Source organism: Centrocercus urophasianus, unplaced genomic scaffold, assembly GCF_019232065.1.
Source record: "Centrocercus urophasianus isolate 14NV4802_14NV808 unplaced genomic scaffold, USGS_Curo_1.0 seq_10, whole genome shotgun sequence".
Taxonomy (NCBI): Eukaryota; Metazoa; Chordata; class Aves; order Galliformes; family Phasianidae; genus Centrocercus; species Centrocercus urophasianus.
The window spans coordinates 4,778,166-4,887,244 of record NW_024884142.1 but is presented as its reverse complement, the minus strand read 5'-3'; the positions used below and the strand labels follow the sequence as shown (position 1 = coordinate 4,887,244).

Genomic DNA, 109,079 nt, shown 5'->3' with positions numbered 1-109,079 from the left:
CCCAACCCTGCCCTTTCTTGTCTTTCTACCTCCCCTCCCCTTTCCTCGTCTTACCTCTCCTCTCCTCTCCTCTCCTCTCTTCTCCTCTCCATCGTTCTATTTGTTAATTTTTTTTGCAGTGGTTTCAGTCAAGTGGTTGTGGTGTCAAACAGTACAAATTTGAGTAGTGAAAGGAAACCAAAAAGAGAAGGAATAAAGTAAGTGTAATCTCATTATAGACATTGGAATGTTTAAAATGGCATATGTTTTTATAAACTTGTTTTAATCCTTAAGACAGGTGATGAAGGGAGTGTTGTTAAGGGGGACATTATCTAGAGAATCCATTTCCATATTTAATGCTATCACAGAATCAGTTAGAAGGGATCTCTGGGAATCATCTAGTCTAACGCCCCTGCTACAGGAAGTTCTCTATAGTAGGTTATACATTTGTGATAAACATATAGTTCTGATAGTAACTGCACTGCTGTCTTTAAATAGCTGTTCCTTAGGTTATAAGTGAACAGACTGAACAGCCACTAGTCCTGTTGAAATCCCTGGGAGGTCTGACGCCTTCTGTGGGACCAAGGCTTGGACTGCATTTTACCAGTTTCTTCTTTTATAACATGATATACTCTGGAAAGGAACAACAGATGGTCTTGCAGTTCTTTTTTTTTTTGTGTGTGTGTGTGCATGATGGGAACATGTTCATCGCTTTTTATCTTTTGCTTTAAAATTCCTTCTCTCTCAGTAACTTCCGCAGACAAGTAATCTGTTACCAAGTATTGCCATCTCTCTGAAAAAAAGCAGTGAGATTATGGAAAACCTCTCTTGATGGCATTTGATAATGACTACCTTTTCTTTAGGCAAATGAAATTTTAGCATGATATGTAGTTGGTGTATGCATGTAGTCGTGGCAACCTAAAAGACTGAGTAGTGATCTAGCTGATCTCAGGATTGCCCGTCAGAAACATTAATTTTCCAAGGCAAGGCCTTACCTGCTTAATATTATCGGATCTTTTCACTTCCTTTATTTTTCCAGCAGCTACCAACAAAACAATATTAAAAGTCAGTTCGGTTCATTAGACTAGTCCTCCTTCATATCTTCTGCTGGATTCACTGTATGTGCATTAGTACACGTAATGGGTCTGTACTACATAATTAAAAAAGAAGAAAGGAATCACAATTGCTGTCCCTCCAATTAAAAGAAACCACCTGAGAACCTTTTCCAAATTATCATTCAACTGATAAGTTCATTGCGAAGCCTTACATGGAGGCTTTTCCCAGAAGCTAATCTGGTTAGCTCCTCAGAATTTTCAGTGCCTGGTTATAATGATGAAGCCAGTTGAAAGTTCAAATGTTGTATGACACTTTTGCATAGTTATTAAAATGGACTTTATTCCCATAGACCATGAAAATTCTAGTATTACAGGGGAAACTTAGTGAACATGCTATGACTGGACAGCAAAGGCATCTCCAATGGGCAAATCATGTCATTACAAGATAAATGTAGGAGAAGGAAGGCAAAAACCATTCTCCAAAAGAATTTATCTAACTGTATCTCTCAAGAGTGCCAGTGAACTGTTAGATGGCTAGAAAAAAAGTGTGCTCATAAGAATTTGTAAGCTATTTATTTGCTTGACTTAGTGCAGATTCATACCACAAAAAACATGATTGTTTCTGATTTTTATTAGTTTTATGATAATTATAATAACTACTTTAAAAGTCACAAGCCAGGAAATTCTAAATGAGACAGTATAATTATAATATATAGCCATAATAATGCTTCCTTCCATTCCTTGCTTGGGTATTGTGAGGCTTAATTAGTTACTGTTTGTACAGCAGTAAAATACAAAACACCATACAAGTATTAAGCATTTTTCCTGCTTTTTTTTTTTTTTTTGGTGTAACTGATTGTTTTTCATAAAGATCTTAAAGAGGGACAATTAAAAAACATCTATGAGATCCAAACTATATTTTTTATCTCTTTTGTTGGTAGTTGGAGTGGCAAATCACTGTTAATTGCATCAGTATTTCTTAAGGAGACGCAGACACCGTGACAATGGATTTGACCCAGAAATATTAGTTGATTATCATATTTCTAGGCCTAGCAACAAGATCCAGAGACACAGTTGATGGAAATGCGTAGAGAATGAGTGAGATGAGCTGACAAACCATCATATTTAGAAGGGATAAAAAATAACAAAAAAATGGTATTCCATTGGAATAAATAAAACATTTTATCAAATGTTCACTGTAAGAAGATTTCAGTTTGAATTTCTGCTGAACAGAGCTTGGGAAAGAAATTAAACATGAATAAATCCAGTCTTGTGCAGTATGTACATATGCAACATGTAAATAACAAAAGGAGTTGGAGCTCTGGCAGTGTGGCATTGCAGACTAGAATATGATGTTTGTAATTATGTCTGGGTTGATAGAGTACCGCACAAGATCTAGATATCAAAATAACTGCTTTACAGACTGTAAGAACTAGTTTGGGTTAGGGATAGAAATGGACTTAAGGCAGTTTTCAGGAGATAATTAGTACAGAGCTCAGACCTTGTGTGTTTAAATGCAGGACATGGTTTGTTTAGTCACACTCATCGGTGTCTTTGAGCTCCTGCACAGATGTAATCTTCAGTTGCCATCTGAAGGTTAGTTTATCACTGAGGCTTCAGTAGGGTCAATGGAAAGAGAGAGGCATTTCCAAATAATGATTCATTTCATCTGCTATATATAAAACCGCCCTAGTATCTTCACTGAGCAACTGAAGGAGAGTTCTCAGAAGAATCGATCTCGTCTTAGACATTCATTTTTGGCAGAATGTACTGTTTCTGTGGAAATACTATTCTATACTGACTATAAAGGGAAACTCAAGTTTCCTACTTTTTAGACTTAGACAGTTACCTTCTAAGCTAAATTGTATCCTGCACATGCAAAGAATTTGGCCTTACGCATGCAGTGATGATGGTAGGCACAGCCATTCAGGATGCTACATGCCAGCACATGCATGAAGCCTTCATCTTTGACCTGGATCATGTTCATTCATTTCTTTCAGTCTGGGGGCCATTTTAGGTTCCTTAATGTTGATAACCTAATTAGGTTCACTGTTGTTGTAGAATTAGGAAGCATGAGATATAATTGATATTTCATTTCTGTGAGTCTATAGACCTGTTTTTAAAAGTAGGTTTTAATGAAATAAATTGAGATAATACGAAATCACAGTTCTGTAAAGGCAGCGAAAGTTCTGCAGTCGACTTTCACCCACTAAATGAAATGGGAGGTGATCTGTTTTGGTAGTAATCGTACTGCGGTTAAAATGCTACAGTGGTCAATACATAAAAACAATCATAATTAAATATTGACTCTTGTTGTTTTTTTTTAACCTCAGTCTATTGTCTAGGTTGTGTTAGGCTGGTCAGCTATGTGTTCAAGACTGTGTTTTGTTTGGAAAGAATTTTTCTAATCTAATATTGCCACTTACTCTGCTTCCAGCCAATTTATAAACATCCGCTTTTAGCAGGCAAGAGCTTTCCACTTTCGTAACGGCGAGAATTTCCATTATTGCATTTACATTATTGCAGCTGCTGCTAAGCAACAGGGCTGAGCTACCTGCCAAAGCTGGGATTTAAATCCCAGATCTGTAAAAAGGATGGATAGAAATATACAAGTGTAATGCACTTAAAATAACGAGTGAAGTATGTGGTTTTGGAAATACGTGGAAATGGTATGGAAAAGGTATAAAAGCAATAGAGTTCCAGTATAGAAACATGTAATTAAAGGTAATGTGTTGTGTTAGAGAAAATTTAGAGTGAATTGGAATTTTTCGATGATCTGTTCTTGAAAATAAACTGTTGCCAGGTTGGTTTTGTTTTTGACGCTTCTTACCACAAAGTTCTAGGTCTGTGTGCAGTGTTAGCTGTCAGGAAGCAAGGAGAAGAGTGAAGAAATGAAGAAAGAAACTCGGCTACAAAGGTGGTGAAACGTCTGGAGGGCAAGGTGTGAGGAGCAGCTGTGGTTCCTGGGTTTGTTCAGCCTAGAGGAGAGCAGGCTGACAGGGGGCCTCATGGTGGCCTGCTGTTTTTTTATCTTGTATTTGGCATGACACATTTCGCCGGTGGTTTCTAAGACATGGTTTGGATGTTGGAAATTTTTTTGCTGTTAATAACATAAGCGAGGCTAAGGATGCACCCATTATGTGTGGTGCTGTGCCTGCACGCAGCATAAAGATGGCCTTTACTCTGCAGGGCTTACATTTGGATATAAGGAGGAAAAAGTATGAAGGGGAAATGGATCACAAAACTCAAAGTGGACAGAAGGACAGTGCCGACAGCTGCAGAATCCACAATGCAAAGGCCTGCTGAGTATTGCCAAGCCTTTGGTAGCCACAGGCAGATTTGGAGAGGATATTTTGAAGAGGAGGAAGTTGTGGGTGTGTAGTGGAAGGACACATACATAACACTGCCTGCACCCAAACTGGGTGGCATCAGTCCTTGAAGAGGAGAGAGCTGGTCTCTATTTGTGTCCCTGTTGATATGATGAGTAGGACAGGACGGAATGATTTTACAGACAATTTCTACTTGGTATAATGTAGAAAGAGGTTCCACAAAGGCTGCAGGTTATTCTCTGCTTTTGAAGCCATTTTATAATTCTTGAAAACACTCCATTTGAAGGCCAAGTAAGAAAGAAGTTACTGTCTTTATTAGAGCATTTAAGAGAAGTTTTCTACAAAACGGTTTCTTTTTTACGCACTTTACAACACACAGTCTGATGAGAATATAACGTAATAAAATGTCACTTTAGACAGACAGTTTATGCAATAAATTCCTAGTACCTTCTTTAGCTCCTTGTATTTGTGTGGAAATGTGTAAACATGATCCCTTAATGCTGGAGTTCTGGGGAGCAAAGCAAGTTTCACACACTGCTTGTACTTTGGCGCACAATTTTACTAATAACACTGTTGAAACAAGGCAACAAAACTGTTGTGACAATTGGGGCAAAACATTTAGGTGCTGAAAAGCAATGAAACAGAATATTGTGCAAAAAGATACACATTTATGACAGTGGAAAACAAGAAGGAAATAACTAGATTTCTAACATGATTCAGAAAATTCAGGACCAGTTTATCTTATTGTTACAGAACTGCACTGTCCTTTTTAAAAGGAGATTTGGCAAGTATCATGGAAAAATGACCTACAAGAAATCAGATTAAATCAGTGGTTCTTTCTAACTGAACTCATATTCTTTCTTCAGCACCGCAGTAGCTGTGTCTCCTTTAGCTGTATTTTGGCAGCATCATTTGTATGGGGTCTGCAAATCATCCACTGGGATTCACGTATTTAGGGTCTGCTGGGCAAAAGGCAGCACAGTGCATTCCTTCCTCATATCTGGGAGTTCTCTGAGGGATAGGTGGGCATGTGTGTGAAGGTAATTGGATGGAGGTCATTCACTGGTCTTTGAAAGCCTTCCAACAAAATTGCTGTCTAAATGGGAAATGAGTGTTACCTGGATTTCTTTAGGGTCACCTCCTGTAAATTCTCTAATCTGACCCTACGCGAAATGCTTCACACTCTGTTGACTACAGAGGACTCTAAGGAAACAAGTCTCTCTTGAACAACGCCAGCCTTTGGAATTGCTCCCTTTTATATCCATGCTGAGCCTTTAACTGGATTTTCTGGATTCCTGTGTCTCACTGCGCTTTATTACTTTTGTTGACTGTAAATTGCTAATGCTGTTTTAAAGGGCAGTGTATTCTTAGCCTTAACTGTCTTTTCTTCTGGTTACACCTAAAGCTGTAATGAGAAGCAATGGCTATCATCTCATTTAAAAATCCTACCGCTATTCTCAGAGGAGTAATTTCTATCTCAAGGAGCATGGTTATCTTTCTTTTTCTCATATGTATTATGATTCATAAGAGGGATCTAATTACTTCTTGAACAGCAGTGCCTGAAGGTGCCAACCTAAAGCATTTGGAATAAAAAGATTTTCTCATTGGCACCAATGGAGGAAAGCCATGGGAAGAAAAGTTAACCTTCAGATAATTTGATTATTTCTCATGCCAGGACTTCCATTAAAGTGAGCTCTCACCTGGGCCCATGTGTTTTAACTTCACTGAAACAATTTGAGCAAATGTACCTGGGGAGCACTTGAAAAGCAAGATAAATAGCATTCTGGATCACAAGTAAAATGCTTCTAAGTAAAACAAAACCAAAATAAAATAAAAACAACAACAACTGCACTTTGATGACATCAGTCAAGGCAAGCATTTATCATTCTATTCAGTAGCCCAGTTAAATAGGAGCACGAGGGAACCATGTCCCTGTTTGCCAGGTTAACTAGATGAGTGATTCCTTACTTTCACTGATTTGGGATCAGAGGGAGGTCGCATTTGTTCACGGTTGTGCTGGCAGCTGTGCCTGCAGTGATCCCAGCTGGGACTCCCAGGGGGACGAGATTATGTTATTACTCCTGAACCAGAAGCTCTTGAAGCTGGAATGACAGAGCTCATCCAGAAAAAGCAGATAGCCTTTGTTTCATCTCTCTTCAAACTGCCTTCCCGAAGCGTCCTTACAAAATACTGTTGTGTGTTGAAAGATAAGAAACAGTGCTGTTTCACTTACGGATAAAATAGGATCAGTCTATTCAGAACAGAAGGGAAAGTCATAGTCAGATGTGCAGTTCTTGTAATGGACAGACAGCAGGAACAAGTCCAAAAGCTGTGACGGTTTCAGTTGTTAAAACAATCCTTAATTCTTCTGGACAACCATCCTTCGCTAAACTGAGAAGAAATAAATCACAGGCTGCTCTTGTGAAGCAGTGTTTTAGCTTGTTAAGGACGTGCCTTTCTCTCATTGCCACAAACGACATCTTCCTTTTGTAGATAAAAGCACTTTGCCACCAAGAAGGGTTGCTGATGTCAGTGAGCTACCTTGTGATGTGCAATCAGGAACATCTGGCTGTTGTTTGGCTTTCTGCTGCTTGTGGAGGGCTCCACGTGTGCTGTGTGTAATCTATACGCAGGGTGTGAGCAGTGGCTGTTCTGGATGGCAAGCCGTGGCTGTGCTTTTTACAAGCTAGGGACCCCCTTCCTACAGTGCGTTTGCTCTCTGTGCTCTTTTTGCCAGCTTGTGAGAACTTCATACCTCATCTGTTCTGACCAAGAAAGAAGGATCTGGGATGTGTGGTTCAGTGCCAGGGTCTGTGTCTTAAACATCTCTGTCTTATGTTCTGGCTTCAGAAGTGAAATCTGGGTGCTAACATTCTACCTGACGTACTTGAAGCACTCCCAAGGAAATGCTGCGAGTTATTTGTGAGTGGACTGATTTACAAAAAGCTCCAAGAAAAGTCTGCATAGAAGGAAAGTACTTCTGGAGAGAATTCATGCATATAACACACACATAGGCCATCCTTGTTGTATACTGTAAATGTTAAAAAAAAAAAAAAAAAACACACAAAAACAACAAAGAATTTTTTGATTTGATAGGGCTGACCAACCTGGACAATTCAACATGAAATAATTTTTCTTATTTTGATTCACACAAACTGGGGTAGGCATAGCTGAGACAGTTGAGACAACAGTCACAGGAGAGAGCTGCTTCTCCAGGGAGAAATACCACAGAGGGAGTTGCAGGCTAGGGTCTGCTCTCCAGAAAATGTACATTCCAAGAGCTGGGCTGAAGATGGCTGTGTGCCTCTATTCCAGATTCCTGGAGCTAGGCACCGAAGCAAATCCCAGCCTTTTCATGAAAGTTGTGTGCCTGCCACCTTTAGAGTGTAGCACCTAAAATATTTCTGGGTTTTGGATGTAATCTTACTCAAATGGATTTAAACTTAGTTTCACAACTCCCACTAAGATGTTTTGACTCTTGGTTTTAGTGTGTCCTTGTCAGACTCTCTCTGTCCTCTGCTCTGTCCTCTGTCAGAGCTTCTGGCTGAGGTCACTGCTAGGTCCTGCTTAGTCTGTCATTTTGTGTCTGTCTGGACAATATTTGCTGTCAGCTTACTAAAGGAAATAAAGATGATGTGATTGAGCTGTGTGCGTGTTTGGAACTGTCTTTCTGACTTCCCCTAATAAGTTTTGAATCTGTGTCCATGATTCATGCCGTTTGGACAGAGGAATAAAAGCCTCCATGCAAAAAAAAAATCCTGCAAGTTTTACATAACAAAGATTCACACCTGTGAATACCCTCATGCAGGAAAGACACCACTGTCTTACATATCAAAGAAATGTCATGGGCACTCTTGTCAGATACAGAAAGCAACAGAATTTCCCCAGGTCTGCTGCCCTTGAAGTTACCTATTCCTTGTTTAATGCATTTGATGTTGCATTCAATATTGTTCTTAATAATTAAACTCAATTGTTAAAGAGCTTAATAAGCTATTTAATTCTTATCTGTTGTGATGTATGTATCCTTAATGCACCAGTGATGTGAAGTGTTAGTGGTGTGGAATAGGACTTCATTAATAAAATAATAGCTCTTCTTTGCTCATTACATTTGCTCAAATGCCCCCATTTTAGAAGCATTTCAGATTTGTTGGATTTTTCAGGAATGACCAGTTTAGTGCCTCAGACAGCATCATACAGTATTGCTCATTTCTATCATATAGCATTGGTCATTTCTTCCAACAGGTGGAATCTTGTAGCTTCACTCCCAAATGTTCCCTATTGCTGATAATTGGAGAAGTATCACCAGTTTGCTACCTGATTACTGTAGAGCTTGCATTAGAAAAGAACTATTTATAAAATCAATGCAACCAGATCATAATTAGAAATAATATTAGCAGGCAAGATCATATAATAAGTAGAAAACACGACATTGCAAAGTAACTTCTGTTTGCATTATGGCTGAATTTAATAGATGCTTCACTGCAACGCACCCATCTTAGTAAGAAATAACCCCTATCCCTTGCCCTCTTTGTCCCCATGCAAATTCATGTGGTTGAAAGATTCAGTGCAAAATATCGTGATGTGCATCACTTGTCCATCAGGGTCATGTCATAGATGTACTTTCCTCTTTGTAAAACTACCCAAGTGATCTTTTCTCAAGTTAGATCATTAAAATAATCTTCTTTCTTTCTAATCTGGGATGATCAGCTTTGAATGAGGTTTGGGGGTAGGGCTTTTCAATTGCCTGCTGTTATTATACAGCAATGATTGTACTGAAATTAAAAGTCTCTAGAGCTAAGCTGTTAATGTCATAAATGAACAATTTATTATCACTTACTTGGAAATGCATTTTGTAATAGGAGAGAGCTCAAGAAAACTGCAATCTGCATTGCAGATGTAAGAAGACAGGTTCTCAGTAAAAAAAAAATCAATAAAATTAAGGAGAGGCTTGATGTAGATGCTGCATTGGGTAGACTGGATCCCCTGTTTATGGTAGAGGGTTGTTGCTGAGGGCCAGCCTCCATGGCTGTGCAGGAACTGCAGTCCCAGCTGCTGCTGATGGAAAGGAGTTCTTCTCTCGATGTTCCCTCTTTATGCAGGACTTACTGCAGTATTCACCTTCGTGTCTAAAATGCTGTGTTGTTGTTTAAGATGAGGATTTTTGAGGACGATACGTTGATTTTAGCAGAAAGCCCTCACGCAGAAGAGCACTTGACCATGCAGCTTCCCACTGCTCTGAGGCTGGGCATTCCAGGGGATGCAGTGTGCAGGATGAGCTACATAATCTGGCTCTACATCAGCAGCACCACTCAGAACTGGGCTACTAATTGCAGCACTTTTTAAAGTGAAGAGCTTTTAAAATGCAAAATGGAAGAAGTTGACACACAAGAGAGGCTTGAAGTAGTTTCACTTAAAGCTGAAAAAGCTTTTGGGATACAGTCCCATTTCATCCAACCTGTTTGCAAATTAATTATGCTAAGCAGGTTCTTTTAATTACATTGCTTGAAGGAAGAGCAGCAGAACACGTAAATTCCATGGGAGAGAGAGCAGAAATTTCCGCTGCCAATTACTGAGCTAGATTCAACAGAGGCTGATGCAGCATGATGTGACAGAATGTGATTACTTTAACTGAAGTCTAGAGAAACTCACGAATTCCTCATTTTTGTTTTTGTAAAAGTCCTGTAGAGTCAATTGTATCACACCAGGCATGACATTTTTCCAAAGCATTAACCTTTTTTATTATGCAGCTTTTGTGGCAGAAAAGCCTGTAGCACATTCAGGCAGTTGGCTCTGGTGTGGGGCAGATCCGGGCTGTGTGACTCAAATCACAGTGCGGGTCTGTGCCGTGTGCCGAAATGTTTCTCCTTCCTGACTCTTGCTGAGAAAGGCAAGCGAGAGGTGTCAGTGTGGGATACACCATCACCATCTAGTGGTTACCGGAGAGCTGGAGGGAAAGTACTCGGATTAACCAGCAAATTGGGAAAATTCTCACCTGGACCTGCTCCATTTCAGTATATTTCTTTGTCTTCTTAATGAAGGTATTCAAAGAGAAAAAGACAACAAAACTTGTTGGTAAGTCTGTCCCTGACTACCAGCTGGAGCGGCTGTTAGAATGACGAGCGCAGACCTTGGGCAACTACAAAATACAATAGCAAAGTGCCCTATTTTTATCAGGTAACACCGAGTACAAAAATACTTGGACGTGTGAGTCCTGTGTGTCCAAAAGTAAGTGGAGAAGTTTAAAAAATGGATTAAAAATTAAATCACGGCTCGTTTGCAGAATGTCTGTGCAATGCTTGAGGAGCCACTCCGGCTACAAAAGGCGGTGTTCAACTCACCTAGCTTTTGCACTGCTGGAGTCTGAACAGGTTACCTACTGAGCACCTTCAGTAGCCTCCTTCTGAGAGGAGAGCTGATCCCACCTATTTTGAGCAGCTGCCTGTTTTAAGGGCAGGTGTCAGGATATGTGATTTCAGGGCAGATAAAGTAAGCTAAATCTCTTCCAAACAATAAAGGCACTATTATTAGGGCAAAGTGGGAGGATCTGTTTTATAAGCTATAGAATAATCTTTTTCATTTTCTAATGTGAACGCTAGGTAGCTTACCTAGGCTTTGGAAATTCAAGCCTGTCCCTTATTTTAAAGAAAAGGCCTAAAGAAAGCAGCGGTAAGGAGTTTTCTTGTTCATAACTTTTGAGAATAGAGTATCTTTAGATTCCTTTCCAGCCCAGCCTTCTTATGATTCTCTGGCCCATGATTCTGACTGTGCGAATACGAACTGCATCCTCCGTCCACTTCTCACTCCTTTCCTCTCAATGTCTTACTCACTGCTTTCGTCTTCTCTCTGCCTTCCTTCCACCACTCCATGGCTCAGTCTGTCTGCCCTCTCATCTGCTGGGACAGGCTTCTGTTTGGAAATACCGAGGAGAAGCTGTGGGCATCGTAAGCAGGTCTTGCTCTACCATGTTAGTGGGAGAACCAGCTTGGGTTCAGGGCAGTAGGGTTTCCACAGCTCTCTTCAACCCATTTTTTTTCTTTCTTTATCCTCTGTTCCCTCGTTAAGATTTATTGCCCTTGAGATATCTCAACTTGACACTAACAGAAAACGAAGCTTTTTGGCAAGTGGCTCGAGGTCCTCTCCCAGTGCCCAGTCAGTCCTCGACCTTCCTGTCTAGATATTAACAGCACTACCAGTTCTGTTGATAAGTTTTATTTTGCAGATACTACTAGCAATTAAAGCAGGGCCACTGTCTCATTTTCTATCACTGCAAGACAGCTGTCAGATATTAATGACCAGCGTTTGTTACAGCCAGAGCTGGATTAAAACTGGTGACCTGCATGTGAAAGACTTCATATCTCATTACCTCAAGCTATTCACTCCTAGAGTTCTTTGAAATGTAGTGCTGTTTTCTGTCTTGGTCCTATTAATCCCGCTTGCTGCTATCTATGTGCTCTGTTCACTGAGGTGTTTGGGGATCGATATGCTATGGTTTTCTCGCTGGTATTGCACAGATTTTTCATCCATCCTCATTTTTGTTCACTCTCATTGACCTTAGGAGATCTAGAAACTGGATAATAACCCAGGAGTAAGAAGATCAAAGATTTTTGTATCTAGGTCACTACTAATAATCCAGCGGTTGGTCATTACAGTGTATGTTGAGTAGCTGATGTAAATTCTTTCAATCGCTTCCATGTAGTCACAAAATAAAATGCGTAACACTTGTTGCCTTCAGTGGGTGTTTGATTAAGAATGAAGCTTCTGTGAGCAAGGCATGTATTTGGGATTTAACTCCAGTTTAGTAAGCTGATTTCACTCATTTCTGTGAGATGGGAAGCAAATAAGATCAGGTGTTGGAAAATTACCATGTCCCGAGCTTAGACATTTGTTGTGTGCTTCCTTTTTGGGGGAAGATTGTTGAAGTGGTGGTCCTACAGAAAAAGCTGCAGCTGCTCTATGCTTCCAGAGAACACAGAATGTGAAGAAATGAAGGTTCTAGGCAGGGCTCCAATGCAGGGATGGTGCCAGAGTTCAGTCTGCATTTTAATCCGCTATCGCACACATTTTCCAGTCAGACTGGTTCAGCAGTTTGGATGGTCCCACCCCAACTCCTGGACAAAGCAAGAGAGACACATGACATGCACACGTGTGGGGGAGAAATCATTTTGCTGTGTGTGCTGCCTAGCTACTGGCAGATATAAAACACCATTATAGAACAGAGAAATGTTTTGAATTCTGTCATGCATGCTTTTGGAAGGAGAATGATGTTATTAGGAGTGAGATTCTGTCCTGAAATGGAAATACATAATTCAGTCTGTGGTTCAGTTAGTTCTATTAAAACTTTGTCTTTATTTCTGCTGTCAAAATACATTTAGAACAAAACCTTCAAGTAGAAGGCAAGAAAGATTAAATTGCTTTTATCTTTTCAAGTTAAACTGAAAAGAGATGTTAGTGGAAGGGGAATCTGGAGGTAGAGCAGTCCCTGCCTTTTGGGATCCGCTCTCCAGGTGGAGGGAGGAGGACAGGCCTACAGGATCTCTCTGCAAGAGTGGGGGATCTACTTTCAAATGTCTTGCTGTGCCCCAGAGCTCTCCAGCTCCCCAAAGCTCATTTGGATCCTGCCTGGGTTTTATCAGACATTGAGCTTCATATTTGCCACAGCTGTGGACAGTCTTTCAGTAAACCTGTAAGCCTGACCTTAAAAATGCACTGTAAAAATGAGTGTTGCAGTATTCCAAAGAGGGTGACTAACTTGAAGGAAACAGTCAGGACTTGCTTGGAAACTTAACTCAGACATAAAAGCCTCACCTTGGCTCATCGGTTGGCTTTGGCTGTTGTTCCTGTTGCCTAAAAACAAATTCAAACCTTTCCATGGAGAATTTGGAAGAAGATCTGATTTGTGATCCAAGGTATTTAGAAACCAAGATCTCACCTGCTTTACATGGAAACTGTAATTCCTGGGCTTTTTAGAGAGCCAGAAATTGACTTTCCCTCTCAGTACTTCAGTACTGCACTGCTTACTGGCTCGAGAGCTGTGGAGGATTCAGCCATGCTAATTCTTGCAAATACCCAAAATTGAAGAAAAAAAAAAAAAGGTTCTCATAGTTGTGTTTGGATTTGGGAATCTTCCTGGGGAGTTATGTCCTTTCATACCTCTCAGTATAAACAGCAGTTAAATTTTCACCTCCTAATGTGAACATACTGTATAATTTCCATCAAGCTTTGGACTTTTGGTGTCAGCACTGGACACGTTGTACATGTATAGGTTGATTCTGACTTAGCCTTCAGTGTGCCCTGTACATCTACATCTTGCTCTGCTTCAGTGGGGACTCAGTCTTCAAATGTGAGGTGCTCCCCAGTCAAAAGTCCCATACAAATGGACCCAACAAGTAATGAAGTGATAGGCAAGGTATAAAAAGTGGCAGAGTTGGTAGGTGGCTTGTTTACGTATAATCTTGTCAGTTCTATTCAAGAACTTCATTCATTATTCAAGACCTTCTATGGTCTTGCTTTGCTGGTCTCTGGTGTCCACCCATTGCGGGTTGGATGTGGGGTTAGGCTGATGCTAGCAAATCCCTTTGGGATCACTCAGATCTCTGTAGGTGTGAAAGCAGCTCTTTTTAAAACCGAAAGCCTGTTATTAACCACACAGCTCATGAATCAGTATAGTTAGCTATATCTACAGATTGTTACCTCTCTGGAGGCAATGGGAACTTCATATCTGTCAAAGGAGAAGCACAACACAGGTTGCTGTGGCTAAAAACTGTATGTGACCCTCTTGTGAAAACACAGCCAGCTGCAGCAATAGAAATATCCAAGGATACGTTTCAGTTCAGAAGTCAACGTGTTATGCCATGCTTTATAAGTACAGTGTAGGTCAGTTGTTGCTTCAGACTGACATCTCGGGGAGCGCGCTTATAGGACAACAGCACCAAATCTCTCTTATTAGTGTGCTCGGGGTTAGAGAAAAAAAGCCCAGCTTCTTTCCCTTGGCTCTGCAGTCACTCTGGATTTTGGGAACTTCATCAGCATGCTAAACAATACTGCCACTGCATCTCTGTGACAGCTTAGGTTATATTTCAGCTTTGTGACAGGTCTCAAACACATGATCTTGTGACCTCAAATTTACATCGCGTTCAGGCTTCAGTACCACACTACTGCTGTCTCTCAGTGTCATTTTGCATCAGTGGTTAGAATGGTTTGTTGCAGATATTTATGAATTTTACTGGGAAAAAATCAGAAATTTTTCATTAGTAGATCCAGAAAGGTTATAGGTATGTCATCAGTTAAAGACAGGAGGGGGAGAACAACACTTCATATTTCAGATGAGAATTAAAATGTTGTTCTTTCCTAGGCTAGTCATGTATTTGGGATATCATGCAATTCTTCATAATGGAAGAAGTCACAGTGTGCTCAGCAGAATGGGATGCATGTCATGCCTGCTGTTGTGTATCTGTCGTGGGACGTGTCACCCAGCAAGACACAGCATCTCTTGCCACTGATAAAGAAGAGTGAAGCAATGAACTCTGCATCTGTGTTTGTCAGACTGACTGCTAAACTACACGTGGCAGACTGTTTAACTACACTGGCTCACAAAAACATTTCATTTCAATAAACAGTGCTGCCAGAATAGAGGTAGCACAGGTGATGCTGTCATTCCGATTAGACACCAGGACTGTCCACAGTCAGAAATCTGGTCAATAGAAGAAGCCAGACCCAACCATTATTTAGGATGGAGGGTGGGGATGGAAGAACTATTGATGCTTAGATCCCTTGGCAGCAGGTGGAAATGCTTAAGTTTGAGACTTTTCTCTACCAGCAGAACTCTATTTAGGTAGAATGCAAATAGTTTTCTTTTTGAGCCTGGAAGACTTGGGTCTATCCGGACTGTATTTTGGCAGCAGTAAGAAGCCCTGGAGTCTATAAGCTCCAGTAGGTTATTTTTTTTTATTGAGATATGCCCTGTCTGAGGCACATTTCAAATTTCTTCTCTCCTATTGTTCAGCAGGGACTATATATATGTATATATATATTCATTGTTTTTTGTTCAGCAAATACTTGTTACTTCCTCGGAGGCTGAATTCCCTGGCTGGTTTGTTGAAGGCCTTTGCCTGGGTAGTATTATCACTCCTAGGTATGTAGCTGTCGCCGAGTAAAGAATTCTGAGATTCCTTTACAAGGAAATCTGGTTGCAAGCTTAGTTATAAAATTGCTGTCACCTCTCCATAAAAATCTCATGCTATGAGAAGGGGGGCTTTGCCCTATTTTTATGAGAGCATGAACACTAAAATGTACTAAATGCCAACCCTGTCGTACGTTTTAAATCAGATGCCACGTGGAGATGCATTCTACAGACAGCTGCCTTAACAGAGTGGTTGTTCATCAAATGCCTCTAGCAGATGATTTATAATGTTTTGAGGCTTGAAAATCCTTTGGCCATCAAAAAGACCCTTTAAGCCAGGAGTATGTTGAGAAAGGAATGCAATAGAGGACAAAGAGAAGTGCTCATGCTTGAGCATGAATATGCCTACCTGTTAATTCTGTGTAAATAGCAGCCAATCAAGATGATGCTTTCTTGGTTCGTTCTAATCTCCTTTTGTTGTAATTTTTGTTGTTGCCTTTGTTTGAACATTTAACATTTTACGAGATTTGGCTCATTATTTTTCATCCTTGATTGCATCTGACATGAAATGTGACTCTATCAAATATGTGTGAAATATACTACATTAGTGTTCCTCTATAAATAATTAATCTCTAGAGACCATTATATGCAGCCAGGTCATAGAGGAGGTATGAATGAACTTGGAAATGTCAGGAACTGGGATGTATCTCCCAGCAGCAAACCTACAAAGTACATTTTTGCAATTGGCATCACCAGGGACAGTCCTGGGAGGATCCTTCCTGGCAAGTATAAATCAGCCATCCTTCTGGAAAACCGTTGGTAGTGTAGAGTTTGTTCATGATTACACAGTTTACTGTTCTACTATTAATGTGTGTAGGGCTTTTTATTCATCATTATCAACTCTAAGATACAAAAATATTAAAGGTGATGAGATTTTCCCCAGAGGTGTTCAAGATGAGGGTAAATGTGGCACTGAGGGACATGGTTCAGTGGGCATGGTGGTGACGGGTTGGTGGTTGGGTTGGATGATCTTAGTGGTCTTTTCCAGCTTTAATAATTCTATGATTCTGTGATCTGCTGCTCTCATAAGATAAGAGAGCTAACTTATCCAAAGGCAGGTATGACTTATCTTCCTCTGAATTCTCACTCCTATACTGAACACTTTTTAATCTACTGTTCTTGTTATTGTACTGCCTGCTTGCTAAGGACTGAGTAGCTGTTACTGTTTATTCATGAGAGCCTACAAGCTGATTTATTTAATGTTTAACAGAATACTTACTTAGGGGAAAATTCAAATCTATTACTCGTATTCATTACTCAATGTGGAAAAGCAATAGTTCATCCTTAGGGTGAGCTAGTTATCATAATTATACTGCTGGGCAGTTCAGGTGGCATCACTGTACATTTGGAGTGTATTTTTGAGGTAATGTTTATTAATGGAGAACACTGATTTTGATGCATCCCTCCAGATATTCTTCACTGTGTGTACAAATAGACTTTGATTTTGCTTCTTACAGGTGGGCTTAGTTGGATTTTGAGGTTTTAGAAGTTTTTTGTTGCTGAGGGGAAAAATTCAAATGGAACTGATTTGGAACCAGGATTGCATTCAGCACAACAGTGAAGGCATCAGCTGTACATTTGTGCATTTTGTGCAGAGTGTAAGTGGTATGGATATCTTCGGTTTGTCTGGTGCAGAGAGTGTAATGTAACCCAAAGGAGAAGATGCCACTACACTAAGCCTGCGTGAAAAAGAAAGCAGCAAGGAATCAACATTAGAAAAGCATAGTACTTATCTACCTTTATTGTATCCTTTTCAGCTGACTCATAATTTTGTTATTGAAACTTTAGTCATTATGATCATGTCAGATAGTGCATGAAATGGGAGACTTTGGTGATTAAAAATGAGCACCAATAGCAGATTTCTTGAAAAATGCATAATGATGCATCTTTTTTTAATAGAGTTTTCTTCGCCTTTTTAGATAAAGATCATTTTAAATTTAAAAGTCACTTTTTCTCTGCACTTTTTAGAATTTACTTTATGCTATGCTTTTGTATGGCTGATTTTGGCAGGTCTTATTGCATTCCAGTAGTAAGTCACATACAGAGTGAGTATATGAACTGTAAGATCTTAAAGGAACCAAGTGCTGGGTAAACTCATAACTGGCTGGTACATCTCTGACAGAAGAGGCTGCTCTCCCCATTGTTGCTTTTTCCTTCAGAGCAGGACATGCATGACGATGGCCTTCTGATGGCAAAAAGGACCTTCAGCTGCTTTTCAAAGGTTCCATGTGCTGAAGAATTGAAGTTATTCAGGAATTTCACTGCATTATTCCAGCAGGCAGATGCAAGAGATGCCTACTTCTCACCTTTCCCCCACCAAACATCTTATTAATTTAAATTAATTTTGTAGAAGCCTGCATTCCCCAAGAGTTTTTTGGAATAAGAGGGTTGAAAGTAGGGGAAAGCTCTGTTCTGCAGGATGATACTATCTGCTTTAGCTGACCAATAACCTAAAAAGGAGAAATCTTCAGAAAAATTTTAGCACTGGGTATTGCTAATATTCATTGCTTTGTGAGCACAGACAGTAATTGCACAGCAACAGCCTATCCAGGGAGGTGGAATCTCCATATGAAGGCAGACATCCATTTGGCACACGTGGGTGGTTTTACATCTCTTTCTTTCATACATATGTCTGATCTTTTCCATCAGAATGCTGTTATTCCATAGCATTTACATACTGCTGGGCTTGCAAGTCTTGGCATTGACCATTTAAAAGGTTCATACTTTAAGAGAAAGCCTAGGTATGGAAGAAAATATGGAAGAAAAAATTATCCAGAGAAGCTAGAATCTTAAAATCCCACTGTATTGAGTATTCTTTTGTTATTATTCTCCGTAAGTAAATAATTGGAAAGGTTGCAGATGGATGAATATCCAATGCAAGTCTGTACAAAATTTTCAGAAGGAAGCCTGAAAACATGTCTGCTCATAGCCTCATTGCAAAATAAAAGCTTTCAGGTAGGCCTTGCATAACTTAGAAATGTGGGCCTATTTCCAATTTCAGATGATTAGAAACTTCATTTTCATACAGTTCCTCTGTAACTTGTTGGATTGCTTTCAAATTCAGTACTGAAAATGAAAGTCAATAAGATGTGCCTACAGGCAGAAGGGAACAAAAGGAAGATGATACCAAATCACTGTCACCTACCTTCTATCTGTTCTACAAAAAATTGCAACCATCCTTCTCTGCAAACCTTAGGGGTCTTCTCCATTTCCTCAACCTTTTTCCCTTTTGTTCTGCATTGGAACTTTATTCTGCAGTACATCTTTTGACCAACTCTGATCAGTTACCAGTTTGTCTGAGCTTAGGGACAGATATATGGTCTCCAAGCAAAGAGATGTCAGGATTTACCCATGTTGGTTCTCAAGTACTCTGTCATTAACTCAGCACAGCCCTTAGGAATTGTAAAAGGTTTGCAGTTTGTGATATGAAACAAAAAACAACCATGTCCACTCCATCCCCCAGAATTGGTTAGGCACAGAGGGATGAAGATAAGGGTTATGTGCACATGGCTCCATGATGACTGGCTTGGAGACTGCGGCGATGATCCAGTTATTTAATCTTTATATATGTTCCTGTTGAGACCCAGCTGTCTTCCAGGTGTGTGTCTGGGGGTGCAGGCTGGGATTCCCTTTCATAGCCCAGCAATGAGCATCAGGGCATGCTGGTTTTGTGGGCAGTCAGCTCTTTCCATTTTCTATCCTTGAATACTTACTGCTTTTTTTCAGCAGAGCAAGTTCTTGCAAAGTGCTTGTGGTATCATATAGCTTTCATCTTTCTCCACTCCTTTGGTCTCTCTGGACTTCATGTTGTAGTTTTCTTCCTTGGACTGAAAGGTTTATGGACTGCCCTTCTCCCAAAGGCTGGATGAGCAGGAAAATGTGAGTCCACCAGTTCCCAGCGCATTGGTGTGAGCCGTGGTTGTGAAGGAGTTGCTAGTTCTCTCTAGAAGCTAAGTCAGTTTGTTTGTACCTCTTGAATTGACAGGTTTTGTTCTCAGTATTAAGAAAAAAGATTGGTAGTTCAGCACTCACTGAGATCTTACGGAATCATAGAATATCCTGAGTTAGAAGGGACCCGTAAGGACTATTGAGTCCAACTCCTGGATCCATGCAGGACCACCCAAAAATCAGACCACACGACTGAGAGCATTGCCCAGACATTTCTTAACTCCAGCACCTGGGGCCGTGAGCCCTGAGCAGCCTGTTCCATAGCCAGCACCCTCTAGTGAAGAACCTTTTCCTGTTACATAACCTGAGCTCCCCCTTGATGTTCAAATCCTTAGTTCTCTGACATTCTCATCTACAGTCATTTTCCTTCTCTTTCTGTAGTTCCCTTTCGGCAGCACTTCACTATAACAACTCCATAATGTTTTAAAAATTTTATGAGGCTGTATTACATAAGGTGTGTGAGATATTTCAGGCAGAAGAATCTTTTCTGCGGCTCCATCTGTATATTCATAAGATGGATATCTCAGACTATAGTGACTCGTGATTCAAATCCCTTTCTGGCTGGAAATAGCACTTACTGATGCTTCCATAGCCCTGTTCTTTTGGGAAATCTGTGCTAAGGGCTTCGTGGCGCAGCAGGCATAGCAATCAAGTTAATGCTCTGAACCTTTGGAGCCAAAACTCACTGGGAAGATAAAGCATTTTTGCAGAAATGAAAAGGAGTCAGATGATCTTTGAGGGAAACAAAATAAAAAGAAATGTCCCAGATCAGTATATTCTCCATCTGGTATGTTCCCAGATTCCTAAAGAGATATAACATAATGTCAAGAAAAAGGATGTTGTGATTAGCCTGGTGCCTAGCTGCAGCGCAGCAGGATCCTGACATTGTCGTAGCCCTGTGCTATCACTGACCTTGGCGTACTGGAAGACTGTGCCAAACTTAAATAAAGTGTTCCAGCGTTGTTGCTCAGTTAAGGGAGATCAAAGAGAAATAACATTTAATCAGCCCTACTCCCCCTGCTATGGACCAGCAGTACTAATTGTTTTGACGACAGTTCTCTCTGAAGATTTTTTCCTTTAGCACTGAGTAATAACTGATGTGCTAGCATATTGACCTATAGCACTACCACAGTTCAGTTAAGTTCCTCATTGTCCAAATCTAATCAGAGAAAAGCTGGGATTGAAAATCGATTCAATTCCTGCTAGTCAGTGACTAATTCCCCCACAGTTGTGAATACAGAGATTATTTTTCAGTCTGAAAGAGAGTCAGACCCTGCCATATATGTGTTTCAGAAGGGGAAGTGTCTTACTTCCCATTCATCTTCCTGCAGCACTTGGCATATGCTGGCTCTGCTTTTTTACTGTGGGTCTTTTCTTTTTCATAGGCTTTGTTTTGTGCTTGTTTTCTGCCCTCTGAGCCTGGCCTGTATCGCAGACAACTGCAAGGAACCAGTACTGATGATCCGCATTTGCTCCTGAATTCTCAAATATTTATTCTCTGCATGCTTCAAATTGTCCATTTCTTCAATGGCTGCAGAGGCAGGGTGACCTAGGTCTTACTAATAATGTACAAGCTAGTCCCTGTTAGTGGAAGCCTGAGCGAGATACAGACTCTGCTCTGATTCTACTTCACCCTGTGCAACTCCTTTCCCACTGAAGGGGAGAAGTGGTATTCCTTGGCTCTTCTAAATATTTCTTCCTGTGTGAAGAACTGACAGCTGCTTATAAGCCTCCCCATATGCCTATGGATGCACACGTGTTCAAAGTATTACAGCTACCAAGCAGAAACATAATTAGTACATAGCCATGAGATGATTGGTCTACTATTGGTTAGTTCTCCCCAGTGCTTGCTAGCTCTACGCTCCCATCAGAACTGTAGCTCAAGTAGTCACAGTATTCTGTTGTGCTGATCCTCACCACATGTGTCTGAGCAGGGGATGTGTCATGGCAGTACACAAGGAGAACTGAGACCTGCAAAGTCATTTGGGCTCTGGTATTTGGTGTTCTTTGGGATTATCCATCACAGACATTCAGTGCTGCAGCTCAGCTGTCCAGTTTTTCTCAGCCTTTCCTTAATTTTAACAGTATTTCATTTTTCTCGTGTCCTTTGCTGAGATCCATTTCTCATGTTTCCATAGATCGCCCTCTCTGGAACTGATGTTTTATCTCTATTTTTTTCTATTTGCCTTGCTGTAGAAGACAACTTGCTGATTCCTGCTTTGCAGCAATGAGTTGTGGCAGTGCTGAAAGATTCAAGTTCATATCTTTCAGCTGCAGCCCAGATGCATGTGTATTGATCCACTGTAATTCTGTGCCATGATACTCAGCAGAATACAGTCAGACTCATATTTTTGGATGACTTGAGAAAATAGCTTAAATATCGGCCTCTGAAGGAATGTGGCTAATCGAACCCATGCAAACCTGTGTTACCAGGTTGTGGTACTGCATGCTCAGATCCTGATTGTGACAGCCCTGGAGCTTTTGCATCCATAAAGCACAATAAAAACACTAGAGTTGAGATAGAAAAGTGGCTCTGTCCTGATACATAGCAGGGATTCACGTGCTTTGGATGAGAAATGCTTTGGTATGTCTATGACAAGCCAGAGGGAATTAATAACTCCTGGAAGGCAGAATGGGAGAAGAGGGTAGAAAAAGAAATTGGGTCATATTTTGCTCTATGTAAAGGCAACAGCAACAGGAAAACAAACATGAATCTGACTTCTAAAGCAATGCAGCTACATTAACACAAGAGAAAAATAGGATTATGTAGTGGCTTCATTGCCTGTTCCATCAGTAGAAGTACGTACGGACAAGGTAAATGTCACTGTTTCTTGGGTTCTGGTAGTGTCCGTGAATAACACTTGCATAGCTTGAATAACAACTTGAATCTAAAAAGCCACAGATTCTGATGCACCATTTTTATTCATCTATTTGCATGTTGGAAGGCAGAGGGAACACAATTCACAAATGGTGAACGAGTTTATTAGAGTGCCGTGTTTACTCTTTCCAGCTTTATTGGCAAAGTAAAAATAGCTAGGAAAAGATAATTTTGTTCTCCACGAAACTCTGCTGCTCTTCCCTGCAGTTCTCACATGCATCATTAACCCACAGAGACAAATCAGCCAGCCAGTTTTCCTCTGGCTTTACCTGTGGTGGATCCCCCATGGGACCCACTGGTGCAGCACTTGCTTTGGATTGTGCAGGGCTGAATCAAAGCAGCGCTGCTTCTCCCCCACAGAGATCTGCGCTGTAGCTGAGGGTGGCCACTGGGAGAGCTTTTAGGCCTCCCTTAGGATTTCTCTGCCTAATGGAGCGATGATACAAGGCGAGGAGGAGCAGGGGATAGGATGGAGAAGAGGTACTGAATATCGTGTTTGAATTTCTGGTATTCTCAGTCATGTTACAGCATTGCAGCAGTAGCACAGTATGGGGACGTGATCCAGTTCCATCTCTAGGAGTTTCAGTAACAAAATTGAATTATTATATCCAATACTCGATTTCCAGTGAGTGAAATATGAAGAAAACAGCCCAGCCCATTCCAAGGCATGTGGTCCAGTGGTGTATGTGTTCCTCTGTGCCGAAGTCTGCTGCTCTGTGGCTGAGAGCAGAGAACAGGGCAGGAGCATCTGTGTTTCTGTGATCCAGATCACTTAACATTTGATAAAATTGTGAATGGAAACATGCATAACTTCCAAAATTACTTCTGCTTTCATGGAGTCAAATTCTGCGGTTCTTCTTCCTTGTTGCATCTGTGTAGCAAAGCTCTGCCTGGGAAAGCTCTGAGACTCAAATGCTGAGTGGTTATCTGAGTTTGTCTGAATGCTTTTCATTTAAAGGGCAGTTGGGGATAGTGCCACAGAAGGACATTGATGTAGCAGGGTGTTGGTAATTGCCTCTGGAACAAGGTGTCCAAAGTCTGCTCAAATGAGATGTGTGAGGAAAAACCTTGGAAATCTATAGACCAAACATGTGGATAGCTTAGACTGGTGGAAGATACGGCTATGGAGATGATGGCTCTGCATTCGTCCTTGCCTGGATTCTTTTTTGGGCTTTGCCTTGGTTATCTAAATGTCCTTGGGGAGTCTAGTCTTCAGTAACAGCATTTGGATTGTTCAGTTCATTAAATATTTCATTCATTTCAAAGAATGGTAACTTAGGGAAAACCGTTGACAGAAGTAGAAATAAAGAAATTTCAAATTTATGTTATCATAGGCACTATTCAACCCCCACTGGGGTAATTAGATTACTGCTAATTGTAGGTATTGTGTTTGGCATTATGATACAGACGGGATTAAAGGAGAATTGTGAAAATTCCCTGAGATCAAGTCGATTTTAAAATACTTACTGGAGGAAATCTTAGAATCCAAATCTTCTGCCTCCTTAAAAAGATGCTCGGGCACCGATTTGATTAGGAAAAAAGTTGTGTACTTTCTGATCCCTCTAGAATCATAGAATCACTCAGGTTGGAAGAGACCTTAAAGATCATCAAGTCCAACCCCAACCTAACTGTACTACCCTAACAATCTGCTAAATCACATCCCTGAGCACCACATCCAAACAGTTCTTAAACACATCCAGGGATGGTGACTCAACCACTTCCCTGGGGAGCCTCTTCCAGTCCTTAACAACCCTTTCTGTAAAGAAGTTTTTCCTGACATCCAACCTAAACTCACCCCGGTGCAATTTCAGGCCATTTCCCCTCGTCCTGTCACCTGTCACCAGTGAGAAGAGTTTATTAGAGAACTTTGAATACTGGTTCGTGCAAGCTGTTCCCATTTGGGAACTCAGAGCTTCCTGATCTCCAATGGTCCACAGCTGGCATTTTCCCCCAAGTTCAGTTTGTCTCAGGCAAGAAGGGAAGTGCTTGTGAGGGTTTCACATCTAGACAGAGACCTTTCAGCAGGGTAAGGACGTTACATCATCCCACTGCTGGCGTTGTTTTGGAAAGCCTGTTTTGTGGACAAGTGCTGAAAATATGTGTTCAGCCAAAACACAGGAGCTCCCACGCAGGAGCACATTTCAAAATCCAAACCCTGTGTCCTAGGTATTGTGGTCCTTCTGAAACCATCCCAGGTACAAGAAGGATGTCCAGAAGCTTTCCAGAACAGTGAACCTTCAAGACATTTTTCTTCTCCAAAATTTAGTAGCAAAATAAGAGATTTGTCTTTCCCGTTTCATTTCCTAATTAGTAGTTGTCTATATGGATAACAATTTTGTCCCACACCAGTGTGTTACCTAACTCGTTTGGAAAATCACCAGGCCAGGAAAGAGATGGGACTAGACAAGAAGAAACGAACAACCAGTGTTTGGTCACTCATAGAACTGAGTGCTGCAGAAAGCCCAGGCAGACACGGCTGGCCTTGGTTTTGGGCGAAAAGGGTAAAGCAGGATACAGTGTGCAAAGACAGGGTACACTTTTCAGTAGCACCACTGCAACAGCAGAAAGGGACTGCTTGCCCTGTTGTGTAAATTCATCTCCTGGGCACGGGGCTTCCAAGGCTGCTGAGGAACCCACTGACCTGCCCAGCCACTGTGGGCCTCTGACAATCCCCATTGCATTCCTTTGCTTGTTTTTGAGACATTCAGTGGTACCACATGAGGCAGCCTAAACTATGTGTATTCCATCTGCCAAAAATGGGTGCTTGTCTTCCAGAATTGTGTCTCCCATTTCCACTTGGCTAAGACCAGTTTAACATGGAAGCCTACAAGGCTGTTTTTAAACAAGTTTTGACAATGTTTTTTAGTTGTTCTGAGCTAAAAATAATACAGATCAGCAGTTACAGACTGGAGAAGTGTCCTCAATCCCCAAAGGACCTTTTACTGCATTTGCTCCCTAGAGGGAGTATACAGAGAAAATAATTAAAAAAAAGGCATCAATCCCATTTGTTCCCTTATAAGGCTGTAAGTGCCTGAAAGGCAGTGGCCTTTCTCAACTGAGAAAATTCACTGCCCTGTTCGTGATGAAAAAATTAGGAGGATGGTTTTCTCTGTTACATGCCATCAATGTTGTATGACTGGCATGAGAGACACATCTTGCTGATGCTCCTTTAATGGGGTGAGATGTTTCAGATGTTTCCCCATGACTATTTAGAAATTGCCATCAGCACCTCCAGCCACCAACCCCTCCTAATGCCACTTCTCAGCCATTTTCAGAGGTGACCTTCTTCACTGCAGCCCAGTTCTTTGGTTCTGGCACTGCATTTCAGTGATGGGAGAAGCAGCCAAGAGCCAGTGACTGGATGCTGACCATACCAATCCAAATGGGAAAACAGCTGGTTTAGCAGCAAATGCTGACCTTAACAAAATGCCACTGGAAAAGGTACAGTGTTCCCATCTCTCTGGTTGTGCCTCCAGACTGCATTCCTGAAAGGACAGGGGAAGGAGATGAGCATTGCTGATACCTCTTCTGTGATAACACGAAGTTCAAAACACAAAGAACAGCTGAAATCCCACATGTGACGGTCATTTGAAACACTTTTCAGTTACGGCGATCACTAACAGCGGCTGTTAAAGATGAGCAGCCCCATATCCTTTAACCAAATCTCAGTTTTCACCTAACCTACTTGTATTAGGTTACCAGCAAAAGAGAACATGGTTTTGATTTTTCACAGTGAAGATTGTTTTATGAAACATATTTTCACAAGGAGCCTACACATGTACTTGGTTGCAGCCTTCTAAGAGCTGTTATTGCCAAGCTGAATGAAATACTATTAAAATTCAGCTTGCTTGCTGTATTTCATAGTCAGAGAATAAGGCAGTAAATAATAACACCTGTAAATGTGAATGCTTGGGCATCAGGTATCTGATTTGAAATAGCTTCTAACGCAGCATAGATCAGATGAGAGTGAGTCTGGCTCACAAGTCTGGCTGTGGTGCTGAGAGCACCACCTCCTTAGCACTGCACTATCACAAGCTGCATCTTTCAGTGCAGTTTACTGCAGGAAAACAGGCTTCAGCAGCCCCAGCTCATTACAACCCGGGAGCTGCTTCCCCCAAAGAACACAGGCAGTGAGATGAACTGCAACGTGGAGCAAATGGGACCGTTGCCAGAGGCAGCTCCACTTTCAGACACCGTACCTCTAATGGCGGCACTGAGTTTGGACCGCTGGGTTGAACTTGCAAGGCTGAAAGCTGGAAACCATTTTATTATTTTATTTTGCAGTTCTTTCCGTATGGAGATGCTTCCAAGTTTGCCCAGCACGCCTTCCGAACCTTTGATAAAAACGGAGATGGGACCATCGACTTCAGAGAGTTCATCTGTGCACTGTCCATCACCTCCAGAGGCAGCTTTGAGCAGAAGCTAAACTGGGCCTTCAACATGTACGACCTGGATGGTGATGGGAAGATTACAAGGGTGGAAATGCTGGAAATCATAGAGGTGAGAACAGTGTGGCACTCAAAAAGAACACATCTGAACATGATTCACAGAATCTTCTAGATTTTAAACACATGAGGCCGTGGGCTCTATCATTAAAAAAGCACATTATATACATTTATCTGATACTGACACACACAGTAAGTGATTTAAACACACTGATTTCAATGGACATGTAATCACTGAGAGTTGCTGTAAGTACATATGTGCACATGGGCTTTTAAATATCAAGAGGTACGTTTGTTTGCCAATGAATGGATTCAACACAAAAACAGCATAGCAAAGGATTTGCAAAGCCCATTGCAAAACCACCAGGCATGCACGAAATTACTGCTAAGGTTTCTGCCTGAGTGGCTGAAATCTTAATGGAGGTTAAGTTATGGCAGAAATGTACAGAGATAACAGCACGCAGTTCTAAGCAGGCTTCCACTAACAGAATAAAGATTTAAGACAACTGTTGTATGTAAGGAGAAGTATAAAGCTTACTTCCCCAGTCTCTGCCAGCTCCTAGCCACAGTGGTTACTTCCAGGCTTTGCTCATGAGTACACACGGCAAGCTTTTCAAAGATGACTTCTAAAACTGTTCATTCATCATTTCCATGGAATTTCTCAAGGGAGTCAATAAAACCCAAACAAACCATTCACCAGAGAATAGGTTACAACAGTTTGGTGCTGTAAAACCAAAGAAATTTACTCCAGCATGCAAAATGCAACTGCTGAAAGAAGCCTACACCTGAAGAAGAAAGTAAATCTGTGTTTTCAGTGAACAGATTTCAGATTGCATGAAAAAGAAAAATGCTCGGGGAAGCTGGCAACCACTTTACTGTTAGAACATCATTCTGGAATTTGAACACATTAAAAAAAATAAATGAATAAAGTACAATAAAATCAAGCTAACCCTTATGTTGACTTTTCTATTTGGTTTCTTTCCAAAGGCCATCTACAAAATGGTAGGCACTGTGATAATGATGAAGATGAATGAGGATGGCCTGACGCCTGAGCAGCGGGTAGACAAGATCTTCAGTAAGATGGATAAGAACAAAGACGACCAGATCACACTGGATGAATTCAAAGAAGCTGCAAAGAGTGATCCTTCCATTGTATTACTCCTGCAGTGTGACATTCAAAAATGAGCTTGTGTATAATGCATCATAGACTGCACAGAAGTTTAATGTTCCATTCAGTTTGCAGCTATTTCCACACACACAGAAATTTGCTTGGACTACCTATAAATGGACTTGCTTCTTGTGTTTGAAACACTTGTGTGCATGAGAATGTCATTTGCTAAAGAATTTTAAAAGTATATATTATAAAAATAAACTGCCACAACGTGATGTGTGCAATGTCATTTCATACCAACCCTATTCCTCTGAAGCCTGTGCAGCAGTCCTGGGCTGCAGTGAATTATATTATTTATTGTTCATGTTTTACTGATGCTAGCTGTGTCTCCTAGACTGAGTAATGTTAGTGACACTGAATTCCCATGGTAATGTTAATTGTTTATTATAAACCACACCACCATTCTGCTGTAAAGTAGTATTGGACAGACAGAGGGAAGAGTTCCTCAGTTCTTGAGTCTGATCCGCACACGTGCTCGTATTGTCAGTGGATATAAATGTACTTCATTTGCATGCCTTTTAGGTTTGCCTTAATTCTTACCTCATTTGCATCCCTTCTATCTGGAAAGAGCTGTGTCAGAGGAATGCAGTATAAAAAAGCAAATCCTGCTAAAATGTTCCCCTTAAAAGTATATATAAATATATATATATATATAATGTTTAAAATATTGTTTTATCGGAAGTTTAAAGGTTTTATTGGAAGTGTATTGATCTTTGCCTGAATTTTCAAAAGCTTCCACAGAGGTTGCAATATATATGTCCCAAATAAATTTATAACATTTGACCTTTTCCCCTAATTCTTATTTCACGTCTTCAGCATGGTAATAGAAAATCTATAAATCTATCTTTACTTATCTGTCACTGTACTACTGGGAAATATATATATTTCGTTATGGAAAGCATGAAGAAAACTTTGCACTCACTCGGTATAAGAGTCATGTTATACAAAATGAACAGTTGTAGTGCTTGTATTTCCAACAGAGCAGCTGTTTATCCTCTAAGATGTTAATGCTAAAATTAACAGTATACCTACTAGACCTGTGCTTACATCACTTTTTCAGCTAGCTGGAAGACAAATACAGTTTATTTGCTTGGCCTAACCCTGGTCTTCTAATGTTTTTCCCACCTTAAGAGTTTTTCCACTTACAATATGACATGAAACCACCACAGGCATTACATAAATAAATACTGTCAAAAATGTTGGCTGATAGTTTTGCAGTATGATAATTGAGAAGGGATCAAAGAACAGCCTTTGTTCTCAACTCTGTCTGCATCAACCAAGGTTATGCCCATAGCGTGGCAAGTATGCACAGCCCTGGGAGAGCATGGAGAACACGTGCATTCTGCAGACAATCTTCCTTATACCAGGTTTCCCAGTTGCTTTAAACAAAGTCAATTGTTCATACTTTTACACCCACGAAAAAATCTGAAAGGGTGACGGTTGCATGTTGGATATTTCTACTTTGCCTTCGGAAATAAGACCATAATAGCTAAAGATCAGACAATAAAGCACGGCACAAAACAAATCATTGTCTGCAATTTCAAATCTAAACAGCAAGGGAGGGGAATCAGTCTGACCACAATCACAACCATCCCTTCCTATTTATTTTTTCCTCATATTCCAAAGAAATAAGAAAACACTGAAGTTTCAATTATTATTACTATTTTTTTTAATACCAGAATTTTACTTAGCCTACACAGGTAGCATTCTTGCCAAAATAGTGGTATACTTTGTGTGTTTGGCTGTAACTTAAAAATAAAAGTTCTGAAACTGTAACATTCTTCTGAGTACGATACGCCCGCCCGTTGTTTCCATGTAGGCTAAAATTACCAGTGATACAGAAATGTTGAATAAGCCTGGGATTTTATGCCTTCTTTGCTTACACATGCTTATAAGGGCTGCTGTGCATCATTCCACGTTTCCCTGCACCTTAAATCTACCCAAGTGGACACGCTCCATCTACTTGAATAAAACATTAAGGACTGCACTGCCATCCAAAACACCTACAGCTCAACCTAGACTCAAATGTAACAGCATCACACAAGTCTCTCTGGGTAGCTGGTACAGGAAACTCAGCTCTTTAAGAGCTAAGAATGAGATAGCTCTGAGAATTGAGAACAATCACTGCAAAGTAAGTATCCAAGCAACTGCTCCAGTCTTGGTTTACTCAGAGCTAATTCTCTACCATGAAAATAGTTGCTTGCAACTATTATACAACCAGGCACAGATTTTCATCAAGCACAATGCTAGATTAGAACACAGTATATGATTTGAATCAAAGACTGGAATCATTGCCAATGATTGCCAAGAATCATTGCTCCAATATTTGAAGCAAGCCTGTAGAAAACTTCAGAGCAACCTCAAGTAGCTCAGTAGAAACGTCGTGATATTCCTTAATCTCTTTTTCCCCCAAGCCATTATAAAAGCACTACTGAAGATAAAGGTTTTCCTCTGCCTCTGCACTCTTATTTTTTTGGAAGCTGAAGAAAATCAGGAGGAAATAAAGCTACTGAAGCATTCTAGTTCCATCATAAAATCAAGTCACTCTGAAGATGTGGTTCAATACCACGTAAGAGTATTGATTTCCAGAAAAACACAAATTTGGCTCAAGTTCCAGGAAAGTTTCATCAAGGATGCAGTTTGCATGTCCCATCTCCCCTCCCCTTGCCAATGTTCTCACACAGATACCTACAACTTGCTTAGGACTAAAGTATTTACCATCACACCACAGGGTTACAGAATCACTCCTTGGTAGGAGCCTGCAGAGGACCTTACACTTTGCTTGAAGAAGGTGCAGTGCTATTCAGAACCTGAAACCCTGCAAAGGAAGGAGGCCCTACAGCCTGGCAGTACAACATGTTTAAATGCCCCCTACTCCATTGTGAACAGTCCCTCTTCCCCATTTACTGCAGTCAGAAGCTCGACACTGCAATTCAGAGCCACTGTCTCCCATTCTCTTGCCATGCACTTCAGTAAGCAGCCTGGCACTGTTCTGCCATTACCTCCTCTTGCACGGGGCGAGCTTGCTCACAGTCTGCTGGCCCATTCTCCTAAGCTTTCAGAAGTAAGCATCTGAAGTCTTTAAAAGATGAGTAGACTTCATTGCTGGAGTTTCAACCCACCAAGAAAACCAACAGCAGTTCCAGAACATTTCCTTCAGTTCAGTTATCTTCTTTATCTTTGAGATATCCACAAATTTAATGGTGCTTGTATAAAAACTAAACAACATTAAAGAACACAAAGTACCATTCTGTAGTCAACTATGATTTTTGCCACTAAGTCAATTTACAATTTAAATTGCAATGGTATTTTACTGAGGAGCTGCTACTTGGTAAATAACTCCAGTAGTAATGGTAGAACTCTTCCTTCAGCAGTCTTAATGACTCCTGTAATGTTAAAAAGAAATTTGGATATATACATGCCCGGTAGCTGAACTCTAAATGAATCGTTTCTGAAGAGCTCCCAATAAGTGCAAGTTCCTGTAGAGAACTGGAGGGTGTTAATTTGGGGCAGTTTGGAAAATCTGTTTTTTCTTTCTCCGTTCATCCCCTTATTAAAAGCCACTCAAGTACAGTACCAGGAAAAAAAGAAGCCAACAGTTTAGAAGTTTCTTTACTCTCTCTCAAAAATCTTTCACTACATTCTCCATATTGAAGGACCTCCATCATTTCGTTACAATATCATGAATGCCTGCAAACTCAGTCTGTGCAAGAGTGAGAATTAAGGATCATAGAATGGCCTGGGTTGAAAAGGACCACAATGATCACTCAGTTTCAACCCCCAGCTATGTGCAGGGTCACCAACCAGCAGACCAGGCTGCCCAGAGCCACATCCAGCCTGGCCTTAAATGCCTGCAGGGATGGGGCATCCACAACCTCCTTGGGCAACCTCTTCCAGCGTGTCACCACCCTCTGGGTGAAAAAATTCCCCCTAATATCTAACCTAAACCTGCCCTGTCTCAGTTTATGGCCATTCCCCCTTGTCCTATCACTATCAACCCTCATAAAAAGCATATACAGAATATATAAGGAATACACAGACAGAATATGTTAAGACATAACTTACTTGTTTCTCTAAGCTCACATTCAAGGACAAACTATGCCCTACAAGCTGCTGGGGAAAGAACAAGCCCTTTTTCCTGCTCTGAGAATACAGTGCAAAGAAATCTTCACTCTTGTGATTATGAAAATCCGCACTACTCAGAAATCGTTGTTCATGTTCAGCTGTGGTGCTTCTACTGCAAGTACATAAATTAATAAATAGAGTTTTACTTCATGTGTGAACTACCGCACGTTCAAGAAACAAAGCAGAACCAGGAACAAAGCACGATCTTTAACTTAAGGCCAATCTTCAGAGCACAGAGACACTAAAGCATGATCACAAACAGTAGTTCTGGAGTTCTGTTTATTAAAATATAACTTTGCAGTTACACAAAATTCATGTCATATTCCTCTTCCATCCACCCTCTCCCCCCATAAACAGAAACACTCAAATAGTTGTTTGTTAAAAGTATGAGCTGAGCTGTAAGGATTTTAACCAGGAAAACCTTGTGCTATAAAAACATATACAAGTACTTCTAAGAGTAAACAAATAAAATATGAAATACAGAAGCTTCTTTTCCTGAGGGTATATAAGAAAAGATCCTCTTACCCAACAGTAGGAAACAGCAACTTTACAGACATCAGTTAACATTTATCCCCAATATTGTGCCATATTCACATGCCTCATACTTAATCATCTTCCTCTTCTTCGTTCCTATTACGGAACGTCAATGTTCTTTGGCCTCTTTCAGGGTCTTGCATTCGGAGGATACGAATACGGGAACTTACAGGCAGAAAACTAAAAATAGAGCATGCATGATTTAAACAGGGCACCTTCTTCACAAATTTTTCCATTTGATTCTCTCTTTAAATAACTGTATTTTTTTCCTTTGACCATTATAAAACATTAACATCAGGCTTCACTAAACTGAAAGCAGAACTTCGGACAAAGACCAACTTCATTCCTGCCATCTCTAACCTGAGAGAAGCTCCAACTGAAATATCCATCAAATGCAGTTCACATTTGCCTTATAGATCCTGATATGGCACATATTCTTACAAGTATACCTTTACCCTTTCAACTCTTTGAAAGGGTAGATAACAGTAGGATAAGGGGATATGGTTTTAAGTTGAAGGATGGAACATTTAGGTTGGATATCAGGGGGAAGTTCTTTACTATGAGAGTGGTGAGGTGCTGGAACACCCAGAGAGGTTGTGGATGCCCCATCCCTGGAGGTGTTCAAGGCCAGGGTGGATGGGGCCCTGGGCAGCCTGGTCTAGTATTAAATGGGGAAGTTGGAGGCCAAGACTGTGGAGGGGGAGTAAAAGGAGCTTCATGATCCTTGAGGTCCCTTCCAACCAAGGCCACTCTACAATATTATGAAGTATATTTACTCACCATCTAAGAATGAAGTTACTAACCATACATTTATACTAGCTTCTCCACTGATAATTCTTAATGTACTTTGTCTGAAGGTGGCTCCACACAGAGAATTGTTACAATTCTATTGAATAGATTCAGAAATTCCCTCCAGGTATTTCCATTAAATACTGTATTAGGAGGGAGAGACAATTATAATTCATTAACCTCATTTTGAAGAGTGCTTAAAGATCTCTGCAGGCTTCAGTGATTACTTCTGGCTAGCAGAGAAGAACTGGCTGCAGGAAGGTAGATAGGGAGTGACTCCCCTTAACTGGGCAAAACTTCACTAAGGAATTATACAGTGGGATTTTTCTGGGGACTATTAAATAAAACAAACAGCAGCAAAAACAGTAAACAAATTATCAGGTTGTAGATTTAAAAAAAACAACTCAGCATAAACCCCTTGAAAGTACAGTAGTATTAACAGGAAAAAATGGAAAATGGCAAACCATTGTGTCAGTTTTGTGAGGGGAGAAGAGGATCCCACCTCATACAAGGAAACATTTCAAAAAGGATGCATTGATTGAAGCCCCACTGAATGCAAAGGGACATAAGGAAGAACAACAAACATCCTGCTACATTCCCAGAACTATCAGCATGGAACTGCTTAGTTGTTTATGTACTACTACTACTACACTCATCTCTCACCTCACACTCCTTGCAATCGAACATCCATGCATTACTTCTGCTAGGAAATCAAATAATGTGATTACCTCATGCTTTGTGGGGTGAGCAAAATGAACTGCCGATGACACTGAGAGTCAGCTACCTTCAGAATCATATCCATTGCAATTCTTCTGTTGAGCATATCCTAAAGACAAAGTTGTTTAGAAGGTGGTGATACTGACCGTGTACTTCACTGCATTATCACTGCACACACTGAGGCAACAAGGTATACATAAGTTAGGAAGTACTGTAATAAGAAGACCTATCTGAATTAATTCATATACAGTAAAGCTTAGATAAACGAAAATCCAATAAAAACAATGCTTGAGAAACGTTAGGGTTAAATCCTAAAAGCTATCAACAAAACTCTGGGAAATCCTTACACTTTAGATCTTAGTATATACGCACAATAGAAAGTTAAGTTTCTATCAAAACAGTCCCACATTCCTACTCATATTCTTTTCCTATTACCTTTGATATACATGTACAATATTTCTTACTTCATTTGTATGCTGAGATGAACTTTGTTTTATTTGAGTAATGTTTCCTACAAAATTCTGCCTCCTACATTCCTTTTGGAACAGTCCTGTGTAGCCTTGTTCATCTCTGATTGCTTGGATCATTTTGTTTATTTTTACTTGTTTCTTTGGCTTTTCTTATTTATTATTTCTAAAAACACTCCTCTGAAGGCTTACTAATAAAGACGTATACAATGAAAGATGTAAGCAGGGATGAAACAAAGCTCTGATTCCAAAGCTTGCACGGGAGAGCAGCTATTTCCCTTACAAAAATGCTGATGGAGTCCTCTTGTGGCAGGTCTCCAGCATTGCAGCATAAGGAACTACACAATGCTTAACAAAATGCTGCACTTAATGGCCCAGCTGTATCAAAACAAACTGGGTGGAACTACTTACTGAATATAGAAGATTAAAGTTCACTGCAGGGTCTACAGTTCTGATTATGCATTTTTGTCTGGACAGATGAATAAAATTCTGTACAACTAATTCATAACACAGGATCTGAGCTTTTCAAATTTGTAGAATCCGTGACACAAACAGGCAAAGCTCAGTCATTTATCACATCCATGCTAAAAAAACAGCTGCTGGACCATTTGGATTTATGCATTCCTTTCTGAAAATCTTTATGTGTGAAATACATCATCCTTTTTTCCCCTCTAGATCTTTGATTCCCAGTAAACTGATCAGTGGAGGAAAGGGACACTGAAGGCAAGACTACCTACTACTGTCTTTTATCCCATAGAACTGTCCTTTCTCCCAAACCACACTGGATGTTAATAAGGATATATATCTTTTACACATACATACATGTAGGTGTATGTATATGGATTGCTAACTGCCTATTCAGGGAAGTGGTACACAGATATGAGCTTGATCAGTTCTAGCTGACAGGAGTATTTACTGCTCCTCATTCAGCATTTCAGCACCTTGGAAAGGAGCTACTAAGTGAAATACAGAGCAAGTTTTTATGCAATAACTCAACTGATATACTTGCACTGAAAAAAAATATTGATCACAAAAGTGGTAGAAGTGGTTACAATGCTAAAGGCCCAGGAGAGTCACTGGCAAAAGCCAAGGCACATGCTAAGCTCATGACAGTCACAGCAACAAAGATAAATAGTAAGTGCTTGAGGAAGTAATAAAGAGTAACAGGCCAATTTTTAAAAAGTAAGCTTCCAAAACATCGCTAAACTTAGTGAAAAAAAGTTCCCTAATGGCACTTCTGTTTAATATTATTATTTAGAGTTAACTGAAATGTTCAAAACTCTAACCGATCACAACTCAACTGTTTTGCTAATTTACACAAATTAGAATGGCACATGTAGTTTAAACTGTACCATGTAGACGTCAAATTCATCCAGGCATCTGAAAGGAGATTCAGTAATGGACCATAGAGAAAGAATGAAACAAACTGTCGAGAAGGAACGTTCGCCTCCTGATAAAGATCTCACATTGCTCGGGGCAGGTCTGTCCTCCTCTCCAGGCTGAACCTGGAAATAAAAATAACAGAGCAATTTTTAAACTTGGAGACTTACTAACAGAGAAGTTATTTTAACTGTAAATGCGTTATATATGGTGTAGAGACATCACTTGAGAAGAAATGTATGTATTTCCCCACTATTCTGGAAAGGATCCAGAACGAAATGGCTCCAAACCATTTCAAAACACATTTCTAGGACCATCACAGCTTCCCTGACTATGGCAGAATGTGCTGAACAGATTAAATAAATGATTCTGCCAGCATTTTCTTCTTCAGTTCCCTATTTTAATACCTATGAAACATTATTTATTAAAATGACAACAAGCATCATATTACAGAAAAATCCAGTGGTTACCCCAGCTATAATAGAAAAGCAGGTAACTGATTCACAGCTGCAGTTAAAGGAAGAGCAGTTTATTCATCAGAACAAGTGCAACATTGAAAACATTTGGTTCCATTGCTTATGGTGACACCTTGTGGCACTCTACCTAATTAAACTGAAGCATTTCAGTTGGACTCGATGACCTCTGGAGGTCCCTTCCAACCCCTACAATTCTGTGATTCTGCGATTTTCTCAACTTGTTAATTAAATTACTTTTAAATTAAATTACTTTTAATAAGCTAAGCAGGAAAACATTTTGTTGGTGGTGGTTTTTTACTGTTATTATTTTGGGTTTAACCTCCTTGACTACATTTAGATCTCATGCATAAGAAACATGAAACATCAGCTAAAAAAAGAGAAGTTAACTGATAAATTTACACAGTGACTTGACATTTTTGAGTGTTCTGGATATCTGTCCTTCACCTGTTTAATGAGGACAATGTCAACAACTATTTATGCCATCGCTACACATTTTCTCCTCAATTCCTAGAACTGAAGTCTCCCACAGACAAAGACTTGGGGAGGGGGGGGGGAGGGGGGGGGCACATTAAGAGATACACATTTACAGAATACACAGAAAATATGTAATACTGGGAGCTAACAGCCACTTAAAGGAAATAGCCATCAAACATTCACACAGCTAGAGCAAAGCTTCCTATCAATGATAGAGGGATGAATAATTTTGAAAGTAACTCAAATGACTGACGAGTGAACTCCTAATATTAAGAACAACTACTTTAACACATTATCACGCTTGAAATAATACAAGATAACTTACTGTTATCGAAAGTGTCTCATTTTTGTGATCAAAAAGTATTCTTCCACTGCAACCTCGAATGCGCAGCAAGTGGTCAAAGTACAGTTTGCATCGCAAAGAAAGGAGCCTTAAATCAATTAAATCACAAAAACATCAGGTCAGTACGCCTTAAAAAACTTGAAAAAACAACAGATTTTTTTTTTTTTTTTTTTTTTTTTTAATTTAAATCAGCAGCTTCACATCAGAATCTTGAATGCTGAGCCCTACTCTGTTAGTAACATTTTCCTATAGCAAACACACTCTATTGCAGCTGACTTTAAACACTGGATGTATTGGAGGGACTCATGGACACAGACTAACAAGCAAAGAAATCCAGAAATATTGGCTTTATACTTTCTGTAAGTTTAACTCCTGCTTTAATAGACTTTTCATATGCTTGTTCCACAGCTCTAACAGACAAAGTGGTTAGTCTATGTCTTAGTTACAACTGGGCCAGAGTAGCTGTTCTTCATAGCATTTGGTATGATGCTATGTTTGGTTTTATGAGAAAAACAACATTGATACGTGTCACTGAGCAGTTCTGTATGGAGTCAAGGATGTTTAAATGCTCTCAGCTGCCCAGCCAGCAAGGAGGGCACAAGTAGCTGAGAGAGGATGGAACGAGACCAGCTGCATAAGGAACTGGCTGGAGGGCCAGGCCCAGAGCGTGGTGCTGAATGGAGTTAAATCCAGCTGGCAAGTGGCCACGAGTGCTGTTCCCCAGGGGTTGGTACTGGGGCTTGTCCTGCTCAATATCTTTATTGGTGACCTGGATGAGGGCACTGAGTGCATCCTCAGTAAGTTTGCAGATGACACCATGTTAGCAGGAAGTGTCCATCTATCTGAGAGTAGGAAGGCCCTACAGAGGGATCTGGACAGGCTGGAGAGCCAGGCTGAGGCCAATAGGGTGAAGTTCTACAAGACCAAATGCCGGGTCCTGCACTTTGGCCACAACAACCCCAGGCAATGCTACAGCCTTAGGGCAGAGTGGCTGGAAGACTGTGCAGAGGAAACAGACCTGGGGGCATTGGTCACTTGGCTGAACATGAGCAGCAGTGTGCCGAGGTGGCCAAAAAGGCCAATGGCATCTTGGCTTGCATCAGGAAAGGTGTGGCCAGGAGGAGCAAGGAGCTGATTGTCCCTCTGTACTCAGCACTGGTGAGGCCACACTCTGAGTGCTGTGTTCAGTTCTGGGCCTCTCACTTCCAGAAGGACATAGAGGCTCTGGAGCATGTTCAGAGAAGGGCAGTGAAGCTGTGCGGGGTCTGGAGCACAAGTCATATGATGAGAGGCTGAGGCAACTGATCACATTGTTTTTCCAACTGCCTGACCAAGTGACCTCTAAATTGTCAGGCATAGTAGTACTGGATCTGAGAGAAAATTGGGTTAGAAAACTATGCAAGACAAAAGGAAGGTAGAGGAACATGACTAGTAGCTGTGCTGAGACACTAATCACTAGAACTCCACAGGGACTCAACAGCTGTGCGCTGCCTCACTTCATAAGTAGCATGGAATTTAATAAATAAATAAATAAATCAGTTTTGTCCAAGTTCTGTCCATTATCACAGTCTGTATGATCTGTCAAGTATGTCAGAGCACTCACTACAACTTATTCAAACTATCTGACACCTGCTGGCTTATTTAAAGCAAACGTATTTACTTTCAAGTGTGTTTAAAAAAATACAAAGAAAAGTACTATCAAAATGAATCCCAAATCTTAGAGCATGCGTTACAATGTCAGTCCTACTCATTCTTAAAAATTTCCAACAGTAAGGACCTATAACTTTAGCACTGTACGTCTTAGGCTTTGAAACTGATTTAACTCTAAGACAGCTGTATCACCATAAAAATATTTAATTCTCATAAGCCTGCTCTGTAATTCACCCCCTGAAGCACAGGCACCAATTTCATATCACCAGTATACTTTGTTGGCCAAAGAATGCAACCTCAGAGACCACTGAACCATACTCCTCAACTAGCAGACCCAAAGAGCAGCAGAAACAATTTTTTTATGATGAACATTCAAATTATAATCAAGTATAACGCCAGCATGTGAGGAAATTTTTCTTTTTTGTTTTGTTTTATTGTTTAATAAGTACTTATATCTACATCCTAGTTATTTGAAAATTGAAATTACAGTAAAATGACCTTACCTTAAGAACCGACGATATATGTTGAATCTCTGTGTCATTATTTCTTCCAGCAGCCTAATAAATTTCTTTAGGTTACTTACTTTACTGTTTGCATCCTCATATCTTTCCTTTGCATCAAGAAATCGCCTGTTTTAATTAACAGAAAGCTTAGCATTAATGTGTTCTAGACTAAAATCAAGCAGTTACTGCAAATGCTGAAAATCAATTTAATAATTAAAATATTCAAATAGAAATTGTATTGCAAGGCTCTATATTAAAACTAAAAGCATTTCAACATGTCAGGTAATCCATCCTTCACAAATGAGAAGAGAACAAATAATTAAGTTTTACTTCTATTTGTTTTTCTGTTAAACAGAATCTCATGTACCAAAGAGAATTAATGATTGAGTTTCCCATGTACAAGAATAGCCAAATGAAATACACTGCAGCTTAAATCTCAAGTAACTGTGTAACCTCTACATTAGTTATTCTGACTAGAAAAATGCTTAATGCTCTGTGCATCCCACAACAAGAGTGAGTTTTGATCTAGTCATAACCAGTCATAACTGGGGTACCTCTAAATACTTAAGTGCAAGTGTTTAATTATTGGTTGTTTCAGAGTATCAACCCTGTGTGAAACCCACCTACAGAGGAGGTTCAACTCTCCTAAGACCATTCAGTACTGGCTGACTGAGCAATCAATACAGCATGGTTCTACACATTCATCCATTGCACAAGTATAAAAAAAATACATGAATGCCCTCTAAGAAAACCGGTGTTTCCTCTCTCTCTTCCATTTTACTTAAACTAGACAAACACTAACAATGACTTACTGTATTATTTCTTCTGTGTTTCCGCGGTGACTTTTTTCTGTCTTTATCCTCTCTCTCAAGCGATTCATTTCCGCATCAAGACTCTTCACAGTGCGGCTGACTTCTATGCGCTCTGAGTAGATTTGCCTAGCCTGTGCAGTTTTTTCCTACAGAAACATTTGAAATTCTATTAGCTGTTACATCTTTAAAAAAGTCTGTTAGTCTTTGCTGCAAATATTTTGTGCTACGGAAAAGGCAAGGCTTCCAAGCAAAACAGAAAGTTTTTGTAACATTCTTTGTGTAAGCTCATTACAACAAAATTATTGTTACCATCAACAATTTTACTAACAGCATTTCCAAATAGGTAGTTATTTATTACTTCTCTCTTCCAATATCTGAAAGGTGCTTACAGCAAGACTGGGGTTGGTCTCTTCTCACTGGTGACAGGATGAGGGGAAATGGCCTCAAGTTGCACCAGGGTAAGCTTAGGTTGGGTATCAGGAAAAACTTCTTTACAGAAAGGATTGTTAAGGACTGGAAGAGGCTCCCCACGGAGGTGGTTGAGTCACCATTCCTGGATGTGTTTAAAAACCGTTTGGATGTGGTGCTCAGAGGCATAATTTAGTGGAGGGTTGTTGGAGTTCATGTAGTATGGTTAGGTTGTGGTTGGACTCTATGATCTTTAAGGTCTTTTCCAACGTGAGCAATTCTATGATTCTAGTTCAGTACTAACAACGATATCTGGCAATTTTAATTTATTCACTGTTACTTATCTAATACAGATAAATGAGGAACTAAATGCACCATACTTCAATAGGACTTAATCATCTAAATGCTTCCATAAAGGACTTTAGAGTTAGTCTGTAAAGCTTAACAAGTTCACTCACTGAAAGTTCAGGTATGAAGTACAGGAGAAAAATCTGGCTCCGAAAACGCAGAACAATAACATTCAGATTAACTTAAAATATGCATTTCTGGGTGAAGGCATTCCCATCTTCGCATTGCATAAATGCAGAACAGTAATTCCTAATGGATAATCATTAACTTATCAAGACTAACATGGTGCTCTGCCAGACAGAGATGCCTCAATTCATCTTACAGAAAGTTTATTTGATGTACAAATGAATACCTTGAAACATAATTAAGAAAATATTCTGCTTACCAAGTATTAACCATCGTCTGTATACTATAAAAGTAGAATGATTTATTACCTCCAATTCTTTCTCTTTGGCAGCTAATAATTCTTTATGTTTTTTTATGCAAGTCAAATGTTCTTTCTTTCTGTCTTCATAGTACTGCAAACGACGTCTTCTGTTTTCCACTTCTGAGTCCGCTTTGTCCAATTCATCCTATTTTGAGAAAGTCAAGATGTGAAAAGTGAACTGTCTGAGGAAGATGCCTAAGCATCTCTCTAATATACACACTTTTCAAGTGTAATCTGACAGCAAGAAGGGTGGCTGTGCACAAGATGCTGGAAGAGGACAAAACCAGAACCACTGATCCAAATGGACCAACGGGACTTTCCGAACATATGATGTCATGCTCAACAATAAAAGCTGGGAAAAAGGGTTGAGAAGGGAGGACACATTTGGAGTAATGGTGTGTGTCTTCCAAAGAAACCACTATGCGTGATGGAGACCTGGTTTCCTGGAAGTATTTATGGGTTATTTTCCTTACCTGTTTCCTTCCTCTTCTTGTTTACTCTTGATTTCCTAATTCAGGCTGACTACATATCAATACACACTTTATGTGAGGCATGTAAGAGATTTCCGCAGTGGGAAGTCTGAGTTTCTACTCATTCCTTTCTTTCATAGATTTAGAACACTTTTTACATGCTAAACTCTTATTTCTATTTTAAACCATTAATTCTTGTAGTATGAGACTGCCAAGATTTCATTTGCCAACACCAAATTTTGCCTTTATCTTAGGCTTACTATTTATCTTGTGTTAATTTTCTACAATTTCCAAGTATATTCTCTAATCTTGAATAATCAAAACCATGTAATAATACCCTTCTGTGATTGTGTAGCTTTATAGAATAACAACCATTTTGTACAGAACTCCAAATAATATTTTGAAAACTGACCAGTAATGAATATTCTTAGCCAGGCCTTGTCAGAAACAAGTTGAAACCACAGATGATCTATTTTCTCAAGTAGGCCTTAAATCTATCAGGAAAAACCATCCATTTAAACAAAAATTCAAATATGGAAGTGTTGCTACCTTAATTGGATTGGTGATATCTTCTACTTGATTCATTTTCTCTTTAATTTCTTCAAATCTTTTCTCAGCTGCCCGAAGAATCCCATTCAGTTCTTCCATTTTTCTGCTTTCTTCCTGCATTTCTTGTCTTACAGATTCCATCTTTTTTTTATTTTCTTCAGCCACATCTTCCTGTCAAAATATAATAAAATTAAGAACAAAAGGAAGACATGTATTTACACATTATTTTTACAGGAATATAGGATGAGTAACTGTACAGTCATTGTTCCCAAGACAATTATACCATTACTAACTGATTATCACCATACATACTTCTTGTTTTAGAAAGACAAATATTTGGAAAAAAACTTAAGTGGAACCTTGTATCATACTAAGATGCTTCTTCACAATCAGACAATTGTGAAAGCAAGGTAAGAATGAAAGACAAATATCAAGTGAAATAACAGCTAATAATACACAGTAGTGATAAGGAAGTGCAGAAAAAAAGAGAAAAAAAAAAACAAGAAATATCCAAGAAAGGACTAACCTGCTCCAGTGTGTCACCACCCTCTGTGTAAAAAGCTTCCTCCTAATATCTAACCTAAACCTTCCCTGTCTCAGTTTAAAACCATTCCCTCTTGTCCCATCACTATCTAACCCTTGCGAACAGTTGTTCTCCCTCCTGTTTATATGCTCCTTTCAAATACTGGAAGGACACAAAGAGGTCTCCCTAGAGCCTTCTCTTCTAGAAGCTAAGCAAGCCCAGTTCCCTCAACCTTTCTTCCTATTATGGTCCAGAGTGTCCTTTATCTATGCTTTGATGCTGCTGCTTCTGACCTCCAAGCCTACATTCACTGCTTTTCCCCAGCCAACGTTTTATGGCACTGTGTAACTTGAAATAACCAATGCAAATTCACAGAATATTTCTTGACACCACTACCTTGCCTTCCATGCACCTGCAGTACACCACTCATTTGAAGAAGAGAGGAGGAAAAGTAGGAAAAAGAAAACAAAAAAACCCACAAAACAAACAACCATCAGAAATAAAATGATACCACTGACATAACTGTAGACTTTCTGTAAAGTATACAATTTTTTGCTGCTTATCCAACTTGCACCCTGAATGATAATGTAGGGTATCTAGGGTGCCTGCTTGTTTCTAATTGTCAATCATTACCAACATTCAACATCCCACAAACTTATTAGTTAAAATTGGGTAATCTTTCCTTACTAATACACGGATGTCCATATACTGGATTTCATCAACATTCTCGAGGTCTGCTATTTCTGCAGCTGTTCTTCGCATTTTTATCTAGAAAAAAAGTAAATAATATTAAGCTTACCTAAAAAAGAAAAGCTGTTCATTCACTGAAATCTACATAGAAAGAAATACGTTTCAACTTACAGCTTCATCAGTGGCTATGAGAGAGAGAATTCTTCCTGCTTACCTATGGAATCCATTTCTATAAGGCAGAACTTAATGTGAAAATAATATGCACTTTAAATCATTAAATTATAACCATGTTTCCATTCAACATGAAATCTGAATGAAAAATATTTTATATTCATTTAATACAAATTCATGTGCCATTTGTGTGCTGGTTCTTATTGGTGATTTGCTGAATATAACCTTGATTGGTATTTATCATATTTCCTAACAGTAATAACATCATTAGTTACCATAGATATCTATCATACCCACTTGCATGGGAAATCTTGCAGAAAACAAGTACTAATATATAAGTTGTAAAATGGTTTAATTTATCTTTTTTATTAAACAAAACTTTAAAGTGTGGAATATTCAACATACTAAAATAGATCAAGAATATAAATGAAAAACAGGAAAAGAAGCAATATTATGGGAACAAAAAGGCAATGCTCAACAGAAATACAGAAGGGGAACATAGCAGAAAGAAGCCTCTACTAAACACTGCAACAATTTTCCACTTATGTCCCAAAATAGCAGCAGAGATTTTATTTATGAGCTTTAGCATAACAGTGAAAAAACAAAATGAAACAAGAACACCATAAAGAACAACAGCAATATTGCCAAAACTTCCATCATCCTAAATGATGAAAGTATTCTATAGTTGCTAGCATATAAAATCTTCTGTATTTTCACACAAATGCCAAAGCGAGGGTAAGCATAAATATTCAAAATTATCATCTGCTCAAAGGGAAAGTCAAAGTGAAACAGGAAAAGACTGAGCAGAATCTAAAAAGGAACACTGTGTCTATGTTTACCTGTAGTTCTTTTTGATGCTGTCGATGATGATGAAGATGACTTTCATTCTGCTCAATTTCCTTTTCAGTGGAAGACAGACGTTGCTGAGATGCTGCCAGCTGTGCTTTCCGGCTTGCAATTTCATTCTCCAAGAGACTTTTAAAAAAAAAAAAAAAAAATTTATTATTATATATGCAGACAACCACAGATAAATGTGTGACAAAGCAAAGCATAGAAAAATATCACAAAAAAATATCTTAGATTTGTGATCAGTGAATTACTGATCAGTAAAAAAAAAAATACCAAACCTCTGCAGTAGAGCTCACAGTTGATAACTACCAGATAATGGTTGTTTAGTCCCAGGTGAACAAAGCATTGATGTAATTTGAACCACTGGTAGCGCTTGTTAGCAACTGTAGCAAACAGGCTAAATATCTGAACTAAACTGCAGAATTACTTACAGGAATATTTCTTGAGAGAAACGCTTTGACTAGGAAAAACCTACTTCCAACAACAGAGAAAACAATATGAAAAAATATTCCATACATTCTCATACTTTTCTTTCTATTAAAGATATCAGAAACTTCTATGAGTTCTTTCAGAATGTGGTAAGCCTATTTGAAATGCAAAATAAAACCTATATTTATTATTATTATATTTTATAGTATTACTATCTACTGATAACTAAGCTCTGCTAGAGTCCTTGATCCCTAGAAAAGGAAGGCAAAATTTTAATAATATCACAACTCAAACAAACAAACGACACCCATAATCTTTGTGTTTAAGTGTTCAATCAATTTCTTAACTATTGTTAAGGACACATAAAATGGATTGGACTGATTATGTCTCATTCCAGAATCAGAATTTAATACATTTCACATATCCCATTCCTCATGAATGTTTCATTACTTTGAGTCACATTTGGTATTTCAGTGTCCTCAATTTACTGGGTGAGAATTCAAGATTTTAAAAATCCAACCAGATAACAAAAATGAACTACTAATTTTTTTTTCATAGTAAAGGCACTGAAAGAGAAGTTTTCCAGGATTCTCCATTCTCAAAAACAATATGTAAACCTCAGAGTGGGAGAGAAAGGAGACTATTGGGAGGTGAGTGTCTCTGATGTACACACATCCAAACAGACAAATACAAAATTCCATCATTCAAATCAATAAATACATGTATGGGTATTTTAAAAAACAAAAACAACATTGCAAGTTGCTAACCTTATTTCTGCTTCAACATCTTTGCTTAGATACTTGGGTCTGAGGTAATCAGAAGAATAATATCGTCTGTTAAATACTTGATCACCTTCAGCAGTGAAAGCTTCTCTACAATTTTTTGGAGGATTGTTAGACTGCATTACTTCACGAGCTTTATAGCTACTCTGAAAAACAAAATTGCCTCATCATACCTATAGAAAATTCACCACAATTACAGAAATCAATTTCAAACAGATCTAGCAGTTCTCACTAATGAAAAACAAGAAATGCAGAAATTGAAGAATAATTTGAAAAAGTCTCTAATGTCACAATCTGCTTTTCTCCATTGAGTAAGACGTTCACGTTCTCAAAACAATCCACGTCCTCAAAAACAATCCATTTAGTTTAGCTGCCAGTTTCTAAACTGTAAATTATGTAGTCTGATCAGTCCCTTGTAATTTGCCATGGGGGGAAAAAAAAAAAAATAAATCAATAATCAAAAGGTCACTACACACTAAATATATTTAATTATCAGAAGTGGAATACACACCGAGGAAATAATGTTTTAAAGAGATCTGCTAAGTACATCAAACAAAATTAAATTAAAGACTGGGAAATCTGCTGGTAAAAACAATTGTCACTGTCAGATTAAATGGTCACAAGTGTCTATGTCTGAGGAAATTGCTATTTATACACTCATACATGCTGAAGTGTTACTTCCTCTACACCACACTTTTTTCAATTTTTTTCAGATTCAGTTGAAGTTGTTCAGTTAGGTCTTAAAAGGACCAGATGGAAACACAATCAGATGGAAAATGATTTCACATAGACATGAGTGGGCGAATGCCAAAAAGATTTGGAATTCTCAAGCACAAGCCTGGTACTTGCTAGGTTTAAGTGGAAGTGGTGACTACAAGTTTTGGTAACACATGGACTATAGAAAACTGACACATCCTTTATCTGACAAGTAGTAAACAGACAACAATTCGGAGGCTGATCGCAGGTACACATTTTAGACTGGAAAAACAGATAAATTAGGGGCCCAGAAAGGTGATGTGCATTCTCAGAATAAACTGGGACAATCCTGGAAAGAAACAGGGAGCGCTCTGTAGAGAAAAATGCCAAGGAATACCCAGGGATGTTGGACAGTGACATTCCAAGCAGCCACATAGCAGAAATCAGCATGATTTTTTGACTGACCAGAAGTAATCTCTGCTCAAGAGAGAAGTCAAGACCTATGAGCACAGTGATGTGGCGAGACAGTGAAGGAAGAGTGAGGAAATAACAAGAGTAAAAGCTCTAATCTTACTGATTCTTAAATAAGGCCCATATTTAGGGCCATGATGGTCATTGTCTAAGCAGAAAATGATGTTCAAAGTGGGATACGGACAGCATATTATGTGTCATGAGTGCCTTTATGGAAGGCCTGCCAGGAGAAATGCACATCTGTGTACTGCATTAAAACACTGATAATTGTTGCAGTTTGGGTCCAGTGAGCCAGAGACCTCACCTCCTCTCAGCGAGTCTGGAAGTTATGCTTCATAGAATCATAGAACGGCTGGGTTGGAAGGGACCTTAAAGTCCAACTAGTTCAAATCCCTCAGCCTTTCAGGGATGGAAGAATTCTCTACCTCAGTGTTTGTGATAAGCAAAAACCAGAGAAGGTCCTGTATTTACTATACAAAGAGATAATGCCTTTCTTTAAAGGCCTGTAGGGAGTGGAGAGCCTTACTTTAATTAGCAGGACTTTTTCTATACCCCTCACATTGATCAAACAGTTAGCAACCGCTGCACCATCTATTTCCAACGCTGTGAGAACTGATGGGAACTCTGGATGATGAACTGCACTAAAGAAAAGAAGAAAAAACAACCATGCATAAAACTTACACAAGATTCTTTAAATTGTATTACAAATAGTTCCTTTCAACTCTTAATAATATGAATCACTGTAGCTACGTAGAAACACTCCAATCACAACTTACCTGTGTCTAACATCATAAATCTTATCATGAAATTTATTTACAATTATTGAAGGTCTAGCTCCACGTGGATAATATTTTGACATCAGTTGCTGAAGAATTCTTTCATCACTATGATTATCGCAGCAAAATGCCTGAACTAAGGTCTTTAAACAAGCCTCAATAGCCAGAGATAGTTCAGGATCTTTTGGATGAATGAAAGCACCTAAACAAACATAAAAGACAAAGCTTTAGCTTTTGTCTATAACATATTTAAGCAGTGCACTTTTATCACTTCAGGTTTGTTTGTTTGTTTGTTTGTTTGTTTCCTTTTTTTTTTTTTAGAGAGAGTCTGAAATAAATCTCTGTTAAAAGAAAGAAAAAGAAAACCAAAATAAAAGCAAACTTTAACTAAAGAAAATAGCAAAACAGACAGGCTACCCCTGAAAATACAGACAATATCTCTTCCTAGAGAAGCCTACGTATATAGGCTTACTGCTTTTCTTTCCCTCCCCCTAAAAATTCTAGGTCACTGTTAATTCCATTGTGGCACAAATCTGACAGCAGAAAAGGAAGAGCAAATCAGGGCAAAGATCACTTGCTAACAATTTCACGCTTTAAGGCTAAAGGCAGAGGAACAGCTACACTGCAAATCAAACTATTGTGAGGATTCCCATTGTATATCACCTTTTGGTAGCACCGTGTTCACACATCCTCACTCTGCAGTAAGCGCTTGGTACTCCCATTAATTAAGCATCCTGTCTTTGCATTTACCTCTAGAACACGCTGAAGCCCTTACTGCCACTTACAAACTGAACAGAGCTTTGAATCATAGAATGGCTTAGGTTGGAAGGGACCTCAAGGATCCTTAAGCTCCAACGTCCCTGCCTGTCAGCCTCACAGAATCACAGGGTTGGAAGGGACCTCAAGGATCATGAATCCCCAATCCCCTGCCACATGCAGGGCCACCAACCTCCCCACCAACCTCCCCCAGCCAGACCAGGCTGCCCAGGGCCCCATCCAACCTGGCCTTGAACACCTCCAGGGACGGGGCATCCACAACCTCTCGCGGCAGCCTGTTCCAGCACCTCACCACTGTCATAGTAAAGAACTTCTCCCTCATATCCAACCTGAGTCTACCCTTCTTCAACTTAAAACCGTTTCCCCTTGTCCTGCTATTATCTACCCTTTCAAAGAGTTGGCTCCCCTCCTGTTCATAGGCTACAACGAGGTCACCCCGCAGCCTTCTTTTCTTCAGGCTGAACAAGCCCAGCTCCCTCAGCCTGTCCTCGTAGGGGAGGTGCTCCAGACCCTCTGATCATATTTGTCACCCCCTGAACCCTCTCCAACAGCTCCCTGTCTTTCTTGTACTGGGGGCTCGAGACTCCAGCTTTGAATATCTCTGACAACACAAATGAAATCAAACTTTCCAAGAAAGTTTTTTCTAAGCTGCTCCATGCAAAACATCTCAAGCATGACAACACCACCAGACAGTCACTGTATATTTTAAGTAAAAACCTATCTGACGTTGGGACAGTGCTATCACCAAGCTACAGTCAACTGGAGCACAGAAGGGAGATGTGAGACATAAAGCCTATCATCTCGCTGAAGTAATACTCTACACAAGATCTATGCAGCATGCAGAGGATACTTGCAACACAGAAGGAAGCTCAGCTATTTGTACCGAAATCTTAGCTATGGTATAGTCTTTTAGTATACATTGGCACCCATGCACAGAACTTCCCTCTGTATTTCCCACACTAAAGATACATCTGAAGCTTCACAAACAACAGATTTTCTGAAGTTCACTGTTGACATTATCAGCTCTTCAATAAGACCCACAAAGAAAAAGCCCAAAAATTGTTTTGGAAAAACTGAAAAGCTGTCATTCTTACCTAAAGGTCCAACAGGTTTGTGTTTAAATTGCCCTTGCCTGAAGGCTATTTCAACTTCTTCAAGCAATGATGGCATATGCTGTCCAAATCTTTTAAAGGCATTTGTTTTACTATCTCTCAGCTCTCTCAGGTGCTTCTGTTTAGTATCCAAGTCTTGTCTCACATCAGAGTCTTCTCTCCTAAGAGAAGAAGTATTTTTTTTCCATTAGAAGAACAGCCTTGATTTCACAGATATAGTTATCTTATTTTTCAAAAACTAATATAATAGGACAGCATGTCAGGACTTCAGTATTTCAGTGTACAGTGAGCTACACACTTGCAACTATTTTTAGAGCTTCAAAGAACATGAAACAAAAAACGAAAAGAACCCCACACAAGAAAATGCTACTTTGCCACGCAGTTTTACATTACTTATCTTCTTAACCACGGTGAGAGGTAGAAACAGAAGTCACAAATGAAGGTACAAATGCCATCAAAGCAGATGAACAGAAATGTTTCCAAAAATATCAAGCAGTACAATTTCACTAACATTTAACTGAAGAAAAAAAGCATAATAGCAGGAGAGTATTCTAACATGATTTTTTAATACAAATAAAGACATCTAACAAACTGTAAATTTATAGCATGTGTTGCTCTGTAAGCAACATAAAAATGACATAAAAATGACAAAAAAAAACAAACAAAAAACAACGAAGAATCACTATAACTTTCTATTTTCATATTTCACTATCTTCTCTAAAGGTAAAAGATGTCTGAAGTAATACTTCAGTTGTAATACGCAACAATTCCCAAATCTCTTAGAACAATAAATACCAACATCACCACAAAACTCTCAGGTGACCATTGTACAAAAGTTCAGGTTCCCAAATCAAAACCTAGGAACACGTTGTTTTTCTAGTCCAATCATGGGTAAATAGACATCTAAAGCAAACAGTTCAAAGTCTATAAATTTGTACTTAGATACGATATAATAACTATCCTGTACAGTTTTGTTAACTCTCCAAAATTTTCTAGCTTCAGTCATATTTTGCCAAAGAAAAGTTTAGCAAGTCCTATGATAACTGAGGAAGGAAGTAGGTGGGGAAAAAAATACAGAAACTGGAGCCTAACATGTCAAGAACACAAAGAATTGCAGGTACTTAAGAAGAGATCTCAACAATATGAAGAAAAATAGTTATGTTCAAAAACTAACTTACTTAAGCTTAGCAAATTCTTCTCTATGCTTATAAATAGCTTGCTGAAACTGATGCATCTGTTGGCCAATCATTATTTCTTCATCACGAAGTGCCTTCAACTTCTCCTTTAACTGTGTGATTTTCCTTTGTTTTTCCAGCCTTTCAGGCTCTGAAGCCTGATAAGCACTAGAAAAGTCATCATACTTCAGTATTTGAAAAGAGAACGATGATTTGTGATACAGACTTTATTTACATGCAACATATATAAGATCTACGTATCAAAAATTTATATTTAAGATTCAGAGCATTTACAATATCTACAAAACAGGTACCAGTGATTTATTTCATTTTCCATTTGTAATCATACATAACTCTCTCCTGGTTGCATTCCTATTACATTTGATTTAATGATTAATTATATTGCAACACTGTGTAAGCTAGAAAATGTCATCAGGAAAAAGAAAAGCCTTTTTTTTCCTGCCCAATTGCCTCATCATCATCCAATGGAAACCTCGTTATACAAAGTAGAGATGTTTAAATATTCGAGTGGAGCCTGTGAAAGTTTAAACAATTTTTTTCTCTTGCTGTAGATTTTCTCATTACTCAGAAGAACTCACTCTGTACATATATATCCACCAACAACACAACATCACAGTACGAGTATTTACCTCTTTTTCATTTCCTCAATTCGGTTATGTAGCTGTTCATCATCTTTCGCCAGACGTTTCAGCTCAGTTCTGACACGATTATAAAGCACCTGTGAAGGAAATAGGGCATATTAGTTTAATGGAAGAGTAATTTCAACACAATTACAATTTCGAGGAAGTAAACACTGAACTGCATCTGTACAACAAACAATTATCAATACTTGAGACAAGAAGAACTTTAATTTAACTTTGTTATTCCTTCCATTTCACCCATTTGAATCTTATTAGTGCTGACTTAAGCTGTCCATTTCTTCACACCTGTGTAAAGATATAAACTCTATGACTGCGAACAGAAGCTGCTTGCCAGTCAAGCCAGAAATTATACCTATTTTAAACTACACTGAGCTATATGACATTCATAAAGCCTAGACACAGACAAAGAAGTACATATGGGTAGAGCATGGACAGGACCAAGGTTTTAAATAAGTTCCTTTGCCTACCTCAGCTTCATTGACTGCTTTTCTTCTTGTCTGAACTTCAGCTTTTGAAGACATACATTGAGTATGCAGGGCTTCAGCTTCACCATTTACTGTTATCAGCTGCTCTTGTATTGCTTTGCACTTTTCTTCTGCTTCATTTACTTTTATCTTTAGGGCAACAAGAGAATGACATTTGTGTAGAAATGGGAAAAAAAATCTTCAGAATCTCTTCATGCTATAGAAGAAATACCACTGAAAAGAATCCATTTGCTGACACGGCTTATATGTAATTGACACTACAGATATGCAAAGAGGAAAATAAACATAGGAACACACTCCGGAAACCAATGAACTATCAAACCTTCTTTTCTTACTCAGGTTTTACTAAAATATGAGACTACTTCTGCAGTAAGGCCAAGTGCACTGCCATGGAAAGAGATGAGACCACCATCCAGACAAAGTTTCCTCAATACCACACAGATAGATGTGTATGGCCATGAAGTAAAAACACTTGAATTGCAAAAATATATACTTCTAATTTTTGCATATTAAAAATTTCAGTGAAAAGTGAGTTCCAATTCAGAAAATTTGGAGGAGTTTTAAGAGGCTAAAAAGTTTAAAATAACATTGTATAGAATTTTTCTGCAAATTATGTGTTTTATACATAACTCTGAATGTTTGTCTTTTATTATTCTTTCCTGTTACCTCCAGAAGACTTAAGTACTATCCAAATAATTTGTTTTATTTCCAAGTATCTCTTTGAATCACTACACTCTACTGTTATAGAAATAAACATTGAGTAAGGAAGGACTCTCAACCATGAAACAGTTTAAATTGCCATTCGCTGCAACAAGCAGTATTAACCATCCCAAATTCCCAGTCAACACAACATAACCTTTACCTAAATGAAAGCTATCAGCGTGAAAGCAATACACACATGTACCCCTAACAATCAGCTGAAAACTAAGCATCTTAGTATTTCTGTCCAATGAAATGTGGAATGCAAGTGTTACTGTTATGCTTTAGATGGCCAAGTAAGTGCGTAAATGGTAACTACTGCTATTTGTAAGGTTGCAGCATCTTGTAAAAAGCCAAGATGGCCAGCTTCAGCATCTTAAAGTTAAAGGAGCATCCAAATTAAATACTATTTCTATCCCTGAGCTGAGGAAGCTGGAAATTAACATGTGGTTTAAAATCTTTTATGTACCTGACATTCTTCCAGCTTCTGATCAAACTTTTCTGTATTTCCTTCTTCAGCTTTGATGCCTTCTCTGATCGGCTGTATTTCTCTCTCCATCTCAGCCACCTAAATATCAGCATATATCAGAATGTCTGCAGTAATTCAGAAATAATTTAAAGTAAGCTTCTCTTGAGGAAACATTTTATCAAGAAATTTACCACTGCCCAGGCCATTTTATGTTTCAGCTCTTCAAGACGTTTCTGCATTTCGTTCACACACTCAATGCTTTCATAGCGCTCCTTTTCTTCACAGTAAATTCGCTTAAGCTCTTTCAGACGCTTTAAAAAAAACCAAAAAAGTTCCACTGTGAGTACATGAAGCTACAATGCAATGAGACATTGGAAAGGTACGTTTTGGAGCTTAGCAGTTCAACTACTAATTATTTCAGTGCTCAAAACAGTACTAACAATGATTATAATTTTAATATACCTCTACTCCTTGTTCTATCTGAAGACGTGTATTTTCTTTAGTTTTCATGATATACGAATAATCTTCTTTCATTTGTTCCAACTGAGTTGCCTTCATAAAAAACTAATGGGGGATTAAGAAAAATGCAGATGTCAGATTCAGCAGCATACCTAAATGAACTTAAAATAATTATCATAGAAAAATCATAGAATCATACAATGGCCTGAGTTGAAGAGGACCACAATGATCATCTGATTTCAAACCCCCCCAGCTACATGCAGGGCTGCTAAGCACCAGACCAGGCTGCCCAGAGCCACATCCAGCCTGGATGTGACTGCTACATGTGTTAAATAACGCCTATAGTAAAAAACCCATGGGGTACTTTTGTCCAGTGAACTAACTCAGCAGTGTACAAAAACAATTATGAATTTATCAATGCCACCAGAGGAAAAAAAAAATTCAAAACACTGTTTTTTGCAAAGTGTATAATTGCTCCAATTAGATATTTAAAATTTAGATTTCTGAATATGATTTTTCTTTTCCTACCTCTTAATAGCGCCTCTACAAATTTGAAATCAATATTTTGGCTTCAAATGTTTTGTTTGCTTGTTTCACTGGGCTGCATTTTTTAAATAATTACTTGAAACCAACTGACTAATTCTGAAAGTTACCATTCATTATTTAATCAAAGTGTTACATGATTTTTCTTACCTTATACTTGTCACCCTCATTTTTAGACTGTAAGAAGAGCTTACTCATCTCTTGGGTTAAAACAGACACAGGATTTTCTACCTGTAATATTGGATATGTTACTTCATTTATATTTTAGGGAAAAAAAGACTTATAATCTCACATCCCTGAAAGGGATACACACACACATAGACACTCCAAATACAACACTGCAACATAATAAAGGCATCTAAGGAATTGTTTTCACAAGAATCAGTGACTTCAGGGAAGTTTTACTGACTTAACAAGTCCTGAATTGGGAATTTTGTGCAACAACGTTTAATTCTTCTTTCATCAACTGCCCAAAGTACCACATTCAACTCAAGGAATTGCCCAATATATTCTTACACAAGTTTCCACAATAAAATCATTACACAGTAACAGAAGTTTATACTGTTTGACAGGTGCACTATTTTGAATAGTGCACATCAAGTATAAAGTAACTGATTTTTCATTAATCACTTAAGTAGAAAAAAAAAAAAAAAGGAAAAAAAAAAACTGACAGAACAGCAAAAACTGAAAGAATCAGCAGGTGATTAAAAAAAAAAAAAAGCTTTGCATATCAACAAAGTCTACCAGTGCTATCTTTCATTGACAGGATATACCAAGCTTGTAGATGACAGTGAACACTGACCTGCACGGAATAAGGTCTTATCCAGCACTGTACAAGGTATATTAAATTTTAATGCTCTCTTGCCACTGTAAGTGATCATAACGAGGAAAAGGCAAACTTCTCTCATTTAGAAAAATGAAACATCACAAGCTAATGTCTTAAATTCAACAGAATTGAAACACTAATAATTACCTGTATATTAAAGTGATCCAGCATTCCTAAGAGTTCCTCCTTTTTTGAAGAAATCACAGTACCTAATGGGGAGAGGAAGAGTGTTTGAGAGAGAAAAGTAACTGCTGTGACATGCCAGCATACTGCAGTCTAACATGCCAACACAGATACAGAAAAGTTAACCTTCTAAGAAAATCCTTAAGAAGTTAACCTTCTAAGAAAATTCATTTAAAGTAATTAAACCATTAAACCATTTAAAGATTGAGGGCAAAACAAACTATCACCAACCAGATTTGCTTTTCAGTCTGTATGTTCTGCTCCCTTCCAGATTAATGTGTGTATTCACAATAATAGAGTCACCATACAGTTCTGGTTTAAATGCATCTCTGCCTTGGTTTTGTAGTGTTACTGAGATATCTGCAGAACTAAAGGAAAAAAAAAACAAGGAGTAAACACACAAGCATCCACCAATAGCTGAAATGAGTTATAAATTAAAAAAGAAAAATAAAATCAGAACTTAATAATTTTCTACAAAAAGTCATTCATAGTACAGATTGGAACAAAACACACTGATGATATCAAAGCCAAAACAGCATTGAAGACAACTGGACAGAAAGATCACCACACTGTTTTGTTTGCAACTTCAGGTAAGTCATGAGCAAGAAGCAAATGTGCAGACTCTCCCACTTTTCCTTCATACCTCAGTACCTTCATCTTCAAGTTGCATTATCAAGCTCCTTTCTGGTTGTTCCCTTGTCTCCAGGCTGGCTTATAAGCTTACAAATTGCTTGGCTCATATAGCCATCCCTGAACAAAGCAACCTATAGTTCACTACTAAAGGTTTGTTTGTTTTTCTTTTTGGAAAAGAAGGGATATGGTTTCAATTCTGAATTCAGATATTCTGTTTCTAATGGGAATGCTGAAATGTTACTACACAAGGCAGGTACTGAAGCAATTTTACTCCAAATATTTCTGAAAGGAAAAGTCTGGGGCTTCAAGTTGCAGCTTTATGTAAAAACAAGGTTTTAAACCTCATCTTTTTTTCTGGTTCCCCTAAACACACTATCCCCACTCTTGCAGCAGACATTAATTCACATCCTACACATTAAATAATCCCCCCATGTGTCAAGGTCTTTGCACTGTGCATACACTCATGTCACTAGAAAGACAGAAAGAATTAAACTTATGCTCACAGAACAGTAATGATTCATTTCTGGTGAACTTTCTAAATGAACTCTTCAATCTGTCTGTAGGATATTCCAGTACATCTAATACATGAGAACTAACTTAAGCAGTATCCTTTATGTGCATTGGCAAATAGCATGCTACTGGTACATTTCCATTTATTTTTAACGTGGCCCTTTCAGCATTTTGATTTTTATTTTTATCTGTTAGATCTAGTAGGAGATCAGAGAAGAATTAAGTTGCCAGAATACTGAGCAACTAATCTGAATCAGTCTCGAAACATATTCCACCTTAAAACCAAGGAAGTTATACTTACGTCTCTCCACTTTTTACAAACAATTTTAACGAGGAACCTCTATTAGTAGCAGTGGCTTTTCCTCCAAGCCCAACAATCAGCGCAGTTAAAACAGAACTTTTTCCACCTGTAACAGAAGCACTGAAGGTTTTTTTTTTCTTCAAACAAAAAACAAGAAACAGAAAAAAACGAAAGTTACTGTGTCTTCATCTTCAGTTCATTTGTACTAAAGTTGCCAACTGCTTACATATTGAAGCAGTTGCATCTCAGCTTGTCAGATATATAAAACAGCCACAAATCTAGGAAAGAATATCTTAAATCAGGCATTTCCAAGTTTCTCCCCCAGAAAACATGCTGAGCCAAACTTCTGCTGCTCTCCTCATTAATTTGTGTTCAATGAGATGTTCTATCTCAGGGAGAAAGAAAATTCCATTTCTTAAAAGCACACAGAAAACACATATAATACAAAAGAAACCAACACATATCATCATATGTTAACACATAGTTAACTACCAGGGAAATTTTAAGCCCTCTTTAACATCTATGTATAACTTTTGAAATTCTCCCTCCAAAATAAATTAACTTGGGTAAGTACAACATCCTGCTAGAACGGTTTCAAGTTGACATATACTTGGATAACTACTGTGTATTTAAAAAATGAATACATGCCTATGTGAAACTTAAATTTATGTATAATTTAGCTATGAAAAGTTCTACTTATGTTATCTTTCATAAATGTCCGAATTTAAAACTCTTTTCACTAGCTTTGCACTACTGGGATAGACTGTGATTCTCAAGTATAAAATTGAATCCATCTACAGCCAATGGAATGAGGCTCAACCAGACCAAATGCCGGGTCCTGCACTTTGGCCACAACGACCCCAGGTAACACTAAAGCCTTAGGGCAGAGTGGATGGAAGACTGCGTAGAGGAAATGGACCTGGGGGTACTGATTGATGCTTGGCTGAACATGAGCCAGCAGTGTGCCCAGGTGGCCAAGAAGGCCAATGGCATCCTGGCTTGCATCAGAAGCAGTATTGCCAGCAAGAACAGGGAAGCAATTGTCCCCCTGTACTCAGCACTGGTGAGGCCAAATCTCCAGTACTGTGTCCAGTTTTGGGCCCCTCAATGCAAGAAAGACATTGAGTCCCTGGAGCGGTTCAAAGAAGGACAAATCTGACGAGGGGTTTGGAGCACAGGCCTTATAAGGAGCGGCTGAAGGAGCTGGGATTGTTCAGTCTGGAGAAAAGGAGGCTCAGGGGAGACCTTATTGCTCTCTACAACTACCTGAAGGGAGGCTGTAGTGAGCTGGGGGGTCGGCCTCTTCTCTCATGTACCTGGTGATAGAACTAGAGGGAACAGCTTCAAGTTGCACCAGGGAAGATTCAGGCTGAATGTTAGGAAATACCACTTCTCTGAAAGAGTGGTCAGGCACTGGAATGGATTGCCCAGGGAGGTGGTGGAATCACTGACCCTAGAGGTGTTCAAGGAAAGGCTGGATGTTGTGTTGAGGGACATGGTTTAGTGAGAACAAATGTGACTGGTGGATGGTTGGACTGGGTGATTCTGTGGGTCTTTTCCAACCTTGGTGATTCTATGATACAGTCCCCAAAGATTCAGAGATGAACTAGCAATTCTTTTTCAAATAGAAATTATACATTTTAAAGTCTCAACAAAAGTGTTCTTCCATATAGCAACGATACAATTAGTACTTACTTCCATTGTTTCCAATAATAAAATTGAGATTCGATCCAAACTGAAAAGGCCCCAACATCGAATGACACATGAAGTTCTTCAGCTGGATACTTTCAATTATCCCAGCTTCCCCTACAGTCTAAATAATCAGATATTACGTCAGATATTACGTCACTTGTGTGTTTTAATGAAACACATTTCACATACTTCAAACATAATGAGAATTCAAATGACTATGATAAAAAGCATGAATGGTAACAAACCACAAGGAAATCAGCATTCATCCATGATACTATGAAAATTGCTCATTACAGAACAGTTATTATGTCAATCAAGATAAAAACAGTTAGTGAAAATTGATCAGTTCTCTAACTTTTATTTTACATAACATCAAAGATTAAGATCATACATTACAGACAATTATTAGAGCAGTTAATAAGGAGTATCATAGAAAGACTTCTTGTTATTGAAATAACACTTCATGTACAACTCCCAAAGTACTTTTCTGACAACAGATTTTTGTTTTATTATCAATGCTTCTGAAAAAGTTTTCTAACCAAGAAAAAATTTCTTGGAGTGACACAGAATAGAGAATACTATTCAAGAAAATGAAGAGTAATATCTCAATTTATATCTCTCTATAACTCAACATCAGTATCTTATAATATGCAAAGCTATATACTTAAGCTCAGTAAATATTTTTAAAAAGACTACCAAACTTGAAATTCAACTACTGCAGAAGAAGAGAAAAGAATATTCACGTCTTCAAGTTCCATTGCATTTCAAACATTTCTGTTATTTGTTTGCAAGCATCAGCTATGAAATGAAAGCATTCAGTGCTTTTTTCAGCAAATCATGTTTTTCTAAATACACTTTCTACTTTTCCTAATGCAATAATTCTATAAAGTCCTTTTGCTTTACTTGTCAATTTCAGTAGTATTCATTCCATAAAACTAGGATACCATACTATACTATAGTGCCTCCTATTTTATTATGTTGCTTCATAATGTCAGATGTGGATGGTGGTGGGATGGGAGTAGAGGTTGAACCTTCTTGCCAGCATTCCATTACATTTTGTTCTGTGCAGCAGAGTGGCAATCTGATAAAATGGCATCAGACATGGAAGCGCAGATGAAGCAAAGGTGTATCACTGAATATGTGCCATTTTTTACACGTGAAGCGATCCAGTTTGGAGAAGAGAAGGCTCTGGGTAGATCTGATAACAGAATTGCAATATTCAAAAGATGGCTATAACAAAGAAGGGGACAGACTCTTTAGCAAGGTCTTTTGTGACAGGACAAGGGGGACATGGTTTCAAACTAAGATGGGAAATTTAGAATGGATATAAGGAAGAAGTTTTTACCAAAAGGGTAGTGAGGCACTGGAACAAGTTGCCCAGAGTGGCGGAGGAAGCTCTGTCCTTGGAGATGTTCAAAATCAGAGGGATGGGGCTCAGCACCCTGATGGAACTGTAGGTGTCCCTGCTCATTGCACAGGAGTTTGATTAAATGATCTTTAAGGGCTCCTTCCAACTCAAACAATCCTATGATTCTGTGAAATAGGAGGCACTACTTTTCAAGTGACCTACACATTGCTTTATGATCAACTGCCAAAAATACATGATCTGAGAAAAGAGTGAACTCATTCAGAAGTCCTATTACAGTCATTAACTCTAATTGTTTCATTTTGTTGTATTGGTTCCATTGAATCCTATATTTAAGACTTACTTCAAAAAAATCAACCAAAGCCACAGGTTTACTTTTTTTTTTTTTAAATACCAATTTTTAGGCGGATTTTTTAGAACAACTTACCGATGTTAAAGAGAAACAGCTATTATCAGCTGAAAACAGTGAGTTTCCTTCATCACTGGACTCATCACTATGTTCATCTGTGTGTTCTTGTCTCTGTCTTTTGTGGGATGGAGGCTTTGAAACACTTTCTTCCTTTCTCTTACCCATGAGTACTGAGAAAACATGAAAGTAACAGAAGATTGAAACCTATCTGTTAAATGAGAACACACCAACAGATAACAACACAGACTGTATTTATTTAAATTGACACAAGAAATATAAAGATCATAGCAAATGTTGCATTGAACTAAAATCTCAGTGAATTCTCAGAACTGAAATCTCAGTGAATTTAAGCTTAAGCTTATTTTGCAAAAGGCTTTATAATAAGAAAAACAACTTCATTATTCTAATCAAGTTGAGTTTCTGGATTACCAACAGAGGTCAACCTGGATTCTATCTGAGATACCAAAAAGCAAAAGAGAGGATCATTTAGATTTATGCAGTTTCTGCAGAAAGCATACCTGTCTTTGTAAGGTTCTGTCTTTGCCATGGAAAGCAAAATGCTGTTATTTTACTAATGAAGGATTACAGTTCTCTGAGAACATACCTACATGTGTATGCATATACAAATACTTCCTTTACAAACTGAGAAATAACCCATTGCACTAATGTGGCTACTAGACGAATCTTGCAAAAGTAACAAAGTCTACTCAAGTCACATATAACTAAACATCAAGTATTAAGACTAGTCAAAATGTAGTCTTTTCTGCAACAGGATGTGTTTCTTATTCCTCAAAAAACACTTTCTACATTCGTAACATCTAGAGACCGAAAACACTACAGAAGGCAAGCAAGATCACATTCAGCCATAGAAGAAAAAAAGGTCACATTTCTACAAAGACAACACACAATGGAATAGCAGTCCATACTATTGATAAATGTTCTGACCATACTTCAACTGATATCCACCACATGATTTTTTGATGCCAAAATATGTGGAGTAATTGGAAACATTTTGGAATGTTTTTCTGCTCAGGATAGACCCATCAGCACATTTTCCTGTGTCACATACTGTAGGGAATCTGCTTTAGCTGGGGGGGGCTGGCCTTGATGATTTCTAGAGGTCACTTACAAACCCTAGAATTCTGTTGTTCTTCTACCTGAGCCATCTTAATGTTCTGGTATAACATTAGCCTGATTTCAACAGACAAAAGACTCATACTTACAAGCATCACAGGCAGTAGCATTTATTACATCAAACACCACAGACATTACAATTTATGACACCACTACAAAGACTACTGAATTTCTTCTGTGAGTATTCCTTGACTTTCATAAACAGTGCTTAATAATTTCCTCGTTGTCTTAGTGCACACAGTTGATAAAAAACAGTATACAACTCTTCCTGTTAAGTGTAATGGAGAAGTTTCAAAAGACAGAAACACAATAAACTTCCCAGCTGATGTTCTTTTACGTTACACAGTCTAATACCATACTTGTAAAGCAAGCAACAAATACATTTCATCATACAGTTACATACCTTTTACTGTGTTACTTTCAGTCTCTTATAGAACCATCTCTTTGTAACTAATATCAGCAAAGGGTTACTTGTAAATCCTTGGAATTTATCCATTACTCTAACATGAAGACAGATCTTTGTTCACTCTGTTGTTCCATTGAAATCCCACTCAACGAAGAAGAAAAAAAATACATGTCTTAAATGCTGTAATTAATATTAAAGACCAGCAGTATGAATTCCATCAACTGGCAAAAATAAACATTAGTACATTTTAAGACATAAAATAAGTTAACGGGAAGTCAACAACAAATAATATTGACAAATGTTAACAGAAGTTTGCTACAAGGACTAGACACAACACACATCATATTTTAAATCCAAAGTCTAAATTTATGGCTATATTGCCATATATAGGACAGTGAATGGAAATTTGTGATGACAAAGTCAGGAACATCAGTAATATAAGTGATAATCAGACTGCCATTCCAAAAGACAATACAAAAGCATCAATTCAGTAAAGAGCATGAAACTTACTAGCATGGAATGAACAAGCACAGTTACAAACAAAGCCCACAGCAACAACCATGAAGAAATAAGAGCAAGACAAATCCAGTTATAAAAACATCACCAATTAATGCAAATTATTACAAGTAATTGTTATGCACCTAACAAGAGCATAAAAGGAAAACACAGTGTCACTTAGTACAGGATAAGCACTCCTACACTTGACAGCAGAGAAGTACTCCCATCACTAAAGCCACAGCATAGGAAGACAGGGTGCATTCACTACACACTGCACGCACAACAGGACAGGTGCGGCCTCACCAGGGAAAGGATCGCAACCTGCGCTCCACCGCAGCCGCCCCCAACCACTGCAGCCCCGCGGGGTCAATCGCTCCTCGCCCTACCTGCCGTCGCCGCCGGCGGGACCGTTACTACGGGCAGAAAGTTGAACGCGGGCAAAACACCGCTTCCTCAAGCAGCGGCGCGGAAGGGAATGCGTAACGGAAGAGCCGCCAAGAGCGCGGCGCATGCGCGCTGCCCGCCGAGGGGCCGTTTCCGTGCGCCGCCATTTTCGGGAGGGCGGAGCGGAGATGTGCGGGGTGAGCGTCTGCGGTGGAGGGATGGTGGCCGGCGTCCTCGGATAGGAGAGTTCCAGGGCTCGGGCGGGACGCGGGTAGGCGGCCCCTGCGCTTGTGTGGGACTGCGGTTGGATCGAGGCGGGAGTTTCAAGTGTTTAAATTGGAGGGAGGGCTTCTTCGTGGGCACAGCTGTAGGGCGGGAGGACGGAGTGCTGAACGCCTCAGCTGTGCTCCATTGAAAAGGTTTGTGTGTGTTTTTTATGTGTGTTTTAGTTTATGTTTCCTGCCAGTGATCTTACGATGCTGTGCTTATCGCCGGCGATTCGTCTGCATGTAGAAAGGAAACCAGGGTCAGCCTCTGTCTTTAGAAGCCTCCGTCTCTGTGAGACCGAAGGATGCCCCTTTCTGTCGTTCCGTTGCATCCCCACGTGTCTTTGGAGAAGGTTTGTGTGCGTCTGTTGGTTTCCCCTGGTACGTCCGAGAAACGGATCGCTCTGTGCTTCAAGAAGTAACGCCGCGTGTTTGTTTGCTTTATTCCTAATTTTAACTCATTTTATATCCTGAGGCATAACAGCAGCAAGGTAATTTTACTGTGTTATGCCTTGAGTGCGTACGACTAAAACGGGGTTTTGTGTTTGAAGGATTACAGAAACACAATTTGTGTTGATGGTAAAGCTTTCTTTGAGAATATGATTAAAAAAAAAAGTATAGAATGCCTGCAGTGGTAGAAGGTTATCAGGTTACATTCCTGAATGGCTGCCTTGTTTTAAAGCAGTACAAAACAACTTGCAAGGAGAGACTTGTGCCAGGTGTTGGATGAGGAAGCTTCTTGATTTTGATGTGGCTCTGCTCACAAGAGGCAACAAAGTGGAATATCCTCATGTGTCTTAAGCAAGTCAGAGTTCATCAAGTCAGTTTCAAAAGAGGGAAGTGTATTCTTTGTGTGCGTACAGTTTCAAATTCTGGACACAATAAATAAAAATATTTGAGATCTTATTTCTGTCTTTTGATATTGAGGGAATTGAGAGAAACTTAAATAAGCATGAGGCAAACTTGGTGTGATAAGGCAGTGCAGGAATAAATGGATACTGTGAGGGTTTTCCCTCTCTTTTACAAGTCAGAGGCTTCATATAGAAGCAGCAAGATATGAAAACCAGAACTATCCAAGGAAAAGTGAAGAAAAGGAAACAGTAATGGAGTAATATGGATGACAGCTGCATAAAAAAAATAAGAGACAAAGAAATGTACTGCCTAGGGGATGTATGTTATCAGCTGGTGTTCCTTAGAGGTATTTTAGAGCCAGTCACTCATTAAAAGATTAAAAGTAGTAAGAAGAGAGATGTTATCATGTTCCTGGAGTTATGCTGTTATAACTTCAAAAATGGTTTTTTGAAGGAACTTCTTGAGGTTGTCTGTGTTGACTCCTTGCAGGTGGATCCTACAGCTTCACATCAGGAAGTAATTTCCTTGGAGAGTGTGGATATTGTTTTTTTTCTTTTTAAATAAGACTTGGAATTTAGTTATGTGTGGGATACTTTAGAAGTAATTTATAGCTTGGTTTACTTGTTTCAGTTGAATTTATATTGTGTTATATTGTATTATGGTTGTTTTTACATTCAGACTGTTAGAAATGATAATATGTAATGCAGTGAAGGTAACAAGTAATAAACCATCTGTAGAGTGCTTGTGTGTTCTTTGCTCCTAAAAGCAAAACTGATAATGTCTGGGTATTTGTGTTCTGGTCTTAACGTTCATAGTATGTCATGTTTCATTTGATGAAAATATTTTATTTTCCTTAGTCTTTAAAGCTAAAACCTTCCTGCTGACAACGAAGAAGGTAGAACAATGGGAGTGACTAATCTGTGGCAAATCCTGGAGCCTGTGAGGCAGCCTGTAAGCTTGAGTAGTCTCAAAGGAAAGACACTTGCTGTCGATTTAAGTCTGTGGGTTTGTGAAGCACAGACTGTTAAAAAGATGATCGGAGTAGTTACCAAGCCACATCTGAGGTATGGTATCCATATAGATAACTGTAACAAAATGTTCTAGAACTGTATGATTTAGTTGCTCTGAACTTATGACTCATTAGCTCCAATATTCAAATTACTATGTTGCTTTGATTCTGTTATTATAACCTGTGCTGTGTACATAAAGGGTTTGAAATGAAGGCACAGTCATACTGGTTAAATTCAACTTAATGCTTGGCTGCAAACAGGAGAATTGGTTGAAGCAGGTGTGTCATTATTGAGGCCTCATCAATGGGTGAGAGGCGTGTAAGCAAGGCTGTACTGGTCTTACTGTGGTACCATGCTGCATGATGTACAAATTACCAAGCTGCAAGAAAAAAGTCAGCATACTGCCATGTGTTCCTGAGGCTGTGTTGGAAGTTGCTAGGGAAATTTAAGCTGTTTATGACTGCTGTTTGGAGGCTGGTAGAGTCATAATGTACCAGGAATCATGCATGCTTTAGCCTGATTTTGCTTATGAATTGGAATTCTAGTTAGATCACATACTGAAGTAAATGTGTTTAAATCATTCATCAGGCTTAAAAGCAACATTGAAGTTTGTCTTCAATTTATACGAGCAAGTATAAGCAACCATAACCTGAGAGTGCTGTTATGTGCAAGTGGTGCTGACAGTAGGTATTGTGAAACTACATGCAGGTTTTTAAAAATGAGCAGCTTCTGGTCAGCACAGGAATATTGGCTTAATAGCTGCTGTTAGATATTTCTGTGGCATCTGTTGAGTTTCTTTGATATGAAATACTAGTGTCTTCTTAGAATCACTTCTTAACATTTTGTTACTAAGACTGGATAATTAACTAGAGAATGAAGCTTAACATGAGTTCTTCACTTCTCTATGATATTAAGTCTTACATGCAGTGGAATGGAAACATCAGCCCAGATACCTTGCACAATCTTTCAAAAGTGAAATGGAGGGATGGATGGATTTCTACCAAAAAAAAAAAAGATACCATTTCAGGTAGATGGAGAGTAACTTATTTTGCTAAGTATTCTAGAGAAACTACTATTTAATTGGATTTATATATATGTATATATGTTGTAAAAATAGAACTTGCCTCAAGAGATCAGCTTATCCTCTTTTACCCATAACAACTATACGGAGTTAAATCTCAAGTAATGGTCTTTCCGTGTCAATTGAAGTGTTATAAATGTTAGCTTGCTCTTGTTTGAAAGATTAACCCAGGAATTATAGGGAAGGGCATATACTGTGTGATTATTCTGAATATAGCTATTGTAGACCAGGTAATTATTGCTGTCTTGGACATCAATGGTGGGAAGAATTTTGTATTTCCATATGAAATAAGTTGGTGTAATAATGGTATCTATGCATCTGTGTAACAACAGTATTAGTCATTTACATCAGATATACCAGCATGATAGACTTGGGCTTAATGGTACGAAACAATCAATGCAGATGTACTTGGAAGCAGATTTTGAAGAGTGCATTTTATGTGGCTTTTAAAATTTTTTCAGGTTCTTAGAATGTAAAGACAAAGAGTATTTTTAGGAGGATTTGCTTGGAAATCTTGTAATGCTGTTACAAGTTGGTAGTGAAACAACCTCAAGTAAAGACAAGAAAATAAATAACAGTTTTATAGCCTGGGAATAAGGAAATCATGGGAGAAGAAGAGCAAGCCAAGATTGAGCTAAATTCTTAGACACAAGAATCTAATGAGGTTTAACAAGGCCAAGTGCAAGGTGTTGCGCTTGAGTCGAGACGGTCTCTGGTAAGAGTAGAGAATTAGTAGAACTCATTGAGAGCAGCCCTGCAGGGAAGGACTTGGAGGTCGTGATGGACAAAAAGCTGAACGTAAGCCAGCTGTCTGCTTGTGCAGCGCAGAAGACCAACAGTATCCTGGGCTCCATTAACAGGGGTGGCCAGCAGGGGCAGGGAGAGGTAATTGTCTCCCTTTACTCTGCCCTTGTGAGGCCCCATCTGGAGTGTTGCATCCAGGCCTGGGGCCCCCAGTGCAGAAAGGATATGGAGCTGTTGGAGAGGGTGCAGAGGAGGGTCATGAAGATGATCAAAAGGCTGGAGCACCTCTCCTATGAAGAAAGGTTGAGGGAACTGGGCTTGTTCATCTTGGAGAAGACAATGCTCTGGGAAGATTTCATTGTGGCCTTCCAGTACTCAAAGGGAGCTTACAAGAGCTTATGAGAATTTTTACATGGTCTCATAGTGATAGGATAAGGGGAAATGGTTTTTTTGAACTAAAAGAGGGGAGATTTTTGTTGGATCTTAGGAAGAAGTTTATTACTCAGAGGGTAGCAAGGTGATGGAATAGGTTGCCTAGAGATGTTCTGAATGCTCCGTCTCTGAAGGCTTTGGTTGGGATCCTGGGCAGCCTGATCTAGAGGTTGGAAACCCTGCCCACAGCAAGGGGTTAGAACTAGGTGATCTTTGAGGACCCTTCCAACCTAAGGTGTTGTATCATTGTGTGACTGTCCCTGGAGTAGACTGAGGGATGTAAGGAAACCTGATTTCTTTAGATGTTTTCCTTAAGTCTGGAACACCTTACTTTATTGCAGAAACCTGTTTTTTCGGTATTCTTTTTTCACGTCAATGGGGATTAAATTGGTGTTTGTCATGGAAGGCGAGGCCCCCAAGCTGAAGGCAGACACCATGAGTAAGAGAAATGAGATGCGATACGGAGCTTCCAACAAACATGGGGCTGCAAGAACAGGGAGATCTCTTTTTAAATCTATTTTGAAAGAGGTGAGTAACTGGGGTGTCTTGGCACTTTTTTTTTAAACGTGATAGAAACCTTTAACAGTTTGAAGATGAACTCAAAAGAATTAGTAGTTTTCTGCAGAACAAATTTCAACAGTGTTTGGAATTAGAGGGAGCATGCCTCTTGCAGTTGTGTTTTCCATCAGTTGATTATTGCAGTAGGGTGGCAGTATCAGAGCAGTTTTCTTGTTTGATGCATCTCTGTGTTTTATGCTGCAGTGAGCCACACGTGGAACTGAGTGCTTATTACAGAAATGCAGCTTCCTTGTTATTTGGTGTATTGTTGGAAATCTGTTGCATTACCTGAGAAGCTTTGTCTGCAAAGAACTTCTGTTCAGTAATTTTCATTTTAATTCATTATCGCAGGTGTTTTGCCATTCTTGTGTAATCAGTTTTGTGAAATAAAGTATGTAGACTCATGGTTTCAGTAGCTGAATGTATTCACGTTCTGTTCTCAAACTTGTAGAAAGTATGTGTTTGTATGTATCTCAGTATGTCTCTAATTGTGGTCCAGTATTAGTTGGGCCAACAGTACTGTGTTTTGTGCTTGATATTTTGGGGCAGTCTGAAGTTTGTCCCTTATCTAGGACCAGCACAGACTGCTGAGTAGTCAGATTTGAAGGAGTAAGTGTTAATTATGTTGTGTAATTAATGTATAATGTATTAATCCATAATTAATGGTCTTAGTTGAGTATTTCTTTTGACTGTTGCAGTAAGATACTTTTGTAAAGCAATTGCAGTGATATGTTTTATATATACTCTTTCAGAGTGGACATATAAACTGAGAAAATACATGCTAATAAGTGGATATAATCTAACATTCAATGTACATTTTCTTTTGGATTCTTTTACTTAGTGCCTCCAGCTGCTGGAGTGTTTAGGTGTCCCATGGGTTCAAGCAGCTGGGGAAGCAGAAGCAATGTGTGCTTACCTGAATGCAAAAGGCAGTGTTGACGGGTGCATTACCAATGATGGAGATGTTTTCTTATATGGAGCTCAAACAGTTTATAGGAACTTTGCCATGACCTCTAAGGTAACGTACATCAGTAGGATCAGAAGGGGATCTTACCGGCTCGTCAGAGTCATCCCAAAAATGTAAATGGAAATTAAAAGGAGGCCCTCGAAGCAATTGCTTGGATATCATGCTTATCTACTAGTTTGTGTTGGTTATTACTGTTCTTTAAGATAGGAACATTTTGGACATCCATGCAGTGGGTTTAAGAACAGAACAACTGAAGATCACTTAGAGTACTGTCATCTCTGTTTGTGGTGTTCCGTGGTGTGCAATAAAGATAAGCAATGTTTTTTTTTCCTTCTGCAGTGGAGAATTTTAGTGAAACTGCTTCCTATAAATTCCCATTTGGAGTATGTAGAGTGGTCAGCCTCCTGGCTGGTCTGTGTGCGTGCATTGTACATGTTTGGTTTACTCATTACAAATATATTTACTGTTAATGCTCTTAGTCTTAAATGATGAATAGGAGAGAGGTTATGCATCTGTATTGTAACTAACAGGCTGTTGTGATCATTCAGTAAAAAACAATTTATGACCTTGAGCTGAAAATGTTTATTAAGAGTGTGTTTTTCTAAAACTGGCAGAACCAAATTTTATTAGTTGACACTTTCTCTGTAAATCAGAGAAAAGATTTAATGTGTTTTGCCTGATAAACCTACAAAGAAAGTGGAGGAAAAAGGAGATTGGGTTGGTATTTCTTATCTAAAAGGTAGTTTTTAAATAGTTGGTATCCATGCTTGCAGCTTGAAATTCTAGAAGTGCTGTTATTCTCATGGCGTCCATGTGCTACATTATAAACTTTAATTGCTGCTTTATAGGATTTATCCGTCAGACTCTTCTGTATTTTGTAGGGTAGACCTGTTGTAGGGTAGAACTGCAGACATGGCAGTTCCTTCCCTGGTGTCACAGAAATGGAATAAATGATAAATGTCTTTTTCAGGAATCACATCTTGATTGCTACACAATGTCCTCTATTAAGGAGAAGCTTGGTTGTGACAGAGAGTCTTTGGTTGGACTAGCTGTTCTTCTGGGTTGTGATTATCTTCCAAAGGTAAGCAATCACTTACAGCATATCAAGGAAGACTTCACATGCTAACAGAACTGTGTGCAGTACATGATTGCTGAGATCTGTGGATGCTTAATAAGTCATAATTTTTTGTGATAGTTTAAGGTGATCAAAGTGGAGCATTAATCTTTCTAAATTGGATGTGTTCATCCTGACTTCAGTCTTCATCTCCATTGTGTGAAAGTTCAGTTTAATGATACTGAGCAAACATGAGAACTGCCCGTTAGCACTTATAGTACAACCCTGACATAGTAGCTGAGGAAAATGAGAAAAAACACTGTGTCCTTTGGGATAGCTAGTCATTGTTTGAACTGCAGTTAGTAGTAACGCTCGTTCTGGATAGAGCTTAGAACTTACTTAATTCATTACTAAATAAAAGTCTCTTTTTTTTTTTTTTTTTTTTTTTTTTTTTTTTTTTTTTCCTCCTTGAAAGCTCTTGGATTGTTGTCGTTGAGGCTTTGAACAGTTTTGGAATGGAAAGGAAAGGGGATGAAACTTTATTTCTGTGCAGTCCATCATACGGTGACCACAGACAATAATGCTCCCATTTTGGTTGTCTAAGTTAACTCTTAAATCATGGTGTTTCAATTTAATAAATCTGTCCTTTTAAGCAGCAGGTAGAGTGCATCACTCTAATTCTTTCCTCTTTTTTTCTTTAACGAGAGACTTGCTTCTGCTGTAGTAATCTGTAAACACTTCATTATCACAAAAGAAACTCTAGTGAGGAGGGGAGGGGCTGAAAATAGTGGCTTATCAGTAGTTTCTGTAATGCACGTAGCAGCTGCTGGTATGCTGAGTTCTTGCATAGTCCTAAAGTGGCACAGTTATGTAGCACCAGGCCAGTCTTGAGTTGCTGCAGCCCAGCAAAGCAAACAATTGTACGAACTTCTAAGGAAAGCTGAACTGCAGGAGTGCAGCAGGTGTGGGGATTGGCAGATCAGGTAAGTGAGAATACTTACCTCATCACTTACCTGAATATAACTGCACTTGCTTTGTTCATTACACACAAAAATGCTGCTTTCCTTGCAGAAGCTGAGTACCTGATCGTCTGCTCAAGTGTCTGGCTGTAGTCCAGTGACTACTTCTAATTGGTTTTGAAAATTGATTTATTTCATGCAGTTGCATATGTTCTATTCAATCATTATGTCTGAATGAAACTTGTAGCAGTGCTGTAGGAAGGACACTCAGTATGGTATATGTGTTCAACTGCACTGATTCTTAGTAAAATAATGGGTGTAAGAATTGAACGAGGAACTGAAAAGCAGCACATACATTTAAATTGTTCTGGTTGTTTTTAATCAACTGTCTGCTGCTCTTCAGTGAATTTAAGAGTTACAGTGAAGTCCTGGATTTCTGTCCTTGAGCAACTCCTGAACATTGTTACTGTTTCCATCCATTACCCCTAGTGGTAGTCTGTTTTCCCATATAGGGCATGTGTACTGCAAATGTAATAATGTAGTAAATATCAAAATCAAACAAGGAAAGAGGAGAATTATATAAGGCTTGAGATTTTTAATTAACTTTCAGAAAATGCTTCTGCACTATTCACTGTAAATCACCTATCAGCTAGAAAACTCAAGTATTGGAGGTCCCTTCCAACCCCTACAATTCTGTGATTCTGTGATTAGAAGTTTCCTTGCCATAAAGCTGCTTTTTCTCCTGTGATTGAAAGCTTTTTGCTGTTGTCGTTGTTTTTTTGTTTGTTTGTTTGTTTTTCTCCTCGAGTTTCCAGCATTTTGACTTCAGATAGAGAGTCTTTGTCTTCCAAAACTATTATGAAGAGTTTCGGCTGGCTGGCTGGCACATAGCTGGCAAAAACGTAGAGTCCAGTTTCAGATAGGAGGGAGAAAAAGAGTAAGAATGGGGTTGGAAAATGCAGGAAAAAGACAGTAGGAAACAGGAAAACATGTGACTTACTCTGAGTTGCTATTGAGGGTAAGGCTGTTCTGTGCATCTTGTGTGTCACGCTGATTGCGTAGCTCCAGTCTTTTGCCATTTCTATTCATAATTTTGTAAAAAATATATATATTTTTCTCAGTTTAGCTCACTGCCTTGGGATTGTTTTTTGTTAGTCTGTTATTTCTGTTATTTCTAACATTTCATAATGTTAGAAAGGCAGTAAAGATGTGTGTACTGCATGTGACCATTTCTTAATGTTTCATATTTCTGTCTCTATAGGGTGTTCCAGGAGTTGGAAAAGAACAAGCTTTAAAATTAATTGAGACTTTGAGAGGTCAAAATTTACTGCAAAGGTAAAGTGAAAGTTTACCCCGTATGCTGAAGTACTTTTAGTTCACATACTTTCTGGTATGGGCTTCAGCTCCAACACAATGCTAGTAATATTTTTTAATTTTTTTTTTTTTTTTTTTGAGAGTCAAGTGGCTGCATTGTTGTTTGCCTAAATGAATTGCATGGTGTGCTTTGTGAACTTGTGGATTGTTTTAAATATTAGCTGACACCCAGCTTTAGAGTATGTTGTTGCATTGGAATAGAAGTCACAAGGACTGATAATTCTTATTTTTTAACTGGTTTGGGATTAGGACATGAGGTTCTAAATGCTTTCTGTGTTTGTTATCTTAATGTGCATGTCAATATTCATAATCCACCACGGATATACTTGCAAAACAAATAATCTAGTTTCTTAACTTAAGAAATACTTCTTGAGCAAATACTTGAGAAGTGCAAAGGCCTACTTGGGTGTTTGATTTTAAGTATGAAAGTATAAAGTATTTCTTAATCCTTTAAATATCACCCCGATAGGTTTGAGCAATGGAAAGAACAATCTGAGCATGATAATAATCCACCTTTGGTTGTTAAAAGAGTAGCGCACTGTTCTGACTGCCATCATCCAGGTCAGTGTTGAAAGTGTAGAATTTTATTTTTAGCTTAATCATTTGTTTGCTCTTGATTCTGGATGTTGGGGTCATTGGCTGGTTGAATTTTTGTGACTAGCATTACAAAATGCTTTTCTTGTCATTCAGCTTCTGACTGCACATTTTCTGCACTGTGTATCTGTATGGAGACTTTTTGAGGGTGCAAGTGACGTTTCTGAAGTGTGAAACCAGTTGATAGCAGAATGTTAATACAGTGCATTTGTGTGATCCCAGATATTTACCTTTTTAGCAGTGTCACTAAAAACAGCACTCTGTAATGGCAAGCAACTTCCTTTTTCTCCTCCCTAAAATGGCTCTGCATGAGGACTGAACCCACTGCCATTGCTGGATTTTGTTGTAGCTTTTTCTTCAAAATAAATTAGTCCTAACCTTGTTTTTGTAGTTTCTTCAGTGAACTCATTTAAAGGTATTGCTTTGGATGGTAATGAGAAGGGGGAAGAAGCTTGTTTTATGTCTTCTTTACTTATTTTGTCAAAATGTCCCATGCTACTTCTGCAGCATTCATTTATGGTAAATTCCTCAGCACAAGGTCTGAAACAGTTAGGGACAGTCTTAAGAAAATAGTTTTTAAAAAATAACACATTATATTTGTCAGTTTTTATTGGAAGTTATATAGCTAATATACTCAGATATGCTTACAGCTGTTATTCATTTGTGTTCTGACCTTTATTTTTTTTATTGCTAATATTGTTTTTGGGGGTTTCTAAAACCTCCTTTCTCATCGTGATTTGTGCATCTTCTATAGGATCATACAAGGAACATGAGCGCAGTGGATGTAAATTCTGTGAAAGCACTAGATACTGCAAACCCAGTGACTCCAAATACTGCTGCCCTTGCGAATGGCATCAGTTAGAGCAAGTGAAACAAGCAAGTGCAGTGGAGGACAATATCAGAAAGTAGGAATGTTTTGAAAAGAAACTGCTTTCCCCTTCATGTGCAGAGTGAGCATTTAAAATGTGTATTTTTCCTATTTGTTATTCAGTTTCTAACACATTTCTTTTACCTGCAGAAAAGCTAAAAGTTGTGAAGGCTTTCCATTCGCTGAGGTAAGAAGCCTAGTTAAAGATTAATTTTCCAAATCAATTAATTGAAATTTCAGGTTTTCTGCCCTTTCTTCAACTGCCTCTTTTCTGTTTTTTATCTCAAGGTTATCCAAGAATTTCTTGTAAACAAGAATAAACTGAACAAGATAATGGAATGCAAAAGGCCGAATTTATTGTCATTTCAGGTACATGTGAAAACATTGAATATTCAGCTCTATGCATTTTCTTATTATTTCCCTTAGGGAAGTCATCTGTGGTTTTCCCCCCCCGTTGGTAATTCTACAGGAAATATAATGAAAGTACCTTGTCACAGCCTTTAATGCGCCGCATTCTTTTTGAAAATCAAAAATTGGCAATTGTGAAAAATTAGTTGATGTAAACAGGCATTTAGAAGAGCTCAAGTATAGTAACTTGGAAAAAAGGTCACTTCCCGTTGTTTCATTTTTCATTGTCTAGCATTACTGGAGTGGATTGCTGAGCATTGGATCATCTCTAGTGTATAAAATACGGTGTGTTTATGAGGCATAATGCTTCAGGAATGTTATCTTTGTCCCACCTTTCGTAAAGGTTTTAACAGGTGTGGCTCTTGGTTTTTACTCATGTTTGCCTTGTCCTCTTACCAGTATACATATGTGGTAACTTAAGTTACGTTTGCAGGCTTTGAGGTTTTTGGTTGTTTCTTCTTTTTTTTTTTTTTTTTTTTTTTTTAATAATAATAATAATTTATTGGTATCACTGAGGCAGCCAGCTTCTATACATAACAAGCAGAAACATTTATTCTGAATTATGCATATTTTCCCCCAGAAAATGGCAGGCCTGTATTTAGCACAATCTTACCACCTTCCAGATACAGAGGCACTTCGATTCCAAGTGCTCAAAACTCAGAAGTGACATACAGGGTTTGCTCCAAAAGTAATGCCTGCTGCTTGCTTTCATGCAAACTGCACCAGCTACAAAGAGCACAATGCCATGGTTTGATAGAGCAAATTTTTTGCTACAAAGAACTTTTTTTTTAGCATAATCATCACTATTAGCTATTTATTTTCACCACCAATTAGCAAGAACCTGCATGCTGCATTAGTAAAAAATCTGCACCAGCAGAGGTGGCCCACTGTTTCACATCTGCAATGGCAGCATCCTGCCCATGCAGTCTGTCTTTGATTGGCCTAAACAGATGGCAGTCAGAAGGTGCCAAATCTGGACAGTCCAGCCAAGACTGGCAAAGAGTTCCATGATCTTTAAACTGGTATGGACCTGGCTTTATTGTGTTGTCGTCTTCTCTGGCCTGGCTGTGGAAGTTGGAGCCTTCAGCTTAGTCAACATCATGATGTAGCAGTCAGAGTTGATGCTTTGTCTGGGTTGCAGGAAATCTAGAAGTGTCGTTGCTTTCCTATCCCAAAAGATCACATCAGTTACCCAATGAGGGCTCCATCCTGAACTTTTTCTTAGTGGGAATTCACGTGTCACCACCCCATGGACTGCCATTTTAGCTCTGACTAGTAGCCCTAGCTTGTCACACAGTGTGACAGCTCTGCATGGCCATCTGGAACGTGACTTTTCTTTCACATCACTGTTCCTTCAATTTGTTACTGGCAGCAGGTAGATCTGTTCATTTACAGAGATGAGTGTTCCTCCACTTGGTAGTGAGATATTGTTTGGTGTTTCTTTAACTTACATGTTTAAAGCATCTAGTTCTGTGTTTCTACTCTACAGCTGTTGAAGTGTGATATCTAACAGAGTAAGCAAGTTTTAAAGCATAGGTTTTTTTTGTTTGCTTTACACTAACAGATATTTGCTTCTGAGAAGATGGAATGGACAAAGCATTATGCTTGTAAAAAGCTATTAGTGCTGCTGACACGTTATGATATGATCCAGAGAAAATCTGGATACATTGATTCAAAGCAACTGCAGGCAATTCGGTAAGGCAGCAAGTGTTCTTCAACCTAATATTTTACTTCTGCTGCTGGAGGAATTTTTAATTAATTTATTTTTTTTTACAAAAATGTAATTATTTTCTTTCCTCTCTGATTCAAGCCATGTGCTCATTTTGAACAGAATTAAAAATTTAAATGAACATATTATTATATATGTTGCTGCTGCACAAAGTTGTGCATACAGTAGTTTTCTTATGTTCCAACAGAGCCTGCTTTCTTCTATGCTTACTATTCCATTCTATTTCTTTGGGTCTGTGCACATGAGGTTTACCTTTTAAGGGATTACTTCTCAGATACTTAGTCAATTTTAATTGACTTCAGTGATTAAAAGATACAAGCATGGACTTACAAATAAACATCTGCATACTCAGTTGTGTCTAGTGAAATTATTGCCTTCCATTTTGTTTCTGCTACCCCTTCTCTCAAAAAAATTCAGTCCTTTGTCATTACTGACATGGCCGTGGATCCTGGGTACTTAAAATGGATAGCAGGAAAAACAATGTGATGCAAGTAACAATTTTCATCTCAGTATTTTCCCAGCATCCAGTTTCCATTACTCAGGAATTCTCTGGGCCAGAGTTGGTATCATTTTGATCTGTCAGCCCTCGGTGGATCTTTTAAATGATCTAATATTTTGTTAAGCCTATGTAAACTTTAAGAACCTACAGTGTCTGTTGGCAAAAGGTAGCTAAGCTTAACTTCACAGTGTGAAAGAAATTATTTAACTTCCTGAGAGGTTGCTTTGGTGGGATCTACTTTCTTCTGTTGTAAGGTTTATTTGTCATTCCATTTCTTGGTGCTGTGCAGTTCTCTATAGACCTTAATTTTTGGAAACAAAAAGCAGTCAATGTCAGTATGGCATCATCTCTTTTGGGTTGATGGGTTGATAGTCTATTAAAGTGTGCCTTGTAAAGAAGCTGTTTTGTTTAGCATTATCTTACAGAAGAGTGACTGGATTGAGTGTGGTGTTTGGAGGCTGCTTTTTAATGATTTGATTAGGCAAGTTACTGATATTTTGCTTTGAATGAAAAAATAGGTATGTTCTGTTTATGTTTCTGTCTAGTGTTTCAAGAGTTTAAAAGTCAGATCTTGATCTTATTTTCTTTTCAGTCATTTAAAAACATAGTAATGAGAAAGCACCAACCTCTTCACATGTAGGAACTTTGACTGCCCTTGTTCAGTTCACATTCTGTCTTAATGACAGCCCTGTTTACTATCTTACTTCATGCTTTTATGCAAAAGATGTGAACAGTAACATCTGTTCAAATTACTGTCTGTGGCAACAGTTGTGGTATAGTTGAAGATAACAAACTGATGTTTGTGGAAGTTTGCATTAGAGTTATATGTTCAGAACAGTTCTGATTTCCAGTTATGCTACTTGGAGCAGCGTCATTTCTCTTAAATGAATAATCACTGTTCAATATCTAGAGCCAAAATTGTAGTATACAACTTGTGCATTTAAAAGAAAAAAAAAAAGCATATTTTTATAATGCTGTGCTAAGTTCACTGCTACAGACATTATTTTCTTCTGTTCTGAATCATCATAAATTAAAATAGTGAAATATTTTTAGGTATCTTAGATTCTCCCTTAGATTCCTCGTTTCTTGTTCAGACAAAATCATCTAATGTGTTACTTTCTTTTCTTGCAGAATAGTCAAGACACGTGTTAAAAATGGAGTTCCCTGTTTTGAAATTGAGTGGGAAAAACCAGGTTGGAATTGTTTCTGTCCTAATTATTGAACAGTCTAATTCATAGAAAAAAGCATTCCTTAAAGAGGAAAATAGTTTGATAGCATTATGATAAGAGATGTATGAATAAGATTGGGAAAACAGTACTGTGAAAGAAAATGTCACATTTCAGATACCCTGAAACCAAGAGCAATGCTAAAAATTAAGACAAAACCACACAAATAACACCTTCCCCCAAACAAACAAATGAAAAAACAACCATTTTAACCACTTATCCAGAAAGCAAGAGGCTTGGTTTCCAATTATTTTTTCTGGTTAATAAGATCTGGACTCTTTTTCATGTCATGTTATGTCTTGTTTCATGATGACAGACTTCAGTCCTCAGTGTGTCTATATGACATGGGAGCTTGTCAGAAAGCAAACAGCTGTGCCATAGCTAGGCCTCAAACCTTGTGCTATTTGTCTCTTTACATATCTTCCTTACGCTCAAATACTTTTTTCTCATTCCATCCTCTGAAATATTTGTATATATATTTCTAATATAAACTCATTAATTTTGATAGAACACTATGTTGATGCAGAAGATGAGCCTGTGGAGTTGTATGTAGTTACAATAGAAGAGCAGCCTTTGTTTCAGGCTGCTTATCCAGATGTTGTTGCTCTTTACCAAATGGAAAAGTCAGAAGTTCTGGCAAAGAAACAGAAAAGTAAGTCCAAAAATTTTTGTCTTAGGGGCCTTACCAAAGTACAAGAAACAAAAGTAAATATTGCTCAATGGCGGGAGAAGTACAATGTTTGTATGCTTTTTTTTTTTTTCTTTCAGACAAGAAAAATAGACCAAAAGAAAAGGAGTTATCAGATGCTTATAGTGAAGTTACCAATTTTCTGTCTCAAATGAATTTCAAGTCTGCGTGTGAAGTTGTTCCTGTGCCAGACCACACATCTGATGGAAAAACTCCACCTGAGTATCAGATATGCCAGAGAAGCACGGAATCAGAAGATCCAGAGATAGCTGCAGCTTCTTGTGTAACATCTGTTCAAATGTCAGAATCAGTTGGACTTTCTCAGACAGCATCACCTTTCTTGCACTTAAAGAATACATTGACTGACTCATCTGTAGTGCCAGCACAATTTACTAAGAACTCGGGAGTGTCATCCTCTGTAAGGGCTGATCTACAACTGAGCAGCATTGATGGGAAAGGAACTTTCTTCAGCACTTCACCAACCCATGGGTGTAATACCTGTGATCCAGCACCTGATTTGGCTGCATGCATAAAACATTCATATCCACTGCATCACGGAACAGTGAAAAATAGCTTGCAGTATTCTGGTGCTGCACAGTCAGATCCAGATCATTCTGATAGTGCAGATGATTTGCTTTGGGATGGCCACATGGAACAACTTCAGAAGTTGTCTTTAAGTGAGCGTATACTTAAGAAGACTTCTGCTCCATCAAAGTCTGTGCTGTCAGAAGATGTAATGCAGCAGGAGTCTTTCAAACATTTTAAGCACACAGAAGCAGCATTGAAACTTGATAAAGATTATTTCTCTTCCTCGTGTCAGTTAAATAAACTAGCACGAGACACTAAAAACGTGTTCCCAGAAACCTGTGCAAGTGAATCCAGTGCACCTGTTTCTAAAGAAAACGACACCCAGCATGAAATGATGCAGAAAGACTGTATTATGAGCTGTTCAACATCTCGAGTCCCCAGCAGGCAAACAACAGAGCCGTTGCATACTGTGTGTGAAGTGCTTCCGCTGCCTCTTCCTTTGCCAGCAAATGTTGTTCCTGTCCATAACATAACAAAAACTTGTACTCAGACTGCTTGGAAAACTTCTTTCAAGAGTGTGTGTCAGAGCAAATGCTCTTCTAGCGAGGACAGTGATGATGGGAACATGAATAAAAATCCAATATGTAAGCAGAAGAAAAGGCAACTGAACCCTGGCCAGTTAAAAAAAACTTTTACGAAGAAAAGGTATAACACTGCTAGTGGCAAAAGTACCAGCAGTGACTCAGCACTTGTAATTAAAGGGATGGAGAAAACCACCAATTTTAAGCAAGTTGGTGGGAATTTGTCATTGGAAGTATCTCCAAAAAATTCCTCTGTAGTTGAAATTGATTGTTTCCAGAGTTCAGAACAACTGTTTCAGGGCACAGGTTCCTGTCCTGAACAAGTTGACAGTGATGTTCTGATTTCTTCGTGGGCAGACAGTCCCCTTCCCCTGTCTGAAAGACTAAAAAGAAGACTCAAAAGTAATTAGGTTGCTCATAAAAATAATTACGGTAACAATTAACTCTGAAACTTCGCTTCTTACAGAGCTCTTTAGTTTCTCCTGTGCTATGTCGACTGGAGTGCAAACATTCATGATGAATAAGAAGTGTTGTGAAATACTTCATACTGGTGCTGAAGTTTGAAACTAAAATGATGACAAAGGTACTAAATCAGATATTATGGGCTTGGTTATGTTCTGAATGAGTAAACAACAGACTCTGGTATACAAGGGAGCTGGATTGGTACTTTTGAATTATGAAGTCTTTTTTTCCCTGCCAGGTTGTTAAGGCTATTAGTCCTTCTGCTTATACAAACAGACTTAGTAAAAAATGCCTGTTATTGGATGTGTTCAATAAGGCAAATCAGCTGGATATGTTGATTGTCTCTATCAGGTCATCTGGAGACATGCTGCGGTGTATGTTTGAGCATAGCTAAATTTATAATGTGCTGTGCCCTATAATAAACCTCTTTGAATGTTTGCACCTTCCAAATGAATAAGCCATATAAGAATATTCTGGTTTTGTGGCTGTCACTTCTGCTATTAAAGAAAATTTGATGGCAGCTTTAACCACATGTTTCTAAGCTATTGCATTTTTAATTTACATGTGGTATGCAATTTCATCTAATGTTCATGTATATGAACAGAAAGGTTAAATACAGAAAATCAAAATATGATAACAGCATTGCAGGCTCTCTGAAGAGTATCATGTACTGTAAACATTTGATCTTACAGCGAGAACTTAAATGCAATTGATTTTTGAAGGTGTTTTTTCTTTCCTCTTAATAGTCAGGCAAACTGATCATAAACAAAAAAAACTGTCTTCTCAAGCTTATTAGAAAATTCTTCCTTACCTGTACTTAATTCATAATTTTTCTTTGTTCTGGCCAGAATGAAGGCCCATCTTAAATGCAGGGTTTATATTCTCCTTGGTTTATATTATTCATGCACTAATGAAAAAGTCAATTATTTCTTACGAAGGCAGAAACCTTAGAAGTTAAGAAGCAAAACTCTAGCTGTGTTTAAAGAAATAGATAATATAATCTGTAGTTAGTAGAATTGGTAACTTCTTAGTTTGGCCTCTGGCAAGTAGCAGAAGCTGATCTGTAGTAAATTTTCTAAATGAAAAATGAGTTATATAGATGAGCAAAACTTCCAAAACTATTGGAAACGTCTTCTGGAGGCTCACCACCCGGATGATGTGAGCATATAGCTGAAAGAACAGAAATGCTATGGAGAATCAGAGTAGCAGTCACCTGCAAATAAGAAAGGGGGAGATTCCAGATGTTCCAGTCGATTGTGGACAGACTGTGTGTGTGTGCGCGCGCGGAAAAACACATTTGTTTGATCCTGTTTCTTTCTTGCTGCTGATTTTTGAATACTGAAGGTTCTGATCAGCAGCTTGAATTTTCAGGAATAAAATATTAGCACTGTACTTACTGGAAGGATCTTAAATTTTTACCCATATTTTGTAAATTTCTGTGCTCTAGATTTTTGTTTAAAGCTGGTGGTAAGCTATATTTTTGGAGGAGTTTTTTGTTGTTGTTGCTTTTCAGATTTCTGGAAAGACTGCCTTACTGAAGGATTTTCCAAAAATACTGTGCCATAATTAACAACAAATTTGTATTTTATGGATTGTGGAAGTCAGAAATGAGGTGCACTCATGATCTTGTAAGAACTGCAGTGGGATAGATTTGAAAATAACTGCATAGGATACCACCTCTCACACTATTTCTGCTCACTGCAGCAAATCAACATGGGAACATTTATCCTTGGGGGTATCATCAGGTTTGCGATTCTCTGCAGAGGGGAGATCACAGTTTAAATGCATTTGGAGTTCTCACCTTATCGTAATTTACTCAATGTGAGGATTAGGGCCAATTTCTCTACCTTGGAGCTGTTCTAAGTGTCAATGCTGACTGCTTTGCAGGCTCTCACATTTGTGAAGAAAATGTTTAAACATATTGAATCAGTGTAACAGATAACGTCTGCAGAAAATATTCCTAAAAGATTATGCTGAACTGGTTGCAAGTGAATGTAACACATCTCCCTGTTACCACTGAATATGTTTTCATTTATCCATCCTGGTCAGCCAAAACAATCTGTATCAGGATGCTTCATACAAAGCAATAAAACTATGTCTGCTGTGAAGATGGAGCAGGTAAGATGCATTCTTTAAATACTTCTCTGAAAGATTTCCTATGAAAGCACTCCCTAAGCTGTATCAGGTGTATCACTCCTGATGAGGGTGTCACTCTTAGTTGATACCTGGAGTAACACGGACCAGAAATTTAGGTTCTGTCTTAGCAGTATAAAAACCATTATTTCCATTTTAAAAGCAATATTGTACATCTGCTTTAACATAGAACACTTATATAACATATGTTAACGAGGGGGAATGTTTAGGGGTCTTCGTGTGATTCTATTTCAGTTCCATGGGGAAATCAACCAGAAAGTCATAAAGTACTGATACAGGGAATGTACACGTAGGGGAAAATATATATGTATATAATATATATATATATATATATATATATATATGTATCTTATATATATAAAATATTTAAAGAGACAAATAGATATATTTATATATGTACGTATATATCGTGGAAAATGATCCAAGAAATCCTTATTTTCTGTATAGCCCACTACTGAGCTGCAATTGCTTTTACTTGTTTTCATTGGGGTGTATTACTGACGTACTCGAGTATGTTCTCAAATGCTGCTAACAAGAATTTTGTTCAAAATCATTGTGTTTATCTTAACAGAATTGATCAATGAAATCAATATGCACTTGACAGAAATATTTTCTAATTTGAGAATGAGGTATCTAAACTGAATTTTGAGGATTAGCATGGGCTTGGCTGTATGCTACTATATAACAAAGAAACTGGAGAGATGGGGTGAAAGAGACTAATGGCAGCTGCTACTTGAGACAAGATAAAGTCTTTTCAAGTCTAAAAAGGTGTCAAACACTGCCATGTTGTATCAGTAGATAAAAGGGAAACTGCAGTTAGAATATTATTGGGAGTTGTTGCAAACTTAAGTGCTGCTGGCTAAACTCAGCGCTAGATTTAGCGCTTTTCCCTTCAGGAAAGAAAACAACAGTTAAAAGAAAAACAGAATGATGGCAGGTGACAGAACCACTCTCGCACAGTTCTCTTCCTCCTATCCATCACTGTGGTTACTGCTGAATTGAATTTAAGACTAATAAATAAAACCAGAAAAATTTTAAAAGTTCGGTAAACCAAAGCTTTGTGTCCTGAAAGAATTTTCCTTGTAGGGTTTGGGGAGATTTGTTCACTAAGCATAGCTGGGAAGGCAGATATCCTTAGAAAATTTTGCTCAAAGGAAACTGCTGGCTACACTCATGTACTGGTGGATATTTGAAGCAAATTGGATGCCTGACTGAAATACAACAAGCTATCTTCATGGGTAATTATAATGCAAAGTAAATTGGTGTTGAAGTAGCTGTATGTGAGCATTTGTTTTATTTTAAAAAGCTATTTGCTCAGCCAAATTGCATGTGCTGCTACAAACATTCTTTTTGAAAGGGCTTTTTGTCAGGCTATTGGTATTCTCAGGTACAGGAAGGGGGAACTTCAATCACAGTCTGTTCTGAATAAATTGGTGTGCAAATTTACTAGATGAATCATAGAATCACTAAGGGTGGAAAATACCTCTAGAATCCCAGAATTGTAGGGGTTGGAAGGGACCTCTAGAGGTCATTGAGACCAACCCCCCTGCCATCATGTCATATCATCCAGCCATTGACCTATGCCCATTCAACCATGTCACATTTCCTAGTTTCTTAATGCCTCTAGAGACAGCAACTCCACCACTTCCCTGGGCAGCTTGTTCCTATGAATTACCGCTCTTTCTGAGAAGAAATCTTTCTTAAAATCCAAACTGATCCTCCTTGGGCAAAACTCAAGGCCATTACCTCTTGTCCTATTGCATTTACTTGGGAGAAGAGGCCAGCACTTCCTTCACCACAACCCCCTTTCAACTAGTTGTACAGAGCACTAAGGTCTCCCCTGAGCCTCTTCTGTCTCAGCAATTCCCTCAGCTGCTCCCCATAAGATGTGCTCCAGGCCCGTCATGGCCTTTCTCCGGGGCCTCCGTGTCTTTCTTGTAATGAGGGGTGCAAAACTGAATGTAGTGCTTGAGGTGCAGCCTCACCTGTGCCAAGGGGCACGATCATCTCCTTGGTCTGCTGACTGCACTGTTTCTGATACAAGCCAGGATGGTGTTGGCCTTCTTGAGTGTACTGCTGGCTCATGGTTAGACAGCTGTTAATACCCCTTAGAGCCTTTCCCTCTGCAGTTTTCCAGCCACTCTGCTCTGAGCCTGTAGTGATGCGTGAGGTTGTTGTGTAGGAATATGGTCTTATTGAACCTTTAGAGCTGGCCTCAGTCCATCAACTCAGAGGAGTCCGGATTCCTCTGTGGAGTGTTTCCTACCCTCAGGTGGATCAACGCCTCCTCCCAACTTTGTCATCTGCAAACTTACTGAGGGTGCACTCAGTCCCCTCATCCAGATCAGGATCTGACCCCTGATGAATACCATTGATGATCAGTTGCCAGCAGAATTAAACTCCATTTTTTGTCTGTGGTTTGTAAAGACATACTATTTTCAGTTGTTAGCATATTAAAAAAAAAAAAAAAAAGCATAGAGCATGTGTTCTTCAGTTGTCCTGATTTAAGATGTTCTTTTTTTGGCAGTACCACAAGAAAACACTATGACAAATCACATGCTGATTTTTTTAAGATGTAAAAGTCAGGTTTTGCTTTTCTTCCCCCCCAGAATGCCTTCTCCAGCATCACTCTGCCAGCACCTTCCATGTTGCTATCTCTGCTGTTAGTGCTATGAAAGGTAGGCTTTAGAGCATCCTATAAATAACTGATTGATTTCCATATAGCAGCCTAACAAATTGCATGAACAAATAAAAATCACCCTTTGTTTGTTCTGCGCTAAAGTCTTACAGGCAGGATATTCTCCCCATGTTGACAATCTGAAGAATGTAACTATAAAATGAGCTTGTAAGTCTTGCCTGAAGGGATTTTATTGTACGGAAAAATTCCTTCAAGAAAATTATATTCCTTAGAACAACTGTGATGTGTATCTGTGTATCTTACTACAACTTGTTCATGACTGGATGTTCATCCTGTAAAACATCAGTAAGTGAAGGTTTTTGCCTTTTTTTTTTTTTTTAACCAGTGTGTTAAAAACAAGAAAAAAAAAAAAAAAAAAAAAAAAAAACCACCACCTTTTGTGCTGAGAAGTCGTTAGACACAAATTCAACATAAATTACTCTCAACCGTCACAAATATCCTCCAACTGCCAGGCCCAATTTACTGCAAGCCCAAGACTTTGTGGTAGACTTAGTGACAGTGAACAGGGAAAAGCTTCAGAGCAGCTGAGTCCTCCTGTTGTGGCATGCATGTAAGTATCTGTATCACCTTACAAAGCCTTCTTGTTTGAACACATATAACCTTGTTACTTTCCTTTGGGGAAAAGACATGTTTTGTAAATTGTATTTAACTGATCATTCAGAGTGTGACTCATGTGGGTCACTGTGGGGATGGGGATGTATCAGTGGGGGAATATATCCAAACTATGACCAACAGAAGAACCAGTGAGGTGCAAGATATCTGTGCAGAAATTACCACCCCAGATGCTCTGGTCAGCCTCACCCGATCCTCATGGAGGTGCTTGCTGAGTGGTCTCCATTCAGCACCCCTCAGACCTTTCTCTACCGTGACCAAGATTTTCCTGATCAGGGTGCATCTTCCAAGGATCCCAATAATGCTCTCTTAAGAAAACCTCACTGCAGTTAATTTAACAAAGCGAAGTGCTAGAATTTCCCCTTATGAATCAGCATTAAATGTTGTGCAGTACTTCTTAAACTCTTCAAGTCAGTTAATCAAATACTTAATGTGCCTTAGTCTATTTTTTAAACTACAGCTCCCCAGAGGAAGGTTGTTGTGAGGTGTGGGTGGGCCTCTTTTTCCAGGTAACAGTGACAGCATGTCATGTAATGGCCTCAAGTTGCACAGGGGAGGTTCAAGTCGGTTATTGGGGAAAATTTCTTCTCAGAAAGAGTGGTGATGCATTGGAACAGGCTGCCCAGGGAGGTGGTGGAGTCACCAGGGAGGTGTTCAAGAACCATGGAGAGGTGGCACTGAGGGTCATGGGCTAGAGCAGTCACAGGCATGGGTTGATGGTTGGACTATATGATCTTAGTGGCCTTTCCAACCTTAATGATTCTATGATTCTATTTTAAAAAGTAGGAAGGAAAGAAATGTATTTTTTTCACTAAGAAATTAGTTAGGTTTTCAAAATAATGGCAGTCTAAAATAAGAATGGATATGGTATGTGTCCAGAGAACATGCTTAGGAAATGCACATTAGCGGAATCCCCTAATTTTAGTTCAACCCCATAGAAAAGAAGCCAGAGGATAATTGTTAGTATGTAAATCTCAGCAGCTCATAGTTTGTCAATTAAAAAGAATAACATATTGTGAAGACTCTTTTTGACACTGTAATAACCCATTGCCACAGGTCTCGCTTTAACTTTAATAACCTCATGTGATCAAAAATTGTATTTTTGGATCATTTGAAGTATTCGTTATGCAGATATTCTGATCAGTGAGTTATTGGACCATTAGCCAAATAAATCCGAAGGTAATAAAGCTCACAGGAAGATAAATGGCTTTCTTTTTCTTGTTCTTGCCAGCCAATTCAGGCTAATTTAAGCCTTTCACAGAATGGTGATAATGAAGGATTTGTTCTCAGCAGAGTTATGGCAGGTGATTTGCATTTGAAAGTTTGACACATTTATAGGGCTTTGATCTTTTCCCTCCAGTGCTGTCTCTCCCTCCTGGCAGACACCTACACCCACGTTTTGCCAGGTGGAGCATCCAGGGGCTCCCACGGCTCTGAGTCACTTGGAAGAAATACACTAGAAAAAAATAGCCAAAAATTACCCAAAAGTCACCCAAAATTGCAATTCTGTTGCTGAATTTGAGTGGCCCTAATACCATGCAAGAAAAAAAGTATGTTTAACTTATTTTATTAGATTTCATTTCAAGCTAGAGCAAGTCCTCATGGAAAATTTTGAACAATTAGAGATTCTGATATAATGTCCATCCAGACAGGAGGATTGGCTGCTTCTGTCTGGGTGAAATTACTCTTAACAGGGCACATCTCAGTGTATGACACTGAGAATTTTGTCACCTAGCAAACCTGAGAAAAGATGGCCATGGAGTTGTCTCTTAAATAATATTTTTTGCTTGGTTGTTAGACCAGAAAGGGAAGGTGATCATCTGGGTGTGAAAGCAATCTCCAGCTGGAAGAGGAAGCCTGGAAATAAAATCAAAGATTTATTGAGATCATGAGTGCATGTGAGCAAAATCAAGAGTAAACCATAGGAAATATAAAGGATGTTCATAGTAGTGTTTACTGTCTTACCCTGAAGTAAGAAGGGACTCGTAGGATTCAGCAGGAACTCATCTGAACATTTGAAATGAGATCACTCTATCCTTCATGATTGTAAAATTGAATATAACAGTTATTTCCTCTGCTGTATTGTAATGGTGAATTCCAGATCCACATGCTAGGAATTCATTTTCTTCTCATCTCAGAACTGATTCCTAAGGGAGGAACTAACTAAAAAGTTCTGGGATGAAATTTCTTCCTGTCCAAATAATACATGTTATTTCTCCAAGCTGAGCTCTCCTTCTGAAAGAAGAGAACGCTTAGAATCAGAGAATCAGAGAATTCTTAGAATTGGAAAAGACTTTTAAAGGTCATCTAACTCAACTCCCCTGCAATGAACCGGGACACAACAGCTAGGTCAGGTTGCCCAGGGTTTGAGCCTTGAAAGTCTCCATCAACCACTTATCTGGGCAACCTGTTCCAATACCTCACCACCCTCACTGTAAAAGACATTTTCTTTATAACTAATCTTGATCTCCCTCTTTAAGCTTGAGGCCATTTCCACTTGTTCTATCACCACAGGCCCTGCTAAAGAGTCTGTGCCCCTCTTTGCTGTAGCTCCCCTTAAGATACTGAAAGGCCACTATCAGGTCATCTCACAGCCTTCTCTTTTCCAGGCTGAACAGCCCCAGCTTTCTCAGCCTGTCCTCATAGGGACACATGGAGGTTCTTGGAGGAAGAAAGCCTGATGGAGCTTGGGGATGCTTGGAGCTGGCTTCACGCTGCATGTTGTGTTTGGGAGGTTCTGGCTGCCCTAAGGAACGCTTAGAAGTCTTTTTAAAGCTTTGTAATGAGTGTTGATAAGCTAGTGTCTGAAGTATATAGAAAGAAGCAGGGACTATGTAAATGTTAGCTTACATTATATGCATTATAATAGGGAGTCCCTACTAAGTCTGCAGTCTTTGTTCCCTTTCAACTAGAAGATGCTCCTACAATCTAAGAGTTAACTTCACGTTGAACTTACTTGAAAATTCAGTTACTGATGCATTTTGCTCTTCAAAAGAGAACACTATCCATCTGTGTTACTTTGCTTTCAGCATATCACAGAATGTCAGCTATCAGATCAGAGCAGGAGACTGATGAGCGTGCATTGAAGCCTGACAGGTCGGGTCAATGTCAGGGGGAAATTACAATTCCCTTTTTTCTCTCCCTCTTTTTTTTTTTTTTTTTTTTTTTTTTTTGAATACAACCCATTTGCTAGTATTTACTTTAGAAGACTACTTCCCTGAAGGGGGTGGGGGGGTCAAAAGCTTTAAAGTGATATTGCCTGGAAAATTTAGACTTAGTTGCTTTCTGATCATGTCCCCATTTTATGCAGTGTTTTGCAATAGCAAAGTGCCAGCAGCTTAATTCAACCCTTGTGGTAGGCACCATGAAGATCTTATCAGAGAGGGATCCCTACCCTGGCACAATCACTGTCTGAGGAAGCAGGAGATGGGGGCTCTGGGGTTCTGCAGGCAGCAGTGATTTACTGTTCTCCTTGGTTTGCCCCCAGAATAACAGCCTCTTAGTAAAGACTATCTGCCCTCAAGATGTGCATATCTGCTGGTGTAAGAGCTACCTGCTCATCCATGCATGCACACATCAGTTGCCATTAACTATGCAGGAACTTAGGGCACACACCAGAAACCTATGTCTCATCACAGCGATGGGGCAGCCAGCAGCATGCTGTGAAATGGGGTGCCAGTGTGAAGGAAGTTATCTCCTTGCTTTTTGACCTAATAGATAAGAATAAGCTTAACTTACTGGCCCACAGATAAATTTTCCTAGTCAGAATTTAGGATTTTTTGCTCTCCCTTGTCTTTAAAAAAATAGAAAATAATAAGAGTTTGCTCAAGTAAAAGTTGGCCTCAAGTAATGGCTTCTTGCATCTTTGCAACCTTAATAATTGCTATAGATATTTATTTTATTTATTCTATAACCTATGCTTTGGACAATTCCAAGTGGATAATGAAGTGTTTTCTACTTCTAACATTAGGTTTATCCACATAGCTGAGCAGGTAAGCAAAGATGTATGATTTGTACAGGCAGGAGATTTTAAGAAGGCATCTTGTTCTGCCAAGAAAAACAGAAGGAGAATGGGAGTCTGAAAATTAAATATACAACCAGATCAAATCTTAAGAAATAAGGAAGGAAGAAAGGAAAGGAGGGAAGGAGGGAGAAAAGAAGGAGGGAGGGAGCAGGAAGAAAGGAAAGGAGGGAGGGAGAAAGAAAAGAAGGAGGGGAGGGAGAAGGAAAAAAGGAAAGGAGGGAGGGAGAAAAGGAGGGAGGGAACAGGATGAAAGGAAGGGAGAAAAGGAGGAAGGAAAGGAAAAAATAAAAAGATATGCTATCTAGTCATAGAGAGGAAGATGGAATTAGAGACATTTAGACGAGACAGACAGTAAAACCTGATTATAAGGCAAAGAAAGGGAACGAGGTCTACAGTTGTTGCGAATATTCCTGTGTGCTCATACACTTGTCACTCAGCTGTCTCAAATCAGTCCAACTCCCTAAAAATGTAATCAGAAAGGAAATGTATTGGTGTCCTGTATAACCAAAAGTATAGCGAGAAGTCTGTAAGAAATCGCTGAGAGACTGAAAGCCCATAAAACCCTGTATAACCAAAAGTATAGCGAGAAGTCTGTAAGAAATCGCTGAGAGACTGAAAGCCCATAAAACTCAGCACTTGAGGTGCTCATTGTGGTTTTTTTTTTCCACTGGGAGCCTCTGCAGAGAGTTTGAATGCTCTTCTTTTCCCTCTGCCATCACGTGGCTGCAGCCACCAGGTTTACCTGGAGCCTTCTCAATCCCAGGGTGGACAGACCCACCTCTCCAGGCCTCTCCCTGCACACCACATGCTCCAACTCAGGGTCACTTTGCTGGACCCACTCCAGCCTGTCAGCCCATCTGCTTCCATCGGTCTTCTGTTCAGGGGAAGCAGTCAAGCTGCTTCCTGGCTTGTTATCCTGCTCCTGTGCTGCGTGAAGCTCTCCCAGCCCCTGGAAAACTGTAAGAGTGGTGAGGCATTGGCACAGGCTGCCCATGGAGGTGGTGTGGTTACTACCCCTGAAGGTGTTCAAGAACCATGGAGATGTGGCACTGAGGGCCATGGTTAGTAGGGGGCATGGTAGGGATGGGTTGATGGTTGGACTAGATAATCTCAGAGGTCTTTTCCAACCATGATGATTCCATGACTCTTTGCTTTTGCTGTCCCTGTACCTCCTGAGGGTCTTCTCAAACAGTTTTCTCTGCCCAGATCCCTCTGAGTGGCACCTCTGCCCTCCAATACATTAATCACTCTCTCCCAGTTTGGTATCATTTGGAAACCTGACATGTGTTCAAAGTTTAGCTATTAAAAATAGCAGCAGCTTTGCTCAAATACTTTCGTGGAACCATTATAACACTGAGTTTAATTTGTCAGGCAAATTACAAAGGCATCTGGAGCAAAAAAAAAAAAAAAAAGAGAAGTACTTAGTACAATTCGCATTCATCAGTGGACCAAAAGACTGATTTGCTTTTTGTGGAACTGAATGTGATTAAAATTGAGATTTGGCAACTTGTGATTTACAGTCCCCACCCACAGGTTAACCAAGTGTTCGGGGAAGGAAGCCTGCAACATGCACACAGCGCTCTATTTCAGAACAGGGGAAATATGTAAGTGCTAAATAATATTTATAACCTAACACCTGTTTGTTGCCTCTTACCTTAGACTATTGATCCATTTTATAATTATTAAACTGAGCTGCAGGCTCTGTTCATAGCATAACTTCATTTGGATGAAATATGGTTTCTATTAACAGCGAGCAGCAATTCTGCACATCAGTGCTCAGACATGAGGGAGGGAGAAATGAGCAGGTCCTGATGGGGTTCACTGGATGGAAAGGAACGGCCTGAGATGAACTCAGAGCAATCGAAAACTAGTCTCCTTTACAAACACTCTGCTTCAGCTCTGCAACTGGAATTGAAATAAGCACAACTGAGATTTTAATTCAAATTTAGAAACACAGAATCATAGAATTGCGCTGGTTGGAAAAGACCTTAAAGGTCATGAAGCCCAACTGCAATCTAATCACACTCCCCTAACTCCACTAAATCATGTCCCTGAGCACCATATCCAAATGGTTTTTAAACACATTCAGGGAAAATTTCCCGGCCATTGGAATTTCTCAGAAGAATTAGTGAGGTTTAGAATATCTGTCACACTGCAAAATGAAGCATTTGGAGCACAGGGCACAAAGTATCAGTGCAATGGCAGGAAAACGGGATTACCAACCTTGAACTTTGTCTGGGACAATTCTGTGCTGCCCCAGACATGACAAAATGAAACATCTGGGTGTTTACAAAAAGATTACAAGAAAAACTTGGAAATAAACTATATTGTACTTTATGAAACTTGATCCTATGCTTTTGAGGAGAAAAGGAGGCACTGCTTAGGATATTAAAATGTTTACAGCAGGTATTCTTCCACCTCTCCCACGAAAAGCTTTGAAATAAATCAACTCAATTTCAGTAGTCATTTTGTTCTAAAAACATGTGAAAGTTCATACAATGAATATGCACTGAGAGATAACGGAGTTCTCCCACCTAAATGACTTCTATTATTCTGATAATATCTAAAACTTCTCATTTTCTGAGCAAAATGAGCCTCGTTAGGGCCCCCTCCCCCTCAGCTTTGCCCTTTCCTTCTGGCTGAAGTAGCCAGTAGACATTAAAGACCAACCACATAGCCTAATCTCCTTTCAACTTCTGTTAACAGAGGTATTAAAAAGACATTCCTGAAAAATCAGCTGAAAGCCACTAGGTAATAAACTCCCTACTTAAAAGGTGGATAGGTGTAAATTCCACACGTAGGCCTTTTCATCTAGGAAGCCAGTTGCTTGGAGATCAGATGTTTTAAATGAACTGCGGAGCTGATGTCACTTTTCAGTCAACAGAGACTGCCACTATTTGGAGGATCAAATAGATGTGAGGATGTAAAGCAAGTAGACGGGTCCTGCTCCTGCCAGGGCAACTGCAGAGAGGTGCCTGCCACCATCCAAAGCGCTGGTGAAATCTATGATACTTAGCATGACATCCACAATACTTGTCCTTCATCAGCAGGCTCTTGGTGTGGTATTTTGGAGTAGAGAGAGCTGAAGAGTTTAAATGTCTAAGGCAGGATTTTTAGCAGCTCTGCAACTCACCAGTTTCTGGTCCTACTACAAATGAATAGCAGTATTTTCTCTCATCCTAGCCACCAAAGATGGTGATAACAATTAGGGATCCAATTTGCACATGGTTTTCACTGACTGTAGTAAGGAGTTGCAGTTACTTTTTAGGGGAACTCAGGATCAGCTCCAGTTCTTACTGCCTTGCTTCCCCCTAGGAGTTGTAGATAGTTGTTCATCCATATTCTTTGGAATAATGACCTCAGAAAAAAAAAGATGTGGATATTTGCTGGTACAGTGCAGCTTACTTATCTACAAATCCTACTGATTTCAGCTGAGATTGAATTCAAGTTAGACCCTCTTCCAGAAGTATTAAAAAAACCTCAAATAAATTCATTAAAAAAAAAAAAAAAACAAAACAAAAAAACCAAAACACTTCTACTCCAAATTAAGGGAAAGCATTAAAAAAGAGAGAAGCATCGCCCAGTGGCTAATGGGACTCTGGATAACAAATGGGCTAGATCCTTTTCTTCCTTTATTGCCAGCTTAGGCGTAAACAGAGGTGTCCAGTGTTACTTTTCGGAAGTGTTGAACACCTGCTGCGTCTACTGAAACCAGGGAGACCTGCAGCTGCTTGCACCACGTTTTACATCTGTGCGGCTGGGTCTGTGCAAAGCAGGATCATCAACAGCCAGCTGCACGGAGAGTGGGAGGCAAAGCAGAGAGTGCTTGGAAAACCATGTTAAGTGAGAGATGAAGTGACTTTTAAGAGCTTTGCAGATGTAGAATAAAGTTGAAAACATATCATCTTAGAGCTCTGTTTGTATAATGTACTGCTTGTCAGTGCAGTAAGACCAGACTTCTGTCCTAACTCTCAAGGAGGTGGACTGCTAAGTGCTACTGAAATATATTCAGCCACTTCATATGACTTTTTCCTCACTATTTCAAGTCTGTTTACTCTCCAAACCTCACAGATTGATGGAAATATGATCTGGAATTTTTACAGACTAAAAATGTATGTCAATCCTTAAATATCTACATAATTACCTACCGTACCTGTGAGTGACAAACTACCTGGACATCTTATTTTAAATGTAAACCCTGAATCAGACACACAGAGAAGCTAAAAAAAATTCAATTTTATGCTTTTCTTTTAGATATAAAAAGTTTTGCTCCATCCATGCTTCTCCTTCCTTCTGTTATAAATACAGAAATCTGATTAGGGAACCTTTCATTTTAAAAGAGATGAAGATGGAGATGTTAGCCTTTATATTGCTGAATAAATTACTGGAATGGAAATCAAAACTGTCAGTCAAGCAGAAAATCCCTCATCATTTTGTAAGTGTGAGTATGTCATTGGCGTTAGCCTCATTTCTTACTGCCTTGCAATCTTTTGGCATTACTGGGAGAACAAAAGGGACTTCTCCAAATCTGCTCAAGGTCGAATAAAATAAAGATTGCAATGCTTCTTTAAATTTCTTCTTCTTCTTCTTCTTTTTTTTTTTCCTCCATGTATTTAAACTTTAGGAAGGTGACATTTGAAACACTATACTTTCTTAGTTCTTTAATGAATGAGCATCAAACAGTCCTAGAATATATGAGAATATACCTGCTATCCACCACATAGCCGTACCCTCCTCTGTATCACATTTTCAACCCTGCTATAGTGGAACACCATGACTTCTATCATTTCCAGTATTTTTTTTTTTCCTATTGTAACTGTCCCTAATTTGTGAGATCATTTCCCAACCGATGATTCACACATTGCAGGTAGAGATGTGGTTGCAGACAAAAATTAATTACAGAATGACAGAATCACGGAATGAATACAAGAAAAACTAAAAACCATGATCCTCTGTTGAATTAAATAGTCTGTAGAACATACAGGAATCCTGGACCTTACATTGCTTCTTGATTTTTTGACATTTACCATTATTATGCATTGGTTAGAAATAGCTAACAAGTAATTTGTTGAAATTTTTGCTTCCAAATTTGACTGCCTTCAATGGCAGTAGATTTTTGATTCCAAAATCAAAATCAATGAGAAGAAAGGGTCATATATATATATAAATATGCATTTATATATGCACCATGAAGGTACTATAAATACAAATGCAAATATGAGGAAAACACAAAAAGAGAATGGGAGATTTTAACTGGGACAAAAGTTACTCATTTTTATGCTAAATCAGTTTTTGAGTCTGACTTGTGACTTGGTGACCTCTGAAATGGTGCTCACTCAGCTCTCTAGTCACAAAAATACCTGCTGTAAATCTTCTCTTAATTTTAATTTATAGCAGGAATTTGTTGTTCTTTGGACTATTGCAACTCATTTTCCTTAAAGAAAAAAAGAAAAGATCAGAACAACACAGGATAACTGGAAAACCCAAAGCAATCCTGACTGAGGTAAGGTGTGCCCTGAGTTTCCCTGAGCATGAGATATATTTCATCACAGACAAATCATCTCAGACTGGTTTGAAATGCTAAAACCCTTCACATTCACTTTGTGGTTCTTTCTTACTCACCTCATGATAAAATCAGTAATTCTCCTGCAAGCAGCTTCCAAATGTTTTGATTCCAAACTCAACAAAAATCCATAAAAGACTTCAGTGAATATTGGATCAGCCCCTATTTTCAGTGCACATAGGATTTTCCTCTTAGTGGTTGTAGTGAGGATTTTGTAGTCACAAAGAAATGGTATCTTCCACCTTGCTTTGACTATGTGCCATCTAAAAGCCTTTCTCCCTTTTCTTTTCAGAGTGGATTACTAAGCACACAGAGGTCATTACACTGAAGCTCTAAACTAAATCCTACCCTACTTTTCTTGGTCCTTCAGGTTAGCACTTGCTCTCTCTTTCTTTTCATTGTATATTATATCTTGCTTCTATGACAGATTAATATGAAGCCATGGCTGGCAGCCGAGCTGCTCAGTGGCTACAGAGCTCAGTTGTTTTCCCTCCTAATGATTTGCTGTGTGGTCTTGAGCAAGTTCCTCCTTGACTCCGCTTATCCATTTCCTTGGGGAATAAAGATCATTAATCATCACTGTAAACTCTTCAGAGGCCTACAGATGAAAAGTGCTCATTATTAATGCTATTCATTTTTAGGATATATATTTTCATTTGAAATGCCTAACATCTATCTTCACCGTTGTATTCAGTAAGGGACGGAAAAGTTTTTTTTTAGCAGAAAAACAGATTCATAGAGGTAGAAATTCTTATATAAATATCTTCTAGTCTTCTCTTACACATTCCTAACCTCTATACAGCTTTGAATTAAATTCCTATCTAAGACAACTGCTCAGGCCTGAAGTTTGTGTTGATTTAATTTCCTATATGTTTATTTTTTTTAATTACATCTTCCCAAATCTTTTGTTAAATAGGACTCTGACTTTCTTTACAACTACAAATTTCCTCTTTGCCTTTTGACTCAAGATTTGAAATGATAAACTAAGTGCAGTTCCCTGTAGGGAATATCCAGATTTTCCCCTTTCTCTTGTTGAAAAGCTAATTATTCAAAGAGAAATTACAACCCAACGAGACGAGAAATCCACAGAGCCACACACATCAAAGTCCAAGACAACCATTTTTGGGTTTCACAATTAAGATGCATTTAGTGAGAGAATCTCAGCCACAGTCAGCATGGATCAGCTGATCACTGCTGCGGTGCAGTTCCTTCCGAACAGTCACACAGAAAACAGGGCTCAATAGTTTAAATTCTGGCCCTAAGTCAGTGCTCGCTATCTTTAAACTCTCTGTTAACTGCTTTGTAAAATGGTTAATTTTCTTTTTCCTCTCCCGTCACTTATCCCCCCAGTGCAGCGTTAAATGTTGATGCGCAGCCTTAATTGGTTTAGTCACAAGAAGATAATCTTTTTTTCCTCCTTCCTCACTGTTGCCTGTTAGCTTAAAGGCTTTTTAGCTGAAGGTTGATAATTATCACTGAGAAGAAACTAGCACATCAGGAGTTCATTTTCCATCTTAGCACTTGTGGTGCTCCTTTGAACTCCCCTGGCCAAACCCACGTTCCCACTTTGTCACTTTCCTCCCTCCATCATAAAAAGGTCTCAGCAGCAGGCAGCTCCAGCCTTTGCTGGCGGGCAGCGGGAATTGCTTCTCCCGCGCGCTCCTCCAGAATGGACAAATTGCACGAGACGTTGATAAATATGGAAGACACTTTGGGTTCGGAGCACTCTGTCTGCTTATCCTCCTGGGACTGGAAGAACTCCACTGGGGCTTTCGAGCTGCACTCTGTCTCCTCTCCACACAGCTTGTCCCCAACGCCATCCTTTGAGTCTTACTCCTCGTCCCCGTGCCCGGCAGCAGCTGAGACCCCATACAGCGGTGGCGGCCTGGTGGGCTACGGCCTGGTGGACTTCCCCCCAGCCTACCTGCCCAGCCCCGGTCAGGCCCGGCTGCCCAAGGGCACCAAGGTGCGGATGTCAGCTCAGCGCCGGAGGAAAGCCAGCGAGAGGGAGAAGCTGCGGATGAGGACCCTGGCCGATGCACTGCACACACTGCGCAACTACCTGCCGCCCGCCTACAGCCAGCGGGGACAGCCCCTCACCAAAATACAGACCCTCAAGTACACCATCAAGTACATCAGCGAACTGACGGAGCTCCTCAACAGCGTCAAGCGGGTGTAGGGCCCGGTTGGAACACCTGCCCTGGCACCCCCAGGCTCTGCTGTGGAAGGGCCCTTTGAAAAAGACAACGAAACCAGCTCGATTTCTCCTTTCTTGGAGCATGGCTGCATGGGGTGACAGAGGAACGTGAGGGAGGGAGAGCGAGGGTCTCTGCGTATGTAGGACGCGATGCTGGAAGGTGATGTGGGGCTGCCTAAAGCCTGAGCTGCAAGTTGCTGCGATGGAAGTCTTGCTTTACGTTTTTCTTATGCTCCTGTTTTGTCATTTTTTGTTTGTTTATTTTAATGATAAGCTCCTGACAAATTTTAAAGCTGATCTGATATGAACCAAAAAGCCATGTGAACCTTCTAGGATTTACATATCTGTGTTCTGACTGATTTTCTGTTTAATGCAGACAACAGTAAATCCATAGGTTTTAAAGTGAATTTGTAAAAAGTAACAACAACCACATAGGATTTATAAGTGTATTGATTTGTAGGCACTTTAATATCAGGATGAGGGGGAACATGTTTAGCTAGTTCAAATATTACTTATTTGTGTACATTTCCTCTGTACTTAAAAATCAAGAAAGGAACTAATAGCAGGAACTTCTTTGCTCATAACAAATAAATATCGATGTTATAGTCTGTACTTTGTATTACATACCTGGTAGATAAGTAAAGTCTAAAGCTGATGATTAAACACTGGAAATGAAATATAAACCAACTGATCTTGTATAGATAAATTGCTGCTAAAGTCTATCTTCTGTTTTAATATATATAGAAACAAATCGTATTTCTGTTTTTAATCCAAAAAAAAACTTTGCTTCAGAGTCTGATAAAGTGTGGAATACATTTTTATACCAAACTACTGGAGTAAGGTTAGGCTGAGATCTGTCCCTCCTCTTCCTTCTCTCTGGTGTGAAATAAATTGATTCATATATCAGAAAGATGCAAAATTTTATCCTCAAGACGTATTGAAACCTAAGAGGATGCTAGTAACTGTAACGTCCTTACTAAAAGCTGTCACATCAGCTGTTTCTTACAACTAGTAACAGTCCTATAAAACACACACATGAAACCTTCCAAAAGCCAAAGAAATTAGAACATAGTACAAATCTTTAATTTCTTTTACCTTACGTGTGACCAAGATCACATAGGTCTAACCAAACTGGAGGAAAAAAAAGAAAACAAAAGCTCCATAAATCTCAGTGCAGATTGATTTCAAATACTTGGCTACACCGAGCCCAGCAACGCACAGAGAGGAGCAAAATCTGACACAGAGTTGCTGTATTGCGAGGCTGAACAGCATGGAATTCATTAAAGCAGATTAACCTTTTCTTTGTGGGGAAATGTAAGACACCAGGAGAGCAACAGGCAGAGAAAACAGGCTTGTCTCACTGGGATGAATAGATCAACATGTCTGTGTGGGGCAGGTGGCTTTGGTTGTGAATGCATCCTGCAGCAGAGCTCTGCAAATCTAAAACGTTGCTGCATTTCCCTCTTTTTTTTTTCCTCTTTCTGGTTGTACGTAATGAAATAGGTAAAATAGGTACATGTAATATATAATAGTAAAATAGGTTTTGTACTTTTTTCCCTAAGACCTTTTCCCTTTTGCTTCACCCTAAGTTCACTCAATACTCTTCTCAGATGGTATATGCATACTGGAGCAACCTGTGTGAAATCCATCACTGTCTTCAAAAGCAGTGAAGTTCAAATTTATGCAGGTAGAAGTGTCACTCAAATGTATTCACGATTAAGCATATATATCCTCTATGCTCCTGTTCTGTTTTAACCCACATTACATTTCTTACAAACTTTTGGGCATTAGTAAGACTGTAAGTAGTATCATTTTTTAAAGCCCTATAAAATTGTCCAAATAGAGATAATTGCCTGTGCATGTGAAATGGCAGCACTAATTTCACCATAGCATTCCTCACTATGAGCCTGTGTACTGGATCCAGATTTGAGCAGATGAAGAGCCTCACAGGCAAGATCAGTCAGATCACATCTCGAACAGGTTGCCCAGTAAGGTTATGGAATGCCCCTGCCTAGAAGCATTTAAGGCCAGGCTAGATGGGGCTTTGAGCAACCTGGTCTAGAGGAGGTGTCCTTGCCTATAGCAGGGAGTTGGAACTACATGATCTTAAGGGTCCTTTCCAACCCAAACCATTCTATGATCTCTTAATGATTAAGGAGATGAAATTGTGCATTGGCCACAGGATCTCACACTGAAACAGAACTGAGAACTTGATTCTGAGTCTTTTAACAAAGATTCTCACTGTAGCCAACAGTTGTAAAGGAGTACATGCTCACTAGTGCTGGCAAAGCACCAGCAGATACACAGAAGCTAGTTCCATCATTGTCATTTTTGTTATAGACCATCATCTTGTACTACCATACTGTTTTGATAGATTATCTATGCTTGGTAAATCATCTAACCCTGCTCTTTAAATCTTTCACTACTGGAACTGCATGTAATTAGCATGCTTTTCAGCTAAGGAAGCCCATAGGGTTGTGCTTAAAGCAAAGGGATCAGGAATGTGAGAGCATTCACTTTTATTGCTAATTTATCTATGGCCTCAACAGGTCCTCCAGCATCACTGTTTCAGTTTACTCAACTGTAAAGGAAGACATTGATAGCTAACTGTTTCAGAAGGCTGCTGCTAATAAAGCTAAGTAACACTGCGTGCAAAAAGATTGCCGTAGTAGGAGGTAGCCTGTCGACATGCATCAGGGCTGATTTTCCCAGCTGCCCCAAGGAAAGTAGCAGCCAAAAGCCCTGAAAGTAATGGGCCATAGCTTGCTAATTTTCTTCGGAGTCCTTCTCTCCCTGGAAGTCCAATGTAGAGCAACTCTAAATAACCTCAGAAGCAAGGCTTTAAGTTTCAGACCGCTTCACTGTTCCTGTGCTAGTCAACCAGACCATGCCTTTACTCAATCTGTAGTCTTAAAAGTCCAGCAACTGCTAAATTTTTTTTAAATACTTTGAGCTTTAGTATAGGATGAGTAACCATCCCTGAATGTGATTAAAAACCATTTGAATGTGATGCTCAGGGACATGATTTAGTGGAGGGTTGTTAGAGTTCAGGTGGTATGATTAGGTTGCAGTAGGACTTCATGACCTTTAAGGTCTTTTCCAACCTGAGCAATTTTATGATTCTATGATAAGATGGCTGTATCTAAGAAAGCCTTAGGAAATAGGCCTTGGTCTGTCCTAAATTGCATCCTGCATCACAATAGGACCAAGGTCCCCATCAGAGATAAGGTTAGTTTACTAGCATACTCTTAAATAAGTGTTTGATTTTTTGGTACTATCAGATATTCCCATTTCAGAGAATCTCTCCTTTCACCTACAGGTGATGTGGAAAAAGTGATCAAGACACAGGAACAAGAAGTACAGGTGGATTCTGTTCCCCTTTGCTGGGGTACAGTTCACATTATACTTCCCTTCTATTGTGGTTTTGTGAGGTCCCATCTGCAGTGCCACATTCAGCTCTGAGGCACCCAGTACAGGAAAGATGTGGAGCTGTTGGAGCAGGCATGGGGAAGGGCCAGGAGGATGAGCAGAGGGCTGGAGCACCTCTCTTACAAAGAAAGGCTGAGAGCATGGGCTTGTTCAGCATGGAGGAGGGAAGGCTTCAGGGAAACCTCATTACAGCCTTCCAACACCTAAAAAGTGGTCCTACAGGAAAATTGAGGAGGAAGTCCTTACCCAGACAGGAATAACTGCTTTAAACTAAACAAAGACAGAATTAGATTAAATATTTGGTAGAAATTCTACACTCTGAGGGTGGTGAGAGACTGGAACATGTTGCCCAGAGAAGGTGTAGATGACTTATCTGTGGAAGCGTGCAAAGCTAGGTTGGATGGAGCTCTGGGCAAGGGGGTTGGAACTAGATGATCATTAAGGTCACTTCCAATCTAAGCCATTCCATGATTCTGTGGCCTGGACTTTCTAGGATCTGCCAACTTTGCTTTCAAGGACATTGAACATTTCTCTCCTTTCGTAGTTCTTTCCTTGGTGTACAAATTTCACTGTAAGAGAAGAGATTGTTGCATTCATGATGATACAAGCTCTGCTGTTAATAAATACTGATTTCTATTAATTTTTAAGTAAAGCGAAACACAGTTGAGATTGTTTTCCATTTCTTTACCCCCAAGAATATAGGATATTTATTTGGTGTGAAAGAGAGCAAGAATTAAGTCCCCTATGTGAGAATACAAGATTTAACAACTTCCAGGGCTATATGTAAAATTCATGAGGCAGTATTGAAGTCCAATAGCAAAACTGATAGCCTATAGCACAGGAAAAAAAAAAAAAAAAAAAGTTCTACAGTCTGAAGAAATTGTAAAAGACACAGAACTACAGAAAATCTTTCACATACAAACATTTTAACATACGTTAAGAGTTCAGTTGGAAGTAAAACTACAGTAGGAGTAGCACAGCTATCACTGGAAGTCTGTGGCTAAGGAATTATATTACATTTTGCCTAAGGGTCAGAGTTGTCCATCATGCCGAAGAAAAAGAGATACAGGAGAATAAAAGAGGATCCAGGCAATGAACTGAACTCTTCCAGTCCTAAAATCCCTCCCAAGTCATGTTTTTGCCTTTTCTGGGACAGCATCATTGAAATTCCTTCAGGTACTGAAGAAGGCTAGAAAGAAGAATTAAAAAGAGAAAAACAACACACAAAGCCTCCACCACAAAGACATCATTCTATTGCATTAATGATTTTCTAATGCAAGAAACTAGTAGACTGAGTCAGAACTTGATTCATTCACCATCAGGACAAGGGCTAATACCAAAGATGACAAATGGAGAATATTCTAAAATGTTTCAGTTAATTCATTTTTGTTTAATTTATTTCTGTAGATGTTACAATTTTGGAAGAAGCCTTGAGATAAAGAAACTCGACAGCTGTTTGGAATACTTGTTCCTGAAGTGTTAGTTTACAAATGAAACCACCACACCATCTTGCTGTCAGATGCTGCATACCACAAGTGGTTATTTTGTCTTTTAAGTGCTCTCAGACCTTCAGAGAAAGGCAAGAAACATGAGGAAGGCCAGACGTTACCCTCTGCTTTTTTCCTGAGCTGCAATTTGTGCTCAGAGTTACAGGTACACGCTGAAGATGACAGGGAAAGCAAGTTCCCTCTTGGTAAGAAGACCAGGCTCCCTCAGAAAGAGAGAGAGAGTATTCCTCAGTGACTGAAACTTTGCTTGGAAGAAGATCTCCAGGAAAGCTCTGGCTCTGTGAGCAGCAAAACAGGGGAGCTTGTGGCTGCCTGCCCCCACACAGCACTTTGAAATTCTAAACTGAGGAGCACCACATAGGTGCCAAGAACTTTTATAGTTACACATTTGGGCTACACGTAGGTGCGTTTGATGGGAAGAAAACCTCTTGTTAAGGCACTTCAGTCTGTTCCTAAAGGGAACTGCCAGCATAGCAGAAATTTTTATACAAAAGATTCATTCAAATGCATCTGTACATATTTATATATAAAGAAACGTGCACCTCAATTTCTGAGGGTAAGGTATCTGATTTCCATTTGCTCCTAACTTAATGGTTATACAGCCACAAATGTTATTTGTTTTCTCCTCATTTAACAGATAGAAAAACATGACTGCATGGAGAAAGTTCAGCAGTGAGCAAGACCCATTTTCCTCCTTCTATCTGGAAGATCTCTTTGGTCTTTACACAGCACGAACCTAGACTTACTCTTATCACTATGCTAAGTACTGTAAGGAAACTAGTTCAATTTAATTATGTTTTAAAGCATTTAATTTGAAGTAAGTGCCTGCCTTGTTAGTGTGGTACTCAGATGTTTTTGAACTGGCATGCTCAAAGAGAAGGAGAGTTTCTATGGAGATTACTAGCTGCAGACTATCGATAGGTTTGTGGTAGAAACCAGAGTTTCCCAAATCATTAACTCATTGTGAGAGCATTTTCCTCCAGACAGAAGCATGGTCTTTAAGCTTCCACTTAAGCCATTAATGATTAATAACAAAGAACAAAACAAGTGTACTAAAATTAATTGAGCTGTGAACAAACATCAGTTTTCTTACCTTTCAAAATTTGGTTAAGAGTAAGGTGTTGCGTTAAGAAACAAAAGCAGCAGTTTCAAGAAGAGTAGTCATGCGATTGATAATAAAGTACAGTGAAAGTGAAAAAACTGTTTCTATCAAGAGCCAGATAGAGCTAGCTATAGCACTGACTTACTGTCATTTATTTCAAGTGGAAATATCTGTCTGCAGTAGGCTTCCAGTATTGTTTTATTTTCTTATGAAAACAAATTACACCAGACTTCTCTTTTCCCCTAGACTTTTATCATTCACCTGTTGAAATTGCAGGAGACATAAAGCATAAACAAATAAGATTGATCTCCTTTCAACTTGTGTTAACAAGGATATAAAAATAACATTCCAAATACCGGGGGGAAAGCATGTGGTCATAAAAAATCCACTTGAAAGGCAAAGAGGTGTTGAATCAACACTTGAAGAGGATATATATTTTTTTTAGATATATAAAACCAGGAAGGCAGTTATATAGTTTTAGTATAAACAGGCACCTCTGAGGCACAGAGAGTATTGTCATGTCTTCTTCAAATTTAATATTTTGCTGATATTGAAATGGATTGTGTCTCACACAGTGTTGAAAAATCTGACAAAGTTCATTCAAAACCTTTCCAAGGTTGAAATAGGAATCTCATGAATTTTCAGTAAAGACCACAAATCTATTAGAACTCTCATTGTGCAGGACAGTGCTAAACAGAGTTTAAGAAAGACTAAAGAGTAGAAACAAAATTTAGACTGGGCATCGTCTAGCTTCTCAACATCTCTTAACTCCCTAGTAGTAGAAAAGAACAAGATATTAACTATCCTAGGGAACGAACAATCCATAGACGAGAGATTGTAAACACTGTGCTTTTTATTAAGTGATTTTCTCTTTGTGTCTTGGTTTGAAGAAAAAGATCATAAAACCCAGGAAGCCACAGCAGAGACAAAGTTAGCAATGTTAAAATAGACTGCCCTACCTTATGCTTAATGCTCACATTAGTTCCTAGTTATTACACGTTTCCTCCCAGCTCCTGCACTCCCAGAGATGAATGTGGTTCAGGATGCCCACGGCAGCCTACAGTGCACTGTTAAAACACCATCATAGCAGATGAAAATTGCAGCTCCATCTGGAAAAAAAAACTGCATACTACTCTTATTTCTTGGGAGAAACTCAGTGTGATATAGAGATATACAAGGACATCACTATACCACCTGTATAGAAACAAAACTGGAACCTATTAGACACAAAACCCTAGCAAGTATATCATGGATGCACCTTGTGAATTCACTGGATTGTACCCACAGACTCAGGGATAGATGACACTTAACCACTGGGTTAACATAGGAGAAATAATCACTAAACACAGAGTAAATGGTCTGTCAAGCTTGTGCTTTGCCTTTCCTTTTATTCCCTTATTGAAGAACAAGATGCACATTTCAGTGTCATTCATTGAACACAGCAGTAAGCTGTAAGTAAGCAGTGGTAAACTAAGACTCCTTGAGCATTTTAGCTGTCTCCATAGAAAAACAGTCTTGAGGCATTTCATATGTTGTTCATCAGGAAGTCTACACATCTTTTATTGTCCTTTCTAGCAAAAAAATCTATTAGCTACATATCAGCTTAACAGGAAATTGTAAGATTGACAAGATTTACAAACATGAGCTCTAAGTTACAGCACAAACTGGTTTAACAAGGCCACTGCACAGGTATTACAACAGAGCTACAAATCTATTATTCATTGTTTTTCTTCACAAGGTACAAACAGATTCATGAAATAGTATCTTGCTCAAGGTGGCTTTCACAGAAATCCCCTGTAGTAGAATTCTATTTAATAAAGTTAAAAAGAAAACTGCATTTTATACCCATTGTTGTAGATTTAGCCCTAAGCAATAATGATTCACACCAAGCAATAGCTTTCCTTACAACAGGAAAATACAGTACTGAATCTGAGCAGTTTTCATGGCTCTGTTCAGATGCAGAGGGGAAAAAAAAAAAAAAAAAAAAAAAAAACAACAACACATTTTTGCTTCTACTAAAAAAAAAAAGTAGTCTAATAGGAACTCCTAATATAAGGAAGAACCCTCAACACTTTGTAGATAGAGTTTAGTAATAGTTGTCATGATATTACATCAAGTCTCCACTAAAAGCTTATTTTCCTCTAGTGTGGCTGTTTACTCTGCATAGCAGAGTTACTGGTGCAATCTGTGACTGATTCTTCCCCCCACTCCAAGGAAAGCAACAACTTGACATTGCAGAGCCACAGCCCTCCACAGCTCACAGATTTTCTGTCAGTTCCTCTACAGGATCAAATATGGTCATGCCCACCTTGCTTCAGAAAGGCTTACTGATATTAAGCTCCCTGCTTAATTCATCTTCAGTCTTTAAAAAGAGCGACCACCCACCCCAAATGACTGACTTGATGCCTGCTGCTACCGTCATCCCTCTGCTCTGGAACAGATGTTTACAACTGCAGTATGACTAGAAGAGTTTCAGAAATGTTTGCTGGTAAGACTAGGTAAGATGCAAGTCACACACAAAAAACACAACTTCAAAGCTCTAGAGAAACACAAGAGAGGAACACACTGAAGTTTACTAAGAGATTACATCAGTGTTTATTTAGCTGACCCTTTTCCTCATAGGCACTGAGAATGTGTTTTCCTGGCAGATATTTTTAAGACGCCCTTCCTTGCAAGTCCAAGCAGACTACTGGCCTAAAGGCCCTGGTTAGGGGCCATTTAGCTGCAATTTTGTGGAACTAAGCAGTCCTTGGATTTCCTCAGAAATCTGTGCGTTCACCTACAGGGAAGAGAGAAATGCCTCACGTTAAAACCGCAGTACACTTGGTATATCAGTAATGTGATCCGGGAGCAATACCAACCTTTTCTGACCATTTTTTCCTCTCTAATAAGCACTGCTCCAGATGACACTTGCCCCTGTCGATGTGGTTCTGCACTGCGGTCTAGTGAGACATTTCAGGTGTTAATATTCTGTATAGCACACACCAGGAAGAGTCTGTCAATTGACAGAACTCCAACCAGCATGCAGTGAGCTGCTGAGCAATCTCCAGGAACAACTTGAGGAATACCAGTTTTCTTACCAAGGCGATGCGTTCCAGGATTGCATCTCCTCTGACAAATCACGTCTGAAGGCAGCGGTGTAGTGCTGCAGATCACAACACTGCAGTGGAAATATAACTACACGAAAAAAAATATTGCAGCATGTACAGGGGAGTCTAGTAAAAATTGGATACGCATAACTCCAAATGAAATTAAGTGAATGCTATTGTATGGCTAGGCTAGTCTTTATGTACTACTCCTAAGGTTATGCCTTGAAGGCAGATAACAGCCCCCATCAGTATCTGGCTAACTGAGCTCCTAGCTCCTCTACAGCATTTGTTGCATGATCTGCTCTACACATTGGGATTGCCAACATGACAAAAAAGAGATTTCTCACCTGCATTTGTAATAGAGTTGTGCCTTGTACAAAGGTGAACACTGTCACTTCAAATCTCTTGAAGTGCTGAGGAAATTTTAGTCTATGGCTGATATTAACTTCATGAGAGACTGTTTTGTAAGAGTCCTCACTATTTTCACACCTTTTGGAAAAAAATAAAAATAAAAGAAAGCAAACATAATCCAAGCCTTCATTTCAGTAAATTCCTTCCACAAGCTATGGATGTGAAATGACAGAGAACTTGTTTTCCTCAGAGCATAGCAGTATGGACAGAGCCCCTCCCATTCAGGGTTCTTGCCTTTGGCCATGGTAATAGTTGCTTCTTAGATGTTCATTAGTGATAGCTGGAAGCACCAGGTGCTTTTGACACCAAAAGCCATAGCTGTTGTGCAGGCACCTTCACGTACTTCAACAGATACAGAGTTAGGACAGAGCAAACCTTCTTAGGCAACTTCTAACCTGTTCCCCATTCCTTCTCGTTAAGGGTAGGGGCCTTGGGCTGAACAGTCATCAGCCATGAGAGGGGTGCTCTTCTTACCCATTTATGAGGATTGGCCATTGTGGAAGACTGTCTTGGCTTCGAGAATTGGTAGCCCAACAGTCTTCCAAGTTCAGTTCCAGTCTTGGGTCTGCAGGCTGGAGCAGTTCAACTTCAAAGTACAGTGCCTCCCTCAGATATTTTACCACAGGATATTCCAGCTCCCGATAGGGCTCAGAATAGGATTTCTCTAGAAGAAATGTTAGAGTTTCCTTTTTACAGGGTAAATATTCACCAATTTCGAGTCACTCAGTTTTTTCATCATCATTCATTCTGATACAGTACCAGAACTGGGAGAGTATTTAAGTGTCAGCAAATAGGGCTGTGATGGCAGAAAATAAGAACTAAGTGAAGAAAGAGATCTGAGGATCCAGAGGAGGAAGTGACAATTCCTTCCATGAAATCCACTGCAATGAGATGTTTGTTCAAAACAACTTCTAGAAAAGCACTGGAAAATGAGAGCAGAGCCATTCCAAACAGGGTGATAGTTTTGTTCAGGCTTCAGTTGCCTCCTCTGCCAGGAGATTACCATGTTGCAGCAGCATTATCAAAGAATCACAGAATGCCCTGAGTTGAAAAAGACCCACAGTGGTCATTTAACTTCAACTCCCCTGCTATGTGCAGGATCGCCAACCAGCAAACCAGGCTGCCCAGAGCCACATCCAGCCTGGCCTTGAATATCTCCAGGGATGGAGCATCCACAGTCTCCCTGGGCAACCTGCTCCAGTGTGTCACCACCCACTGTGTGAAGAACTTCCTCCTAGAAACTGCATCAATGCAGCTTCTTTCTTTGGCACACACTGATCACAATAATCATAAACTAATTCCTCTGCTTAGCCACACTTTAAGGGCTGATACAGAGAGATACCAACCACTACACAAGATAACATGACTACCCCAGCAGAAAACCCACATCTTGGTTGCACATGATATGATCCACTGTAGATTCCTGGCCATTTGTTACATTCTGGAGGCAAAACCTATGAAGCCTTCAAAAAGTCTTTCACTTTGCCCTAGGAGTTATTCAAAAGCACCCCAGACATGGTCTTGAGCAACTGGCTCTGAGTCACCCTGTTGAAGCAGAGTTGAACAAGAAGACAATCAGCAGCTTTTCCAACCCTATCCTTGATAAAAAGCCTGATCAGAAAAAGTTACCTTTAAAAAGCTTTAATGAGAGATCTAAAGAGCCAAAACCTGGCTTAATATTTGATGGAAGGTTCTTCTTATTTTCGTACTTGACATCAGCTGAGTGCTTGATTGTGTAAACGCATACAAACTTTAATCTGAAGGAAAACATTCTGGATTAGATTTTAGAAATGAAAACCACCTTTGACATTCTCCTTCTAGGGAACAGTACTTACTGGTATACTGGTATATCATTTCCAGGTCTGAAATAGAGTACATCATTTTCATATGTTATAGATGTGCTGTTGAACTGAAACATACATACAGTTGATTCTGTCAGCAGAATTTGTACTTAGCATTCACAGAATTAAGTTGCATTAGATGCAACTGGAATTTTAACATTAGATCTTTTGTTCTTTTCTCTCTATTTTCTACTTATATAAATTAAGTCAGTCTAGGCATTCATTAGTGACTACTAATCAGCTTCTACAAAGAAGCTGAGTGTATATTGACAACATAAGCTCACATTCAAGTCTGTTACAGTCAACAATGTCAAACTAAGTTCTGTTTCAGAGAGCATTTCTGGCTCTAAAAGTTGTTTTAACTAAAAAATTCTACCTAACTGAATTTTGCATTCTCAGAACTGGAGTGTAAGTATACTGCTTTTCAGAAGTGACCACTTGTCAGCTGCAACCTTCTTGCAGCTTCTGAATCTCTGCCATTTCTAGTGCTGAACGTATCCCAACAGGAAGTAAATATTACTAAGCCCTTACCTTTCTACTTGTTCCACATGTATTCACATTGAATTTAAAGGTTGCAGACTTCTTTGTCACTAGACTGGGTTTACACTGTTTGTCTCTTAAGACAAGCAGGCTGGTGTCCAGATCTGCAAGTCTTACTAATTTTATTGCAGTAATTACCACAGTGCCATTGGGAAGGCACTCTGAAAGAGAAAAATACATTTTTCAGTACAAATGAGGTTACAAAATGAAGGAGCTGGAAGGCTACAATGAAGTTCTTTATGGACTGCTAGCAAGGCTTTTGGCAGACTGTGAGAGCAAACATCTGAGCAAGACTTTTTAAATGGTGTTTAATTTTAATTTTTCTTTAGCATCTTTACTGTGTGCAATACATGGAATAGTGGTGATTTCACACATTCTTAGAAAGCCTCCTTTCACCGAAAGATTTTTCTAACCAATTTATTTCAGCACAGTCAATCCAAATGAGTATGTTTCTCAATGAAGAGT

At 39.1% G+C, this 109,079-nt stretch overlaps 5 protein-coding genes across 13 annotated transcripts in view; 3 read left to right on the top strand and 2 right to left on the bottom strand.

The window, feature by feature from the left end:
- Positions 1–28,199, top strand: part of VSNL1 (visinin like 1) — a 45,358-nt gene extending 17,159 nt beyond the window's left edge. For both annotated transcript variants that reach the window (XM_042820196.1, XM_042820188.1), the window contains exons 3-4: positions 26,653–26,868; positions 27,801–28,199. In XM_042820196.1, the coding sequence (XP_042676130.1) occupies positions 26,653–26,868; positions 27,801–27,998 (414 nt within the window). In that variant the 3' untranslated portion in view covers positions 27,999–28,199. The remainder of the gene's footprint in view (positions 1–26,652; positions 26,869–27,800) is intronic.
- Positions 28,200–32,371: 4,172 nt separating this feature from the next.
- SMC6 (structural maintenance of chromosomes 6) lies at positions 32,372–62,684 on the bottom strand. The gene is made up of 28 exons (XM_042828843.1): positions 62,569–62,684; positions 61,682–61,828; positions 60,163–60,314; positions 58,373–58,490; positions 56,678–56,783; positions 55,465–55,601; positions 55,198–55,259; positions 54,375–54,455; positions 53,685–53,786; positions 53,414–53,533; positions 53,223–53,321; positions 52,037–52,183; positions 51,558–51,646; positions 50,911–51,075; positions 49,715–49,893; positions 47,844–48,045; positions 47,594–47,708; positions 45,886–46,046; positions 44,680–44,815; positions 43,667–43,747; positions 42,457–42,627; positions 41,445–41,582; positions 40,255–40,400; positions 39,443–39,568; positions 37,272–37,377; positions 35,969–36,121; positions 34,161–34,258; positions 32,372–32,823 (listed from the first exon to the last, which is right to left on the bottom strand). Exons 3-28 carry the CDS (start codon positions 60,307–60,309, stop codon positions 32,715–32,717), a joined length of 3,294 nt encoding a protein of 1,097 aa, XP_042684777.1. The 5' UTR covers positions 60,310–60,314; positions 61,682–61,828; positions 62,569–62,684; the 3' UTR covers positions 32,372–32,714.
- A 31-nt stretch (positions 62,685–62,715) lies between these two features.
- Positions 62,716–81,430, top strand: GEN1 (GEN1 Holliday junction 5' flap endonuclease). 6 transcript variants are annotated; one of them, XM_042828898.1, is made up of 16 exons: positions 62,756–62,837; positions 63,016–63,213; positions 64,542–64,748; positions 67,293–67,479; positions 68,351–68,527; positions 69,447–69,557; positions 71,751–71,824; positions 72,333–72,424; positions 73,212–73,362; positions 73,476–73,512; positions 73,614–73,694; positions 75,298–75,428; positions 77,093–77,154; positions 77,696–77,839; positions 77,956–79,108; positions 79,451–81,430. In XM_042828898.1, exons 3-16 carry the CDS (start codon positions 64,588–64,590, stop codon positions 79,458–79,460), a joined length of 2,571 nt encoding a protein of 856 aa, XP_042684832.1. In that variant the 5' UTR covers positions 62,756–62,837; positions 63,016–63,213; positions 64,542–64,587; the 3' UTR covers positions 79,461–81,430. The 6 variants fall into 6 exon arrangements, with proteins under 6 accessions (XP_042684797.1, XP_042684832.1, XP_042684807.1 ...); XM_042828863.1 differs by having other exon boundaries at positions 62,716–62,763; positions 77,956–81,430; XM_042828873.1 differs by having other exon boundaries at positions 63,016–63,185; positions 77,956–81,430.
- Positions 81,431–81,438: 8 nt separating this feature from the next.
- Positions 81,439–97,426, top strand: MSGN1 (mesogenin 1). Of its 3 annotated transcripts, none has more exons than XM_042828917.1 (3): positions 81,439–81,564; positions 90,468–90,538; positions 93,189–97,426. In XM_042828917.1, the coding sequence occupies exon 3, from the start codon at positions 96,167–96,169 to the stop codon at positions 96,674–96,676; it is 510 nt and encodes a 169-aa protein (XP_042684851.1). In that variant the 5' UTR covers positions 81,439–81,564; positions 90,468–90,538; positions 93,189–96,166; the 3' UTR covers positions 96,677–97,426. The 3 variants fall into 3 exon arrangements, with proteins under 3 accessions (XP_042684851.1, XP_042684859.1, XP_042684842.1); XM_042828925.1 differs by having other exon boundaries at positions 90,468–94,437; positions 94,790–97,426; XM_042828908.1 differs by having other exon boundaries at positions 90,468–97,426.
- A 3,721-nt stretch (positions 97,427–101,147) lies between these two features.
- LOC122161263 overlaps positions 101,148–109,079 on the bottom strand; it is a 15,348-nt gene continuing 7,416 nt past the window's right edge. Inside the window, exons 14-20 of the mRNA XM_042820563.1 lie at positions 108,606–108,775; positions 108,069–108,142; positions 107,863–107,990; positions 106,708–106,897; positions 106,170–106,311; positions 105,719–105,910; positions 101,148–101,312 (exon numbers count right to left, since the gene is read on the bottom strand). Of these exons, the coding sequence (XP_042676497.1) occupies positions 101,148–101,312; positions 105,719–105,910; positions 106,170–106,311; positions 106,708–106,897; positions 107,863–107,990; positions 108,069–108,142; positions 108,606–108,775 (1,061 nt within the window). The remainder of the gene's footprint in view (positions 101,313–105,718; positions 105,911–106,169; positions 106,312–106,707; positions 106,898–107,862; positions 107,991–108,068; positions 108,143–108,605; positions 108,776–109,079) is intronic.

Excerpts from the sequence above, each read along its gene's own strand:
- SMC6 (XM_042828843.1), bottom strand. The coding sequence starts at position 60,309 with ATGGGTAAGAGAAAGGAAGAAAGTGTTTCAAAGCCTCCATCCCACAAA. Across the intron at positions 53,534-53,684 it reads AGATAGAACAAGGAGTAGAG|CGTCTGAAAGAGCTTAAGCG; the intron begins GTATATTAAAAT and ends TTTTTTTTAAAG. Across the intron at positions 43,748-44,679 it reads AGCATCAAAAAGAACTACAG|ATAAAAATGCGAAGAACAGC; the intron begins GTAAACATAGAC and ends CTTTTTTTCTAG.
- GEN1 (XM_042828863.1), top strand. The coding sequence starts at position 64,588 with ATGGGAGTGACTAATCTGTGGCAAATCCTGGAGCCTGTGAGGCAGCCT. Across the intron at positions 73,513-73,613 it reads AAGGCTTTCCATTCGCTGAG|GTTATCCAAGAATTTCTTGT; the intron begins GTAAGAAGCCTA and ends TTTTATCTCAAG. Across the intron at positions 77,840-77,955 it reads TCTGGCAAAGAAACAGAAAA|ACAAGAAAAATAGACCAAAA; the intron begins GTAAGTCCAAAA and ends TTTTTCTTTCAG.
- MSGN1 (XM_042828917.1), top strand. The coding sequence starts at position 96,167 with ATGGACAAATTGCACGAGACGTTGATAAATATGGAAGACACTTTGGGT.